Source organism: Eublepharis macularius, chromosome 3 (assembly GCF_028583425.1).
Source record: "Eublepharis macularius isolate TG4126 chromosome 3, MPM_Emac_v1.0, whole genome shotgun sequence".
Taxonomy (NCBI): Eukaryota; Metazoa; Chordata; class Lepidosauria; order Squamata; family Eublepharidae; genus Eublepharis; species Eublepharis macularius.
Genome location: NC_072792.1, coordinates 184,709,848 through 184,853,365, shown reverse-complemented (window position 1 = coordinate 184,853,365; position 143,518 = coordinate 184,709,848). Strand labels below are relative to the sequence as shown.

At 49.9% G+C, this 143,518-nt stretch overlaps 1 protein-coding gene and 1 long non-coding RNA gene across 2 annotated transcripts; one reads left to right on the top strand and one right to left on the bottom strand.

Annotated features, from left to right (window-relative positions):
• Nucleotides 1–39,452: 39,452 nt before the first annotated feature.
• LOC129326358 (erythroblast NAD(P)(+)--arginine ADP-ribosyltransferase-like) lies at nt 39,453–98,328 on the top strand. Its single transcript, XM_054974514.1, has 4 exons — nt 39,453–39,852; nt 92,225–92,229; nt 94,046–94,778; nt 98,228–98,328. The coding sequence occupies exons 1-4, from the start codon at nt 39,453–39,455 to the stop codon at nt 98,326–98,328; spliced, it is 1,239 nt and encodes a 412-aa protein (XP_054830489.1).
• A 4,722-nt stretch (nt 98,329–103,050) lies between these two features.
• LOC129326095 (uncharacterized) lies at nt 103,051–106,558 on the bottom strand. The gene is made up of 3 exons (XR_008596687.1): nt 106,487–106,558; nt 105,484–105,518; nt 103,051–104,814 (listed from the first exon to the last, which is right to left on the bottom strand). It is a non-coding gene; the product is annotated as an uncharacterized LOC129326095 (long non-coding RNA).
• Nucleotides 106,559–143,518: the final 36,960 nt, after the last annotated feature.

Sequence of the window (143,518 nt, the reverse complement as noted above, 5' to 3'; positions counted from 1 at the left end):
CTGCTCCAAAGTCTCTGGGGGGTTGAGGAAGCGGATGACTGGGCTGCCCCCCTCTTCTCTGTCCTGAGCCAGAAGGAGCTGGGGAAGAGGTGAGAATGCTTGTTAGGACCCCCGCTGGGCTCAGATCAACAGGCCAAGAGACTCTCATCCCCCTTGTGCACCAGAAGCACGGGGATGGAAGAGAGTTACGCGGACAGAACGGCAGGCCTGGATGGAGAGATCCAGATTTAAATCCTCCTTCGATCACAATCTCCATTTAGTGGCCTCTGGCAAGCCACTTCCTCCCAGATGGACCTTCCTTCTAGGACTGTTGTGAGGACAAATGAGTGGGAAAGGAAGGACAGGAGCATCTCTTTGCTGGCTGAACGAGCTCCGGGCTGGGTTTCTCTTTCTCCTCTGGCGCAGGGTTTCCCCTTAGGCACAAGGGCTTGGTGCAGGCGGAAGGGCGAGAGCCAAGCGCTCTCAGAGCCAGACTACAAGTGACGCCTTACACAGGTTGGACACTTGTCAGCTTCCCTCAAGTTTTGATGGGAAATGTAGGCGCCCTGGTTTTACAGCTTGGCTCTCCATTACAGCTGCAAGTCCAGGATGCCTACATTTCCCCTCAAAACTTGAGGGAAGCTGACAAGTGTCCAACCTGTGTCAGGCGTCACTTGTAGTTTGGCTCTCAGTCCGGGGCCTCTGGCCTGCAGTGAGCCTGCCCCCTAGATCTTGGATTAGCCCCAGCGATAAGAGGTCAACGGTATCTGTTTTGTGTGTCTGTCAAATGCTTCACTAACGAGTTAGGGACCATAGACTTCACCACCGTGTTGCCTCAAATCCTATCAGTTGCTTTAAGTGTATGCTCCTAGGTGCTACCTGTGCTTCAAGTATGATCCTACTGGGTACTTCTACGTTTTGTAATGTCAGCCCTAGAATTGCTTATGTTCTGTTTCAGAATTTCTTCTACTCTGTGTTGGATTCCTGCTAATGCTCGGTCTTTGTAAACTTATGTTTATTCACCCTATGGCATGGTTTATGGAAATCACTGCCTGGAGTCTCAGTGAGAAAGGCAACCTATAAAAGACATAAGCAGGGGTCACTTCATAGAAAAAGAGCTGGAGGAACTCATTAGCATCACCCATTAGCATATGCCACACCCCTTGACATCATTGGAAGCGTGTCATTAACACATCTCATCTCATAAATCATAAAATGTGATTTATATACCACCCTTCAAGATGACTTAACACCCACTCAGAGCGGTTTACAAAGTGTGTCATTATTATCCCCACAACAACAAACATCCTGTGAGGGGGGTGAGGCTGAGAGAGCTCTGAGAGAGCTGTGACTGACCCAAGGCCACCCAGCTGGCTTCAAGCGGAGGAGCGGGAAATCAAACCCTGTTCTCCAGATTAGAGTCCCACTCTCTTAACCACGACACCAAACTGGCTGTCTCAGCGCCACTCAACTCACAGGGTGATTGTCGTGGGGATAATAATAACACATTTTGTAAAACTCTCTGAGCGAGTGTTAAGTTGCTGGATGTTGTCATTGTTGTTAAGCCCTAGCCCCTTCCAAGCCCCAGCCCTCTCACCTAGCGGGGCTCTGCACTTCAGGCCCCTTACTCGCCACACGTCCCAGAGGATCTGCTGGTCCCAGTGGAGGCACCGAGGGTGAGCTTTGAAGGGCCTCCTGAGCAGGGACGCACGCTGCAGAGGGCGAGAGGTTCTGGCAGCCCCTTCCTCGTACGGCACGCTCGGCTGTGACACTCCTCCCCTTGCCCTCCGGTCGTCGCTGATCCAGGCTCTCAGCTCCAGGTCCCGGATGGCAATGGCATGCTTGATAATGTCGTCCTGTCTGTCTGTAGAGCAGCCGGTCCGGCAAGTCCAGCTTGACCTCCTTCGTTTGGGCCCTGGCTCTGAGACTGCGTGCCCACCGCCTCTTGAACACAGGTACGTGCAGCCTCGCAGCGGAAGAAGCCAAGACCTGGACGTGCGCCACCTGCTTCCCCTTGCATCGATAGAAGACACGGAGGAGGTAGCCCTGCTGCTCCAAAGTCTCTGGGGGGTTGAGGAAGCGGATGACTGGGCTGCCCCCCTCTTCTCTGTCCTGAGCCAGAAGCAGCTGGGGAAGAGGTGAGAATGTTTGTTAGGACCCCCGCTTGGCTCAGATCAACAGGCCAAGAGACTCTCATCCCCCTTGTGCACCAGAAGCAAGGGGATGGAAGAGAGTTACGCGGACAGAACGGCAGGCCTGGATGGAGAGATCCAGATTTAAATCCTCCTTCGATCACAATCTCCATTTAGTGGCCTCTGGCAAGCCACTTCCTCCCAGATGGACCTTCCTTCTAGGACTGTTGTGAGGACAAATGAGTGGGAAAGGAAGGACAGGAGCATCTCTTTGCTGGCTGAACGAGCTCCGGGCTGGGTTTCTCTTTCTCCTCTGGCGCAGGGTTTCCCCTTAGGCACAAGGGCTTGGTGCAGGCGGAAGGGCGAGAGCCAAGCGCTCTCAGAGCCAGACTACAAGTGACGCCTTACACAGGTTGGACACTTGTCAGCTTCCCTCAAGTTTTGATGGGAAATGTAGGCGCCCTGGTTTTACAGCTTGGCTCTCCATTACAGCTGCAAGTCCAGGAGGCCTACATTTCCCCTCAAAACTTGAGGGAAGCTGACAAGTGTCCAACCTGTGTCAGGCGTCACTTGTAGTTTGGCTCTCAGTCCGGGGCCTCTGGCCTGCAGTGAGCCTGCCCCCTAGATCTTGGATTAGCCCCAGCGATAAGAGGTCAACGGTATCTGTTTTGTGTGTCTGTCAAATGCTTCACTAACGAGTTAGGGACCATAGACTTCACCACCGTGTTGCCTCAAATCCTATCAGTTGCTTTAAGTGTATGCTCCTAGGTGCTACCTGTGCTTCAAGTATGATCCTACTGGGTACTTCTACGTTTTGTAATGTCAGCCCTAGAATTGCTTATGTTCTGTTTCAGAATTTCTTCTACTCTGTGTTGGATTCCTGCTAATGCTCGGTCTTTGTAAACTTATGTTTATTCACCCTATGGCATGGTTTATGGAAATGTAATCTGCCTGGAGTCTCAGTGAGAAAGGCAACCTATAAAAGACATAAGCAGGGGTCACTTCATAGAAAAAGAGCTGGAGGAACTCATTAGCATCACCCATTAGCATATGCCACACCCCTTGACATCATTGGAAGCGTGTCATTAACACATCTCATCTCATAAATCATAAAATGTGATTTATATACCACCCTTCAAGATGACTTAACACCCACTCAGAGCGGTTTACAAAGTGTGTCATTATTATCCCCACAACAACAAACATCCTGTGAGGGGGGTGAGGCTGAGAGAGCTCTGAGAGAGCTGTGACTGACCCAAGGCCACCCAGCTGGCTTCAAGCGGAGGAGCGGGAAATCAAACCCTGTTCTCCAGATTAGAGTCCCACTCTCTTAACCACGACACCAAACTGGCTGTCTCAGCGCCACTCAACTCACAGGGTGATTGTCGTGGGGATAATAATAACACATTTTGTAAAACTCTCTGAGCGAGTGTTAAGTTGCTGGATGTTGTCATTGTTGTTAAGCCCTAGCCCCTTCCAAGCCCCAGCCCTCTCACCTAGCGGGGCTCTGCACTTCAGGCCCCTTACTCGCCACACGTCCCAGAGGATCTGCTGGTCCCAGTGGAGGCACCGAGGGTGAGCTTTGAAGGGCCTCCTGAGCAGGGACGCACGCTGCAGAGGGCGAGAGGTTCTGGCAGCCCCTTCCTCGTACAGCACGCTCGGCTGTGACACTCCTCCCCTTGCCCTCCGGTCGTCGCTGATCCAGGCTCTCAGCTCCAGGTCCCGGATGGCAATGGCATGCTTGATAATGTCGTCCTGTCTGTCTGTAGAGCAGCCGGTCCGGCAAGTCCAGCTTGACCTCCTTCGTTTGGGCCCTGGCTCTGAGACTGCGTGCCCACCGCCTCTTGAACACAGGTACGTGCAGCCTCGCAGCGGAAGAAGCCAAGACCTGGACGTGCGCCACCTGCTTCCCCTTGCATCGATAGAAGACACGGAGGAGGTAGCCCTGCTGCTCCAAAGTCTCTGGGGGGTTGAGGAAGCGGATGACTGGGCTGCCCCCCTCTTCTCTGTCCTGAGCCAGAAGCAGCTGGGGAAGAGGTGAGAATGTTTGTTAGGACCCCCGCTGGGCTCAGATCAACAGGCCAAGAGACTCTCATCCCCCTTGTGCACCAGAAGCAAGGGGATGGAAGAGAGTTACGCGGACAGAACGGCAGGCCTGGATGGAGAGATCCAGATTTAAATCCTCCTTCGATCACAATCTCCATTTAGTGGCCTCTGGCAAGCCACTTCCTCCCAGATGGACCTTCCTTCTAGGACTGTTGTGAGGACAAATGAGTGGGAAAGGAAGGACAGGAGCATCTCTTTGCTGGCTGAACGAGCTCCGGGCTGGGTTTCTCTTTCTCCTCTGGCGCAGGGTTTCCCCTTAGGCACAAGGGCTTGGTGCAGGCGGAAGGGCGAGAGCCAAGCGCTCTCAGAGCCAGACTACAAGTGACGCCTTACACAGGTTGGACACTTGTCAGCTTCCCTCAAGTTTTGATGGGAAATGTAGGCGCCCTGGTTTTACAGCTTGGCTCTCCATTACAGCTGCAAGTCCAGGATGCCTACATTTCCCCTCAAAACTTGAGGGAAGCTGACAAGTGTCCAACCTGTGTCAGGCGTCACTTGTAGTTTGGCTCTCAGTCCGGGGCCTCTGGCCTGCAGTGAGCCTGCCCCCTAGATCTTGGATTAGCCCCAGCGATAAGAGGTCAACGGTATCTGTTTTGTGTGTCTGTCAAATGCTTCACTAACGAGTTAGGGACCATAGACTTCACCACCGTGTTGCCTCAAATCCTATCAGTTGCTTTAAGTGTATGCTCCTAGGTGCTACCTGTGCTTCAAGTATGATCCTACTGGGTACTTCTACGTTTTGTAATGTCAGCCCTAGAATTGCTTATGTTCTGTTTCAGAATTTCTTCTACTCTGTGTTGGATTCCTGCTAATGCTCGGTCTTTGTAAACTTATGTTTATTCACCCTATGGCATGGTTTATGGAAATGTAATCTGCCTGGAGTCTCAGTGAGAAAGGCAACCTATAAAAGACATAAGCAGGGGTCACTTCATAGAAAAAGAGCTGGAGGAACTCATTAGCATCACCCATTAGCATATGCCACACCCCTTGACATCATTGGAAGCGTGTCATTAACACAACTGATTTGCATATGCCACACGCCCCGACCTCACCTATCCTGGCTCTTTTGGACCCAATCCTGGCCATTCAGGGCCAAAATTAGGCCCAAAATGGCAAAAGGGGCTGAAAATGGCTGAAAAGTGGCCCAAAATGGTCAGGATTGGGCTGCTGCTGAGCAGGAGAGTGATCCACCACCCGTCAGAGGCCTGATCTGGGCCATTTGGGCCCCAATCCAGCCCGAAACAGGCCCAAAATGGCCGAGAGGTGGGTGGGGCCACCTGACATGTGACCTCTTTGGGGAACTGCTGGAACTGTGTTCCAGCATGTTCCCCCTCGAAATGAGCCCTGGACAGACGTAAGTAAGTAAGTAAAGTAAGTACTTTTGTTATTCTACAGAAACCACTATAAGTACCCATGAAGGAAGAAATGGGGTAGATACATGGAAAAGAATTGGCACTGGGTCTACTTAAAAAAAAAAAAAGAGTTATCTTAAGCCCTCCCCCGTCTCTCCTAAGCCCGTCCAAACCCCGTTCCTGCCAGCACTTAGGCTTCAATCCCCGCTCCGGAGGAAACGTGAAGGGATCGTTAGTCCATTCGTTCAGTTAGCTTTGGGAATCTACAGTCAGGTTCCTGAAGCCCCACGGCAGCCGGCCGCACCGTGCTTAAGAGTTTTAAGGTACACTCTTGGGCGCACCGTGCTTGAGAGTTAGTAGGACTCTTGAGTGCACCTCGCTTGGGACTTAGTAGAAGTCTTGAGCGCTTTTGCTTGGGAGTTATTTGAACTCTTGAGCGCCTTCCTGCTTGGGAGTATTGTGGTTTTACTCCTGGGCACTTTTGCTTGGGGACATGCAGAGGCAGTCCTTGAGCGCTTTAGTCTTTTGGTCTAGGCTTGGAGACAGTTTAACCGTTTGTCTCTGAGCACGAGGCCTGGGGACTTTTTCAGTGTAGTTCTTGGGCAGAGAGCTTGAGAGCATTTTCGCTTCTGAGCAGAGGCTTGGGAGCATTTCTGGTTTTCTGAGTACAGGCTTGGGAGACCCCTGAGCTTTGGCTTCTGAGCAGAGGCTTGGAAGCATTGAGAGTTTTGATTCTTGGGCTTAGAGAAGCTTGAGAGCACCTTCTGAGCCAGTAAACCGGGCAGTGCCGCTGCTAGTCCGGACTTTTCCCGGTCCCGTGGCCTGTAGGCAGGCTTGAAGCGGGGATAGGAACTTCACTTCTCCCCCGGTGGAGAAGAACCAAGTGTAGGACCCTTAAAATACCCTTGTGAACCTAAAAAGTAGGACCCTTAAACACCCCCGCTAAAGTAAGCTTTGTAGAACCCAGTAAAATCCTTTGTGTAATTTTTTTAAAACGCCTTGAGGACCCGAGGGAACATATCCCCTAGACGGCCCATAGAGAGGAGCTGGCCCGCCAGCCCCGAAATAGTCTCAGCCCTCAACACTTATGTTTCTAACCAAAGGCTAGCCACCCGCAGCCAGTATGGGGCCATTAAAGAGTTGTGCGCATTCCTCTGGCCCACCAAGAGTTTAAAGGCCCTGTACATTGCAGAGTCTCAAAAACCCGGAGAGGACCCAGAAGCATACTTGGCCAGGAAGCAGCTCCTTGCGGAGCTAGCTGATGAAGTGGATTTAGATACCAGTGACATACCCGACTTTGACGAGCTAGAGTTCAGAAGGGCAGTCATAGATGGACTTAATAGCACTACCCGCCTAGCCCTAGCAGGAGTAGAACCCGGGAGCATCACATGGGGAGAACTGGAAGCTCGCATCAGAAGCATTGCTGGCCTGTTGCGAGAAACCGGAGCGATCAGCCATGTGAAGTCCCCAGCCCCACGTAGGAAGGAGAGCGAGCCAATAAATACCGTAACCTACGCCAATAACGGCCCCCACTCCCAGTACCGATCACAAGGATGCAACTTGTACCCGGAGTCGCAGGGAGGGATCCTGCGGGGAAGGAGCAGCAGTTTCAACCGAGGAAGAGACCCGAGGGACTACCGTTCGGGAGTCTCCTTCGCGCCCACCCCGAGCTACGGCTCTTCCTCCCAGCAGGGGCCCCACGAGCCCCGGACGCAAGATGCGCCCTGGACACCCTCCCACTCTCGGGCATCGCACCCGTACAACCACCAGGTCTATCCCCCTCCAGATCAGTCTAACGCATGGGGAGTATCTCAGGGCAACCACGAGGGCTACTTGGATCACGGCGGCGCGCCCCAGTCCAAGGACCCCCTCCGTTGGGAACTTTGGATGCGCCTCAAAAAGCTCGGAGCAGACATGGAGCTATTCCACGGGAAGCCCACGTCTACTCTGATGAAGGCGATCATGGACTGGGAAGACCAGCAGCAGCCTCCGGCACTCCCAACGGCACCCCCCTTGCCGCCTGAGCCCTCCTTCTCGGACACCCCGATAGCAGCCGTTCGGGAGCACTCGAGCTCCAATAACCCCTTCCGGGGAAGCGCCACCTCCACTGGCCAGGCCGCAGGGTCAGACTAGGGTCGCCCCGAGTCCCAGTCTCCCTCCGTGGGCATAGTCGCCAGGCTAAAGCCGGACACATGGGGGAGACCGACAGTGAAGGCAGGGATCGGGACTCCCGGGGAAAAGAAGAAGCCTGCCACCCTCCTTATAGATACCGGAGCATCACTTAATATACTCTGGCCCACCTTAGTCACAAAGGGAACCCGGACCCCTACTACCATGCAGCTCGCCGGTTTCGGAGGCGGCATGCAGGAATCCTCGGTCTGGCAGGACATCCCCCTCACAGTTGGGAACATGGCCACCCGGATTTCGGCATGCGCGAACCGGGGAGAGGACGATGGACTTTTGGGCATGCTGTTTTTCAGAGCTGAGGGACTGACGATTTACTTAGCGAATGGGCTCCTTTGGCGCATTCCAGGAGGCCCAGACTTTGTCAATGCCGTCCACCGGTGCGCCGCCCTCAAGGCCCCCCTGCCTCTCGCCCCCATCGCAGAAGACCCCTGGGTTCAGGATTTCCCCGAGGTTTGGGTAACCGACAAGGCCGAGTGCGGGAAAGTTAAGGGCGCTTGCGTCCTAATCGAAGGGAAAGATCCCCCTCCCCAGAAGCAGTACAAATACCCCGCCGAAGCCGAGGCAGGGATAGCTAAGACAATAGAAGGACTCCTTAAGTGGGACGTCATACTCCCGATGCAGTCCATCTGCAACGCCCCGTTGTGGCCGGTCCTGAAAGCAGATGGAGTGACCTGGAGAATGACGGTCGACTTCTGCGCCCTAAACGCCACCACCCCTCCAGTTGCCCCGTTCGTGGCTAAATACAACGAGATCTTGACGGCCATTGCTGCTGGATCCCGGTTCTACTCGGTCATAGACCTGGCCAATGCTTTCCATTCCATCCAGTTGCATGAGTCTTGCTGGTATAAATTCGCGTTCACTTTCCGCGGCCAGCAATACGCATTCAAACGGACACCCCAGGGATTTCACTCCAGCCCCAGTATATGTCACGCCCACGTGGTCCAGATGTGGGAGCGCCTCCAACCTTCCTCGAGGCCCCACGTCCTGAGCTATGTGGATGATATCCTGGTCCACGCCCCCACGGAGGAATTAGCCCACCAAGTCACCCGGGAAGTCCTAGAGCTTCTCCGCGAGATGGGATTCAAGGCCAGCAGGGAAAAGGCCCAATTGGTTCAGACCAGTGTCAAGTACCTGGGTCTGACCCTGGGACCCGAGGGTCGCACCCCGGACGCCCAGCGAATGGAGGTCATTTCCAAGCTGCCTGCCCCCACCGACGTCCCCTCTCTCAGAGCTCTCCTAGGGACCTTTAACTTCTCCCGGGACTTCATCGAGTCCTTTGCAGATAAGGCTCGCCCCCTCTATGCTCTCCTTAGGAAGAACACCCCTTAGGAATGGGGACCTGACCAGCAGAAAGCCCTAGCCGAACTTAAACACAGCCTGGCCGCAGCTCCGGCATTAGCTCACCCAGACGTTGCCCAGCCATTCTACATTCAGTTAGCCGTTTCCGACAAAAGCATAGGAGCCACGCTCACTCAGCAGCAGGCAGGAGCCGCACGAGTAGTAGCTTATGCCTCTCGCAATCTAACTCCGGTAGAAACCAAGTTCAGCCCATGTGAGAAGACTTGCCTTGCCCTAGTTTGGAGCCTGACCCATTGGGAATTTATTATAGGAGGCTCCCGCACCATCGTGCAAACGACCCACACGCCCCCTAAGTACATACTCTCGGGCAAGATCCAGGACGGGCAGGTATCGAACGCCCGCATAGCGCAATGGACCTTGGCCCTAGTCAATTGTGGCGTAGAATTCAAGAAGGAAGCTACCGAGCCACCCGCCCCATATGGCCTTTTGGTAACCGGGACCGAGAATGAGTGCCCTCTAGATCCGCCACCGCATGTTGTCTGGCCAGTCACTTGGGGGGTCCCGCTAGAGGAAGCCCGGCTGAACGGCTTCACGTGCTGGTTCTGCGACGGCTCCTCCTTTCATGTCGGTGGCTCCCCTCGGACAGGCTATGGCGCAGTGCGAGTGAGCGATGCGTTCACCCTCAAGGGACCAGCCCGCCCCCATTCCAGCCAAGCGGCTGAGGTGCAAGCGCTTCTGGCGGTGCTTGAATTTGAGCCCCCAGAGAGCCCCCTTGCCATTTACACAGACTCGGATTGGACGGCCAAAGCCGCCACGGTCTGGCTCCCGGTGTGGCAGAACCAAGGATGGAGAGCTAGCGACGGGAAACCCGTAGCCCACCTCCAGCTATGGCAGCACGCGGCCGTGCTCTTCCAGTCCCGCACAGGTCCCACACAAGTGACCCACGTTAAGGGGCACCAAAAGTCAAACTCGGAGACCGCATATTGGAATGACCAGGCAGACCTGGCCGCTAAAGCCGCCGCCGCTGAGAGCGCCCTTTTGCCAGAACCAGCCCCAGGCTTCCCCCTCCATCCTGTTACTACGCGGGCACGGGCCCGTGATCAGGCTAGGGAGCCAGCATGCACACTGGACCTGGCCCAGCTGCAAGCATCCGACCCCGAAGTAGCTAGCCTTCTAGCCGCAGGAGGAGACCAGACAGGAAGGCTAGCCATTAAGGAAGAAGAAGAAGGTGTAGTATGGGCAGTAGGTGCGGATGGCGAACGCCACTGGGTGGTACCGCTGGAAGTCAGGGCCGACCTGATTCAGTTTGTCCACAAGCAGGGACACCGAGGCAAGGATCTGACTCTGGAGAGGGTAAGAGAGGTCGGATGGTGGCCTGGCATGCGCACCGAAGTAGCGCAATGGGTAGACAACTGTCTGTCCTGCGCTATGGTCAATGCAGACCCCACCGGACCCAGAGCTCCCCTCCAGCATCAGAGAATTGATGGGCCCTGGGCTCGCATACAGATTGACTTTATCGGTCCCCTTCCCCCAACACCCCGCGGCAATTGCTACTGTCTCACTGTCATAGATCCCTTCAGTAAATGGGTCGAAGCGTTCCCATGTAAGCACAACACCGCAGCCACCACAGCCAAACTTCTGTTTAATAATGTATTTTCACGATGGGGCACTGTAAGAGTCATGGATTCAGATTTGGGCTCACACTTCATTGGAGAAGTCACCCAGGAGCTTTGTAAGGCGCTAGGCATTCAACAGCGCTTTCACATAGCCGGCCACCCTCAGGCCTCCGGAAAGAACCAATCGGACCCTCAAGGAGGCTCTCCGGAAGGTGGTTCGCTCCTCCGGGAGAGACTGGGATGAAAAACTCCCCATCATTCTAATGGCCATCAGGGGCACCAACGCAGTTCACGGACTTACGCCCCATATGGTCATGACAGGACGGAAAATGCAGCTCCCAGAAGCCTTCTGGCTAGACACGCAGCTCCCTTCCGACATGCAGCCCGTAGTAATCAATGATGCATGGGTTCAGGACCTAATCTCGTCAGTACACGCCATCCACATGCAAGTGGCCCAGAAGTTAGGTGTAGCACAGAAAGACATGGACCGCAAGCTAGGATGGGCCAGGAACCCAAGACAGTGGGAGGAAGGACAGCTCGTTTTATATAGGAAGTTCTCACAGAAGGCCCACTCGCTAGCAGCCAAATGGCAAGGCCCCGTCCCGATTACAAAAAGAATCTCCCCAGCAGTCTACCAGGTAGCCATTCAGAGAAAGACAGGAGGAACTTGGCTCAAATACTTCCACGCTTCCCAACTGAAGGAATGGAAAGGGAAGCCGCTCCAAACACCCCCGCCGGTGTATGATTCTGGGGGAGCAGCCGCCAGCCCCATCCCTCTCCGCCCAGTAGTTTGCCAGATATCCCTTCACCCTGGGCCGGAGATACCCTGTGTTCCTCTAGATCAAACCTTTGTTGCTTTAGTATAGAAAAAATCAGAGTGTATAAGTGTTAAGAGTTTTTTTCAGTTCTGTTCTTCAACCTTCATAGGCGGGCCCCATAGTTGGGACCCTTGGGGGAAAAACAGCCCCATCCCTCTCCGCCCAGTAGTTCGCCAGATATCCCTTCACCCTGGGCCGGAGATACCCTGTGTTCCTCTAGATCAAACCTTTGTTGCTTTAGTATAGAAAAAATCGTCATGGTGAGTTGCTATATAATGAAGCCATGCCAGGGGGGGGGAGACATATTGAAGTTATAATGAAGCCATGCCAGGCCTTCCAAGTGAGGGCAACCCGAAATCACCCCACGCCCGTGTGCTTTGCTTTGTGTGTTTTTCTTTCTTTTAACCAGAAAATTGGGGCCTCCCGAGGGAGTCCCTCCAAAAATTGTTCCTAGGAAAAAATATGGTCTGCTGAAATACATAGATGAGGTTCTGCAAAAAAGCAGAGGGAAAAAGGCAAAGCAAAGCAAACCATCATAAAACATACCTTCAACCCTAACCACACCTACTTAAAAATAATTTCAGAAAAATTAGATGAAGGTCTCCGTTAGCAGTAGCCCTTATGGTCACCGAGAACCGCTCTCTAACAAAACAAACGGCAAGGCCAGGCCAAGCCGGACCGATAGTTCTCAGCCCGCAAAATAAGTACAACCCGCCACCGAGCAAGGGACACCTGGAGGCCACATAGTCTAGGCACCCAGGGACCCTTGGGGCGAGTTTGCATAACCCCGCCTAACGCACAGCCGATTTTCGCTCAACGTAAGGACGTTCCCCCTGAAATATACATGCTATAGAAAGGAGCTCCCGCACAGGAGTTCTCCAGGGTAACAAGCTGGAAGGCCCGCTTAGTGCCCTGGGCCTCCTCGTTCGAGCCCCAACCAATAAACAGTGCTGGCAGAAAGACGCCTTCCCTTTTCCTCCGCTTCATTTATTTTATGTGTTGCAACAAACTCAGGGGACCTGTATTTGTACCTGCAGGTCTCCCCAGGAAATTCTTACTGCAAAAAGGAAAGGAAAGGCCAGGAGATGAGGCACCTGGCTACTCTGTGTTTGCTCGTGCTGACCGGCACCCTAATAGGGGGACGCCCGTCCAAATTAATGCCCTACCCCCACTGGAGATGCATCAATGCCCTAGCCGAAGACGAAATGATGGATGGTCTGCAAGGTTGTGCAGCAGAACAATATAACCTTCCCCACGGATCGCACCATCTTCCGCGGTTGTGAAGAGCAGTGGATCCGACCCCCCGAGCTCGTTATATTATGTGTGGGAGGGAGTGTACCACACGTGTGCATCCTAAATACACATGTCAGTTTCCTGCCTGTTTGTTAGTCACTTTGCTGCTGCCATAGACTGTGTCAGTTACCTGCAGCCATGCCTGGATTACGGCACAAAAGGACTCTCTTTCTGGGCAGCCCTGCCTGGACCTGTATCTGTGCCTCCCAGTGGGCGTGTTTGGACTTTGCTACACATGTGCCCCGTGCCCGCCTTGCCATCTGCCACGGACCGTGCCTGTTCCCTGCTATGGACTGTGTTTTACATGCTGTTCCCCCTGCCTCCATGGAAGCCTGCCTCATTCGGGCCCAAGCCGCTGCTAGCAGCCGGGCACCAGCCGCGGAAACCTCCAGCGAGCCTGGCCAGGCGCTCCCTGGTCAGTTCCCGCCTGGAGCCTCCCACGGGCCGGTCGCCGAGCTTGCCCTCGCTACCGGGCAGCCTGCTATCCAGCCCCAGCCTTGCCCAGCCGGCGTCCATGTTCCCAGGCAGCCAGAAGACCGAGAGAAGAAGCTTGCTTTGAGAAGCCGTTTCGGAGAAGCGGGCACACCACGTCCGCAGCGAGGGAACCTCGCCCCGCTCTGCATATCTTAGGAGCCGCCCCGGAGAAGGAACTAAGTGCTGACCATCCCAAGCACTTAGAGAATGCATCTCAAAGAAACCTCCGCATTCCAGAAGCTGATGACATCAGGACAAGCCCTGTCCGCTGGAACATCCTTCCAGCACACTTGGGCTTCCCCCTCCCTCCTTTGTTCCCCCTTCCTGAGGTGTCATTATAACTTGATCAGATGCCTAAAGTGGCCCATCCAAACCATTCAGTGGATCATTAAAGTCTTTCTTTTAATCTGTGAGAACCACCAAGTATAGCACCGGCCCCAGGGTACATCCTAGGGTATTTAAGCCGGCCTCTCAGACCACACGTTGTTCGTGCCATTCCCATCCTGTCGCGGCACGTGCCATCCTATCCAGACCCCTTGCTGTCTCTCTGTGGCTCCAGTGCGGGCATTGGGCCATCTCGCTGTCGTGTCTCTGCTTCGCTTCAGGAAAGTGAGTATTCCCCACCATCATTGGGATCCTGCTAATGCGAAAGTCTCTGTATTTCATACTCTGTATTCCTAGTTCTTGTATGCTCTTGTGTGTATGTGCAAGTTCAGGCTTATGCCACATTATTAGCAAAATACACGTGTTTGAACCTATTTTGTAGTCTGCCTCTTTGTCACTTGAGTGTCTGGAATCGGGACCTCCGTAAACATAGGTTATGATCCGCGCTTATTTTTAGTTCCAGACTGCTAAAGCTAATTTCCCCATTTAATAAAGAGCAGTTCTGGTAACACGCCACAAGGGGTTGCCATAAGTCAGCTGTGACTTGATGGCACTTGAAACACAAATCATAAGGAAATTTGCAGTTGTGGTGTCAGAAGCAACTGCAAGCTGCAGAGAAAGGCGTAAGAACACTGAAGACTGGAAAGAGTCAATGGACTGCCTATTGAGGGACAAGGCCTTGTTAGACTCCCCCCCTCAGACATGTGGTGGATTGTCAGCCCCCAGACTCTTTACCTGGGCAAAGTGATGTGTTCCTGCCTCCTTTTCTCCAGGACTTTGTCCTTGAGAGGTTCCAGCTGTTTCAGAACCCCAAATTTCTCTCCACTGGAGGCATAAACAAAGGCCAACAAAGGCTCAGCATCTGCAGAAGGGGGGAGAAAACTGTCTTCAGAATCACACCCAAATCCCAGTTCTGTCAAGAGAACTCAACATTGGGTGTGCCGGGTGGCGATCCAAGAGGCACCAGCTTCAATCTAAGGCCGTCTCTTAAAAAGTGCAGCTGAGCTTCTTGCTGCCTTATATACAGAGGAAAGATTCGAGAAGAGAAACACCCATTCAGGTCAATGCCAGTTTCACATTTGCAAAGACCGAGTCTTAAAGGGCTCACAGACAGGAGAGGAAGATCTCATCACTGCTTCCATCCCTAAAATGCAACGCCCAGCCTCAGCTTGCCTCGGGGCAGTGCAGAGGAGCCTGAGGGAGCTTAACCCTTCAATTGCCACTCAGTTTCGCTCTTCCAACCAGGCTAACCTGCTTTGTAAATCTCTCTTTTCCTTTAAAATGCTCATAGCAGAGAGGGGTGAGCCCATTCCAAACAGAGAAGCCAACTGGGGGTTCAAAGGTTAAGCCCCCTCTCCCTTCCCTCCGTGGCCCTGCGGCAAACTGGAGCTGCACGAGTCTGCACTTTGAATTGTAGGGACTGGAGAAGAGGCCGGAGCTTCATCTCAGCTGTCTGGGCGCGTAGGGAAGCCTCCTACATGTAAACCAGTTTGGTGTCGTGGTTAAGAGCAGCAGGACTCTAAGCTGGAGAGCCGGGTTTGATTCCCCACTCCTCTGCTTGAAGAGAGCTTTGTAACCTTGGGTCAGTCACAGCTTCTTGGAGCTCTAATAATAATAATAAAATGTGATTTATATACCACCCTTCAAGATGACTTAACACCCACTCAGAGCAGTTTACAAAGTGTGTCATTATTGTATTGTCGAAGGCTTTCACGGCCGGAGAACGATGGTTGTTGGGGGTTTTCCGGGCTGTATTGCCGTGGTCATGGCATTGTAGTTCCTGACGTTTCGCCAGCAGCTGTCGCTGGCATCTTCAGAGGTGTAGCACCAAAAGACAGAGATCTCTCAGTGTCACAGTGTGGAAAAGATGTAGGTCATTTGTATCTACTCAGGAGGGGTGGGGTTGAGCTGAGTCATTCTGTAAGAGTTTCCCAGGGTGTGGAATGCTAATGGCGGGAGGCTTCACTGTATCCTGAGGAGGTTCTTTTGCATATGGATTGGTGCTTGATGTGCTAATCTTCTCTGCAGGGCTATTGTCGGGTGTGGAGTGTTTTGTTGGCCTCCACACCTGACAATAGCCCTGTAGAGAAGATTAGCACATCAAGCACCAATCCATATGCAAAAGAACCTCCTCAGGATACAGTGAAGCCTCCCGCCATTAGCATTCCGCACCCTGGGAAACTCTTACAGAATGACTCAGTGAAGCCTCCCGCCATTAGCATTCCACACCCTGGGAAACTCTTACAGAATGACTCAGTGAAGCCTCCCGCCATTAGCATTCCACACCCTGGGAAACTCTTACAGAATGACTCAGCTCAACCCCACCCCTCCTGAGTAGATACAAATGACCTACATCTTTTCCACACTGTGACACTGAGAGATCTCTGTCTTTTGGTGCTACACCTCTGAAGATGCCAGCCACAGCTGCTGGCGAAACGTCAGGAACTACAATGCCAAGACCACGGCAATACAGCCCGGAAAACCCCCAACAACCAATGTGTCATTATTATCCCCACAACAACAAACATCCTGTGAGGGGGTGAGGCTGAGAGAGCTCTGAGAGAGCTGTGACTGACCCAAGGCCACCCAGCTGGCTTCAAGCGGAGGAGCGGGAAATCAAACCCTGTTCTCCAGATTAGAGTCCCACTCTCTTAACCACGACACCAAACTGGCTGTCTCAGCCCGACTCAACTCACAGGGTGATTGTTGTGGGGATAATAATGACACATTTTGTAAAACTCTCTGAGCGAGTGTTAAGTTGCCGGATGTTGTCATTGTTGTTAAGCCCTAGCCCCTTCCAAGCCCCAGCCCTCTCACCTAGCGGGGCTCTGCACTTCAGGCCCCTTACTCGCCACATGTCCCAGAGGATCTGCTGGTCCCAGTGGAGGCACCGAGGGTGAGCTTTGAAGGGCCTCCTGAGCAGGGACGCACGCTGCAGAGGGCGAGAGGTTCTGGCAGCCCCTTCCTCGTACGGCACGCTCGGCTGTGGCACTCCTCCCCTTGCCCTCCGGTCGTCGCTGATCCAGGCTCTCAGCTCCAGGTCCCGGATGGCAATGGCATGCTTGATAATGTCGTCCTGTCCGTCTGTAGAGCAGCCGGTCCGGCAAGTCCAGCTTGACCTCCTTCGTTTGGGCCCTGGTTCTGAGACTGCGTGCCCACCGCCTCTTGAACCCAGGTACGTGCAGCCTCGCAGCGGAAGAAGCCAAGACCTGGACGTTCAACACCTGCTTCCCCTTGCAGCGATAGAGGACGCGGAGGAGGTAGCCCTGCTGCTCCAAAGTCTCTGGGGGGTTGAGGAAGCGGATGACTGGGCTGCCCCCCTCTTCTCTGTCCTGAGCCAGAAGCAGCTGGGGAAGAGGTGAGAATGTTTGTTAGGAGCCCCGCTGGGCTCAGATCAACAGGCCAAGAGACTCTCATCCCCCTTGTGCACCAGAAGCACGGGGATGGAAGAGAGTTATGCGGACAGAACGTCAGGCCTGGATGGAGAGATCCAGATTCAAATCCTCCTTCGATCACAAACTCCATTTAGTGGCTTCTGGCAAGCCACTTCCTCCCAGATGGACCTTCCTTCTAGGACTGTTGTGAGGACAAATGAGTGGGAAAGGAAGGACAGGAGCATCTCTTTGCTGGCTGAACGAGCTCCGGGCTGGGTTTCTCTTTCTCCTCTGGCGCAGGGTTTCCCCTTAGGCACAAGGGCTTGGTGCAGGTGGAAGGGCGAGAGCCAAGCGCTCTCAGAGCCAGACTACAAGTGACGCCTTACACAGGTTGGACACTTGTCAGCTTCCCTCAAGTTTTGATGGGAAATGTAGGCGCCCTGGTTTTACAGCTTGGCTCTCCATTACAGCTGCAAGACCAGGAGGCCTACATTTCCCATCAAAACTTGAGGGAAGCTGACAAGTGTCCAACCTGTGTCAGGCGTCACTTGTAGTTTGGCTCTCAGTCCGGGGCCTCTGGCCTGCAGTGAGCCTGCCCCCTAGATCTTGGATTAGCCCCAGCGATAAGAGGTCAACGGTATCTGTTTTGTGTGTCTGTCAAATGCTTCACTAACGAGTTAGGGACCATAGACTTCACCACCGTGTTGCCTCAAATCCTATCAGTTGCTTTAAGTGTATGCTCCTAGGTGCTACCTGTGCTTCAAGGATGATCCTACTGGGTACTTCTACGTTGTCTATTGTCAGCCCTAGAATTGCTTATGTTCTGTTTCAGAATTTCTTCTACTCTGTGTTGGATTCCTGCTAATGCTCGGTCTTTGTAAACTTATGTTTATTCACCCTATGGCATGGTTTATGGAAATGTAATCTGCCTGGAGTCTCAGTGAGAAAGGCAACCTATAAAAGACATAAGCAGGGGTCACTTCATAGAAAAAGAGCTGGAGGAACTCATTAGCATCACCCATTAGCATATGCCACACCCCTTGACATCATTGGAAGCGTGTCATTAACACATCTCATCTCATAAATCATAAAATGTGATTTATATACCACCCTTCAAGATGACTTAACACCCACTCAGAGCGGTTTACAAAGTGTGTCATTATTATCCCCACAACAACATACATCCTGTGAGGGGGTGAGGCTGAGAGAACTCTGAGAGAGCTGTGACTGACCCAAGGCCACCCAGCTGGCTTCAAGCGGAGGAGCGGGAAATCAAACCCTGTTCTCCAGAATAGAGTTCCACTCTCTTAACCACGACACCAAACTGGCTGTCTCAGCGCCACTCAACTCACAGGGTGATTGTTGTGGGGATAATAATAACACATTTTGTAAAACTCTCTGAGCGAGTGTTAAGTTGCCGGATGTTGTCATTGTTGTTAAGCCCTAGCCCCTTCCAAGCCCCAGCCCTCTCACCTAGCGGGGCTCTGCACTTCAGGCCCCTTACTCGCCACATGTCCCAGAGGATCTGCTGGTCCCAGTGGAGGCACCGAGGGTGAGCTTTGAAGGGCCTCCTGAGCAGGGACGCACGCTGCAGAGGGCGAGAGGTTCTGGCAGCCCCTTCCTCGTACGGCACGCTCGGCTGTGGCACTCCTCCCCTTGCCCTCCGGTCGTCGCTGATCCAGGCTCTCAGCTCCAGGTCCCGGATGGCAATGGCATGCTTGATAATGTCGTCCTGTCTGTAGAGCAGCCGGTCCGGCAAGTCCAGCTTGACCTCCTTCGTTTGGGCCCTGGCTCTGAGACTGCGTGCCCACCGCCTCTTGAACCCAGGTACGTGCAGCCTCGCAGCGGAAGAAGCCAAGACCTGGACGTTCACCACCTGCTTCCCCTTGCAGCGATAGAGGACGCGGAGGAGGTAGCCCTGCTGCTCCAAAGTCTCTGGGGGGTTGAGGAAGCGGATGACTGGGCTGCCCCCCTCTTCTCTGTCCTGAGCCAGAAGCAGCTGGGGAAGAGGTGAGAAAGTTTGTTAGGACCCCCGCTGGGCTCAGATCAACAGGCCAAGAGACTCTCATCCCCCTTGTGCACCAGAAGCACGGGGATGGAAGAGAGTTATGCGGACAGAACGTCAGGCCTGGATGGAGAGATCCAGATTCAAATCCTCCTTCGATCACAAACTCCATTTAGTGGCCTCTGGCAAGCCACTTCCTCCCAGATGGACCTTCCTTCTAGGACTGTTGTGAGGACAAATGAGTGGGAAAGGAAGGACAGGAGCATCTCTTTGCTGGCTGAACGAGCTCCGGGCTGGGTTTCTCTTTCTCCTCTGGCGCAGGGTTTCCCCTTAGGCACAAGGGCTTGGTGCAGGTGGAAGGGCGAGAGCCAAGCGCTCTCAGAGCCAGACTACAAGTGACGCCTTACACAGGTTGGACACTTGTCAGCTTCCCTCAAGTTTTGATGGGAAATGTAGGCGCCCTGGTTTTACAGCTTGGCTCTCCATTACAGCTGCAAGACCAGGATGCCTACATTTCCCATCAAAACTTGAGGGAAGCTGACAAGTGTCCAACCTGTGTCAGGCGTCACTTGTAGTTTGGCTCTCAGTCCGGGGCCTCTGGCCTGCAGTGAGCCTGCCCCCTAGATCTTGGATTAGCCCCAGCGATAAGAGGTCAACGGTACCTATTTTGTGTGTCTGTCAAATGCTTCACTAACGAGTTAGGGACCATAGACTTCACCACCGTGTTGCCTCAAATCCTATCAGTTGCTTTAAGTGTATGCTCCTAGGTGCTACCTGTGCTTCAAGTATGATCCTACTGGGTACTTCTACGTTGTCTATTGTCAGCCCTAGAATTGCTTATGTTCTGTTTCAGAATTTCTTCTACTCTGTGTTGGATTCCTGCTAATGCTCGGTCTTTGTAAACTTATGTTTATTCACCCTATGGCATGGTTTATGGAAATGTAATCTGCCTGGAGTCTCAGTGAGAAAGGCAACCTATAAAAGACATAAGCAGGGGTCACTTCATAGAAAAAGAGCTGGAGGAACTCATTAGCATCACCCATTAGCATATGCCACACCCCTTGACATCATTGGAAGCGTGTCATTAACACAACTGATTTGCATATGCCACACGCCCCGACCTCACCTATCCTGGCTCTTTTGGACCCAATCCTGGCCATTCAGGGCCAAAATTAGGCCCAAAATGGCAAAAGGGGCTGAAAATGGCTGAAAAGTGGCCCAAAATGGTCAGGATTGGGCTGCTGCTGAGCAGGAGAGAGATCCACCACCCGTCAGAGGCCTGATCCAGGCTATTTTGGCCCCAATCCAGCCCGAAACAGGCCCAAAATGGCCGAGAGATGGGTGGGGCCACCTGACATGTGACCTCTTTGGGGAACTGCTGGAACTGTGTTCCAGCATGTTCCCCCTCGAAATGAGCCCTGGACAGACGTAAGTAAGTAAGTAAAGTAAGTACTTTTGTTATTCTACAGAAACCACTTTAAGTACCCATGAAGGAAGAAATGGGGTAGATACATGGAAAAGAATTGGCACTGGGTCTACTTAAAAAAAAAAAAGAGTTATCCACATAAGGAGCAGAACGCAGCCCCTGGCCTCGACTGCCAGCATTTCCTTTAAGTGCCCCACGAGTACAGAATTCGGTCACCAGAGCAGCCACTTTTTAAGAAGAAGCCCAAAAGGATGAATGGGCCATCTCATGCACGCTTAAAGACAGGAGGTGGTGTAGTGGTTAGAGTCAGAATAAGATCTGGGGCCCCGACTCTGAATCCCCGGTCGCTGGGTGACCTACAGCTAGCCATTCACTCTCAGCCTACCTCATAGGGTTGTTGTAAAGATAAAGTGGAGGTGAGGAGAATGATATAAGCTGCTTTGGGTCCCCATTGTGGAGAAAGGCAAGGGAGGGAAGGAAGGAAGGAAGGAAATGTTCACATGGCAGAGGCAGGACTGGAAGTCAGACCTTTTTCCTGATCTGCCTTTCTCTACCCCCAGGCCATGTAGCAGCCCTTCAAAAGAGGGTTGCTTGAACTGGGGCTTCACAGAGGAAAAGGAGAGAGGAAACTCTTATCTGGAAGAGGGCAGCCCAGAGAGCCAAGAGCATTCCTCCCCCATGGGGGCAACAAACAGGAGAGAGGATCCCCCCATTAAAATTAAGAAAATTAAGTTTCTAGCCCTGATTGCTGAAAAGTACTTGGGCAGCCATGTGTTCCAAAAGCTCGGCAACCAGAAGGTGGGTTTCCCCAAATGTCCTGCATTTTCAAGTCTCGCATCTCACACTTGTATGGTCAGAGATGGCAAAACTATCTCCTTTTTTGGCTTATGATGCTTTATTTTAAGCACTCCGTTTGTCCATGAAGATTTTTTCCCCTCTTTAAGCAGGGAGCCACTTGGGCAGTTCCCAGGGGAGAGAGGTGCCTGGGCAGAAGTCCAAGACTTCACTTGAAACAGGCCTTCGCATTTGAAAACACATAAAAGGAAGGGAGGCTCATGAGGGACAAGGTACTCTGCACATGTTCAGAGGCATCGTCACCTTTGTTCCACGTTGTTCCCAGGTTGAAGGGTGGCATTAGGGGAAAGCTGCAGGATGGAGGCAAGAGATCTAGAGCGCCCAAAGCAGGTAGCAAAGAAAGCCTTTCAAAATCTTTCTCTGATGTGGATGAAACTCTGGCAAACGCTCTTTTCATGTAGACAGATCAAGATGGGTAGCTGTGTTAGTCTGTCTGTAGCAGTGGAGAAGAGCAAGAGTCCAGTAGCACCTAGAAGACTAACAAAAGTGGTGGCTGGGTAGGAGCTTTTGTGAGCCACAGGTCACTTCTTCAGATACAGCTGTGAAGAAGTGAGCTGTGACTCACTAAAGCTCATACCCGACCACCAATTTTGTTAGTTTGATAGATGCTACAGGACTCTTGCTCTTTTCCCCTTTTGCATGTGTGTGGGGAGGGGGGGGTTCACCCCAACAACTCCCTGGTAAAGAAGAAGTGGACAAGTCACCAAGCAAGCAGGGCCTGTGACACGGAGGGAAAGCAAATGAAAGCACGGACAGGCCAAGCTGCAGGGTGGGACAAAAGCGGCTCTCAGCTGCCGAGGAACCAGACACCGACTATGCCTTGAGGGCAGGCAGTTCCCAGTTAGGATCCAAAGCCCTTCTGCTGAAATAAATGACATTCAAATCAATGGGACTTACTTCCAAGTAAACCTCTTCACCAGGGGTGCCCGGAACTCAGGCGCCGAAGCTTCTCAAGGCAGAGCTGGAAAGTGGCGGACAGGAAGGTTGGTGCTGGTAAGAACCAAAGAATACTGGTTTAAGGCAGGGGTGGATTAGATGGCCTCAAGGCACCCTTATCAGTTATTTTACTTCCTATCCCGGAAACCTTAAAGGAAATCTGGTATCACGACAGGTGCTCCGCTGTCTCTCCCCATGGCACTCCCAGAAAGCCTCGCCCCTCCCTCTGCCCCCCAGTGTAAAGAGAAGACCCCCGTCTCCCTCCCCCAGGGCAGACGGCCCCGTCGCCCCTGCCCGCAGAGAGGAAGCAGCCCTGGGAGCTCAACCTGCCCCCCCCGGCTTCTCACCTCCTCCCTCTCTGCATCTCAGCGGAGCCGCCGGATCCCGGATCCCGGGGATCCGGCTGGCGAGGTGGAGCCCGGAGCGCACGCGGGGGGAGGGATCTCTGCGCCCCTCCCCACCTTCAGCGGTCCCTCCCTCCCCATCGCAAGGCGCTCAGCTGCGGGGCTGTCGCGCACAGGGCTGGGCACAGCAGGCAGGAGGCTCACTGGTACTGCAGGGCTGAACACAGCAGGCAGGAGTTCAGGATTACAAGACAGCAAACCGGGGTCCAGGAGTCAGGCCAGGTGTCAGGATCAGGCTATCAGTCAGAGAGAGAGGGGGGCAGGCAGAAGAGTAGTCAATAGGCAGGCCAAGGTCAAAGTCCAAGCAAGCAGCAGAGCAGGGTACACGAACGTCCAGGTAGCAGGGAGTGGCAAGCTGAGTTGCTTCCACGCTTCGGTCTTCCCAGCGTCTTCCTTTATTGCTGTCCTAATGAGGGGCAGCTGTTGCCTCTCCCTCGAACAGCCCAGCCCGGCGTTGTGCTAGTAGCCGGCCACTCCTCCGCCTTTCCAGGAACGCTGCCTTATCTCTAAGTTTCCTCCTTTCAGCTGGCCCCAGAGGCTCGGATTTCGCTCTTGCCCTGGGGGAGTCTTTGTCTCTTACAGCCTCTGTGGAGGTTTCTGGCTGTTCCTCGTCCCTGACAGTCTCTGCAGGAGCTCCAGGCTGTTCCTGCTGAATTCCCTCTGGAGCAGCAGCAGTAGTTTCTGGCTGCTCCTCCTCTCCCATAGCTTCTGCAGGGGCTTCCAACTCCAGAGGAGATCCTGCTGGCCCTTCCTGCTCATCTTCTGAGGAGGACTCTGAGGAGGACTCTGAGGCACTAGGTAAGGTGGCCAGTTGGGGCTGGGGCTGACTCATGACAGGGGCTTTGCAAGAGGGTGGTGTACCTGGACAATATCCTGATCTACTCCTGCGACCCTGCCCGCCACATGGACCATGTCCGGACCGTACTGCAACGCCTCCGGGAACACAGGCTCTATGCTAAGCTGGAGAAGTGCGCGTTCCATCAGACCACCATTGACTTCTTGGGCCACCGCATATCCCCCCGAGGCATCCGGATGGACCCAGAGAAGGTGGCAGCTATCCTTACGTGGCACCCCCCCCCCCCCGGAACCGCAAGGATCTGCAATGGTTCCTTGGGTTCACCAATTAATACCGTCAGTTCGTGGCAGGGTACGTGTCATTGGCGGCCCCCCTGACCCGGCTGCTACGACCAAAGGAGCCCTTCTGATGTGACCAAGAAGCTCAGGGGGCATTCCAAGTCTTGAAGGAGCGCATGGCTTCCAACCCGGAGTTGCGACATCCCGACCCCGCCTTGCCCTTCGTGGTGGAGACAGACGCCTCCAATGTTGCAGTGGGAGCTATCCTGTCCCAGCGGCAAGGACCAGCCGACCCGCTCCAGCCCTGTGCTTTCTATTCCCGCCAGCTGACTCCTGCAGAGCGCAACTACACCATTTGGGAGTGAGAACTACTGGCCATCAAGGTGGCTCTGGAGGTCTGGCGTCACCACCTCGAAGGGGCATGTCATCCCGTGCAAATCTGGACCGATCACCGGAACCTAGAATACCTGCAGACTGCCCGACAGCTCAATCAGCGGCAAATCTGGTGGTCGCTCTTCTTCTCTCGCTTCGATCTCACCATTACGTACATCCCTAGTACCCAGAATCGGAAAGCAGATGCTTTGTCTCGGAAACCTGAGCACTACCAGGATCAGGCACCCATGACTTCCCCCACCACGATGTTGCCGCCAACTGCCTTTGCTGCCGCCACCGATCCCCCGTCCCTCCGGGAACGCATCCAACAGCAGCAACTCCATGATCCCTGGGCCCAGAAGCAGGTGCAAGCGATGCGCGACCAGGAATCCCCTGCAGGAGCAGAGATCACTGTCCAAGCTGGCCTGGTACTACATCAAGGGCGTCTCTATGTGCCGGCTGGGCCCTTGCGTAGGGAGGTCCTTCACCTGTCCCATGATGTGGGCTCTGCAGGCCATTTTGGGAGGTACCGGACGCTGCACCTTGCCACACAAGAGTTCTGGTGGCCTCGGATCCACGCCGACGTGGCCCGCTATGTCAACACCTGCGATACCAGCCACAGGGCCAAGAATCAACAAGGCAAGCCGGCCGGTCTGTTGCAACCCCTGCCCACTCCACCGAGACCCTGGCACACTGTCACCATGGATTTCATCGTTGAGCTGCCTAGGTCGGGACCCTATTCCTCCATTTTGGTAGTGGTGGATTCCTTCACGAAGATGGCTCACTTCATCCCTTGTTCTGGAACACCGACGGCCCGGGAGACCACGTTATTGTATCTGCAAAACATTTTCCGGCTCCATGGACTCCCTGAACATATCATCTCAGATCGCGGCACTCAGTTCACCTCACGTTTCTGGCGGGCCCTACACTCCCTCCTGGACACCCGAGTGCACTTTTCCTCAGCCCACCACCCGCAGACCGATGGGCAGACCGAACGGGTTAATGCAGTCCTCGAGCAGTACCTTCGCTGTTATTGCAATCATCAACAGGATAATTGGGCATCCCTGCTGGCCCTTGCAGAATTTGCATACAACAACGCCGTTCACTCTTCGACACGACAGACTCCTTTTCAAGCCAACTATGGGTACCACCCACGCCATTTTCCGGAGGTTCTGCCTCGCTCCCTTGTCCCTGCAGCAGACGCCCTGACCCAGGAATTGCAAGCTCAGTGGGACCTGCTGAGGGAACACCTCGACCAGGCCAAGGCGGCCTACAAAGCCAGAGCTGACCAAGTCCGGCAACCGGGAAAGGACATCCATGTTGGGGACAGGGTATGGCTGTCCACTCGCCACCTCCGCAGTACCAGACCCTCTCAGAAACTGGATGCCCGATACATCGGACCCTTTGTGGTGGTGGACCAGATCAACCCTGTAGCTTTCCGGTTGGACCTGCCACGTACGCTTTGGGTGCACGCAGTTTTTCATCGTTTCTTACTCCTGCCAGCCCCAGACCTGGACCCGCTGTGCCCTGCCATGCCGACGCCCCCGCCCATATGGGTGGATGACCACGAGGAATACGAGGTCGCCCGGATCCTTGACTCCCGTCGGCGCCGAGGCCAAGTGCACTATTTGATTGAATGGAAAGGATATGGGCCCGAGGACAACTCTTGGGAACCTGCAGACCAGGTCCATGCCCCAGCATTGGTTCGATCTTTCTACGAGGCATACACCCGCAAGCCGGCGCCAGGGATTCCGGAGGGGGGCCCTGAGGGGGGGGATAGTGTCGTGGCCTCTGAGTCCTCAGAGGACGAAGACCTTGGGGAGGACGACAGGAGTGGGAATACTCCAAGCTCCTCCAGCGTCAGCTGCTTGGAAAACCAGCAGGGACTGGAGCAGCAGGAATCCCTGCCAGAGCAGGTTGAGGAATCCAGGGCAGACTCAGGGACAGAAGCTGCCCCTTTACCTGCATCAGCTCCTGAGACTAGGGCAACATCCCCACCTAGCTCCCCCGAACCTGATAGGCAGCGCAGAGGGAGGCAGCGGCTTGCTGCACAGGAAAGGAGGCGAAGTGCAAGGCTTCAGGCACTCAAGCAGCGTCGGAATGACCTTGAGTTGTAACAGAGTGCAGCACCGTCCTGCAGGTGAGAACTCTTAAGCCAGGACGCCCTCTCCTTCAGTGCAGAAGCACCTGCGCACAGACCCACCTGGTTCCACTGCGACTCCATTCTGCTCTGACTGCTTTTCGGCTCTGACCCCTGCATTTCAGCTCCTTAGACTACGCTCCTGGCTCACCCCCTTATCAGCTTGTTTGAACTAGGACTGTGGGAGAGGCTCGTGGCTGTCTCCCTGCCTGCATTCCAGCACAACCCCGGTGCACTGCTGGATCCCGGTGGCGGATGTGATGGGACGCACTCAGCCGTGTCCTATGGTCTGGGTCACGGTGGAATACCTGGGGGTGCTCCGCCGCATGGAGGTCGCCAAGGTAGCCCACTTACCCCTCCCCATGCTGCTAGGAAGAGATGCCCCTGAGTTTTCCTGGTTACTCAGGAAGGCGATGGGGAAGTTGACAAACCCCCAGGCTGCCACGGCTCTGCAGGTAGAAGAGGCAGCCAACCCCGGCGAGGGCCCTTCCTGCGGACCAGTGGACGAACCATAGGCCGAAGACCCCGCAGGACCTCCAGCAGACCGCCGGTTCCGCAACGCCCAAGGTGCAGACGAGTCCTTGCAGCGCCTGCGGGATACGGCAGCTCGTGAGGAGGAGCAAGTGCGGGACAAGAGAAGGGCCCAGCGGCTCCCACGCATCGAGAAGCAAGGAGAGGTTCGGGTCCGTCTGGCCCGCACCCCGAATGGCCAGGGAGAGGTCCGCCAGCTACTGGTGCCGGCAGCCTACCGGGCGGAAGTCCTCTGCACGGCCCATGAGCACACTTGGGCTGGGCACCTGGGGCACCACAAGACCCTGAAGAAAGTCCTTGAGCAGTTCTTCTGGCCCTCCGTGAACGCAGACGTGAAGGCCCACTGCCGCTCATGCCCCACCTGTCAGCGGGTGGCTGCACGATGCCCCCCAAAGGCCCCCCTCTCCCCGTTGCCCGTCATGGAGACGCCCTTCCAACGCATCGCCATGGACTTTATCGGCCTGCTGCCACACACACCCTGGGGCCACTGCTTTGCCCTGGTGATCGTGGACTATGATACGCGGTTTCAGGAGGAAAACTTCCTCCCAAGTTTTCATTCAGCTGCCGTGCGGCTCCAGGTGCATGGGGGCACTCAGGGCAGGAAACCACCAGACCAAGCAAGTAATTCCAAGAGGGAGAGGCATAGAGGAGACCGCAGGTGGCCAGAATGAGGCACTGCTGTGGCTGCCAGCAGGAAGAGGCCCTGGAAGGCTTGGGAGGTACCAGGAGCAGACAAAGGAAGGAAGTGATGCTCCCTCAGCATCTGGAGAGGTCTGACCAGCCCCACCCTGTGGATCCATCAGGAAAGGACCAAGGGAAGCCCTACCCAAGGCTCCCAATTGGCCCCAAGGCAGACCAGGGGGGAGGACAGAGGTTGGAGCCTGGGGGAAGGGCAGGAAGTGACCCAGGAGGCTCCAATCGAGGGAAGCCTTGAAGGCAGGTCAGGGAGGAAGTCGGCTGAGGAGTAGCGTGTCTCAGTAGTGAGACAGAGAGAGCGCTAGCAGAAGGGAGAGAGTTGGTCCAAGACCCACCAGAGTTGTCTACCCAGCCACAAGGGAGAGAGGGAGCAGGGGGGGCGGAAACTCCCTTCCTCCCCCACCTTCCAAGACCAGCCTAGGGGATCACCTGGCTAGAGGGGCACCCTGGAGGGCAAGCCACCCCCAGGCTCCAATGACTCAGGCACAGGCAGTGACAGAAGGGAAGGGAGGGGAGGGGAGGGAAGACGGAAAGCAGGGGAAGGAGAAGGGAGGGAATGCGAAAGGAAGAGGGGGGAGGAGAGAAAGGGGAAGGGAATGGGAGGAAAGCGATGGGAAGGAAGAGAACGGGCAGGGAAGGGGAACGGGAGGGAGGGGAGGGGAAGGGAGGAGAAGAAAAGCAAGGGAAGGAGAGGGAAGGGAGGAGAAGTCAGGGGAGGGGGAAGAGAGGGAGAGAGAAAGAGAGAGGGGGAGGGAGATGGAGAGAGGGAAAGAGGAGGGGGGAAAGAGTGATGGAGAGAGAAAGACGGAGAGGAGAGGTGGAGAAAGAGAGAGAGATGGAGAAAGATAGAGGGAAAGCGAGAGGCAAGTGGGAGAGATGTTGATGGGGCATCTATACAACAGTAGCCATGTGGACTGATTAAACGGAGACCCCACAAATGTACACCAGTTGTTGGAATCAAGGGTGAGTTCACGGTCTAGGGCCCCCTTTCTCATAGTACCTACTTTCTACTCACACATCTCTCATCCTGGCCATCTCTCATCCTGGGACACTGAGGTGGGGGGAGTTCCATATCTAGCATTACAAGTTCCATTTGTCAGTTAGAATCACTACAGTTTTGCTTATACCAAGGTGTGTAGAAAGCGGATACTTTAAGAAAGGGAACCCTAGAATGTGAACTCACCCTTGTTTCCAACACCTGGGTTACATTTATTTAGCAACCAACATACTTGATAGGAAAGTGGAGAGAGAGAGGCAGACATCTGTCTATCTAGCTGACTGAGAGAGGTTCTGAGAAGTCCAGAGAACACCAATCTGGAGATAAGACAAGGAAATTGCAATGACACTCAATAGAAAGAGAAGTGCTGACCTCACTGCCTGGCCCTTGCTGCCCCGTGTAGGGTCTTCCTCTTTTCCTCTTTGTACCCCACCCAGACGTTGCTTCTTCCAAGGCCCTTTCTCAAGGTCTAGTGTCCAGAGTCCACAAGATTCGTTATCTTATGGAGACTCTAAAACTTTTCTTGAGAAAGGGGCTTGGTGAGAGCATCTGCAATCATTTCTTCTGTAGCACAGTACTGTCTCTCAACAAGCCCTTCTTTTTGTATGTTTCTTACTCCGTGTCACTTTATATCTGTGTGCTTAGTTTTTGAGGGGTTCTTCTCATCTTTGCAAGATTTATTCGTCCTTGATTGTCTTCAAAGAATTGTATGGGTCTTGGTTCATCTGCCCCAGAGACTTCCATTAGCTGTAGTATCCAGTGGAGTTTACACGCTTCCATCACCGATATATATTCAGCTTCAGTAAAGGATACAGCTACAGTTTCTTGCTTCCTGCTTGCCCAGCTGACACCTCCTCTGCTACAGAAGAATAGCTGTCCACCGGTGGGTGGACTTGCTGTCTGCCATGTCTCCTGCCCAATCCGCATCCACGTATCCAACTAGTCTGGGCTTGTCACTTGTTGGTAACTTGAGTTTCAGGTGTGCAGTGCCCCTGAGGTATCTTTCTAGTTTCTTGAGGCTTGCTAGCCTCCAGTTGCTTTTGCTCAAATATTAGCTTTTCCTGCATATTATTCCGATTATTGTTGCAATATCATCTGACTTACATCTGACTGTTTTCCAACTGCTTCTCTGTACTGTTTGCTCTTCAATAGAGGTTGATTGTTTCCATTATGTTTCAGGTACTTTGTTTCCACAGGAGTGCCTCCTGGTCTGGCTCCTTTCCTGTTCATACAGTTTAGAAATTCTAGAATTTTCTGTTTCTGGTTAAGAAGTTAGCTCCCATCCTCCTCTCGGTCTATCTGTATTCCAAGATAGTAACCAATGTTTCCCAGCTATTTCACTTCTATTTCTTGATTCAGGCATTGAACAATTCAATCCCAGCCTTTCTTATCTCACAGCAAATAATCAAGTCATCCACATACATAAATACGTCCATTTATCTTCTCTGTTTCTTGAATACACAGAGTTCTGCCCCGTCTTGTTGGAGTCCTTCCTTTATAAGCATTTGGTTCAGTTCCTGATTCCAGGTCTATGCTGCCTGTTTCAGCCCACAGATGCTCCTTTGACGTTTACTCAAGAGTTGTTCATCTTTGGATGGCTCAGATCCCCGTTGGTGTTCCATGTAGACATTTTCCTTCAGTTCTCTATGTTGAAAAGCAGTTTCTTCACATCCAGATGCTCCTTGTGCCTCTTGCTTGCTGCTGCTATGCTCAGAAGTGTTCTTAGTGAAGTGTGTCTCACCACTGGTGCGAAGGTTTCATCATAGTCCTCTGTATTTTTGAAAGTATCCTTTAACAACTCGTCTGGCCTTGAACCTCTGTATTCCCCCTTCTGCATCACGCGTGGTCTCGGAGATCCAGTTGCCCGCTACTGCTCTCTTCCCTGGTGGTAGTTCTGTAAGTGTCTGTGCCTGGTTCTTCATTAGGGATAGAGTTCCTCCTTCTGCAGCTTCTCTCCATTTCTCTGCTTTCTTTGCTGGCATTCTTTCTAAATCTTCCCAGCTAGAAGGTTCTGGTACAGCTTCTGTTCTTGCCTCATAGGAAAGTCCTCTTGGTGGGATTCCCTTGTTTGATCTGGTTGAATTCCTGACACTTGGTTCCTCAACCCCATCTCCTTGTTGAGGCTCTGAGAGTATGTCCTGTGTGTCAGCCATCTTGTTCAGCTCTGTTGTTTCTGTGCTTCACTGCACTCTTTTGGTGTAGATTCTCCAAAGTGTATTTTCTCCATCTTCTTTGGTTTCTCCCTTTCATCAACGTAGACCACGTTGCAGATCCTGACTGTTTCTGTTTGTGGGTTGAGGATTTTGTATCCTTTGCATCTCAGAGGAGGACCAACAAATGGCCTTCTTCTGCTCTAAGATCCATCTTGGTCTGTTTTTCTTAGGAAGTTAAGCAAAGACTTTTGATCCAAACAGTCTTAGATAATTCATGCTTCTTAAGAAAATAAGGCTTAATTTGAACACTTAATTAAACTGAAGTCAATTGAAATCCAACCAATTCAGGTCTCAGCAGTTTGGAAGCTCCAGAAAATAATAAAGCTACCTTATCTTAGCTGTTAAAATAGGTACTTGGAGTTGACCCGGAATTTTGCTCCAACGCACCGAGAGGGGTCTTTTCTGCATGGGCCTCTTTCATTGGTTCTGCCTCCATTCTGCATCGATTTCTCTCCAGACTTTTCTGTGTTCCACATGTAGAAAAGCTGCATTGGTCATGGAAATGCAGGCTTGCTGCAGCTTTTTCCCTTGTGCACACACCCCTATGGTTCTCCCCCCCCCAGCAAAGTCAAACTGGGGCTTTTTTGAAGTGCAGAATGCTTTCTTCAGTGTGATGCCTGCCTTTTGCCCTCCCCTTTATTTTCCTGTATCCTGATTGGGTGAACAGCAACCAATCCAGGTTTTTTTTCTTGATTTGTTTTTTTAAAAATAGCAATGTTGCAATGTTGCAACACTGGTGACTTAAAGAGAAACAACCTTGCAACAGCCAGGGGGAATGCTGCAACATGGCTAACACCAAAATTTTGCAGACAGCCATGAAACCAGCTTGATATTTTAAAGTTTTCACCCGTGCTTCCTGTACATAATAGCCCATTTTTGCAACGCCAAATCCGATGGGTGTTGTTCTTCTCCCGCTTTCAATTTACTATCCAATATATCCCTGGCTCACAGAACAAGTTGGCGGATGCCCTGTCCCAGAAACCTGAATTCAGCCGGCAGGCAGGAGAGAAGCCGCCAGCCACAACCATTCTGGCTCCTGAGTTCTTTGCAGCCACCAATGCCCCAGATGCCCTGCAGGATCGGATCCAGCAAGCTCAAAGCACGGCCCCCTGGACACAACGCATCACCCAGGGACTACAGGACCCCGCACAGCCAGACCCCCCAGGCTACCTCCTGCAACAGGGCCTCCTTACATATGAAGGCCGAGTCTATGTTCCCCCAGGTGCGCTACGAGGGGAGGTACTGCAGCTTGCTCATGACACCCTAGCCGCTGGTCACTTTGGGAGATACAAGACCTTGCACCTATTGTCCAGGGATTTCTGGGGGCCCCGTATGCAAGTGGACGTGTTTCACTACGTGCAGTCCTGTGATACATGCCGGCGGGCCAAGGACCTTCCAGGGAAACCAACAGGACTGTTACAACCACTGCCCGCACCTGAGGGGCCCTGGGAAACTGTTTCCATGGATTTTGTCACGGACCAGCTACCCTCTAAAGGGCATACATGCATGGCGGTGTTTGTTGACCTGTTCACCAAGCTGGCCCACTTTGTACCTTGCCCATCGCTGCCTACCACCAAAGATCTGGCATACCAGTAAGTCCAAAACGTGTTCCGGCACCATGGGATTCCACGGCACCTGGTTTCAGATCGGGGGGGGGTGCAATTTAGTTCGCGTTTTTGGAAGGCCCTCCAGACACTGCTTGGAACCCAGGTTCACCTGTCCTCGGCCCATCACCCACAGTCCGATGGGCAGACGGAGTGGACCAATGCCACGTTGCAGCAATATCTGCGCTGCTACATAAACTACCAGCAGGATGACTGGGCGGACCTCCTAGCCATGGCCGAGTTCGCGTATAACAATTCAGTGCATGCCTCCACACGCCAGACCCCGTTCCTGGCCACCTATGGACGCCACCCACGTTACTTTCCCAGAACAATGCCAAACTCATCGGTACCATCAGCAGATGCCTTTGTCCAGGAGCTGCAGGCCCTACACTTGGTTCTGCGGGAACAGTTAGACTGAGCCAAACGGGCCTACAAAGCAACCGCAGACCGGCGATGGTGGGAAGGGGACCCTTTGAAGGTGGGGGACTCGGTGTGGCTTTCCACTCGGCATATTCGGTCACAGCGGCCCTCCCAGAAATTGGACCACCGTTTCATTAGGCCCTACCGAATTACCGCCCAGATCAATCCTGTGGCCTACCGATTGGTGCTCCCGCCAACACTCTGGATCCATCCTGTGTTCCATCGTTCCCTGCTCAACCCGGCAGCACCTCCACACCCCCTCTGTGAACCTGTACCACTGCCTCCCCCAGTCCTGGTGAACGGACAGGAGGAGTACAAAGTAGAACGGCTCGTGGACTCTCGCTGGCACCAGGGCCATCTGCAGTACCTGGTGGAATGGAAGGGCTATGGACCCGAGGATAGATCATGGGAACCGGCCGAAAACCTCCATGCACCCCGCTTCATCCGCCAGTTCCATCGGACCTACCCCAGCAAACCCGGACCCTCGGGTGGAAGGGGCCTTGGGAGGGGGGACTTTGTCCTTGGCCTGCCTGCTGACTACTCTTCTGCCTGCCCCCCTCTCTCTCTGACTGATAGCCTGACCCTGACACCTGGCCTGACTCCTGGACCCTGGTTTGCTGTCTTCTGGAATACTGAACTCCTGCCTGCTGTGTTCAGCCCTGCAGTACCAGTGAGACTACTGCCTGCTGTGCCCAGCCCTGTGCGCGACACCTTCCCCCAAGCCTTCCCCCAAGCTTTCATTCAGGCAGCGGGGGTGGGTGGGTTCTTCACGGCTTGCCTGCTCTCCCTCTAAGCCTTGATCTGCGGTGGGGTGGCAGAGTAGCAACAGGGAGACAGCCAGCCAGCCCCACCCTACAGGCAGGTCTTATATTGCCACAGCTGGAAACTAAGGGTAGGGGAGAGCCCAGGAATGCAGGAATGGGCGGAAGGGCCTGTCAATAGGTAAGAGGGGCGGGTGGAGTCTGGGGGAGGGACAGGGAACCTATGCAGGGTGAGCCTGGGGGTGGGTGAGGAGAGAAGGGAGGGAGGCGGAGCTGAGCTATGATTCGACACGCACCGTCTTCATTGAGCCTCAGCAGGAGAGCCTCCGGAGTGTTCTTTTTTCTCTGTAGGTAAAAGAAGGGAGTGCTGATTACTTCCGAGTATCTGATCATCCCTCTTCCCCCCTTCAATTCTCCTGGCAGAGTCCCTTGGGTTGCAAAGGGGGGCTGCCCAGGCCACCCTCAAATCTTCTGCCTTGAGCTTCTTGGATGGAAGGCAGGATAAAAGGAGACAGAGAGAATGGTCCTTTACCCTTTGGCTTTTGGCGGCAGGCAGCTTGGATGGAGGAGGAGGAGGAGAATTCCTCCTCCTCGATGACATCATCCAGAACCTGAGAGAGAGAAGACATCGTAATATTTTGCAAGTAAATCAGTTTCTGTCTTTTTTCCCCCTGCTGCTCAATGTGGCGTTTGAGTATTGGTGACTGTGGGTTGAAATGAGGCCTCTGGACGGGTGAGCGGAGGGCGCTGTGATGGGAGGGTGGCTGGACCTTGCGGACTGGAGGGAACTGCAGTTGGCAGCCAGCATGCTGAGAGAAAGCATTCATTCTGGATAAGTCCAGCCAACTTGGGAAAACCCAAAGGAGGTCCCATTCTGCCAAGTTCAGGGTGGGCAGCCGTGTTGGTCTGCAGAGCAGGAATGGAGTCCGATGGCTCCAAATAGACCAACAGGGTTTTGAGGGTATGAGGTTTCGAGGGTCAGAGACCCCCCTCTTCAGAATAAAAGGACATCAATCAGACTTGCAAAGCCACAACCCCCCAAAACCAGTGGGAATGTTCCAGAACATTCCATTGCTGACCTAGGGGTGGCTCTCCTCAGACAGAGAAACTTCAAGGGGTGGGCACAACCTGAGGATGCTGAAATGGAGTTCGTTCACAAATTCAGAACAATGGACCTTCCCAGCCCAGGGCGGAAGATTCTTATCTCATCACAGGTACTAATTTCTGCTCTAATCGAGCTTCCCTGAACGTTCACATCCTAATGCCCTCTCTTGTAACCACCCTCCCACCTTCTGTCTGGGATGTAAAGGCTCAAGGATTTCCATTCCTACTCCTATCTGAAGAAGAGAGCTCTGACTCTCAGAAGCTGACCCCGGGACCTTGTAGGTCTCGAAGGTGTCTCTGGGCTCCAATCCTGCTGTGCTACCAGGCAGGGTAGGAAATTTCTCCCCAGCCTCATCAAAGGCACTCCCCCAAAGTGGAGCTCATGGGCATAGTGATTCCTGCTGCTAATTCCCCAAGAGCTCTACACATTTGCTCCCAAAGAGGATGTGGCTGGCTAAGAATTCCCACCTCCATTCCCAAAGAAGAGAATTTTTTCTGGCTTCAGCAGACACGGCTGCCATTGGAGGAGGATGACATCTATCTCACCCCACGCTTCTGCCTCATCTCCCTGGCCTGGACTGACGTGGGATTGGGAATCCTGGCCAGAGGCCGCCTTGGGCTCCCTCCCTTACTTCCTTCCCATCTCCTGAGGAGCAGTGAGATCTAAGTGGATGAGTCTCTTTGTTGACTAACTCCTTTACTCACCACAACTGAGCCATTTTTGCAAGATGGAACTGTGGATGAAAATAACAACACAGTCAGTGATTCTGCATTGGCAAGCTCATTGCTAGTTCGGATTCTGTGGACATCAACGATCCCTGCTTTGAGGTCTCCATGCCCAACACAAAACTGGAGAGATTTTTTTCCCTCTCATGCCTGCGACAGGCAGAAATCCCCCAAATCTCTCCTTCATGTCCTCGGATTTCCTGTTAACAAAGAGAGGGGCACTGTGTCTGCTTAGTGTGGGGAAATCGTCCGAAGTTTGGAAAGTGAAAGAAGAAAAACAATCCTTGCCCGGCAGAGGAGTGCCTCTGCATTGGCCCTCCCCATCCACTTCTGACTGCTGGCCCTGGGCAGGGTGCAGGCCTTCTGAGGCTGAGAAACTGAGGCACAGGCAGAGGGAGCACTGGAGACAGCTGCCAGGGGAGGTTTGCCAACCACCATGTGGACTGGGGCATGTGTGTGTGTGTGAGGAGATCTTCTGGATGAACTACTGATCACCAGATTACAGAAATAAGATCCCAGGAGAAAGTGGTAGCTTTGGAGGGTGGACTCCAAAAGCAACACCTACTGGCTCCACCCGCCCACCTGCAGGAATTTCCCAACCTGGACCTAGCAATCCTGCCAAGCTCCATATTCAGGCCAACACAGAGAATCAGCAGGGCAGCACCTCTGCCTCTTCCCTTGCCACTCGCCACCCTCAAGCTTCCAGGTAAAGTGCAGAAGGGATTCCTGATTTCCTGTATTGTACTCCCCCATCAGTACCATACTGGCTCTCAGGATCACAAGAGTGAAAGATTCTCTAGAGGGAGTTTTTGAAAGAACTTTGAAATCTCAAAATCTGCTTGAGATGCCGATGGTAGATTTCATCCTGGTTGTCAGAGTGTCAGTTTGCTTGTCAGTTCTCTAACCAGAGTTATGCCATATTATTTTGTTATAATCTGTAGTTGTTTAGTTTTTCTCCCTCTCGGCCCAGGTGGTGCCCGGGCCGCATATAGCCATGGGAGCGAAATGTTCTTATCAGCCCGTTCCAGCCGAAGACTTTGACGTCCTCGTCTTCCCATGCCTTCGCAGAAAGGACTAAGGGGGGAGGCTGGGAACGGGTGTTTGAAGTGTTGTTACTTTAATTTTATGTGTCACTCTCAACAAAGCTTTCGTTCAGCCAAGGGTCTTATGCCTTTGGATTGTGGACACCTATATCCTGAGCATAGTCTTCCAATAAACCTTTTGAAACCAAGGAACCTTGTGCTTCTTGCGGAAGGGGGGAGACGGACTCTAGATAACTGGGATTCTGTAGTCTGACATTTTGTTGAGAAACCCCTTACTCCCCCAACCGCTCGCCCTAGAAGGATGAATACCGGATTTACTCCGACAGACCCATCTGATCCTGGTACAGTGGGTGCAGGGCCAGCTACCTTGCCTGACAGTGGTACCGCACAGGCGTGAGTGAGCGGAGAGGGTGCCTGGCCAAGAGTTGGTGTGGGACGAGTATTCAACCCATTGACGTCATTGGCAACGCCCTGGCAGTGGGGTTCGAGGCCCCGGGAAAGGAGCGCAGGCACCATGTTGTCTCATTCTTTGATTGACTTGAATTTGGGCCCCTTGTCGGAAGACTTGGGGGCAACTGGAGACCAGGCTTGGGAAACCAGCCGGTTGTCCACTTTTTCTGTGGATGCTGCCAGGGTCAGCACCCAGCCTTGGTACTACTGGGATGAGGAGGCAGGCTGCCTCGTGGAGTGGACTTCCCCAGAAGAGACTGGCAGTCTCCCGTATTGGTTGGCGCTGCGCAGAGAGCTGAGGAGCTGGGATTGTGCAGACGCTGCTTCAGCCGGAGCGTGGGAGAGTGAGACGGTAGTCCCTGGAGGAGAGGGACGTTGGAGTAATTTACAAGGCCAAGGCCAAGTACTGCAGTATGGAATACGGGCTGTGACGGGTATAGCCAAAGGTTGGGTCGCCAGTGCTTCGGAGGGATCGGGCCCGTCTGTCGTCGGACCTCAAGGTGCACAGGCCATGCAGGAGATGGCACCCGGCATGTTGGAGGAGGAGGTGGAGAGAGCTGATCACCGCTAGAGAGCCTGGGAGGAGAGTTTGCTCCAGCCAACAGGATAAGAAGAGCGGGAACCAGACTCCAGCATCCTGGTTGAAGATCGCTCCCAAGCCTTGGAGTCACAAATGGAGGTGATGCGAGAGGACTTAGCACAGGCCACCTATCTCATTGGTCTGTTGGTCCAGGGAGAAGCTGGAGAGATGGGGCCAGTGCCGGGACCGCCGGTTCAGCCAAGACCAGGGTCTGCCGTCAGGCCAATCCAACCAAGAGGCCTGGCCCGACTGCTCCTTGCTCTGCTGGTGCCCAGATCGTACGCGGCAGCCCGCCCCACAGGCTCCGGGGCTGCCAATTCCTCTACCACTTCCGCTGGGACCAGCAAGGCCTGCCGCATCTGGGGGGGCGCGCCTGCTGGGCCAGTGCCAGAGGCCCCAGTGATACCGCCAGCCGGCCTCGTAGTACCGACCGGGGCGGTTGCCCCAACAGGACCTGGACCTGCTGCCCCACGAGGGGCTGCTCCTCGCCGCAAGGTCCAGTGCCGCGGCCGCCACAGCCAAGGCCGCCACCGGGTCTGGGAGGAGCCGGGCCAGTGGGTCAACCTCAAGCCCCGCTCCACCCACAACCGCGTCCAAGGGTCCAATGGGGTGCTGTTAAGACCCATGCTCGGAGCAGGAGTGCTGTTTCAGCTGCCACCGCCAGTGTCGCCCCGGCCAAGGGCTCCTGCGCCACGAATGCCGCCCTTGCAGCCAGTCCAGCCCGCAAAAGCAATGGCAGCTGGGGGAACCAAGCTGCCTATGGGATGGATTAAGCTGGAAGCAACTTTTGATGGGGATCCCCGTAAATTGGGATTCTTCGTCGTTCAAGCCTTACAATTTTTTAATCAGTGGGGCCACCTTTCCCCAAACGAGGAAAGCTGAGTGATGCATTTAGCGGCCCGCTTGGAGGGCGTCGCCGTTGAGTGGTATGTGACCCTTTATTATTTGGGGGGCCCTGAATTGGGAAGTTTGCAGGCCTTCCTTGCGGCACTGAGAGCCCAGTATGAAGATCCACTGGAGGGGGAGAGGGCCCACACTGAGCTCCAGACCCTGCGCAAGGGTCCCAATCTGTGAGAGACTACACGGCCAAGTTTCGGCAGTTGGCTGCGAGGTGTCTGTATTACGAGGAGGGAACAAAAGCGATGCTGTTCCTTAATGGGATGAACCCCAAGCTGCTCGGTTGAGCTCTGATGCAAGATGACCCCCCAACGCTCCTGGGTTGGATACAACTAGCATGTGAAGTAGAAAACTGCACCCAAGTTGTCCGGCTAGAAGAAAGACAACAAGCCACAGGAACCCGGCGAGCCCTGCCAGCTGCGAGAGGAGGGCAGGGTGCTTCTGCGGCAAGAGGGGCCAGAGAGATGCGTTGGAGACAGGGTCTGTGTCTACAGTGTGGCAACAGTGGGCATTTCACAGAACAATGCCCTCTCTGTGCGCAAGCTCATCCACCACCACCAGCTCGTCCCGTCCCGTCCCCACGAGCCAGCAGAGGTTGAGGGACGACTAAGTGAGGGTGTCCGGAGACGGGATTGGAAGCTGAGGAAGTGTCAAGGGAGTTTGACGCCCAGCTTCAGGATCCTGAAACCGCCAGCCTGCTGTCGGGAAACGAGATGGATCTGTTGTGAGGAGGCCCCAACGGCAGACTGAAGAGAAGACCACCCTGGAGGAGGTGAGAGAAAGAGGGGCCATACTATTTATCCCAGTCACGCTAGTGAACCCGAAAAGGGGGACCCATGTCCAAGTGCAAGCTTTAATGGATTCAGGATGCTCCCGAGACATTATTGCACCGGTGTTAGTTAATGGTCTAGGGTTGGAAGCCCATGAACTGAAAGTCCCAATTATTATCGAGCAGATGGACGGCTCTAGCATGAATCCAGCTGGTCTAGAGACAGAGGGGGTGCCCACGGGGATGGGCAAGCATTGGGAAAGTTGCTCTTATGTTATGAGTCAAGCACCCAAGTATCCACTCTTCCTGGGCAGTAGATGGCTTTGGGACCACGACCCTTATATTAATTGGGCAAAAGGAATTATTGCCTTTGATCGAGAGTATTGCCAGAAACATCATTGGAGATTGGAGTGGGGCGGGGAGGCCCTGGCGAACATGGGGGTTGCCCTTTTATCCACGGAGGAGCTAAATCTTATCCTTCTAGAGTACCGGGACATGGCTCAAGCCTTTAGTGAGGAGGAAGCGGATAGCCTGCCGCCTTATCGGAATACAGACTGTGCCATTGAGTTAATCCCAGGGGAAAGACTTCCCAAAGGGAAATTGTATACCATGAGCCCGGCAGAGAGACAGGAGCTCAGAAAGTTCATAGATAAGAACTTGGAGAGGGGCTTCATCCGACCTGCCAGCTCCCTGCATGCGGCCCCTGTTTTGTTTGTGAAGAAAAAGGATGGGGGGCTCAGGCTTTGCACAGGCTTTCGAGGCATCAGTGCTGTATCTATGACCAACGCCTATCCGATTCCGTTAATCAGAGACCTGCTCCGTGTGGTGACGCAGGGTAAGATCTTTTCAAAATTAGACCTCAAGGATGCTTACTTTCATGTCAGGATAAGGGAAGGGGATGAATGGAAAACCACTTTTAACCCCCTTAGGCCAATAGGAATATCTCGTAATGCCGTTTGGCTTAAAAGGGGCCCCTTCGGTTTACATGACGATGATCAATGAAGTTCTGCATGAATTTTTATATAAGGGGGTCGTTGTTTACCTAGATGATGTGCTAATTTATTCAGAAAGTAAAGAGGAGCATGTGAAACTAGTCCGAAAAGTGTTAGCCGCCCTGATGCGCCACAAGCTCCTAATCAAACTGTCCAAACGTGAGTTCCATAAAAAAGAGTTGGATTATTTGGGCTATTGTATCTCGGGGAAAGGATTAAAAATGGACCCTGCTAAAGTCAGAGCAGTGCAGGACTGGCAGACGCCCACCACCCGAAAGCAATTGCAATCATTCCTGGGATTTGCTAATTTTTACAGACAGTTGATTGAAGGCTTTGCCCAAATCGCCCTCCGTCTAACGGATTTGCTTAAAACAAAAGGGAGAGGGGAGCCAGCCAATAAGCCAATGGCTAAACTCGGGTGGGGCCCAGACTGTCAGTGGGCGTTCGACATGTTAAAGGACCGTTTTACCACAGAGCCAGTTCTGCAGCACTCCAACGAGAACTGAGCCTTCATAGTTCAAGTGGATGCCAGTGACTCAGCCATTTGGGGGCATTCTCATGCAGGAGGGGGAAGATGGCAAAGTACGGCCGTGTGTGTATTTGTCCCATAAGTTCACAGAAGCAGAACAAAACTGGAGTGTGTGGGAGAAGGAAGCGTTTGCCGTAAAAATTGCCCTCACCACCTGGTGCCACTGGCTGGAGGGAGCGCGGCACCCGTTTCAGGTGTGGACAGATCACAAAAACCTAGAGGCGCTCCGCACGCCCCGGCATCTCAATGCTAAGCAACTTCGCTGGGCAGAGTTCTTTTCAAAGTTTGACTTCACTTTAAATTTTTTACCGGGCAAGTCTAACTTTCTGGTGGATGCTCTCTTGTGCATGCCCCAACATCAGAGCAGAAGGGAGGAGACTATTGACACAGTATTTCCCCCCACCCAGTTGGGAAGAGCAGTTACTACACGTAGCCAAGCAACCAAAAAACAAGATAGCCTCGAGGGGTGGAAAGCAAAAGTGAAAAGTGAAGTGGAAAAGGAGGGGGAGCAAGCGCCCACAGAGAAAATGACACAAACGGCTGCTGGAGAGTGGGTGAAGGGAGACAAGTTAGACATCCCAGCTAGCTTGAGGAAAGAGGTGCTGCAACAATGTCACGACGCTTGGACCGCTGGCCATTTTGGATACCTAAAAATGTTGCATTTAGTACAGAGACAATTCTGGTGGCCCAGTATCAGGAAGGATATGTCCCAATAAGTGGCGTCCTGCCATACTTGTATCATGGCGAAACCTAGGAGGGGAAAGCCCCTGGGGCTGTTACAACCCCTGGAAACCCCCTCCAGGCCCTGGGACGTCATCTCCATGGATTTTATCAAAGAGCTGCCCCATCTAAGGGTTGCACATGCATTTTAGTAGTGGTGGATTTGTTCTCAAAACAAGCTCATTTTATTCCTTGCACCACTATACCGACTGCTAAAAAGCTGGCCATCTTGTTCATGAAGCACATTGTAAGGCTGCATTCTTTTCCTTCCAAGATGATCTCGGATCGAGGCGTTCAATTTGTTGCCAACTTCTGGCAGGAGCTTTTACAAGTGGCGGGCATTGAACCAGGATTCAGCTCCGTCCATCATCCCGAGAGCGACGGGCACGGAAAGAACGAATCAGGTGTTAGAAGAGTTCCTCTGATGTTATATTAATTTTCGGCAAGATAACGACTCAAATTCTGCATCTGGCTGAGTACGCCTATAACAATTTGGTTCACAGCTCAACAGGAGAGACCCCCTTTAAAATTGTACATGGGTATGAAGGATTAGCATTCCCCTTTGAAGGACAGCCAGAATCCAAACGTGCGGGGGACTTAGGGGAATGGTGGATCTCCCTCACAGAGCAATGGACTATTATCCAAAAGACTTGGACCAAAGCAAAAGCAGACTACAAAAAGTATGCCGATCGCCATCGTGTGGCGCAATGGGAATTGCACCCTGGAGACAAAGTTTATGTTTCTACTAAGAATTTCAGATCAGAGCAACCCAGTAAAAAGCTGGGGCTAAAGTATCTAGGACCTTTCCCAATTAAGCGAGAAATCAACAATGTGACAGTAGAATTGGAATTACCAAAGAATCTACACCAAGCCCACCCCACCTGCTCAAAAAGGCACCTTCCCCAGATGAATGGCATCCAGAAAAGCCAGTGCCTCATCCAACGGTAATAGATGGCCAAATCCACTACAAGATAGATCCTGGATTCTAAACGCAGACACAACAAGACTTTTTACCTGGTCAGGTGGAAGGACTTTGAGGAAGGGTTTTGTGAATGGGTGGAGGCTTCTCATGTAGATTCCCCTAAGCCAATCACTAAATTCCACAAGAAATATCCTGAGAAAGCGGGGGCTGAAGGGTGAGGGGAAGGGCCTTAAGGGAGGCAGAATGTCAGAGTGTCAGTTTGCTCGTCAATTCTCTAACCAGAGTTACGCCATATTATTTTGCTATAATCTGTAGGTGTTTAGTTTTTCTCCCTCTTGGCCCAGGTGGTGCCCAGGTCGCATATAGCCATGGGAGTGAAATGTTCTTATCAGCCCGTTCCAGCCGAAGACCTTGACGTCTTCCCATGCCTTCACAGACAGGACTAAGGGGGGAGGCTGGGAATGGGTGTTTGAAGAGTTGTAACTTTAATTTTATGTGTCATTCTCAACAAAGCTTTCGTTCAGCCAAGGGTCTTATGCCTTTGGATTGTGTACACCTGTATCCTGAGCATAGTCTTCCAATAAACCTGTTGAAACCAAGGAACCTTGTGCTTCTTGCCGAAGGGGGGAGACAGACTCTAGATAACTGGGACTCCGTAGTCTGACACTGGCATACAGATGGAAGGCCCAGAGATATGGATTCTCTCTCGATGAGACGACTGGGCACATGTTCCTCAAGTGTCGGAAGAGGCAATGCTAGTTGGGCATTATAGTTCTGAAAGGCGGAGCCAGCGGAGATCGCTCCGGAGTGGACAGCTTCTCTCACAGCCCTCTGGCTGCGAGAGGGCCAGCCAGCCCCACCCTGTAGGCAAGGCTGAAACTGCCACAGCTGGATGCTAAGGGTGGAGAAGAGCCCAGGTATCCCGGAATGGGCTGTTGGACATGTCAACTGGTAAGAGGGTCGGGCAGCCCTGGAAAGGTTGGAGCCTGGGAGAGGGACAGGGAACCTATGCGGGGTGAGCCTGGGGGTGGGTGAAGTGAGAAGGTAGGTAGGCGGAGCTCAGCTATGATTCGACACAAACGGTCTTCACTGAGCCTGCCCAGCTGCCCGAGGACTGCGTCTATCAGTTATTTCTTGTCTGCAAAATGGCTGGAAGGCAGGATAAAAGGAGACAGAGAGAATGGTCCTTTACCCTTTGGCTTTTTTCTGCCTGCAGCTGGGCTGGAGGAGGAGGAGGAGAATTCCTCCTCCTCGATGATTTCATCCAGCACCTGAGAGAGAGAGAATACATTGTAATATTTTGCAAGTAAATCAGTTTCTGTCTTTTATTCCTGCTGGTCAATGTGGCGTTTGAGTGTTCGTGGCTGTGGGTTGAAATGAGGCCTCTGGACGGGTGAGCGGAGGGCGCTGTGATGGGAGGGTGGCTGGACCTTGCGGACTGGAGGGAACTGCAGTTGGCAGCCAGCATGCTGAGAGAAAGCATTCATTCTGGATAAGTCCAGCCAACTTGGCAAAAAACCCAAAGGGGGTCCCATTCTGCCAAGTTCAGGGTGGGCAGCCGTGTTGGTCTGCAGAGCAGGAATGGAGTCCGATGGCTCCAAAGAGACCAACAGGGTTTTTAAGGTATGAGGTTTTGAGGGTCAGAGCCCCCCCTCTTCAGAATAAATGGACATCAATCAGACTTGCAAAGCCACAACCCCCCCCAAAAACAGTGGGAATGTTCCAGAACATTCCATTGCTGACCTAGGGGTGGCTCTCCTCAGACAGAGAAACTTCTAGGGGTGGGCACAACAACCTGAGGGTGCTGAAATGGAGTTCGTTCACAAATTCAGAACAATGGACCTCCCCATCCTTGGGCAGAGGATTCTTATCTCATCACAGGTGCTAATTTCTGCTCTAATCGAGCTTCCCTGAACGTTCACATCCTAATGCCCTCTCTTGTAACCACCCTCCCACCTTCTGGCTGGGATGTAAAGGCTCAAGGATTTCCATTCCTACTCATAGCTGAAGAAGAGAGCTCTGACTCTCAGAAGCTGACCCCGGGACCTTGTAGGTCTCGAAGGTGTCTCTGGGCTCCAATCCTGCTGTGCTACCAGACAGGGTAGGAAATTTCTCCCCAGCCTCATCAAAGGCACTCCCCCAAAGTGGAGCTCATGGGCATAGTGATTCCTGCTGCTAATTCCCCAGGAGCTCTACACATTTGCTCCCAAAGAGGATGTGGCTGGCTAAGAATTCCCACCTCCATTCCCAAAGAAGAGAACTTTTTCTGGCTTCAGCAGACACGGCTGCCATTGGAAGATGACGACGATGGGAATGCATCTATCTCACCCCACGCTTCTGCCTCATCTCCCTGGCCTGGACTGACGTGGGATTGGGAATCCTGGCCAGAGGCCGCCTTGGGCTCCCTCCCTTACTTCCTTCCCATCTCCTGAGGAGCAGTGAGATCTAAGTGGATGAGTCTCTTTGTTGACTAACTCCTTTACTCACCATAACTGAGCCACTGCAGATTTTGCGAGTTGGTACTGTGGATGAAAATAACAACACAATCAGTGATTCTGCATTGGCAAGCTCATTGCTAGTTCAGATTCTGTGGGACATCAACCATCCCTGCTTTGAGGTCTCCATGCCCGACATAAAGCTGGAGAGATTATCCCCCTTTCGAGCCTACGACAGGCAGAAATCCCCCAAATCTCTCCTTCATGTCCTTGGATTTTCTGTTAACAAAGAGGGGGGCACTGTGTCTGCTTAGTGTGGGGAAATCATCCTAAGTTTGGAAAGTGAAAGAAGGAAAACAATCCTTGCCCAGCAGAGGAGCCTCTGCATTGGCCCATCCCGTCCACCTGCAGGAATTTCCCAACCGGGACCTAGCAATCCTGCAAAGCTCCATATTCAAAGGCACCTCTGCCTCTTCCCTTGCCACTCGCCACCCTCAAGCTTCCAGGTAATGTGCAGAAGGGATTCCTGATTTTCTATATTGTACTCCCACATCAGTACCATACTGGCTCTCAGGATCACAGTCAAGAGAAAAAGATTCTCTAGAGGGAGTTTTTGAAAGAACTTTGAAATCTCAAAATCTGCTTGAGATGCCGATGGTAGATTTCATCCTGGCCTACAGATGGAAGGCCCAGAGATACGGATTCTCTCTCTAGCTGGGCATTGTAGTTCTGAAAGGCTGAGAGGGCCAGCCAGCCCCACCCTGTAGGCAAGGCTGAAACTGCCACAGCTGGATGCTAAGGGTGGAGAAGAGCCCAGGTATCCCGGAATGGGCTGTTGGACATGTCAACTGGTAAGAGGGTCGGGCAGCCCTGGAAAGGTTGGAGCCTGGGAGAGGGACAGGGAACCAATGCGGGGTGAGCCTGGGGGTGGGTGAGGAGAGAAGGGAGGGAGGCGGAGCTCAGCTATGATTCGACACACACGGTCTTCATTGAGCCTGCACAGCTGCCCGAGGGCTGCATCTTTCAGTTATTTCTCGTCTGCAAAATGGCCCTGAGGTGTTCCCTATCTGCCGCAGGAGAACAGCCTCTGGAGGAATGTTCTTTTTTTCTCTGCGGGTAAAAGAAAGGAGTGCTGATTGCTTCAGAGTATCTGGTCTCCCCCCTTCCCCCCTTCAGTTCTCCTGGCAGAGTCCCTTGGGTTGCAAAGGGGGGCTGCCCAGGCCACCCTCAAATCTTCTGCCTTGAGCTTCTTGGATAGAAGGCAGGATAAAAGGAGAAAGAGAGAATGGTCCTTTACCCTTTTTTTTTCTCCCGGCTCTTTTGGTGGAGGCGGAGATGAACTCCGCCTCTGTTATTATTTCATCCTGAACCTGAGAGAGAGAAGACATCGTATTATTTTGCAAGTAAATCAGTTTCTGTCTTTTATTCCTGCTGGTCAATGTGGCGTTTGAGTGTTGGTGACTGTGGGTTGAAATGAGGCCTCTGGACGGGTGAGCGGAGGGCGCTGTGATGGGAGGGTGGCTGGACCTTGCGGACTGGAGGGAACTGCAGTTGGCAGCCAGCATGCTGAGAGAAAGCATTCATTCTGGATAAGTCCAGCCAACTTGGGAAAACCCAAAGGAGGTCCCATTCTGCCAAGTTCAGGGAGGGCAGCCGTGTTGGTCTGCAGAGCAGGAATGGAGTCCGATGGCTCCAAAGAGACCAACAGGGTTTTGAGGGTATGAGGTTTCGAGGGTCAGAGACCCCCCTCTTCAGAATAAAAGGACATCAATCAGACTTGCAAAGCCACAACCCCCCCCCCAAAACCAGTGGGAATGTTCCAGAACATTCCATTGCTGACCTAGGGGTGGCTCTCCTCAGACAGAGAAACTTCTAGGGGTGGGCACAACAACGTGAGGGTGCTGAAATGGAGTTCGTTCACAAATTCAGAACAATGGACCTCCCCAGCCCAGGGCGGAGGATTCTTATCTCATCACAGGTGCTAATTTCTGCTCTAATCGAGCTTCCCTGAACGTTCACATCCTAATGCCCTCTCTTGTAACCACCCTCCCACCTTCTGGCTGGGATGTAAAGGCTCAAGGATTTCCATTCCTACTCATAGCTGAAGAAGAGAGCTGTGACTCTCAGAAGCTGACCCCGGGACCTTGAAGGTCTCGAAGGTGTCGCTGGACTCAACTCCTGCTGTGCTACCAGGCAGGGTAGGAAATTTCTCCCCAGCCTCACCAAAGGCACTCCCCCAAAGTGGAGCTCATGGGCATAGTGATTCCTGCTGCTAATTCCCCAAGAGCTCTCCACATTTGCTCCCAAAGAGGATGTGGCTGGCTAAGAATTCCCACCTCCATTCCCAATGAAGAGAACTTTCTCTGGCTTCAGCAGATATGTCTGCCATTGGAAGATGACGACGATGGGCACGCATCTATCTCACTCCACGCTTCTGCCTCATCTCCCTGGCCAGGACTGACGAGGAATTGGGAATCGTGGCCAGAGGGCTCCTTGGGCTCCCTCCCTTACTTCCTTCCCATCTCCTGAGGAGCAGTGAGATCTAAGTGGATGAGCCTCTTAGTTGACTAACTCCTTTACTCACCGTCACCAAGATGCTGAATATCACATCTGATGAATCTGTGGATGAAAATAACAACACAATCAGTGATTCTGCATTGGCAAGCTCATTGCTAGTTCGGATTCTGTGGGACATCAACGATCCCTGCTTTGAGGTCTCCATGCCCGTCACAAAGCTGGAGAGATTTTCCCCCTCTCGTTCCTGAGACAGGCAGAAATCCCCCAAATCTCTCCTTCATGTCCTTGGATTTTCTGTTAACAAAGAGAGGGGCACTGTGTCTGCTTAGTGTGGGGAAATCATCCTAAGTTTGGAAAGTGAAAGAAGGAAAACAATCCTTGCCCAGCAGAGGAGCCTCTGCATTGGCCCATCCTGTCCACCTGCAGGGATTTCCCAACCGGGACCTAGCAATCCTGCAAAGCTCCATATTCAAAGGCACCTCTGCCTCTTCCCTTGCCACTCGCCACCCTCAAGATTCCAGGTAATGTGCAGAAGGGATTCCTGATTTTCTATATTGTACTCCCACATCAATACCATACTGGCTCTCAGAATCACAGTCAAGAGAAAAAGATTCTCTAGAGGGAATTTTTGAAAGAACTTTGAAATCTCAAAATCTGCTTGAGATGCCGATGGTAGATTTCATCCTGGCCTACAGATGGAAGGCCCAGAGATACGGATTCTCTCTCGATGAGACGACTGGGCACATGTTCCTCAAGCGTCGGAAGAGGCAATGCTAGCTGGGCATTGTAGTTCTGAAAGGCTGTGCCAGTGGAGATCGCTCCGGAGTGGACAGCTTCTCTCACAGCCCTCTGGCTGCGAGAGGGCCAGCCAGCCCCACCCTGTAGGCGAGGCTGAAACTGCCACAGCTGAAAGTTAAGGGTGGAGAAGAGCCCAGGTATCCAGGCTGTTGGACATGTCAACTGGTAAGAGGGGCGGGCAGCCCTGGAAAGGTTGGAGCCTGGGGGAGGGACAGGGAACCAATGCGGGGTGAGCCTGGGGGTGGGTGAGGAGAGAAGGGAGGGAGGCGGAGCTCAGCTATGATTCGACACACACGGTCTTCATTGAGCCTGCACAGCTGCCCGAGGGCTGCGTCTTTCAGTTATTTCTCGTCTGCAAAATGGCCCTGAGGTGTTCCCTATCTGCCGCAGGAGAACAGCCTCTGGAGGAATGTTCTTTTTTTCTCTGCGGGTAAAAGAAAGGAGTGCTGATTGCTTCAGAGTATCTGGTCTCCCCCCTTCCCCCCTTCAGTTCTCCTGGCAGAGTCCCTTGGGTTGCAAAGGGGGGCTGCCCAGGCCACCCTCAAATCTTCTGCCTTGAGCTTCTTGGATAGAAGGCAGGATAAAAGGAGAAAGAGAGAATGGTCCTTTACCCTTTGGCTTTTGGCGGCAGGAGGCTGGGCGGGAGGCGTGGATTTCCGCCTCCACGCTGATGTTACTCATAACCTGAGAGAGAGAAGACATCGTATTATTTTGCAAGTAAATCAGTTCCTGTCTTTTATTCCTGCTGCTCAATGTGGCGCTTGAGTATTGGTGACTGTGGGTTGAAATGAGGCCTCTGGACGGGTGAGCGGAGGGCGCTGTGATGGGAGGGTGGCTGGACCTTGCGGACTGGAGGGAACTGCAGTTGGCAGCCAGCATGCTGAGAGAAAGCATTCATTCTGGATAAGTCCAGCCAACTTGGCAAAAAACCCAAAGGGGGTCCCATTCTGCCAAGTTCAGGGTGGGCAGCCGTGTTGGTCTGCAGAGCAGGAATGGAGTCCGATGGCTCCAAAGAGACCAACAGGGTTTTTAAGGTATGAGGTTTTGAGGGTCAGAGCCCCCCCTCTTCAGAATAAATGGACATCAATCAGACTTTCAAAACCACAACCCCCAGAAACCAGTGGGAATGTTCCAGAACATTCCATTGCTGACCTAGAGGTGGCTCTCCTCAGACAGAGAAACTTCAAGGGGTGGGCAAAACCTGAGGATGCTGAAATGGAGTTCGTTCACAAATTCAGAACAATGGACCTCCCCAGCCTTGGGCAGAGGATTCTTATCTCATCACAGGTGCTAATTTTTGCTCTAATCGAGCTTCCCTGAACGTTCACATCCTAATGCCCTCTCTTGTAACCACCCTCCCACCTTCTGGCTGGGATGTAAAGGCTCAAGGATTTCCATTCCTACTCATAGCTGAAGAAGAGAGCTCTGACTCTCAGAAGCTGACCCCGGGACCTTGTAGGTCTCGAAGGTGTCTCTGGGCTCCAATCCTGCTGTGCTACCAGGCAGGGTAGGAAATTTCTCCCCAGCCTCATCAAAGGCACTCCCCCAAAGTGGAGCTCATGGGCATAGTGATTCCTGCTGCTAATTCCCCAAGAGCTCTACACATTTGCTCCCAAAGAGGATGTGGCTGGCTAAGAATTCCCACCTCCATTCCCAATGAAGAGAACTTTCTCTGGCTTCAGCAGACATGGCTGCCATTGGAAGATGACGACGATGGGAACGGATCTATCTCACCCCACGCTTCTGCCTCATCTCCCTGGCTTGGACTGACGTGGGATTGGGAATCGTGGCCAGAGGGTTCCTTGGGCTCCCTCCCTTAATTCCTTCCCATCTCCTGAGGAGCAGTGAGATCTAAGTGGATGAGCCTCTTCGTCGACTAACTCCTTTACTCACCTTAACTGTCCGACTGCGAGATGGAACTGTGGATGAAAATAACAACACAATCAGTGATTCTGCATTGGCAAGCTCATTGCTAGTTCGGATTCTGTGGACATCAACGATCCCTGCTTTGAGGTCTCCATGCCCAACACAAACCTGGAGAGATTTTTATTTTATTTATTTATTTATTTATTTATTCAATTTATATACCGCCCATCCCAAGGGGCTCTGGGCGGTGAACAGTTAAAATCGATAAAAACAAAAACTAAAATCAATATACAAATAATAAAACAAATTAACAAAGTGCAGTGGTGGGGAGAACCCTCCCCCACCCCAAAGGTGGGAGGCCGACATGGCACCGCCCCCTTCAATCACCAAACGCCTGTCGGAACAGCTCTGTCTTACAGGCCCGGCGGAACGATAATATGTCCCGCTGGGCCCGGGTTTCCATTGACAGAGCGTTCCACCAGGCTGAGGCCAGGACTGAAAAGGCCCTGGCCCTGGTTGAAGCGAGGCGGGCTTCCTTAGGGCCGGGGACCACAAGTAAATATTTGTTCGCTGATCGGAGCGATCTCCGGGGAACGTACAGGGAGAGGCGGTCCCGAAGATATGCCGGTCCCAACCCACTCAGGGCTTTAAAGGTAAGAACCAACACTTTGAACCTGATTCGGAATTCAACCGGAAGCCAGTGCAGCTGGCGCAGGACAGGTGTGATATGTGACTGGTAAGATATACCAGTCAGGACCCGTGCCGCCGCATTCTGGACCAGTTGTAGTTTCTGGATCAGGCCCAAGGGTAGCCCAGCGTAGAGTGAGTTACAGTAATCTAGCCTGGAGGTGACCGTTGTGTGGATCACTGTAGCCAGGTCCTGGGGTGTCAGGTAGGGGGCAAGTTGCCTGATCTGATGAAGATGGAAAAATGCAGACTTGGCAACCGCCGTGAGCTGGGCCTCCATCGATAGGGAGGCATCCAGGAGCACACCCAGACTCTTTACCACTGGCAAAGTTGCCAGTGGTGTCCCATCCAGGACAGGGAGCTGGATACCAACATCTGGCAGCCCCCGTCCCAGCTGCAGGACCTCCGTCTTCACTGGGTTCAATTTCAGCCTGCTCTGTTTCAACCATGCCGTCACAGCCTCCAAAGCTCTGGCCAGATTGTCTGGGGCCGTGTCTGGCCGGCCGTCCATCAACAGAAAAAGTTGGGTGTCATCTGCGTATTGATGACAACCCAGCCCAAACCTCCGCACCAACTGGGCGAGGGGGCGCATATAGATGTTGAATAACATCGGGGAGAGTATTGCCCCTTGGGGAACCCCGCACACCAAAGGGTGACGGGCCGATAGATCTCCCCCGAGTGCCACCCTCTGTCCCCGACCCTGGAGAAAGGAGACCAGCCACTGTAAGACTGTCCCCCTAATCCCCACGTCGGCAAGGCGGCTGGCCAACAAATCATAGTCAACCGTGTCAAACGCTGCTGTGAGATCAAGTAACACAAGCAGCGCTGACCCGCCTCGATCCAGATGCTTGCGAAGGTCGTCTGTGAGGGCACCCAAGGCTGTCTCCGTCCCATGGCCAGGACGGAAGCCAGACTGGAATGGGTCCAGGACTAGAGCATCATTCAGGAATTCCTGCAGTTGTACCGCCACCGCCCACTCAATCACCTTGCCCAGGAACGGGAGGTTCGACACTGGGCGGTAACTGGACGGGTTGGTGGGGTCCAAAGATGTTTTTTTCAGGAGAGGCTGCACTACCGCCTCCTTTAACGCTCCTGGAAAAACCATAGAGCTCAGGGAGATGTTAACAATGGCCTCCAAATGGTCCCGTAGCCCCTCCGAGCTGGCCTTCACCAGCCAGGATGGGCAGGGGTCCAGAGGACAGGTGGTTGGCCTCATCCCCTGCAGGATCCTGTCAACATCGTCCTGAGAGAGCAGCCTGAAAGGATCTAATACGGACCCAGAAGACGGCCAAGGGGTCTCCAGTTCCCTTACTGTATCAACAGTGGGCGGCAGGCCACGGCGAAGGGACAAGATTTTGCCCACAAAATAGCTTGCAAAAGCCTCGCAGCCAATAGTCGAATTAAGAATTTGGTGGTCTCCCTGAGAGAGGGAGACCAAGGACCGAACTGTTCGAAATAATTGAGCCGGGCGTGAGCTAGCAGACGCAATGGAAGCAGCAAAGAAATCCCTCTTTGCTGCTTTCACTGCCACCTCATAGGCTTTCATAAACGTCCTATAAGATGTTCTTGCCTCTTCGTCGCGCCCCTGCCTCCACACTCGCTCTAGTCGTCTCAGAGACCGCTTCATCTGGCGAAGCTCCTCGGTAAACCAAGGAGCTACCCGTTTGCGGGCTCGGAGAGGACGGCAGGGGGCAATAGCGTCGATGGCTTCGGAAAGACGGCCATGCCAATCATCCACCAGCTCATCTAACGTACTGCCAGGGGGCATCGGATCCTGCAGAGCCGCCTGGAAACCAATTGGATCCATAAGCCTCCGCGGGCGAGCGTAAATCCGCTCACCGCCCACCCGGGAAAGGAGCGGCATGCTCAGACGAGCCTTCAGAACAAAGTGATCTGACCATGGCACTGCATCATAGGCATCCAGGACCACCATCATCCCTGCCCCAAAAATCAAATCCAGCGTGTGACCTGCTTGATGCGTGGGAGCTGAAACAAACTGGGAGAGTCCCAGGGCCGCCATGGAGGACACTAGGTCAATGGCCTGCATGGAGGCATCGTCGTCAGCATGGACGTTGAAATCCCCGAGAACCAAAAGTTTTGGGAATTCCAAGGCCCAGCTGGCCACCGCCTCCAAGAGACCAGACAGGGAAGATGCAGGTGCAGTAGGCGGTCGGTACACCACGCATATTGCCAACCTCTCCTCGGCGTCCAACGCTAGGCCCACACAATCGATGCCAGTAATTTTTGGGGTGGGGAGTGGTCTGAAGGAGAAAGACTCCCGAATGAGCAAAGCCACGCCTCCCCCCCGACCACTTGTCCGGGACTGGTGGAGGACCGTACAACCTGGGGGGGGGGCTAATTCTTTCAAAGCGACCGTCTCGTCCTCCCTCACCCAGGTCTCGGTCACGCAAGCCAGGTCCACATTCAAGGCTGCAAGATAATCTTGCAGCGTTTTGGTCTTATTATTTATGGACCTGGCATTGCCCAGCGCCAGTGTCGGAGAGTGGTTTAATATCCTAGCCCCACAACAGGTATATCTTGGGATGGGACGCAGATTGGAAGGGCACCGAGCCCTACCATGTCTCAATGCCCTTCCTTTCCATAATCTGCTCCCACCACCATACCTCCCGCGTCCCCGGATCACTGGGATCCTCGACCCCAAGCCGGCCTCCTCACCAATGATCATAGTGCTAACCCACCACCCTCACAAAAGCAACAGCCCACCAACTATCACAGACTAAACTATCAAACATACACAAAACCCCAATACCCTACCAATTAACAACATAGACTACAATAACTAACACACATAGCGACGGGCAGAAATCATGCCTGTGACAGGCAGAAATCCCCCAAATCTCTCCTTCGCTTTGATGCCCTCAGATTTGCTGTTAACAAAGAGAGGGGAACTGTGTCTGCTTAACATGGGGAAATCGTCCTAAGTTTGGAAAGTGAAAGAAGAAAAACAATCCTTGCCCAGCAGAGGAGTGCCTCTGCATTGGCCCACCCCGTCCACTTTTGACTGCTGGCCCTGGGCAGGGTGCAGGCCTTCTGAGGCTGAGAAACTGAGGCACAGGCAGAGGGAGTACTGGAGAAAGCTGCCAGGGGAGGTTTGCCAACCACCATGGTGACTGGGGGGTGTGTGTGTGTGTGTGGAGATCTTCTGGATTAACTACTGATCACCAGATTACCGAAATAAGATCCCAGGAGAAAGTGGTCGCTTTGGAGGGAAGACTCCAAAAGCAACACCTACTGGCTCCACCCGTCCACCTGCAGGAATTTTCCAACCGGGACCTAGCAATCCTGCCAAGCTCCATATTCTGGCCAACACAGAGAATCAGCAGGGCAGCGCCTCTGCCTCTTCCCTTGCCACTCGCCACCCTCAAGCTTCCAGGTAATGTGCAGAAGGGATTCCTGATTTCCTGTATTGTACTCCCACATCAATACCATACTGGCTCTCAGGATCACAGTCAAGAGTGAAAGATTCTCTAGAGGGAGTTTTTGAAAGAACTTTGAAATCTCAAAATCTCCTTGAGATGCCGATGGTAGATTTCATCCTGGCCTGCAGATGGAAGGCCCAGAGATATGGGTTACCCTCAAACCTTCTGCCTTGAGCTTCTTGGATGGAAGGCAGGATAAAAGGAGAAAGAGATAATGGTCCTTTACCCTTTGGCATTCTCCTGCAGGAGGCTGGGCTGGAGGAGGAGGAGAATTCCTCCTCCATGATGACATTTTCTGGAACCTGAGAGAGAGAAGACATTGTAATATTTTGCAAGTAAATCAGTTCCTGTCTTTTATTCCTGCTGCTCAATGTGGCGTTTGAGTATTGGTGACTGTGGGCTGAAATGAGGCCTCTGGACGGGTGAGCGGAGGGCGCTGTGATGGGAGGGTGGCTGGACCTTGCGGACTGGAGGGAACTGCAGTTGGTAGCCAGCATGCTGAGAGAAAGCATTCATTCTGGATAAGTCCAGCCAACTTGGAATACCAACAGGGGGTCCCATTCTGCCAAGTTCAGGGTGGGCAGCCGTGTTGGTCTGCAGAGCAGGAATGGAGTCCGATGGCTCCAAAGAGACCAACAGGGTTTTGAGGGTATGAGGTTTCGAGGGTCAGAGCCCCCCCTCTTCAGAATAAAAGGACATCAATCAAACTTGCAAAGCCACAACCCCCCCCCCCAAACCAGTGGGAATGTTCCAGAACATTCCATTGCTGACCTAGAGGTGGCTCTCCTCAGACAGAGAAACTTCAAGGGGTGGGCACAACAACGTGAGGATGCTGAAATGGAGTTCGTTCACAAATTCAGAACAATGGACATCCCCAGCCCAGGGCAGAGGATTCTTATCTTATCACAGGTGCTAATTTCTGCTCTAGTTGGGCTTCCCTGAACTTTCACATCCTAATGCCCTCTCTTGTAACCACCCTCCCACCTTTTGTCTGGGATGTAAAGTCTCAAGGATTTCCATTCCTACTCCTATCTGAAGAAGAGAGCTCTGACTCTCAGAAGCTGACCCCGGGACCTTGTGCGTCTGTAAGGTGTCGCTGGACTCAACTCCTGCTGTGCTATCGGACAGTAGGAAATTTCTCCCCAACCTCATCAAAGGCATCTCCCCAAAGCGGAGCTCATGGGCATCGGGATTCCTGCTGCTAATTCCCCAAGAGCTCTACACATTTGCTCCCAAAGAGGATGTGGCTGGCTAAGAATTCCCATCTCCATTCCCAAAGAAGAGAACTTTTTATAACTTCAGCAGACATGGCTGCCATTGGAGGATGACGACAACGGGCCCGCATCTATCTCACCCCACGCTTCTGCCTCATCTCCCTGGCCAGGACTGACGTGGGATAGGGAATCCTGGCCAGAGGCCTCCTTGGGCTCCCTCCCTTACTTCCTTCCCATCTCCTGAGGAGCAGTGAGATCTAAGTGGATGAGCCTCTTTGTTGACTAACTCCTTTACTCACCTTAACTGCCCGACGGCGAGATGGAACTGTGGATGAAAATAACAACACAATCAGTGATTATGCATTGGCAAGCTCATTGCTAGTTTGGATTCTGTGGGACATCAACGATCCCTGCTTTGAGGTCTCCATGCCCAACACAAAGCTGGAGAGATTGTTCCCCTCTCATGCCTGTGACAGGCAGAAATCCCCCAAATCTCTCATTGATGTCCTTGGATTTGCTGTTAACAAAGAGGGGAACTGTGTCTGCTTAGCGTGGGGAAATCGTCCTAAGTTTGGAAAGTGAAAGAAGAAAAACAATCCTTGCCCAGCAGAGGAGTGCCTGTGCATTGGCCCACCCCGTCCACTTCTGACTGCTGGCCCTGGGCAGGGTGCAGGCCTTCTGAGGCTGAGAAACTGAGGCACAGGCAGAGGGAGTACTAGAGAAAGCTGCCAGGGGAGGTTTGCCAACCACCATGGTGACTGGGGCGTGTATGTGTGTGGAGATCTTCCGGATTAACTAGTGATCACCAGATTACAGAAATAAGATCCCAGGAGAAAGTGGTTGCTTTGGAGGGTAGACTCCAAAAGCAACACCTACTGGCTCCACCCGCCCACCTGCAGGAATTTCCCAACCAGGACCTAGCAATCCTGCAAAGCTCTATATTTAGGCCAACACGGAGAATCAGCAGGGTGGCACCTCTGCCTCTTCCCATGCCACTCCCCACCCTCAATAAAGGAGTGGTTAGAGAAATGTTAGAATTGGCAGTGACTGGTGTACTGCAGCAGCAAGAAGGAAGAAGAGCCTGCCATGCAGGGGGCAGCAAGGGTCACTTTGTTAGGACAGTGAGAGTAGCACCTCTTTTGTTTCCTGGGGCTCATTTCCTTGTGTTGTCTCCTATTGGGCTAAATAGGGCAATATCCTGCTTCTTCTCTCTCCTGCCACACTTCTTCTCTCTCTCTCTGCAAGATGTAGTCAGATAGCTAGAGTCTCTCTCTCTCTTTCTTTCCCTCAAGTATGTAACTTCCTCAAATAAAGCTTTTGCCTCTCTAATCAGCTCAGCGTTTATTCTGCAGCGTTATTTACACTCGCTCTAACAGGGTTATGGGCCCAGAAGCAATTAACGCAAGCTGAAATTAAGATAGAGTAATAAAACTTCTGCCATAGCCGCAGGCTAAAGTACAGAGGGCAGACAATAGAGGAAAGATGGCCGACTCCTATAGTGCACAGCAGGGGTTCAAAGTCGATCGGCTAGACGATGGAAGGAATTACGATCTCTGGGCAGAAAGGATAAAGGCGCACCTCATACAATTGGACATCTGGTCTGCGGTAACAGATGAAAAACCGACAGGAAACCAACAGAATGAAGCCAAATGGATAAAGCAGGATAATAAGGCAAGATCTATTATCATTAATGCTTTAAGTGATAAACAATTGTTAAGAGTTATTCATGAGCCCACGGCAGGACAAATATGGAGGTCTCTTCTACAAATAAACAGGCAAGAATAAATTAAAACTAAAATCTTGCTATTGAGACAATTATCGGATTCAAATGCAGCCCCAGCAACAACTAAAAGACCATATTGCAAATTTCATGGAATTAACACAGAAATTAAGATCCCTCGGAAAGATCCAGGATGAGGATTTAGCTATAATTCTGTTAAGCAGCCTTCCTCAATCTTATGCAAGCATTGTGCATGTTTTGGAAATGAGAGAAAGTCTAAGCTTAAACTATGTACTCGCAAGATTGCAAGAAAAAAATCTTAACAGACATGATCAGCCAAAAGAACTTGCGTTAAGAGTCAGTTCAAGAAATGATTTCTTCTGCAGCATCTGCAGAAAGAGAGGACATTTAAGAAAGGACTGCAGGTTTCGTGATTCACAGAGAGTGAGCAAATCGCCACGAGGGACGGAAACAAAAGCCTTTAGGAATGCAGATAGAGTTAATAGCTCACCAAATGCCGATAGCCGAGGAAGAGGCAGATTGAATAATAACTGTTTAAATGTTGGTAAAAATGATCAAAGCATATGCAAATGGGCTGTTGACAGTGGATGTACTAACCATTTATGCAAAGAGGAAAAACGTTTTGATGAGATGAATACATATCATGAAAAATTGTATACGGCAAATGGAGAAGCTTTAACAGCTCGGGGACAAGGGACCGTATCTGCATGTTGTGTGCTACCCAGTGGCCAAACTAGAGAAGTGCAGATTGCTGATTGTCTCTACATACCTGAACTTAAAACTAACTTGTTATCTGTATCTATGATGGCGAAAAAGGGCATTGAAACTGTATTCAAAGGAGAGAAATGTTTTACTAGCAATGAAGGTGAATTAATTGCACATGGCACATTAAAGGATGGCCTGTATATGCTGGATTGCTCTGAAGGGGCAGTGAATTTAATTGAAAAGTGCAGTCACAAGAATTGTACTCATTTTATCCACAGAAGGCTTGGACATGCTAAAATGGTAAGTATTTTCTGACTTTTACTGATGATTTTTCAAGATTTACTATGATCTACCTGCTCAAGGAAAAGAGCCAAGTACTGGAAAAATTCAAGGTGTACCTAGCAATGGTGCAGAACAGATTCCAGAGAAAACCAATGGCTATCCGCACAGACAATGGAGGCGAGTACGTGGGGAAGGAGATGACAAGCTTCTTAGCAGCTGAAGGAATAGAGCATCACCTGACCGTGGCATACACCCCTGAACTCAACGGGATAGCAGAGAGGAAAAATTGTTCTCTCACAGAAATGTGCCGAAGCATGCTGCAAGAAGCACAGCTACCTCAAAAAACATTGGGGAGAAGCTATCAACACTGCTGCCTATCTGCAGAACATGCTACCTACAAAGGGTGCAAGCAGCACACCATTTGAACTGTGGTACAAACGCAAGCCCAGTGTCAGGCATCTGAGAGCATTTGGATCAAAGGCCTACACTTATGTTCCGAAGGAAAAGAGGTCTAAGATGGATCTCAGAACAGAAGAAGGCATATTTGTTGGATATGCACTGGGATGCAAGGGATACCGAAGCCTCAACCCAGAGACAGACATGGTGAAGATCCGCCATGTGGTGTACATTGATGAAAAGGAGAAGGCAAGCAAGCCTGACACCAGAGAGTCTACACCAAAGGAAGCTGATGCAGCACAGCAGCCAGAGATTGTGCAACTCTGGGACCTGATTGAGACGCAAGAGACACCTGCAGAGCCCACAGAAAGAGAAGGGGAAGCAGAGCCAAGTGTCAGACACTCAGACAGAACAAACAAAGGAGTTCCACCACTGAAATTCTCTTACCTGGCAAAAACAGAAGCTGTACCAGAACCTTCTAGCGGGGAAAGACATAGAAGGAATGCCAACAAGAGAAGCAGAGAAATGGAGAAAAGCTGCAAAAGAAGAAATTGACTCTCTGATCCAGAACAAGGCATGGATCCTCACAGAACTACCACCTGGAAAAAGGACAGTAGGATGCAAATGGATTTTCAAAACCAAACTTGATGCAGATGGAGAAGTACAAAAGTACAAAGCAAGACTAGTTGCAAAGGGATATTCCCAGAAGTATGGAGAAGACTATGATGAAACCTTTGCGCCAGTAGTGAAACACACTTCAGTAAGAACACTACTGAGCATAGCAGCCGCGAGGAAGATGCATGTGGAGCATCTGGATGTGAAAACTGCTTTTCTACATGGAGAGCTGGAAGAAGACGTGTATATGACACAGCCTCCTGGATTTGAACAGTCCAAAGACAGAGGACTTGTATGCAAACTGCAGAAGAGCATTTATGGACTGAAACAGGCTGCAAGAGCCTGGAACCAGAAACTGAACCAAATGCTCATCAAAGAAGGATTCAAGCAAAGCGGGGCAGAATGCTGCCTGTACACAAGAAAGAAAGACAACAAATGGACTTTTATTCTGATTTATGTAGATGATCTTCTCCTTTGTTATGAGGATCAACAAGATTGTGATGAAATAATTCAGCACCTGAACCAAGAGGTTGAAGTAAAGCATCTTGGAAATGTCAGTTTTTACCTCGGCGTTCAAATAGAGCGAGAGGAAGATGGAAGCTATCTTCTCAATCGAAAGCAAAAGATCATGGATTTCCTAGACTACATGGATATGAAAGATGGAAAACCAACATGTACTCCAATGGAAACAGATTTCCTGAAACAAGATGGAAACAATGAACCTCTGAGAAACATCAAAGTGTACAGAGAAGCAATTGGAAAACTGCTCTACATAAGTACAGTGACCAGACCTGACATAGCAGCAGCAGTTGGAATACTGTACAGGAAAAGTGCATCACCAAGTGTGAATGACTGGCAAGCAGTCAAAAGACTGGCAAGATACCTGAGAGGTACTGCACAACTGAAGCTCAAGCTACCAGCAAGCGACAATCCCAGACTAGTGGGATTCATGGATGCTGACTGGGCAGAAGACATCACAGACAGAAAGTCTACCAGTGGATGAGTATTCTTTTATGGTGGAGGAGCAATCAGTTGGACAAGCAGAAAGCAAGGCCTTGTAGCGGCATCAACTACAGAAGCTGAATACATAGCAGCAGCAGAAGCATGCCAAGAACTCAAGTGGATTGTACAACTGTTAGAAGACTTTGGGATATATGAACCCAAACCATATGGAAACCTTGTTTCCATATGGGTTAAACAATGAGACGGAACTCTCTTGCTATTTGTGATATAATTATGCATCTGTTTAATACAACACTGTACCTATAAATCTGTAATTTATGGCTGCAAAAGTGTATTTATATGACATCATGAGCATTAGAACCCTACGGCAATGGTCCGTCGGCTCCTTCATCTTCCAGGAAACGAGTGTGGGGGTGTTGGAGTGATTGTAAGTAACAGGCATATATATGATTTGATTAAGGGAGGTTGTAATCGTGTAATATCGTGTAATATTTAATGCAACATCATATGGTTTCATTACAGTGTATGTTGATTTGAGCCTTTGAAAAAGACATGGTGGAAACGGGAAAGCAGGCTGGCGACATCCGCCAGGCTCTTACAGCCCAATTTTTAGATGGTCTCAGCTATAACCACTGGGAAATGCTGTTGTCTGAAGATATGAACAGTTCTGAAACTTCAAACAGATATCAACAGCTTTGAAACAGAATAAAGAACAAGATCATACAGGTTCTCATAGCCCAACCTTGGAGAGTTTCAGCTGTAACCACTAGGCAATGCTGTCACCTGAAGATACTCCACACAGACATTTATAGGTTTCAAGCTCCACACAGATATTAACAGCTTTGAAATAGAATAAGAACTAAGAATGTACAGTTTACAACTCTGGTATTTGAAATTCAAACTGGACTGGAAAGATTGGACGCTTGATGAATATTTATGATTATTTATGAAGATTTACTAGCTGTATATTTATTGTAGTATATTTATTATAGAATATTTATCACATTTGAGCACTTGCACCGTTCTAAGAATTAAAAATGTAAAAATTTACAAAATATATTTAACATATAACCTTCGAGGTTTGTAATATGTTTTGGAGTGTACCTTAAATAAAGGCCTTTGATATAAAAACCATAGGACCGCTGGATTAAATGCAGCTTGATCTGCAGCAGGGGAATTCCAGCAAGAAAGTTGTTGAGACCCACCTGGGAGACAGAGTCACACATAGATTGACTCAGATACAATGTAAAGGACTGGAGTAATTGATTTAATATCCTTCCAGCAACTCGGATGAGATCATAACGATAGCGGGCTTCACTGAGTCCCCCCATTAGCACGTTCCAGTGCCCTCTTCCCATGGTGACATCCTCACCCGAAGATCGAGAATAACAACAACAGCAACAACATTCGATTTAATCAATCAACCAGGGCCATGGCTCCAGAAGGGGAGATGCCAGAGGTGCTGGTGGGCTGTGCGAGGATAAGTCCCCAGGAGAGTGATCTCCACCAGCTCTGTCTTTCAAAAGTGCATTCCTGGATAACACTGAGTCTCTCCACACTCGATGAAGAGGCACCCAGGCACCTCGTCTAGGGAGACCAATGGACGTCGCTTCTACCTGTTCCTGTCACACTCGCCAGCCGTAAGCTTGAGGTCCCACCTTGCGACGGGTCGGCTACAATCTCTGCGGCAGTTTTGGGGCCAATTCGGCTGGCATAAGACCTACATACCCAAGCTTCGATTGGGGGAAGAAGTGGAAAGGAGAACTTGAAATCGAAACAGCGATTACAACCCGAGGAAAGTGAAGGGAAGGTAAAGATCACTATCTTCCGATACGGGACAGATTGATAAAAACAGAGAGGAAAAAAAGTAGACTTTTAAACTGCAACAGACTAGCGAAAAGGAGGGGAAGCTCCGGCAGGAGTTGTATTAGAAAAGAGACTAAGTTTAAAGAAGTTATTAAAGAAATCGGATTATTGTTTTGAATACCTGTGGCTTTGGAGCTGTGAGAAAAAGACACCATCGCGAGACCTGCTGTGGGAAGACGGGAGACAGGAAGTGCGTAACAACAATAGAGCGGCTGGAGAGAAGCGGCCCTTGCTGGAGGGCAGGAAGAAGGGAATCGCCATCTTTGAGAGGGGAAGGGTCGCGGCTTCAGCGGAAAAGGAAGTAGGCCATATTGGATTATAAAATCATAGGGAGACCATAGAGAAAAGACGCCCGACATTTTGGACCCTTTAAAATTAATTTATGCAAGAAGACCGGGACATTTGAAATAAAAAAGGTACTAAATTTAACGCCACGGAGCTAAGGAAGAGAGCGGATTCGTGGGAGCGAGCTAAAGCAAGCCCCACGATGTCGAAGAAAGAGTGGCAATCGGCAATAGAAAACCTGGATAAAAAACTTTTGGAGGTGATTAAAGAATTTAAAGACATGAAATTGGAGCTGATCAAAGAGGTTAAACAGACAGTAAAATCGGAGCTGTCAGAAGTAAAATCGGAGCTGTCAGAAGTGAAGAAAGGTATGGAAACAATACAAAGTGAATTACAAGGGACGCAGCAGAGAGTTAAAACAGTAGAAGGAGCGATGGAGAACTTAGCAGATACGCAACAAACAGAGATGAGGTTGATGAGGGGAAGGATGGCGGTTGCGGAAAGTAGACATATGGAGAAGCAGCTCAGATTTCGCGGCCTGCCGGAAATGGAAGGAAAGACAGCGCAAGAGCAGATGACGGAGGTGTTAGCTGAATACCTGGGGAAGGAGGAGGAGGATGTTGTGGCTATCCTAGATGTGGCATATCGTGTGAACTCGAGAATTGCAACCCAGAGAAAAGTACCAAGAGACGTGATTGTACAATTTACAACAAGAAATATGAAAGAGAAGATTGTGACTAAACAGTTTCAAGATCCATTGGAGATCGATGGCAAGACAATCATTATAATGAAGGAACTACCCAGATCAGTGTTACTAGATCGGAAAAAATATAGAGCGCTAATCCAGATGCTGAAGGACATGAAAATCAGGTACAGATGGGAGCTCCCAGAGGGTTTGTCCTTCGAATTTGGAGGCGCCAAAAAGCGTATCAGATCTGAGCGGGAGATGGAGCGATTTATAAGGGACAATGAAAAAGACTTACCAACAAGATTATGAATATGGAGTGTAAAGTGTTATCTTGGAATGTAAATGGACTAAATTCACCGAATAAGAGAAAAAATATTTTTCACTGGCTACTAAAACAAAAATGTGATATTGTTTGTTTGCAAGAGACTCATATTCGAAAACAGGATGTAAAATATCTAAAACTGGGAAAATTGGGCAAAGACTTTGTAGCGGCCTCAAGTAAGAAAAAAAGAGGAGTGGTGTTGTATGTAAAAGAGGAGCTGCAACCAAAATTCATAATGAAAGATGTGGAAGCCAGATTTGTAGCAGTGGAATGTACTTGGAATTTAAAGAGAGTGTTGGTAGTCGGAATCTATGCACCCAACGGTGCAAAAGAGAGCTTCTTTGAGGATTTGAGGAAGCATTTAGATGATCTTTCATATGACCAGATAATTCTTGCTGGAGACTTCAATGGAGTGACAGATTTGGAACTGGATAAAAAGACTACAATGGCACAAAAGAAAAGAGGACTATTACCAAAGCTTTTTTTTGAGCTGATTCAACAAGAGACTCTTGAAGATGTATGGAGGAGAGAGTATCCTAAAAGCAGACAGTTTACTTTTTATTCTGCAAGGCACTCCACATTATCAAGAATTGACATGATCTGGGCCTCAAAAGATTTGGCGTTATGGACTAAAGATGTAGAAATAATGCCGATGGTAGGCTCAGATCACAACCCAATTATGTGGAAGCTGGGGAAAAGGAGGAAAAGGAAAGCATGGAGAATAAATGAGGATTTGTTACAGGAAAAAGAGAATATGGAAATATTGAGAAGAGAGACAAAGTTTTTCATACAATATAACGTGAATAAAGAAGTACCAACTGATAAAGTTTGGGATGCTTATAAGGCGGTTATAAGGGGTATACTAATGGACTTAAATGGTAGAGCAAGAAAGAAGAAAGAGGAGAAGAGACAAGAGATTGAGGAGAAAATAAAAGCTAAGGAAATACAGTTAAAAAAGAGACCAGGGAAAAAGAAATTATACCAGGAAATTAAAATATTGCAAGAACAGCTAACAGCAATGAGTAATAAAGAATTGGAGTGGAATCTCAAAAGGCTGAATCAGAAAGCATTTGAGGGTGCAAATAAACCTGGGAAGTACCTGGCATGGCAACTGAAGAAGAGAAGGGAAAAGAAAACAATAAATAAAATTTGTGAAGATGATAAAATGTATTTGGAACAGAATACCATTAGTAGAGCCTTTTATAAATTCTACGCTAAACTGTATAATAAGAAAGAAGTAAATAAAGATTCAATAGCGTCATATCTGGAGAAAATGACACTTCCAGAAATCTCGGACGCTTGGAGAAATAAACTGAACAGTGAAGTAACGGATGAGGAAATAAGTAAGGCAATACAATCTGCAAATTTAGGAAAGGCGCCAGGGCCAGACGGACTTACAGCTAAATTTTATAAGACTATGGCCAATGAGCTGGCACCATTCCTAAAGGAGGTGATCAATGGAGTTTTAAGGGATCAAAGGATTCCAGACACTTGGTCTGAAGCGAACATATCATTGATCCCAAAAGAGGGCCAAGACTTGACTAGTGTGAAAAATTACAGACCTATATCGTTACTCAACAATGATTATAAAATCTTTGCGAAGATACTGGCGGAGAGACTGAAGGGGTGGCTTTCGGAAGTTATAGAGGAGGAGCAAGCAGGCTTTCTGCCAGACAGACAAATAAGAGATAATTTAAGGACAGTGATTGATGCTATTGAATATTATGATAAGCGTTGTGATAAAGAGGTTGGTTTCTTCTTTGTTGACGCTGAAAAGGCATTTGACAACTTAAACTGGGACTTTATGTTTGCCACTATGGAAAAGCTACAATTAGGAGAAAGATTCATCAGAGCAATTAAGGAAATTTACAGAGACCAGACTGCAGCAATTGTGGTGAATGATGAATTGACCAAGAAATTGACTATAAGCAAAGGAACAAGACAAGGTTGCCCGTTGTCTCCACTGTTGTTCATTTTAGTATTGGAGATTCTGATGATACAAATACGACAAGACGAGGAAATTCGAGGAATAAAAATAAAGGACTATTCATACAAGGTCAGAGCATTTGCGGATGACATAATGTTAATTGTAGAGGACCCACTGGAGAACATGCCAAAAGTGATAGATAAGATCAAGGAGTTTGGAGACTTGGCAGGTTTCTTCATTAACAAAAAGAAGTCAAAGATACTATGCAAAAACATGACTAAGCAGAAACAACAATTGTTAATGGAAACAACGGATTGTGAAGTAACAAGTAAGGTGAAATATTTGGGAATTGAACTGACTGCAAAGAATATAGATTTGTTCAAGAATAATTATGAAAAATTGTGGATTCAGATTGAGAGAGACTTGATTAAATGGAATAGGCTCAATCTGTCATGGTTGGGTAGGATTGCAGCGGTTAAAATGAATGTGTTACCAAGAGTGATGTTTTTGCTACAGACAATACCAATCATCAGAGACTCTAAACAATTTGAAAAATGGCAGAGGAAAATATCAGATTTTGTATGGGCAGGCAAGAAGCCTCGAGTGAAAATGAAAGTTTTACAAGAGGCAAAGGAAAGAGGCGGAATGCAACTGCCCAACCTGAGACTTTACCACGATGCAATCTGCCTAGTTTGGTTGAAAGAGTGGATGACATTAAAGAACAAGAAACTATTAGCCCTAGAGGGATATAAAAAAATATTTGGATGGCATGCATACCTATGGCATGACAAAGTAAAGGTCAACTCGATGTTCCTGCACCATTTTGTACGGAGAAGTCTATACACAATCTGGAAGAAGTACAGAATTTATCTACAAAAAGGAACTCCTTGGTGGGTGGTTCCATATGAGGTGATAGACCCGAGAGCTGTTGATAACGAAAGACAATGTTTGACTTATAAAGAAATAACTAAAATAGAAGCATCTAAACTTAGAATAAAGACGCAAGAGGAACTATCACCGAATTACGACTGGTTCCAGTATAGACAGATCAGAGATTTGTATAACTCGGACTCTGTAATGGGAGGTATACGAATAGAGAATTCGGAACTAGAGCAGACCCTTCTTAAAGAGGACAAGAAAAGAATATCCAAGGTATACCAAGTACTGTTGAAATGGTATACTGAGGATGAGACAGTTAAAACACAAATGGTGAAATGGGCTATAAATTTTAACAAAGAGATAACAATGGAGGCATGGGAATACTTGTGGAAGACTACAATGAAGACAACGACATGTACAAATATTAAAGAGAATATCTATAAAATGATTTATCGTTGGTACATGACACCAAAGAAGATTGCGCTAGGGAATTTGAACACTTCTAATAAATGCTGGAAATGTAGGAAGCATGAGGGCTCCCTCTATCATATGTGGTGGTCGTGTGAGGTAGCTAAGCAGTACTGGGGGGAAATAATAAGAGAAATGAGTGAAATTTTACAATTTCAAATAAATAAGAACCCAGAACTCCTGCTACTAAACTTGGGAATGGAGGGAATTCCAGCCCATCATAGGACGTTGATATTTTATATGACAGCAGCAGCTAGACTTTTGTATGCGCAAAAATGGAAAGTACAAGAAGTGCCAACTATTGAAGATTGGACCTACAAATTGCTGTACATGGCAGAAATGGACAAGATGACAAGAAAACTGAGAAATCTGGACTCAGGGCAGTTTAACACAGATTGGGAGAAGCTGAAACAATATCTGGAGAAGAAATGGGAGGTGGGAGGAAAACTGTGGCAGTTTGAGAACTACTGAAGTATAATAAAATGTAGAGGGGGGTGACTTTACCGGGGGGGGAAGAGATAAATGTGAATTTATAAGCAGTTAGATTAACAGATTGATATATACATAGATATATATTGGTTAATAAATAGAATATTGATAGAAAATAATTAAGGATAAGGATTAAATATACGGATTGAGTAATCAACAATATTTTCTTTCTTTGATAAGATTTGTATAATGCACCAAACTGAATGTATAGACGAGTCAAATTGATTGACTATGTGACGAGAGTTATATAGAATTACCATAAAAAGATAGAATGAGTAATACATAGAGAATAAGTCAAATTGTTTGATTTAAATGTGTAAGATTTTTATGGTTTATGATATATAGGTTTATGATATATAGAAATATTCAAAATTGGAAAATGGGATAAATTGTTTATCCAAGATGGAAACAAAGACTTACAGTTTGGGTATACAATAAGAAAAGTAGTTAAGGATGTACTGCTTAGTATAACGGAGAATATGTATTTGTTTTAGATAGAGAAATTTAATAGAAGTAAGGGAAAAGGGACAAAGGGTTGGAAAACTGTTGGAAGTCAACAAAAGGGGGGGAAAGGGAGGGGGTTAGAAAGGAAAAATTTGGGGAAAATTGAATGTAAATGTAAAAATAACGGATTCTAACCCAATAAAAAATTTTTCAAAAAAAAAAAAATACTTTTAGGTAACCGATCTGTAGGACATAGAAGAACCTACAGAAGCAATAGATCCCTCGATGAAGAAACTAAGAAGATTTGGCTAAATGGAAGGAATTAGACTTAATTACCAAAAAACAAAAATAATTACTAAGAATAGGACAAAAATACAAATCAAGAAGCTAATGGAGAAATCCGGTTTTCAATGAGAAAAAATGCGAAACGCTTAGGAATCCACATAACTAATAGGGTTTTCTCCTTAATGGAAGATAACTATCAGAAATTGCTAAAGAAGTCAAGGAAGATCTGAATAAATGGAAAGACATGCATATCTCTCTGCTGAGCCAAATAGCTACAATTAAAATGAACATACTACCAAAACTCATGTTCCTGTTTCAGACTATCCCAATCGTAAGAAAGCAATCCTATTTCCAAGAATTAAACAAAATAACCTCAAAATTCATATGTCAAGGTAAAAGATCAAGAATAAGATTCAAAGTCCTACAGAACTCCAAAGAGAAAGCCGGATGTGACCTACCTGATTGGGAGTTATACTACAAGGCCTGTACTTTGGTATGGATACAGGAATGGATCTTATTGCACAACCCAAGGCTTTTAAAATGAGAATGGCATGACCTTAAAATGGGATGGCATGCCTACCTCTGGTACTAAAAAAAAGATACACATAATTATTTTAAGGATCACTTAATAAGAAAATCCCTGATGAATGTCTGGGAGAAAATAAAACTCCAAATATATACCAGAACACCAAGATGGATATCACCAGTGGAAGCATTCACCCAACCAAATTTACTAAGGTGGGAGAATATCCACACCTGTGAACAGCTATTGGGGAAGTGGTAAGCTAAAGTCAGCAGAAGAACTAAAAGAACAGAACATAGAGACAGGATGGTGGCTAAGAGCGCAAAGAGAATCCAGATTTGCCAAAGACAAAACACAGGGATTCTACATGGAACGATGCCCTTTCGATAAGTTGCTGTTAGAAACAGATGGAAAACTGATAGGAAAATTATATGCCTTCATGAAACAACTGAAGACAGAAGAGGAGGCCTTAAAAGTTCATATGGCAAAGTGGAAACAAAATCTGGGACACGGCATAGATCTGGAGCAATGGCTACAGTCATGGAGAGTAAACATCAAGATAACAAAATCAACCATCTTTAAAGAAAACCTATATAAAATGGTGGTATGTGACGCCAGAAAAATTAGCAAATATGTACACTGAAATACCCAATAAATGCTGGAAGTGTAAAGAAAAAATGGGCACCTTTTTCCATATATGGTGGCTATGTAAAAAAGCAATATTGGAAAGGGATAAATGAGCTGTTGCAAGAGCCCTATAAACTGGAAATGCTCCTGTTAAATAGATATTTGATAATACATATAATAACAGCAGCAAGAATAGTATATGCCAGGTACTGGAAAACACACAGATATACCAGCAAGAGAAGAATTAATAGAGAAAATTTTAGAGATGGCAGAAATGGACAGCCTGACAGAATTAATAAAAGAAATAAACGGACATGATGGAGGAAAAAATGGCCCCCGTTTTATAGATGTCCCGCCCGCCTCCCTCCCCACTCCCCCATTACGTCCCTACTTGCCATTCCTCCCCAGACCCCTCCTGCTTCACCCTCCCAAGACCCCCATTGCCTCCCTACCTGCCATTTCTCCCCAGACCCCTTCTGCTTCTCCACCCTCCCAAGACCCCCATTGCCTCCCTACTTGCCATTCCTCCCCAGACCCCTCCTGCCTCTCAGCCCTCCCAAGACCCCCCTTGCCCCTTTACCTGCCAATCCCCCACCCCCTCCTGCTTCTCACCTCTCCCCAGACCCCCCTTGCCCCCCACCTGCCAGCCCTTCCTAAGCACTCCCCCCCAGCCCTCCCCAGCCCCAGCTTTCTAGAGCCCGTTGTATTTATTTCCAGAACGGGTTCTGTTTCTAGTATAGTCATAATAGCATAGTGAAAATAGTGTAATTATGATGGACCTGTAGAGATTAAATGGAACGTATTATTTATAACATGTATCCAAAGAATGTAAGACTTTTGATCAATTTGGTTATTAGAATAAGATGGAACTAAAACAAATTAAAATATTTTTAAAAAGAAAGGCGAAGAGATATGGATTCTCTTGAGATGAGATGACTGGTCCTCAGTTCGCTGTGTCAAAAGACGTAAAGTTATCCAGAAAGCGTAGTTTTAAGAAGACTGTGCCAGCGGAAAACAACAACACAGTCACAGATTATGCGTTGGCAAGGTCAGTGTTGGTTCCAGTTCTGTGGCCTGTGGCCTATCAACCATCCCTACTTTTTGTTCTCTCTGCCCAGCGCAGTGCTTGAGAGAGGGTTCTCCTGTGGACAGGCAGAAATCCCCCAAATATGCCCTTGATGTCCACTCATTTGCTTATACATTTTTTACGCCATTTGCTGAAGTGGGCACGGCAGGGTGTCCTTTTGTGTGCGTGTTTGCAAGCCCACTTGTCGTGAAACGTACATCCTGAATGCAGCTCTCTCACCAACTCCGAGCCCTGAGCCGGGCCCCCTGATATCTACGTAAGTGTGGTTTACATTTTGAGAGGTGAAGAAATGAAACTCTGTCCTACAATGTCTCATCTTGTCATTTCCCCTCCTTGGTATGAGGATATACCTATGAGTTCGTCCTGATTATATAGGGTCCTTTTTGAGCATGGAGAATCTGCAGAATCACTGTCCGGGGGTTTGGGGCCAATCCCAAAATATAACCTTCCCCATAAAGCCATTCCACATCCTGCAGTCTATCTCCGTCTTCCCAGATGGCCCACTCATTCCCCATAGTAGTGAAGAGTCCAGTAGCACCTTTAAGACTAAGCAAGTTTATTATAGCATTAGAAACAAAGCCCGTTGTGAGAAAAAAGTACAATGGGCTCTGGAAAGGGGAGAGTGGGCAGGCAAGCATTCCCTCCTCCTCCACCACTAATCCCGGACAGTGAAGGAGGGGGATGGGCATTGCCACCTGCTCCGCACCTGATCTCAGCAACGTGAAGGGGTGGGTGGTGGGCTTTGCTGCCTGCTGCCTGCCTGATACAGGTTGGGTAAAGGGGGACAGGCATTGCCACTTGCTCTGCTTCTGATCCCAGCCACTGAAAGGAAAATGGGCATTGCCTTCTGCTCTGTGCCTGATTACGGCTGGGTGAAAAGGGACAGGCAGTGCTGCTAGTGTGGCCATGGTGCATTATTCCTTTACATGAGCTCTGATGGGGATTGTCTATGTGTCATAGATGGATTTGTAAAATTCCTATTGTATAGCACTTGCACTTTACGTGATTGGTAGTAATTATATTAGATGTATATACTTTGAATAGTGTATTGGGTATATAGTAATAATTACGGGGACACCTAGTGTCTGTTTGACTTGACTTGCCTGATCCTGACAGGCGAAGGCGGGTGGTGGGCTTTGCTACGTGCTTCGCTCCTGATCCCAAGTGGATGAAGGGGGTGCAGGCATTGCCACCTTCTCTGCTCCTGATTCCGGCAAGTTGAAGGGGTGGGGGACGGAGATTGCTGCCTGCTTGGTGCCTGATCCCAACAGAGTGAAGATGGGGTGGACACTGACGCCTCGTCAGTGCTGTAATCCAGTAGGTTGAAGGGGGCAAGCATTGCCACCTGCTCCACTTCTTATCACGGTTGGGTGAAGGGCAGAAGGTCATTGCCTTCTGTTCTGTGCCTGATCCCGTCCAGATGAAGGCGCTGGCTGGGCATTGGCACCTGCTCCACTCCTGATCCCAACTGGGTGAAGGGGGGTGGGTATTGCCACCTGCTCCGCTCCTGATCCCAGGCGGCAGAAGGGGGTGGGCATTGCCACCCGCTCTGCTCCTAATACCACCTGGGTTATGGTTGGGGGTGAGCATTGCCACCTGTACTGCTCCTAATGCCAGTTGTGATAAGGCAGGGGGTTGGCATTGCCACTTACTCCGCTCCTAATTCCAGCTGGGTTATGGTGGGAGGTGGTCATTGCCACCTGCTCCACTCCTAATACCAGCTGGGTGAAGGAGGGCAGCCATTGCCACCTTCTCTGCTCCTAATACCATCTGGGTTAAGATGGGAGTTGGCATTGCCACCTGCTCCGCTCCTATTACCGGGTGTATTAAGGCAGGAGATAGGCATTGCCACCTGCTCCACTCCTAATACCAGCTGAGTTAAGGTGGGGAGTGGGCATAGCCACCTCTTCTGCTCCTGCTCCCAGCTGGGTGAAGGGGGGAAGGGCATTGCCACCTGTTCTGCTCGTAATAACAGCTGGGTTAAGGCAGAGAGTGGACATTGGCATCTGCTTCGCTCCTGATCTCAGCTGGTTGAAGGGGGGCAGGTTTTGCCACCTGCTCTGCTCCTAATATCAGCTGTGTTAATGTAGGGGATGGTCATTGCCACCTGCTCTGCTCCTAATACCAGCTGGTTTAAAGTGGAAGATGGGCATTGCCACCTGCTCCACTCCTAATACCAGCTGGCTGAATGGGGCGGCCATTGTCACTTGCTCCACTACTAATACCAGCTGGGTTAAGGCAGGGGGAGGGCATTGCCACTTGTTCTGCTCCTGTTTCCAGCCTGGGATTCCCACCATGGCATGTTTTCTGGAGTGATATGGTGAGTTACCTGGGCTATACCCTGCAGCATCGCCCTCTGGTGGTGCACCAGGGTATAAAGTGAGTTGTCTGAAACATGCTTACTCAATTATATAGTAAGATAAGCTTTCAAGAATCACAGCTCTCTTCTGAAGAATCCCTGAAGAGAGCTGTGACTCTCGAAAGCTTATGCTACAATAAAGTTGCTTAGTCTTAAAGATGGTACTGGACTCTTTACTATTTCGCTACTACAGATTAACATGGCTTGCTCCTCTGGATCTCTTTCCCACAGTGGTATTCATTACCGAGCTTTAATGAGCCCGAGTTTTAGTTCAACTGAGACGTGGGAAGACGCAGAAGAGTTGCGCTCTCTCTCCAATGGCAGCATTGTAGGAAGATTTGTTGAGAAGGAAAATACTTCCCTGGAGTAAATAGGAGGCCAGTGCATGAGGACATATGATACTGCTCCAGAGGTGGCATCTCCAGAGCATGTGCAGAAGGTCTTCTCCCCACTATGGAGACCTTACAGGCACGTCTTTGGGGGTAACGGCTATGCCTAGAATGGGGTTGAGGAAGCTAGGCTGCACGTTGCCAAGGAAGGAGGGCAACTCCAAGGGGCGGCGGGGAGGCCGGTCCGTGGGTTGCGGGAGGCGAGATTCCTTCCTTCCGTCAGTAGCTTAGGGTAGTGCAGAGACTGGGAGGGGGAAGAGGACTGTGAGCCAAACTTGCAGCACTCGGGGCTGGAAAGAACAGTCTGCCTCCCCCACACACCCTTTGGGTCCCAGCGTGCTGAGTCTCTGAAGAAAAGTCACGACGGAGCAAACCTCAGCGGCCCTTCTAGTCCACTTTCCCATTCGTAGCCGGTCACCTCTGGGAATCCCCTTAGCAAGGCAAGGCATGAAATCCCCCAGGCAAGGCAAGGCAAGGCAAGGGGAAACTTGCAGAGCACACAGGGACATTGTCACATGGAAATCAGCCCTAATATGGGATGTGTGGGGCGTTCAGGTTGAATGGATGTCTCCAAACTGAGCCGCGGGTTCGTTGCTAGTTCAGGAATCCAGGAAGCTCTTCGCCCAATTGCCCCAATCAGCAAGTCCTGATAGGTTCAGAAAGGACTTGATCTGGTACCCCCGTTTATTTCTACTGTTTTCACTGTTATCACAATTGTTTTCTCTGTCATGAAAACTTTTCTTTTTTTACATGATGGTGAAGGTCCCAGTTCACCAGATAATACAGGGAAATAGTAAGACTCTGTAAAGTCAACGGAAAGTAAAGGCCAGCAATGGTCTTGGGCTCTGGATCCATTCGCAGAGGGACTCAGTTGCTGGAATCAACCCCCGGAACGTGAAGGGCTCCAAGTGCGGACAGGAGGCAACGCCCAGCACCTTCCAAACCACGTACCTGGTTCCACTTGGTTTGCCTTCCTCCCCAGCCTCAGCCTCCTCCACAGTCTCAAGCAGCCGGAGTGGCACTCGGTGCTTTTCTCCTGCAGGATTTCAGAGCACAACATTCAGAATCGCACAGCACAAGCATCAGACATTGGGGGAAACACAGCACAATTGGGGTTCACTCTAAAGGCTCGTTGTTTCAAGCGAGGGCCTAAGCATGGGGGGTGGGGGGAGAGGGGGGCATCCAGTCCTGTCCAATGGCCCCTTTGCACACCAATGCTACAGTCCCCCATCCCATACGTATAATCCCATGAAGCATGGAAAAGATTCTTTCAGTTATGAAATTGCTGTTGCATAGTCCACCTTTCTGAAAAATGCCCACGTATGGAGCGTTGCACCTTGGCGTCCTCTTCCATGCCCTGTGAGGCCCCCAACACCTCGGATTGCCAGGGAGGCGGGTGACGCCAAGTGGACTAGAAGATGACTGGAGCAGAAGATTCCGGATGAACCGGACGCATCCCGTCAGAGAGCCCCTTTGCAGGCACGGAGGGGGCAGCGCCGGGGGCAAAGGGGGCTTTCTTCTCTGCCGCCCCCACGCCTCTCCCAGCTCAACCGTGACTCGGTAACACCGACGTCTGATTTTGCCCTGAGCAGCGATGTTCTTTGTATGTGTCTTTGCGGACAAAACCTCCCTCCTCCTTTCCAACGTGGAGGCCAGGCTGAGAGCAGATCCCGTATCTGAGGGGCCAGAAGTGCCGGCTAGTTGTTTAGTTATGGATACTGAGGGGTCCAGCAGCACCTTCAAGACTAACCAGCTTTACTGCGGCACGAGAAACAAAGCCCGTTGTGGGAAAAAATGTAACGGGCTCTGGAAAGGGGAGAGCGGGCAGGCAAGCATCCCCTCCTCCTCCGTCACTGATCCCGGCCGGTGAAGGGGGTGGGTGGGCATGGCCACCTGCTCCGCACCGGATCACAGCAACGTGAAGGGGTGGGTGGTGGGCTTTGCTGCCTGCTGCATGCCTGATGCAGGTCGGGTAAAGGGGGACAGGCATTGCCACCTGCTCCGCTTCTGATCCCAGCCGGGTAAAGGGAAAACGGGCATGGCCTTCTGCTCTGAGCCTGATTACAGCTGGGTGAAGGGGGATAGGTAGTACTGCTGCCTGCCCCAAGCTTGATCCCAGCTGGGTGAAGAGGGGTGGGCACTGCCACCTGTTCCCTGCTGGGTGAAGGAAGGCGCAGGCAATACCTTCATGCCTTGCCTTGCCAAGTCCAGTCCATATTGTGCAGTCTATTCCGGGATGCACCCCCCCCCCCCACTTGTAGGGTTGAGAAAAACTAGAAGTGTCAAGGATACGATTGTACATTCAGATTTTGGCAAGGACGGTGTCCTGTACAGGGCGACTGGAATCCTGGGGCAGCTGTGACATCACAGAACCTAACTGCCTACTGTGCCAAGCCTCAGGCAGAGATGCCACCCCACCCCCATGGCTCAAGCTCCAAGACTCGGCCAGGTGGGTGGGCTGGAATGATCTGGAATGAGTTAGTCAAGCAAAAGGGGGTAGGAGAGTAAAAAACAGATCCCCGAGGATCCTCTGTTTTTCTTTAACAAAATAACCCCAAGTCAACTTAGAACACGCAAAACTCATATCAAAATCCTGAAGATCCCTGAGAATATCTGCTTTGACACCCCATTTTTTTCTTGGCCTTCTACAATGGAGCAAGATTGATTTACAATGCAATCCTAAACAGAGTTTCTCCCGTCTAAGTCCACTGAAATCAATGGGCTTAGACTGGGGAGCAAATAACACTCCTCGGAGTGAGTTACTGGTACCCCAAACCAGACAAAGTGAGGACAGAATGGGCAATAGATTTCACCAACTAAGAGCCAAGCTACAAGTGACAAATGACACTTGCCTGTCAAGTGAACAGACTCACGTGTATTCCTCCCTGTTCGCTTGCCATTCACTTGCGCTGAAGTGGAGCGCAAGTGAATGGCAAGTGAGCAGGGAGGAATACACGTGAGTCTGTTCACTTGAAAGGCAAGTGTCATTCGTCACTTGTAGCTTGGTTCATAATGAGATTCCGCACACGTTGGGTACTGCACTTTCAATGCACTTTAGCAACCGTTTGGAAGTGGATTTTTTGTTTCACACACGAAACATTCAGTTCCAAATGATCTCTAAAGAGGATTGGAAGTGCATTATCCAACGTGTACGGAATCAGCCATAGTCTCGGGTACTGGGAATATAATTTGAAACATTGGCATGTAGTATCCAGCACTGAAGGCTGTAGTTTGACGCCATCTATTGGATATAGAAGGAGCAGAAATTTCAAAGATACTTTGGTTCATTCATCCCAGGCGGAAGCTGCGAATAACAGAGATCTCCCCGGGGTCATTTCTCCTGTGAAGGGGGTGGTGCAATATTTGTCCATTAACCAGAAAGATGTCTGAAGTTATTAATCCCATCACTAACAAACCCCTATATGCGACTTCCTTTTCTACTTGCAAAATGACCAATGTGATTAATTTAATCCAGTGTAGTTGCCCTTTATTATGTGGAGAGCAGGACTCGCCAATGCAAGGTGTGAGTTAGAAAACATTTATCACATATTAAGTATAAGGTTATGGAATCACCTTCAGTTGAACATTTTGCCCAGTGCCCAGTTCACCGAAAGGCCTTAAGAGTTTCTCTATTAAATGTGTTGGATACTAAGGAAGGAATATACAACAGAAGCTTTTACAGTTAGGAGTCACAATGGATTTTCTGTTTATTTTCTGTTTTCTGTCTGTCGCCTTATGGCCTTAATATAAGTATTTACTGTACTAATTGGCTGCTGTCTCCTTTAAGAATGTGTAGCTTTAAATACTCAATGGCTTAGTAGCCAACCACGGCTTCGGACCGTCTTTAGCAACCAACATGGTGGTGTAATACTGATTGCTTTGCTAGTTGTAAGTAGATTGCTTTCTTGTGAGTTTGGGATGATTAATGTGAGTACTCTGGATTGGGATAACTAATTTTGTTTTGCTGTGAAATAGATACTGTGAGCCTATGAAGAAGTGAAAATACGAAACGGGGTTGAATGAATACATGCCGGCAAAACCTGTAGGCACAATTGTGACATTCTAATTTTGCGGGCAAACTTCACAGCACTGGCATCTTTGTGAGTTTGCCGCTTTGGTGGCAACATTATAACATTGGATGAACACTTGTTTCAGCGCATTGAGATGGCGTACATAGTGGGATACTGTCCAAGCGCTTTTGGGACTTTTGTGAATACATCACAAAAACTTTGAGTCCTGGAGATTTTATCCCCACCAGTTGGACAGTATTATAAACATATTCATCACAATCAATTCATTTGTATATATGTATTTATGGAATGATGGAAAAGTGTACTAATTGTATGTAATTGATCCTATTTATTAGAGCAATGGTGGCACTTTAATGTTATAAATTGAGTGATTGATTGTTCCATTGAATAGTGTTTGTTGCAGACTCCGGGAAGGGGTGTGTTGAAGTGTCTCCATTGCAGAAGGCCTGAAGTTTTGAGGAATGCCAGCTTGCTGAACCTTCTTTCAGCTTCTTCCTCAGTCACTGACAGTAGGCAAAGAGGCTCTGCACTGGGCATTAGTTGCCACAGAGGCCGACTCTATAGAGAAACCATTTTCATCTCGATTTTGTTCCCCCGCTTCCCTAGTTACTGTATCATTGCCTGGCTGCAGAATGGCCTTCTCTGATTGGAAAAAACCTTGAACGAAAGATTGGTTTCCTTTCCCTTCTTTCGGTTCCTGTTCATTTACTTCCTTACATTTCCGGCTGCGTGGTTTGTATTTATAACCCCCAGCCGACATGGCTGCACGGAGCAAGCGCGTCTGTGACGGGGAGTGGATTACGGTGCAACCCTAAGCGGAGTTAGGCCAGTCTATGCCCATTGACCCCAATGGGCTTAGGGTGGAGTAACTCGGCTTAGGACAGCACTGTTAGACGCATCTGTTTTAGGCGTGTAAATCTCACCAGAACAAGGAGCAGCACCACCTCCCACTGTCTAAGGGCGATTGCCCTTCCCACCAGGTGTCCCTCTGGGGTTGGCAATCTCCAGGTGGTGGCTGGAGTTCTCCTGGAACGACGACTCTTCTCCAGACTTCAGAGCTCACTTCCCTGGGAGCAAACGGCTGCTTTGCGGGGTGGGCTGTGTGGCCTTATGCCCCACTTCCCTCCTGGAAACCTGCCTTCCCCACAGATCCACCCCAGATCTCCAGGGCTTACCAAACCCAGAGTTGGCAGCCTTCTGTCCCTCCCTCCCTCCTGAGTATGCAGAAGGAACCCCGGGGCTGGCAGTCCTTCCTGCGGTAGACCCAGGGGGACCTGCAGACCAGCTTGCTTGAGAAAGCTGCTCTACCAACACTGCTCCTGACCGACTCCGGGAACTCTCTAGGATCCTAAACCTCACGAGGTCTGGGCAAGAGATGCGGAGCAGATGTAACAGGGCCTGCTGCCTGGGCTGGCCCCTCTGGATCTCAGGGCTCCAGTAGAGTGTGCCCTCCCTTCCCATACCAGGGGTCCTGGTTCTAGCCACCCCACACCCCCTCTCACGAAGATCCTCCTGTCTCTACCGTTGTATTCGAGATTGCCCTGAGCTTTCCTGGGGGGGGGGCAGATCGGAGAAGCATCCCCCACCTCTCTGCAACTCAGGGGGCATCCCAACATTTTGTTCTGAGGGCCACGTGGAGAAATGGTGGCCAGAGTTGCCCCCGGTTCTCTGCACAGCTGCCCCAACGTGAGCCGGGCTGAACAGCAGGGAAGGGGGGCACCAGCTGTTCATCCTCCCTCCTGAAAGGGCCTCTGGGATCAGCACCGTTGGGGGAGAAGAAGAGGCTATTTGGGGGGAAAGGGGAGCAACGGGCTGTGTCTTAAGCTGAGGCAAAACCCCAGGAAGGCTGGGGGGCTTGTGGGGCCAAATGAACAGGTTATGGGGACTGGTGGCACCCCCCCCCGCCCCAGCCATACATCTAAGGCCCCAGCTTCAAATTCGTCCTTTCTTTCCACCCCCATCCCACGTTCTCTGTCTCCATTTATTTTCTGGATCATTTCTGGGTGGGAGGGGGGAGAAAGTCCACCCACCCAGGAGGGTTGCCAGCTTCCAGGTGAGGGCTGGAGATCTCTGGGAATGACAAGCGATCTCCAGGCCACAGAGATCAGTTCCCCTGGAGGAAACGGGTGCTTTGGAGGGTGGGATCTATGGCACCGTGCCCTGCCGAGTTCCCTCCCCTCCACATACTCCGGCTTCCCCAAGCTCCACCCCCAAGTCTCCATGAATATCCCAACCTGGAGTTGGCGACTCTGCCCCCCACCCCAGGGGGGCTCGGGGGGGTTCGTTCCCTACCTGCTCCATCTCCATCAATCCACTCCTGGAGACCTGTCTAGCACAAGTGGACCGGAACCCCGAGGCGACTGTGACTCAAGCCTCAGGCAGAGATTCCACCCCTCCCCCACCCCCAGGGCTCAGGCTCCAAGACTCGGCCAGGTGGGTGGGCTGGAAGGATCTGGAAGGATCAAGCAAAAAGGGGGAGTCAAAGATGTACAGGGATCCTGGTGGATCCTCTGTTTTTCTTTAACAAAATATCCCCATGTCAGGAAAGGAACTTGAGCCTGAAAGAATGTATCAGCGTGAGCTGACTTTAGGAGCTGTTGAAAGTAGTGCGACAGGCTTGAGAGGGGCTTAGCAGGCAAACTGCCTGCACCCGCGTGAATTTGGCACGACGGGTGCGTCGTCCTGCCTTCTCTCCTCTCACAAGTTTCTCAGGGCAGCAATTGTTAAGCGGGGGTTTGCCCTGGCTGGCCGGATTCGCTTTAAGGTGGGCCTGTTTCCAGCCATGGGGTGGGGGGTGCGGCTTTCCCTGCTGCCGACGCTGCGGGACCACTGCCTTGATCCGAACGGCGCAAGAGTCCGTTCTTCACGCTGTGGAGTCCCTTGGTGAGGCCGACCTGTGGGAGTGTTCGTCAGCTCATCTAAGCGTTTCCGTTACGTTAGCCCTGATTAGCCTTTGAGTGAGGATTTATTTGATAGATGCTTGCAACGTTTGAGTTCCTCAGAATAAAAAATATTTTTCTTTCTGTGTGCCTTGCTTCACTGTCCCTGCCCCATCAGCTGTGTCACACTGGGCGAACTCACATCTAGGGACAAAGGGGTCCCCCTTGACGCGCTAAGTCAGCTTAGAATTACATGCAAAGCTCCTGTTAAAATCCTGAAGATCCACGAGGATCTCCGCTTCGACACCCCGTTTTTTCGCCCTGGTGGTGGAATACAGCTCCATGCGGTCCCTGCAGGATCTCCCAGCAACAGAAGACTTCCCGGTGGGATCCTCAGTTCACCCCCACCGACTCCCAGGGGAGACGTGATTCCTTTTTCTCCTGAGAGGCTCCCGCAGTATTCAAGGGTCCCTGGGGCTGTTTCCCCAACTGGCAAGATCCGTCTTCGGGTCCTCGGCTGCCCCTTTCACCCCCAGAGCTCCTTTTCTTTTTCTTTTTTTTTTTTTTTATAATAAATTTTTTATTTTTCATAGCTACAAAACACTACACAAAACTATCACAAGGAAAGGGGAGAGGGAAGGGACAAAGGGGGGGTGGAAAAAGAAAAGGGGGGGAATGAACTACAAACACTAAACACTACACTTCAATATTTCCCTTCATACTGTCAATACAAAAATAGCTCCATAAAATAATGATGGAGTGGTTAATCATACAGAGAATAAACATTTCAAATTCTGGTTAAACTTTCCTCCCCCTTCTAGGTCCCGGACGCAATTCTCTCTGTGCAACTGCTGTTGCGATGCTCTCCTCCTCCCCCCCCCTCCGGCTCCTCCTTTTCTTCGTTCTTGGTGCAGCAGAGTTCTGGGTTTTTATTCTCAAAATCCTTTAGTTGATCTTCTGATAATATCTTATAGGCCTGATCTTTATATCTGAACCATATTCCTTCCGGGAATAACCATTTGTACTTTATTCCATGGTCCCTCAGAAGTGCTACAAACTTTTTATATTTAAAACGCCGTTTCCGGACTAGAAATGGAACGTCCTTCAAAATCTTGACTTTCAAACCCATAAAGTCCAAATCCGCATTGTATGAGTTATATAGGATGGTGTCCCGAATCTTTTTAGATGAAAAGTCAATAATGATCTCACGAGGCAACTGTCGCTTTGTTGCATATTTTGAAGAAGCCCGACGGACCTCCAAAATGGCGCTTTTAACCTCTTCTTTAGTCGTCCTCGCGGGTGTCGCCAGTAATTCCGAGACCAAATCCCACAGATCCTCATTTTCCTCCTCTTTCACGTTTTGGAGACGCAAAATTGTCTACGTTCGTTCCACCTGTAGCCCGATCAGCTGGTTCTCCACCAACTTCAGGTCCTTTTTTGTAGCCTTCACAAGTGACGCACTTTCCAGAGCAGACTTTTCTGCCCCCCCCCCGCTGCTGCCTTAATGGTTTTCACCTCGCTTTCAATTAAGCCCACCCTTTGATCAGTTTCGTTCAGCTTGTCAACAAAGGGTTTTATAGCTTCCACCACCGCCCTGCGTACCAACTCTTCGAGCGACTCCCCCTTCTGCAAGGTAGCCGAGATTGACTTACCGAGAGCGGGACTTTGCCTCTTTGCTGCCATTTGGGGGGGGGGCGCCAACAAAATTCTGGAACTCAACGAAGGGGAAGAGCGAGTCTTCTTCAGATCAACCTCTCCTTCACAAACGCTTGTAGAACAGAAGGGATTCGCTTGTTTACAGGCTTCCGCCTGTTTCTTTTACTTGCCGTTTCTCGTTGCCCGGCGGCACTCGAGGCGCCGCGCACATCTGCCGGCCTCCATAGGGACAAACGGGCAATTCCCCCCCGCATTGATTTCGGGGAGTTCTTCCCGCCGCGTCCCGGACCCTGGCTCCCTCCCTGGGAGTCCTGGGGGCTAATCCTTGCGGGTCAGCCGCCCGGTCAGGGTGCCCGGTCGTTTCCTCCCAGACCAGCCGAGAGGAGCATCCGGCATGGCTGAGAAAACGAAAACGAATCACCCCCAGAGCTCCTTTTCATAGGACCAGGACACAGAAAGTAGATGGGACGGGCCCTTGGTGGGGTTTGTGGGGCCGTTTTCACACGACTAACCTGCTTCTGCAATGTTGCACAACGTTCCGGAAGCAGGTTAGTGGTGTGAAAATGGCCCTTGTTTGTCTCAGCAAAACAAGGTTCCCTCCCTAACCTGACCCCAAATTTCAACTGAAAGCCAAATGAAAATCCTGTCTAAACGGGATTTTAATCTAAAGCATCAATTCCCAGTTTGAGGGGGGAAATCTCTCCTCTCCTTCTTAAACTGAGGCTGGCTCACCCCCTCTCGTGCAGTGGTGTTCCAGGGGCTCCGATTAGCTGGCAACAACAACAATAAAAACTGCACTTAGATATAATCCCTTGGATTTGCAGGACGCCAAAATGACAAGGATTGGTTCAGAGCCCTGGAGGAGAGGAGGGACTTTGGGGATGACTGCCAACGGGGTCCAACTTTACAGACCCCTGAACAAGATGCCCCCCAGCCACCCTGGCCTCCTAGAATCAGAGACGTCTCGAGGGGGAAGGGGCCTTAGAGACCACCCAGTCCAACTTCCTGCTCAATGCAGCAACAGCCTAGAGCATCCCCAAGTATTCATCCACCCACTCGTTGAAGACTGCCAAGGAGGGGGAACCCAGCACACCCCTAGACAGCCGATTCCATGGCTGAATTACGTTTAACATGAAGAGGTTTTTCCTAATGTCCAGCCGGTACTTTTTCTCTTCAGTTTAAACTCATAATTGCAGATCCGCTGCCAGCAGGAACAGCTCCCCTCCTCTAAGTGACAGCCTTTTAAATACGTAGAGAGAGCAATCGTGTCTCCCCACAACCTCCTCTTCTCCGAACGGAACAATCCCAGGTCCCTCCGTCCTTCCTCACAGGGCTTGGTCTCTGGGCCCCTGACCATCCTGGTTGCTCTCCTCTGCACCCCTTCCAGTTTGTCCGCGTCCTTTTGGAAGCGAGGCCTCCGGAACTGCGCACAATACTCCAGGTGGGGCCTGAGCAATGCGGCACATCGTGTAATGAGGACACCCTGCTATTTGGGCATTATGCCTTTGTTGATACACCCCAAGACTCCATTTCCCTTTTTAGCTGCTGCGTCACACTGAGGGCTCGGATTTAGTTCCTCTCCACCTGTCTCCCAAGATCTTGTTCACACTCACTGCTACCCAGAAGTGCATCCCTCACCCCGCATGCATGCTTTGCATTTTTGTCACCCAGATGGAGAACCTGGCACTTATCCATGTGCAATGGCATCTTATTCAAATCCCACCACTTTTTCAATGTGTTCAGGTCTTGTTGAATTCTATTCCCATCTTCAGTAGTGTTTGCTACTCCTTTCAGTTTGATGTCATCTGCAAGTTTAATGAGTAATGCTTTCACGCCCTAGTCCAGATCATTTTTAAAAATACTGAAAAGCACCAGGCCCAGGGCCCAGCCCTGTGGCACTCTACTGGACACCTCCCTCCAATCAGACGTGGTGCCAGGGGCAACTACACTTTGGGAGCTGTTCTCCACCCAGTTCCCTGACCATCTAACCATCTTAAGAGTCCTGTCCCCAGTCCCACAGTTTACCCATCTGAACATCATGAGAAACCTTGTCAAAAGCTTTACTGCAATCTAGATAAACTACATCAAAAAGCATTCCCACAATCCAGGAAATCTGTGACTCGATCATAAAAGGAGTTGATCTGACAGGACCTGTTGGGGACAAATCCATGCTGACTTCCCTGTATCAGCATGTTGTCCCTCAGAGCCAAGCTACAAGTGACGAATGACACTTGCCTGGCAAGTGAACAGACTCATGTGTATTCCTCCCTGTTCACTTGCCATTCACTTGCTCTCCACTTGATCTAGTAGAGCACAAGTGAATGGCAAGTGAACAGAGAGGAATACACGTGAGTCTGTTCACTTGCCAGGCAAGTGTCATTTGTCACTTGTAGCTTGGCTCTCAGATGCTTGCAGCTTGATGCCTTTAACATCTTCTCCAGTATCTTCCCTGGGACAGAGGGGAGGCTGGCTGGCCTGTCGTTCCCAGGATCACCCTTTTCCGCTCTCTTGAAGACTGGGGTGATGTTTGCCCTCCTCCCGTCTTCCAGCACATCACCTTTCCTCCAAGAGGCCTGGGAGATGATTGACAAAGGATTTGCAAGCACTTTTCAAAGTTCTTTTATCACTCTCGGGTGCACCCCATCTGCCCCAAGGGATTTGTACCCATCCAGTACTGCAAGGTGCTTCTCCACAACTTCTCTGCCCATGCAAACCAGTAGCCTCAATGCCAAGCTTTGCCTACTACCACCTCTAGGTGGGCCTCTTCTCGCCTTCAGGGAGAAAACTGAGGAAAAATAGGCATTAAGCGTTTCTGTCTTCTTTCTGGCCTCTGACAGAGTTCCTCCATTTTCACCCAGCAATGGGGGTATCATCCCCTTCACCTTCCATTAAAAAGGCAAAGGTAGTCCCCTGTGCAAGCACGAGTCATTACTGACCCATGAGGGGATGTCGCAGCACATTTTCTTGGCAGACTTTTTGTTACGGGGTGGTTTGCCACTGCCTTCCCCAGTCACCTACACTTTACCCCCAGGAAACTGGGTGCTCATTTTACTGACCTCGGAAGGATGGAAGGCTGAGTCAACCTTGAGGTGGCTTCCGCCAGGATTGAAGTCAGGTCGTGTGAGCAGAGCTTGGGCTGCTGTACTGCAGCTTACTACTCTGCACCACGGGGCTCCTCACCTTCCATTAGCTCCTCACATACCTGAAGAACATCTTCATGTTGTGGCAAGCCCCCCTGGCTAGTCCAAGTTCATTCTGAGCCTTGGCTTCTCTGACGGCTGCCCTACAGTGCCTAGCTATCCCTCGATACTCTTCTTTGGATGCATTTCCTTCCCTCCATTTCTTGAACGTCTCCTTTTTCCTCATTAGCTCATCACAGAGCTCTCTGTACATCCACATTGGCTTCTTAGATCCTCTCCTGCATTGAATAACTCGTATCCATCCACTACCGTATTCCAGTCTTGAGATTCATTCCATCAAGTCTCCGTATTGCCTACTAAGTCATATCTTTCCAGCTGTATTGGTAGCTCAAGTCCCTCCTTCTTATTGCCCAAGCTCTTGGCATTGCTATATAGGCACCGGACACCCTGAACGCTCCCTCTCTCTGACCTCGCCTTCCCAGGTAGGCCTCTGCTATTTGCTCTCCTTCTTCTTGAAATTCCTCTTTACTGGGAAAGTTCCTGAGGGCACTGCCCGAGGGGAGGCTCTGGCAGTCAGATGCCAGCTGTGCCAAGGGCCTGCAAGGGGCTGCTGAGATCAGGTCTGTTCCGGGGTGGGGGGGGGTGGGGGGGTTGAGATTGATGGCTTGCCTGCCCAGCGGAGGCCACTTGGCCCATCTTGATCTAGGGCTAATTTAGCATCCCAGAAAAGGACCCTCCCTCCTTTCAGGACTGGCTGTCTACAGCACTTTCCCAGTAAATCCAAGGCCCAGTCTTCCATGCACACAGCTGCGTAAAGCACACCGGAGCGAACAAATGCACAATTCGGAGCAGACCACAGAAGGGCTTCAGCACGCACCCAGACTGCCAGAGGCCAATCTGAGCGCCAACTGGCCACGGCCACCAGGGCTGGTGTGCAGCCAGTCTTTTGCAAATCGTGTTCGGATAAGGAGGTGTGGGCAGAAAGGCACACATCGATGGGCCAGCTGTGATCTCAAAAAGTGGGAGACAGCTCTCAAACAGTTGCCAGCTCCAGGTCAGGCAATTCCTGGAGATTTGGGGGTGGAGCCTGGGAGGGATCGCCGCAGGGCATGATGCTCTAGAGTCTACCTGTCAAAGCGGGAGCTCAGTTGTCATTCTGGGAGATCCTCAAGACCCACCTGGATATTGGCAACCTTTTGTTCAGGTGAGCATTGGGTAAATCGGTCCGGCAGCTGTCTATACAAAGGTTTGCACACCTGCCTTGGTCTTTGGCAAAGATCTGTGAAATGTCTCCCCTGCCTGCCAAATGCCACTCGTACCCAGCAGGGAAATATAGCAGCATGCAACAGAACCGTACCAACTGACTCGTGCTTCTGCGAGCCCTTGCAAGGCCCGCATGCCATTGTCCAGGCCTCAGCCTGCCTCGCGGTTGACATACAGGACTCTCTGCTGACATTCCTGCCATCTCCAAGACTGCCTTGTCCTGGGACTAAGATGAGCCCAGCTGTCTCAAGGGCTGGTGGGAGCCTTGGCATGGCTTGGCATGTGTGCAGTTCAGTTTTGCTGACTCTTAGGTCCTAGAGGACTCTCACAGCCTATGTGTCATTTCAGTGGTTCCAGATGTGCTTGCACCACTGTCAGGTGCTAAGTGGCCGGGATGCAGAGGAGAACTCATCAGAAATGGTTTGGATTCCTCCACATTCTCTTGTCCCCTCCGTCAGCCGAAGATCCTTTTTTTTTTTGCTTTTGAACAGTATGTCACCTTTCCACCCAGATAGGTTCCTACAGTGCCGAACATCAAGGCATTAAAAGGATTTAAAACATTAAAGCAGCATTGAAAATGTAGATGTGAACATTTAACGACACAGTAAAAAGCATACAAACACAAGACAACCAGGGGATAGGAACAAGAAGAGTTTACTGGGGGCTGGCCAAATGAAACCCGAAAGTGTTCACCCACTGGTGGAAGACAGTGACGGAAGGAGACAGACGAATTTCCGTGGGGAGGGAGTTGCAAAGTTTGGGTGCCTCCACCGAGAAGGCCCTTTCTCAGGTGCTACTTGTCTAGGGTCAGACGGCAGAGGCACCCGAAACAAGGTCTCTGAAGATGATCGGATTGGATCCTCAATCCAAGGGAGAGACTTCTGTCATTTTAATCATGTATACGCTACACTAGTGTCAAACTTCTATTCCTCAGGTTCACACACTTGGTCTGTAGTTCCTTTGCCTCCCTTTCCCCTTCCAGGCGAGCTCAGTCTCTGTTCAGGCAAGCTCACTCTCTGTCCAGGCAAGTTCAGTCCCCATCCATCCCTGCTTCCTGCCTTGAGGTCCAACTTCAAAAGCAACAATACTGTGACGTGCTAATGAAATAAAGACTTATCAACCACTTTCAAATGACTTATTTTGTTATTGCCAGAAACAAACTGCTGTTCAATATTTCTCAGTACACACAGTCTTCATATAGACCCATACCGATAACCTTCTCTAGGAGCAGCAACCAACGTTTATAGGAGTGATACCTGAATGGAAGTGTATGAATCTTGGAATCCATGTTGGTGGGATAACCATCTTGGATAAAGATTCAGAAAAAGGACCCTACAAATGAAGCGGTCAGCCCGTTAGATGGTCTTCTCTGCTTGCACTACTTGGACTTGGACTCAGCATCTAAACCTGTGGACTTTTTGAACTTGGCATAATAATTTGTAACTGTATTTGTTCTGAAGGAATACCAATTGTTCACGGGCTATACCATCATTATGACTCTGCACCAGCACTTTATGTATGGGTTGGTCTATATGAAGACTGTGTGTACTGAGAAATATCGAATGGCAGTTTGTTTCTGGCAATAACAAAATAAGTCATTTGAAAGTGGCTGATAAGTCTTTATTTCGTTAGCACATCACGTATTGTTGCTTTCGGTTACTGGCTTTCATGACTCTCCGTACTTATTTGAGGTCCAATTTCAGCATCACGCTGTGGGGGGGGGGGGAGTGGTGTTACACATGTCCCGGTGCCTTCTTGAAACTGGGTCCTGAGCGACCACATGTGCAATCTTAGCACAAGAAGAATTCGAAATGTGAGTGGTGATTGTGCTGGTGCGCTCACCTCGCAAGCCTGGCAGCCTAATTTAAATCACAGGTGCCTGGCGGCCTCTTGCCTGGAATCGCGGGTAAATAGGGCCTGACTCCCTGTTGGTCTGCTTCAGGTTGGGGCTGGATCCAGTTTCCCAGACATGGGAGCGTGCAGAATTCTCAAGCAAATTCTTTCGCTTTAAATTTGCTCTCAAAATCGGAAGCTAATCGGAGTATCTTTCATCATGATTAATTAAGCATACCGCTGAGCAGGCTAGTTTCTTTAAGGTATAGAGTTAATGTCTTTCTACAAGAACACTTAAAATGGTGGCCTTCGGATTAAATCAACAGGCTCGGGGATATTCCCATCGTCCCAAGAAAAGATAAGATTTGGTGCCAGGCGAACTTCTGTGAGGAATTCTACAGTCTTAGTGCCCCCCCCCAAACGTGCTCAGACCCTTGCTTCTGATAAAGGGCCACACAGAGCCAGGACAGAGGGGTGTTTGTGTGGGGGGGTAGAGGGATTGAGAGATTCTTGCAGAACAAACGCTTTTCAGAAAGAGTTGTTCTGACCCAGAAACCTGGACTTTGGGCCTCCACTTTTCTTGGGGCCACCAGTCCCCTGGTGGGGGCGAGGGGTCCCCCACTCCCAGCCTCTGTGCCCCCCCCCCACTGCTTACCTGGCTGGCATGAGGGAAAGATGTGAGGAGCGGGCCCAGGAGACAAGGCACCTCCTGGACAAGCTTGCAGTGGGCACACTCCCTAGCAGGCACGACAACTCGCTTCCTCCATCATTGTGCCTGTCAGTGGGCATGATCCTGCACTTCGCAAGGGTCAATTTTGGCCCCATGTGGAACCTGGGAACAAGCCTGCTGCTAGTGCGATGATGTCACTTCCCGGAAATAGCATCATTGCGTTAGTGCTAGGAGCATGCACATGTTGCATGCACACAGGAAGAAGACATGAGGTCAGCGCCAAGTCCCCCGTTCCCGCCAGGAGGGTATCGGGAACTGGCGCCCTAACTTTTCCGCTCATGTCTTGCTGTCGCTTTCTCCAGCTGTGCCCTTTCTTGGCTATAAGCACCTTGTCTTTTTTGACGGAGGCACTTTTACAGCAGGCAGTAAGGACGCAGAATTTCAACTGAGGAATCATTTCCCAACATGGTTACATACTACATGCTGTCAGGCTGTGGAGAAACACACAGAAACCATACTTGCTTTGGTTGTTGTGGATTTTCCGGGCTGTATAGCTGTGGTCTTGGCATTGTCGTTCTACAGGAACGACAATGCCAAGACCACGGCTATACAGCACGGAAAATCCACAACAACCATCGTTCTCCGGCCGTGAAAGCCTTCGACAACATACTTGGCTTTGTTTTATTTCACTTCAAAACAATCTTGATGGCCCATGTCCTGCCCATCAGACTTAGCTCATATGCCTTGTAGCTACATCTGTGTTCTGCACAGCACCTAGCCCAACACCGGCAATCTTTTTTATTTTAGTGAAGAGGGGATAAAGTCAATTAAACTGAAAATAAACTTTTAAAAACGGCAATATAAGGCGACATTGTCCTCTGGTGGCCAGTTCAGGAAATGCATGTGAAATATTTCCCCCCTGAGCTCCTAGCAGTAGCCTTGAAGATACCCAAATCGCCATGAAAGCAGGGAACACCAGTGAGACGCCACATGTTGGGATTATTGACACCCAGTAGGAGGCTGCCTACTTCCTCTTTGTACGTCATTAAGTGTGGGCTGAATGGCCTTGCATGCGGGTGTAGTAACCAGAGGCCACAGCTCTGAGTAAAAACAGGCACTGCTGTGTCGTTCCTCCAAGGCGCCCAGGCACCAGGGGCCATCCGGGTCTCTACCCAGTCCTGCTCCACCCTCCTGGTTTTCCTGACCCTCGGAGGGGTTTTTTCCTCCCTCTTTCAATACACCAGTGCCACCACCTGGCCTTTGTAGGTATTACGCACCAAGAAGACCAGGGCTTCCGTCTCCCTTTCTCTGCATTGCTGTTTGAATGCCCCACACTTCATGCCTGCAGGGAGTACTTACAGTATTTGCACCATTGTGGGGGTTAGTGCTGCTTTCACAGTGGCAAAAGAAGGCACGAGGAAGCGCGTCACTGAGTGGATGCAGCCTGGTACACTGCGGAGAGGCAGAACCTGAAGAGGGAGTGAAGCCAACAACACTCGTTTGGGCCAAACGTGATATTTTATTTCTCAGAGTTTCACTGCCAGCTGCTCCTTCCCTCGACAAGGAAAGAACACTTTCTCTCCAGTCTGAAGAGACAAAACAAAGGCACAGAAAGATTCAGGCGCAGAAAAGGTGACAGGTGGGGGGGGCTGGGGGTTCCTTCTGCGGCTTCTCTGACATGAAAAACGGCCTCCTGCTCTACATGCCACCTTTCAGCTGCTGCCTCTTGACGGCTTCTGTGCAGGCTTCCTTTTCATTTTCTTTAAAAACAAAAAAAGCAGGAGAGGGAAGAAATTAGTGTTGCTCCCCCCCTTACCTGTGAGGGTACAACGGGGGGCTGTCTTGCCCTGCAGTCTAAGAGCTTGATTTGCTAAGCGAGGGTCAAGACTTCTGGAGGCATCATTCATTCCAACAGGGGTCTTCCCACCTCCCTCCGTCTGTTTCCTAAGAGATCCTTTTTGTCGTTCTTGCACAACTGGACAGATCTGCGGCACAACCCCATGCAATGACATTCCTTCAGCTGAGCAGCGTAGCAGGTGTGACGCTAGCAAGGAGAGCCCAAATCGGATCTAATTGCCTTCTGGGCTAACGTCACCTTTCTGCAAGTTGTCTGCAGAAAGGCAGCTTTTCAAATCCTGCAACACCCGACTGATTACAGAGGGGACCGTTACTCCAATCAGAGAATCACCATGAGGGAGGCACGGTCTGTCTATTGAGGCTGAGGGAGACCAAAATTGCTCCAGATGCTGAAGCTCTGCAAAGTAGTTTGGAGTTGAAGTAAGAGAAAAGCCTCACTCATAGCCTCTCCGGTGTGTCACCCCACCCTGGGCTCAACCTCTGATCTCATCCAGATCAAAGCTTGTGTGTGTGTGTGTGTCATGCCCTCAAGTCATAGCTGACTTGTGGCGACCCCTGGTGGGGTTTCCGAGGCAAGAGACTATCAGAGGTGGTTTGTCATTGCCTGCCTCTGCAATCCTTGTCTTTGTTGGAGGTCTCCCATCCAACTACTAACCAAGGCCGACCCTGCTTAGCTTCTGAGATCTGACGAGGTCAGGCTCACCTGGGCTATCCAGGTGAGGGCAGATTCAAGCTTAGCAGGACAGAAACCACAGCGCCCTGAAGGAAACATCTGAAACCTTAGTTCAAAGGCTTCTCAAAGGCTTCTTCCATCTTCCATTTCTCCTCTCCCCTCCCCCGCCCCCCGCCCATGAAAGCAGCCTGAGACGGAAGGGCTTCTGGAACAGATGGGACTTCCACCAAACAGCTTTCAATTATTCCCTTCTACAGATATTTTAAGGATGATGATGATAGCGCACTTATATACCATCCTTGGAGACAGATTCGTGCTCAATCAGTGCAGCAAAGAAAGTCAATGTTATTATTTCCCCCGCGATACATCTGGGGAACTGGGGCTCGGAGGAGGGGCTTACCCAAGGCCCCCTACGGAGTTCATCGCATGAGTGGGAGTCGAACCAGCAGAGCGCTGATTGGCAGCCCCGCCACGCAACCCCTGTGCTGCAGCCCCTCGCAGCCTGTGGGTGGTCAAAGGCTTTTCTAGCAAGGGAGGGGGATCTGGGGCACAGCTGTGCCAGCTAATAAGATCTGGCCTGAATTTCTGGTTCTCTTCCTGATACAGGTACGTAAGCTTTGGGGTGACTAAGGGTGCAAGCCTTTCGGCTGAGCTGGAGGGAAACAGCCAAAGGGCTGATAGCCAAGGGCTGGCTGGGGCGATCCAGAGCAAGACGGCTCAATGGATCCAGCGTGGGGAAAACACAAGGTCAAGCTACAAACTAAAACAAAGATATTCCAAATAACGATTTATTATGAGTGTGCACAAGGTTTTAGTTAAAACAAGGTTAAAACACAGGGCCTAAATTGCAGGCTACGTGCATCTGTTAAAAGTAACTTAAACATTCTCCATATACAGGTGATGCTACAGTCCAATGACCGACGTAAAGACAGACCCATCGCGTTTCGGCCCCCAGGCCTTCCTCAGTGGTCAAGGGTACAATGTTTGTGTTACGGCCCAGTCCAGATTGACGAAACACACCCAAAGACATTGGAAACCAAGCCTCAGAACAATGTGCCAAGCGAAGGTCGTCGTGCGAGTGCAACCTGCCGCCTGCTGCAACCATTTCAATTATACCACACACAATTATACAAGAGACAAGACCACCGGGAACATTTTTATATTGGTTTCTAAATGTGTGGGTGTGTTCGTTTAACGTAACTTGAAATCACGCGTAATTTAGGCCCTATGTTTTTAACTTCTTTTTGACCACAACCTTGTGTACACTCATAATAAATACTTATTTGGAATAGACCCCAGTCATGTCTGGGTTGAGTCTGTGGGGGCTTCCCTACCCCACCCCCTTTTCTTTTTTGTTGTTTCCAATGGAACTGGGACCACAAGTTTAGGTTCCACCACATTTTGTTGTTGCTGTTCTTGGTTCTTGGACTAAATTATCTCTCTTTAGGCCTCCGATGGGGAGACTCAAGATTGAGACATTCACATAAATAAATTACTTACTGTCTGTTCAGGGCGTGGTCTAGGTTCTGGCTGTAGAGAATGTTGTGGTTGTAGTGTTGGTTCTGGCTGTGGTGTCTGGTGTGGTTGTGGTGCCTGGTGTGGTTGTGGTGCAGGTTCTGGTAGTAGTGTGTGTTTTGCAGGTGATGTACGTTGTGGTTCTATTATAGGTCCTGGTTCTGGTATATGGTGTGGTTGTGATGTGCGTTTTCCTGGTGACGTGCGTTGTGATTGTGCATGTTTTACAGGTGAGGTATGTTGGGATTGTGGTAGAGGTTCTAGTTCTGGTGTTTCTTCTGGTTCTGGTATCGGTTCGAGTTGCAGCGGTTCTTGTTTCTGGACTGATTTAGCAAACCTGCAGAAGCAAAGCACAGGGGCGTTCATAGACTTGCATTACAGGATGGACAGTCAGGCGACAACTTGAAACGGAGTTATTAGAAACCGGGGGCTTTTCACATTGAGGCATACGGCAAGCAGCACTGCCGCGGTCTCGTCATACGGTGCCAAGAAAGAAGCAAGCTGACTTACCAAGCTTTCAACTGCTCCCTCTTAAGGACAGAAATGATGAGAAATGCAAAGAGAGCCACTCCGATTAGTGCAGCTATTGCAATGATGAGGGCTAAATTACCTGGAAAGGGGAGGGGGGAGAGAGAGAAGCATTCAGGGCACTCCAGGTATGTCTTGCCTTGCCCTTGTTATGTCACATTAGGGTTGTCAGGGAACTGGACTGCCTTGACGGGAGATCCTGTCAGTCCCCACCAGGTAGATCCCTCAAGCCCCTCTGGAGTGAACACACGTTGGTTCCATAAGAAGCAGTTTTATTAAAACCCATACCATGCAGGTCTGCACTCCTTCAGGGAGTTTGACAGAAGTGGCAATTCAAATCAGGCAATCTATGTTATACTTCATTTGCCTGCGCTTCAAACAACAGTTGGAGTTTTGGCACGCACGCTTACACAGGTTCTGTGAGGCTCAACTTAGTTATGACTATGAATCAGATAGGCAACAGCTTATTCCCAGCATCTGGGGAGAGTAGCTGAAACTGGCATTGAGACACTTCAAGGTTACAGCTAGCCGAGACTTGCATATTTCTCTAAGATAAGTGAGAGGCCCTTGCTTGGGCCCTCAGTAACATCTGCACTACAGTTATGCAGGAAGAGAGTGCATACTAATTAACACACATTAACACAGTCGCATGACAGCAGTAGTCAACAAGGAATGTCAGCAACATGATCATGGCATGTATGTAGACAGACAGACATGACAGATTCCAGATCCCTGGACTCTTCCAGTGGGAGATTGGCAACCAGAACCCCTAGTTCCCTTCTTTGCATGTGCTCCCGTATCGTGTGATGATGTCACTTTGGGGAGTGATGTCATCATGCGGGGTCAAAGGGTGCCGCCGCATGCCTGCTCTCGTCACCACCTGCTCTCACTGCAGCCATGGGCCACTCTTGCCTCCACCGCCACGGCCAGCTCATGCATGAAAAAGTAAGTCCATCTCTCTTCTCCTCAGGGTCTGGTATTAGTCCAGACCCCATCTGGCAATCCTACATACTAACAGATTTTAAACGTTTAAGGTATGATGGATCACATGGTCCTGTTAAGAAAATCTCAACTCTCTTTAAACGCTTATTTATCTTGGGCCATAGAGGGTAGAATTTCTTTGTATCTTTATCCAGCCACAAGGACACTTACAGTGCAGTCATACGTAGGGTTGTCTGCAGGTGACTCTTATTGGGGGCTGGCCGGCAACGTGGTGACACATTTAATCACAGAGTTGTGGGTGAATGCTAGAGCGTCCTCCAATGCGATGACATCACTTCTGAGTCGTGCCAGAAGTGACGCAATGGCATCAGACCACCGCCCTTCCCATTTCCTTTGCTGCCTAGCTTGGCAGTGGTGGAGCCAGCAGGGGGTGGAGGTCTCTTGCCACAGCAGGAGACCTGTCAAGCTTGCCACAAGCATAGTTACACCTTGCTTAGCCCATTCTGGGGCCCAGGCACGCCGTCCCTCTCTCAGCCTGCCTTTGCTCTAGCTGTCTGCCCACATATTCCTTTCTGATTCAGGTCTTCAGTTTCTCCATAGAAAGAAGCTTCTCATCGATCCGAGAGGTGCCATTTGACATGGCCACAACCTCTTTTGATGACCAATACAACGGCTGCCAGGATATGATGGAGGATAAGGTGGGGGCTCTCCTCCGCACTGAGTTTGCCGATACCATCTATGCCAAGGTCTGGGAAAATGCAACTGCCAAGTGGGACGAGATGAAGGCCTCTGCCTCAGTCCCCAAAGACCTCAAGCCGGAGTACGCCATCGCGGCCTTGGCCTACACACGGAAAGAGGCCTTCTTATATCGCGATTTAAACAGAGCTGTAAGGAAAGGGGAGAGCGAAGAGTATTACCTCAGGGCCTTCCACTTCAAGGCCTTCCATTTCCTCTTGAGAGCCCTTCAAGTCCTGCGGGCCAACGCCAGTCCCAAGTGCCACGAAACGTACCGCGGGGTCAGAGGTGCCAGCTTCATTGCGGAGCCCTCCGAGAAGGCCCGTTTTGGATACTTTGCTTCCTCCTCGCTGGACAAGGACCAGGCCATGAGCTTCGGAAAGGACACCTTCTTCACCATCGAGACCTGCTACGGGGGCTACATCAAGGAGTTCTCCTTCTTCCCAGAAGAGGAGGAGATTCTGATCCCACCCTTCGAGGAGTTCCAGGTGGCAGAGGTCACAGAGACGCCTGACGGGGTCCACATCCGTCTCATCTCCGCTGGAATATTCAGCAAGTACAACTGTGTATATGTCAAAGGTAACCATGTGAGCAACTTCCAAATTCGGAAACCAGTAGAGCTCAAGGTCCCCCAATAGCCTAGAATGTGACGTCCAGCTTAGGCACAGCCGTGTCTGTAAATTCCTTTATGCAATCCAGACCAGGGTGTCTGGCAAAACCACTAGGAACAGATGCAATGAATTCTATTATATTATATTATATTATATTATATTATATTATATTATATTATATTATATTATATTATATTATATTATATTATATTATATTATATTATATTATATTATATTATATTATATTATATTATATTCTGCCTTTCTCACTGAGACTCAAGGCAGATTATATAGTGTGAGATGAGTACAGTCAGTATCAGGGACATTTCCCTACAGCATCAAGGACATTTCCAGAAACAATGCCATAGGGTAAATAAATACAAGTTTATAAAGACATAGCATTAGCAAGGATCTAATACAGAGCTGAAGAATTGCTGAAACAGAACATAAGCAATTCTAGGACTGACATTACACAGCATGAAACAAAGGTAGTTCGTAGGAGTACATATTTAATTTGCTTGAAGAGCAAATAGAGCAGATGGATCAGGTAAGCAAGCCAAGCTACATATGAAAAGCAAGACCAAAAAACCGCTTGTGGGTATGCATGTGCGCACACACAGAAAGTCAGTAGTCAACATCCTTTGTCAACAGCAAGTATAATTTAATGATTATACTTTAATGATTATGATTAAATCTGGAATCTGAGCAACTCTCATCCAGGTAATCCCACTGAAATTTTAGGGTGGGGGCACAGTATGACCCAGAAATGTGACGGCGCAGAGGAAGGCGATGGGGTCAGACTGGAATTATCCCCGGTCTTCCACAGCACTGTTGCCACCCAAGAAGGGCTGCCCTGGAGGCGGTTCAGAAACTGCCCTCATTGCAGAATTCTGCAGCTTCGGTAACCAAAACGGTTAAAAAGGGGGGGGGGGAATCATTATGTATAAATGTCAAGGTCAATGCAAAAAAGCAAAAAAAATTAATAAAATTGCAAACAATGTTTATTTTATTTATTTATTTTATTTATATTTAATTTACATTCCGCCCTCCCCACATCAGCAGGCTCAGGGCAGATCACAACCAAGTTTAAAAACATATTTCATTATATATACAATTTAAAATCATAAACATCCCAATACACAGATTAAAATACATGTAAACATATTCACACACACACACGTGTGTGTATGTATGTATGTAAACACAGCAGCACATAATCCAGACGACCACCTATTTAGCCATCTTCAGGGTATTTTGCCAGGGATGCATGAGAGATGGAAGGTGTCACTAGAAGGGAGGGCATATCAGTACTCCCCCGGCTAGGGGGCACCGCCCGGCATCAACCATATGCCTGGCGGAACAGCTCCGTCTTACAGGCCTGGCGAAATGCTAATAAATCTCGCGGGGCCCTGGTCTCATTGGACCAGAGTGTTCCAAACAATAAAACTGGGTAGTTAAAACAACGGAAGTCTGGTTCCGCTGATAAGTACTTTATCTGTGTAAAAAGTATTGAACAAATCTCCCTGAACACACAGAGATCTCACACGTTAAAGACTGCTTACAGATGGCCTAGTACTGTTAGAATATACATCATCATAATATACATGGCGCCAAGTGCATTTCGGACGTGAGGCTTTTCTCAGTGGTCTTAATTTATTTAATACACACCATATGATACATTCTTAAATGACAGAATGAGCGACCAAGCACAGAATAAACATAAAAAGGATAGAAATGATCATGGGATGAGTAGATGCCACTTCGCCATGCAAAAACATTGGGACTGTCAAAGGCACCGTGGTATAAATGAGGGTTTTTTGGTAGACCTCGATAAGCCAGGTCAGTTTCCCGCAAGTTTCCATGGGAAGTGTAGTGAGAAAGAACGGCCGCTCGATGCGATTCTCTGCCAGGGAGAGAAACCTTCCCACCACTTGAGGACTATTTTGAGGTGGGCAGCTCACGAAGCCAGCAGCCAGCCCCACCTGCCTGCCCTCCTTGCCATGTGGTGATGGTGCCCAGCACTCCCTCCTCTGCCCACCTCAGCAGGAGTGCTCGCGGATGCCTCAGCCACCAACTCCCATGGAAGGACTGAGCGATGCCGTGCGCGCTCCGTCGCCTCCCTGGGACCGAGGGCTGCAGCACAGTCCACGCAGCCCCCTCTGGCCACCGCTGGCACATTTCCTCCTTGCAGAGTGTGGAGTGCATTTAGGGCAGAGAGGGGAGCACGTCAGCGGCGGCCAGTCGACTACGCCCCAGCCCTCAGTCCTAGGGAGGTGGTGAAGCGTGCGAGGTGTTCGCTCCATCTCCGAGTGGGACCTGGTGGCCGCAAGCGCGCCTGGCTGGAGCTGGAAGAGAAGGGAGCACTGGGCACCACCACTGCATGGCGAGGCGGGCATGCAGGCGGGCTGCCTGCTGGCTTCCTGGGCTGCCCTCTTCCATATTTGTGATGTTCGTTTGAATGTCTGAATTTTTATACTGTTTTATTGCTTTTATGATGAAAGTATATGAATGTTTTTTATCTGCTGTAATCCACCCTGGGCCTGCTTGCGGGGAGGGTCCAATAAAAGTCTAAAATAAATAAATTAATAAGTAATTAAATAAAATATGGTCCTCAAACAGTGGGAGGGGAGAATTGCACCGAGTGGCCATCCTTTCTCACTACACTTCCCATGGAAACTTGCGGAAAACCAACACGTGTTCTTCACATGTTGGATGTCTTGTGTAGTTTCCCTCTAAGCCATTTGAGCATCTCTGTATAAGATGTCTTATGTAGACAGTCTCGGGGAGAAGGGAATTAAAAGCCAGCCTTGAAGAACTCAAGGAAGCAAAAGCGGGAATTAATCTTTTAAAGGAAATACGAGCCAAAGTGGTCACTATAGGGGCAGAAGAGACATCAGGGCCGATTCCAGATGACTAACCTTAAGTCGCTTCATGCCGCCCTCTTCTGGATCGCAACGGGGAAAATGCGAAATATTGCGTTTCCTCGCGCGAGTTTTGCGCATCGTCGCGCAAAACTCGCGCGAGGAAACACGGTATTTCGCATTTTCCCCATCGCGATCCGGAAGAGGGCGGCATGAAGCGACTTAAGGTTAGTCATCTGGAATCGGCCCTGGAGATAATTCTACGGAAGAGGCTGAGGGACCTTTCAGCAATCTGGAAAAGAGGCACAAGGAATGCTTCCAGGGTGGGTGAATGCCACTAACTCCACAGGCAGCACATGCTCCATAGCCAAGGCCGGCTCTATGTCCTATGCAACGGAGGCAGCCTGCCCTGGGACTCCTGCTCAGCATCCCGGCCTTTTCAGAGGGGAGGATTGCAAAGCAGTATTTATTAATTTATAGCCTAATTTACCATTTCAGCCCAGGAAAAGGAGCTACTTACAGAGTTAACCCAACCTGCTTTTTTTTGTCTTAACAGATGCAGGTCTGAGCCATTTATTTGCTAATGTCCGAATGCCCTTCCTCTTCTGGGGATTTCTTCTCATTGCTGGTGCCCTTGGAGACCCGGGATTTCTCTGAACACAGTGTCAGCCTTTCCATTTCCTAGTATTTTGCAGAATCCGCCACTGGGGATGAAATGGGGCAATAATGTGAAATGTAAAGGAAACCAGACATTGGCTTTAGCTACAATACCTAGCAACAAGTGCCAAAGAGGTTTTTGCAGCCCAAAATATGCAGTTAGATTGAATTTCATTATTAGTTTGCAATTTCTGAATTACTCTTTTGCTGCTGCAGTAGTCATTTAAATGTCTCACTTGATGAAATAATGAGATGGGAACAAGATTGCCAATTGGCCTGGAAGAAAAGGTCGCTTCGCAGAGGTTTAATATTCAGAAATGTGAGGCTGGAGCCTGCGTGATGTGGAGGATTCATGGCACCAGCCAGTATCTGCTGCAGATCAAAACCAGTTTAGAAACTGGCAACCTTAGGTAGCAAGAAATGTAACACAAACATTTTTCATTTTTCTGAGATTGCTTAAGAGTTCCAAATGTGTACCATTAATATATGTTAAAACTCCACAATGGGTTTCACCTTTGGAAGCTTTTACACAACCGAATGTATTTTCGATGGATAAGATAGTTGGATATAAAGAATTATTGGACGAGAAAGGGGTTTTAAAAACAAAAGAAGAGCTATTAAAGCAAAATATTAATTTAGATTGGTGGTCAAGGACACAGATCGAGTCTAAATACCATAAAGACAAAAAGTAGGGAGGGTTCTACACAGAACAAACTAAATTTGAATAACTGTTATGTGACTCTGATGAAAAATGGATTAAAAAGATGTATGTATTTTTCATGCAAACGAAGAAGGGAAATGAAGTGGTAAAAATTGTAAGACTAAATGGTTACAAAATTTGGGACAGGAAATTGAACTAGAACAATGGAATAAAATATGGAAGGTTAACATGAAAATAACGAAATCAATTAACTTGAAAGAGAATTTGTATAAAATGTTTTATAGATGGTACTTAATTCCGGATAGATTGGCTAAAATGTATAAGAATACACCAGATAGATGCTGGAAATGTAAAGAATGTACAGGAATTTTCTATCACATGTGGTGGACCTGTAGAGTTGTACGTAGATTTTGGATAAGGACACATACACTGCTTCATACAATCTTACAGATACCAATACCTTTTAGGCCAGAACTGTTTCTACTGAACTACAATCCAGATTAATTTAATAAGGATCAAAAACACTTTATAATACATGCAGTGACAGCAGCCAGAATTTTATTAGCATTTTATCGGAAACAACAAATAACACCAATCCAAGAAGAACTTGTGGGAGAGATTATGGAAACAGCGGAAATGGACAAACTGACAATAATATTAAAAGGGAAAATGGAAGAAGAATTTGCCGGACCTTGGATACCGTTTTATAATTGGATTACAAATAAGCATAAAGACTTGAACTTGCCAAGAATGTAAAAGGACTTAAATATGTTGTTCAAATCTATACTGAGCAGTGTTGTAAGTGGACCATAATAGATATGTTTACTTTTCTTTGTTCTTTTCTTTTTCGTAGTTTTCTCTCTTTCTTCCCTGTTTCCACGCCCTTTTCTTTTCAACTGTTTACCTAAGTGAAACCAAGAGCCCCGTGGAGCAGAGTGGTAAGCTCTTGGCTACTTGGCAGTCCCAGCCTGGGACCCTCCTTTAGAGAAACAAATCCGTTGCCAGAGAAAAGGTGCTTCTGAACACATGCAGAATGGCTTTCTGTGGCTGCTAAGCAAGTGCCTCCATCTGCTAGGAGCAGGGTGTGTGTGCTCCAACTCGATGCAGATATCACTCAAGCCTTGTGCGCATGTGCTGTCCTGAACTGTCGCTGCCTTGTGGACCCAGTTTTGGGTAGAAAGGCAGCAGGCAAATGTTTTAAGCAAACAGAGTAAATTTCCTTTCCCTGATGCAGTCTCCCTTTTCTTTCTATACCTTATCTGTTTTAAAAAATAAAAATTATTTTCAAAAAAAGAACTGCTGAACTGTGGAACTCACTGCCACAAGACATGGCAATGGTCACTGGCCGAGAGATAGCAGATGGAGGGATAGTCCTACTGGGGGCTACTAGCCATGATAGCCAAACGGGGATTCAGCCCAGAAGCATTATATTTGGGAGGCTGGGGCAGAAGGGAGGCTGTTTTCTGCACATCTTGACTGGGTGGCGTCTTAGAGGCATTCTGTACATGATGCGTGAAAGAGGAGGTTGAATTCTGAACTGCACCCCATCAGACCACAGGTGGGAATTGTAGTTTTGAATCCTTCTCAACTTACCAAAACTTTCTTCACTAATTAACACGTCAAGCCAAGCGCTGCCCTAAACCTCTCTCCCCTATGCACTTGATTTCTACATGCAAGGAATGGTCTAGAGCCTTTTTTCCCCACACAGGAGCCTTTCAAAATATGACGCACCTGCAGTTGGCCTTGGAAGAGTGCAGGATTTTTCCCCTTCATCCTGCCTAGTGCAACGGCTGCCACAGGGACCAGAATCCACTCCCAGCAATCTGCATACCCCCCCCCCCAAGAAAACCCCACCACTCCCGGTTCCAAAGTAAACCTTCACAGAGGGAGGGAGGCCCCCCCATCCTCCTTGTCTCTGAGACGCCAGCTGCAGCCAGCCGCCCATGTAGCACAGCACAACGCAGCAGCAGGCATAGCAACAAACTGGCACCACAGCCTGCCAAAGCTCTTCTGCGCCCAGCAGGTGCAGCAGCAGCCAGTGTCGCTGTTCATCTTGCTTCTATCAGCTGCTCCTCCTCACCTCCCCACCGCATGAAAATACTGGACATTTATATGTCAGGTATTTTATTTGAAGATTTCCCGGACAGTCCAATAAAAAACTGGACTGCTCGGGTGGAAACCAGACACCCGGCAACCCTCGGTGTCACTGCTGTCAGGAACCAAGTCTAAACTGTCTCCCGTCCCCCGTGGGTTCCCAGGTGCCCGCCAGTTGCAGGAAACCTCCCAAGGGTTTGACACCTTGCCCGCTGCCCTGCCAGTGGTTGGCGGGAGATGGCAAGCGCCTGGCATCATCAGGCTGGCCGCAGGAGCCTTCCTGCACTTCATTAGGGCCGAAGACCTTGCCACCTGCCGGGAGGGTATAGGGACCTGACAACCCTAGTCCCCCACCCACTCTGCCCCTGTAATGCCCCAGGGGGCTGAGACGTGCGTCTGCAGCGGGATAGTGCCCTGGCCTGACCAGGTCTGCTTGTCTTACCTTGCCCAGGAGCACACCCCCTCCTCTCGGCCCCCCCTGCTTCCCTTCTCTGCACCCCCCCCACCTCTTTATTCATCCCCAAGGCCCTGTCCAGGCTGGCTGTCAGGTCTGCTGCCCACAGTCCTTCCATGTTGTTTTTGCTTTGCTGTACTTTTCCAGCAATATTTCCTGTGTGTGTGTTAGCAGGAGCAGCTTGGTTCCCGAGACAGCCTTATCTGAGATGGCCCACCACCGCGGCCTTGGGACAGCTCCGTTCACTTTCCCACCTTCTGGACCAGCTGGGTAGACACCGAGAGTGGGGGCTGGCCTAGAGGGTTTGATATACTGTAGCAAGCCCCTAATACGTCATCCTCAGCAAGAGATCTGTGTACAGCCAGAAGCTTGCTTTAGCCTTTGGATAACCTATGGACACTTGTACTTTCTGAATATATCATCTCTCAAGAGAGGACCTTTGACTCAAGAGACCTTGGATTTCTTGCTGCAAGGGGTGGGAGACGAAATCAGAGTACCCTGCTTTCCACAGACTGACACTGGCCACAGCCAGGGCTGCCCCTCCCTTTCTCTGAGCCCCCTTCCTCTCTTTACTCCCCCCTGCTGGGCTTGCAGAGGGCTAGCCGGAGACCCTTCCTGCAAGGCTTGCTGCAGGCTGGCAAAACTCCCGCCCCTGCCGGGGGAGGGGGCCTCAACAGCTGATTTGTGGGGGGGGGAGGCTCTCCTGTGAGTGGTGCACCCCTGCTCCTGCTGGGGCCTCCCCAGGTGGTGCCCTGCCCAGTCTTGGAGCAGCTGCTGCCTCTGGCCTAGAGTTGCCAACCTCTAGGAGGTGGCTGGAGATCTCCCAGGATTACAACTGATCTCCAAGCAGAAGGGATCAGTTTCCCTGGAGGAAACGGGTACTTTGGAGGGTGGACTCTGTGGCATTGTGCCCAGCTGACACCCCGCCCCTTCCCAAACCATGCCCTGTCAGTTCTATGGGCAACAAGACTAAGGCAGACAGGCCCCTGAACCCTCACATCAAGCACTCCAGGGTGTTGGGTGAAAAGGCTTTAATCAGAGATCAAATCATGTTCATAGGTACGTCCACAGCTGACCAGAAAGTTGGCAGGAATGGTTACATAGGCACAGAATACTACTGACCCCTCCCCTTAGCAAAACATCTTTTGGGCGCAAAGAGATCACGAGAACTTCCCAAATAGCTTTCATGCTTTGTCTAGACACCAGGAAGGCAAAAGATGACAAAGAATCACAGTTACTCCATCTCTTCCCCCCCCCCCCCGGAAACAGCACATCTGCAAGGTCAGAGGCACAGAGAGACATCAAAGGCATTCTCATAAGAGATAAGACACTTTTGATTTCAAGCAGGCCTGTGAATACAAGGCAGGCAAAAATTGGCATTTGCAATATGACATCAAGGCACAGCATAAAACAAGGGCATGGATGGGCACAGACATGACATGCCCTCCCCAAGCTCCCTCCCCACAAGTCTCCAGGAACTTCCCAACCTAGAGCTGGCAGCCGTCACGACCCCCTTGGAACTGCTCAGCAATGGACTCAGAATCCCCGGAGGAGGAGCCCCGGCTGCCGGGTCAGGGACTGTCGTGGGCCAGAGGGACCAGGAAGGACCCAGCTCCGCAAGGGCACCCGAGGACGTCTCATCAGTGCCAGAGGACCCCCTGCCAGGGCCTGAGAGGGAACCCCCTCCATCAGCCTCTGAGACCGTCGCCAGCCCTCTGCCCGGCAGGACTCTGGCCTGTGGTCCCCCGGGACCTCCCCCAGTCTGCAGGGACACAGGCAGCAGAAGGCACCGGCTGAGGTGGCACAGAGGAGGGGAAGGGCCAGGCTGGCTGGACGCAACCCTGGGGTGCAGCTCAAGCAGTGGACCGGGGGTGGTTCCTTGCAGGATCCTGGCCAGTGTGCCAAGCAGCCTCAGGAACTCCAGCATTGGCCAGCTGTTCATCTGGGGCCGCTTCTCTCCCAGCCTGCTGAAACCAAGACTTGGGAAGACAGCCAGTTCTCAAGAGGACAACCTCGAGTGCTGCTAGGTCCAGCTCCTGACCCTGCTCAGGCGACACCTGGAAGGTACATCCTGCCTCAGAGCAGACCCCAAAGGCAATTTTCACTAATGGCTCCAATACCTTCTCCCAGCAAGATGTTAACAGCCAGGAAGGGAATGGGACCAGAGCAGAAGTGGGGGGTCTCACACTCCCCATGCAGTGGTGTAGTGTGGGGGTGGGCAAGAGGGGCAGTCACCCTGCGCACAAAAAATTGGGGGGGGGCTCCCTGGAGCGCCATGCTGAGGACAGCCTGCGTTCTGCAAAAGGCCACCTGCAGCGCCCTGGCCAACTGCTGTGCTGATGGGGAGGCCGTCCTGCAGCTGAGGAGCACGCCAAGCCAGTGGGAGCACTGGTGGCTCCCGTGGAGGGCTGCCTGATGGGCACGGGGAGGTGAGCAGCCCGAATCGCGGGAAGTGCTCCCATGCCCTACGCGATGACATCATTTCCAGAGCAAAGATACAGGTTGATCTCGACAGGCTGGAAAACTGGGCTAAAACAAATAAAATGAATGTCAACAGAGATAAGTGCAAAGTTCTGCATTTAGGAACAAAAAATCATGTGCATAATTGTAGGAGTGCCATTATTTATGGAAGAGGTGATGGGGAAAGATCAGAGGGCTCCAGAACTCTGCACTTCTTTGATCTGTAGATTTTGCACAAATTCCAGGGGGCTGTGGGGCTGTTAGTGCACCATTCCCATGACCCCCAGTTCAGTATTTTTCCAGTCTCCTGGCCAGGAGATGGCAACTGCATTCCTGCCTTTGCCAGGGCAGTGCATGTTATGTAGAGTGTGGGCCTGGTGGGGTGGGCTACCACACAGTTCCACGGAGGCTGTGACGGACAGCTGCGAGTCTCCCTAAGAACAGCCAATCGGAGCTGTTGGAATGTGAGCAGTGGGAGAGTTGGGGAAAAGCCGTTAAGTGGCAGTTGAGGGCGCTGAGGGGTCCGGCTTGTGGCTTGCGAAAGCTGCTCTACCAACACTGCTTCTGACTGACTCCGGCAAATCCCACCAGGTCCGGGCAAGAGATGCATAAATCCGAGGGAAGAGTTTCTCTGCTTCGCTCCCAGTCACAGACATGCTTGCTCCGTGCTGCCATGTCTGGTGGTGGCTAGAAATACAAATCAGGCAGCCACAAGTGTGAGGAGGCGAATCTTTGGAGAAGCATTTCCTCTTCGGCAAAGCTGGTCTCTCCTCCCTGCATGCACGTCTGTCACTACCAGAGCTCACCTGCTCGATGCCTTAACAAAGACAGGAAAATGAAGCTCTACCAGAGTTCAGCTGCATGAGAGGGAAGTTCAAAACAATGCGTCTCCTTTGCTGCCTCAACCACTAACGATACATGTCTTTGAAAAAACTTTGACAACTCAAAATCTCCTCAAGATATGCAAGAGTAGCTTTCATTCTGGGACACAATGCAAAGGCTAAGAGAGATGGATTCTCTTGAGATGAGATGATTGAGTCCAAGTTCACTGTGTCGGAAGACGCTAGCCAGGAAGCGTAGTTTTAAAAGACTGTGCTGGCAGAGATCGCGCCGTAGTGGACAGCTTCTCTCACAGGCCTCCACTCCACACTGTATCACCTTCCGGAGCTTTTACACTGTCGCTGTCCCTGCTTAAAACTTTGCTCCCAAAGAGGATGTGGCTGGCTAAGAATTCCCACCTCCATTCCCAAAGAAGAGAACTTTTTCTGGCTTCAGCAGACATGGCTGCCATTGGAGGATGACGACAACGGGTATGCATCTATCTCACTCCACGCTTCTGCCTCATCTCCCTGGCCAGGACTGACGAGGGATTGGGGATCGTGGCCAGAGGCCTCCTTGGGCTCCCTCCCTTACTTCCTTCCCATCTCCTGAGGAGCAGTGAGATCTAAGTGGATGAGCCTCTTCGTTGACTAACTCCTTTACTCACCGTGACCAAGATGCTAAATATGGCATCTGATGGAACTGTGGATGAAAATAACAACACAATCAGTGATTCTGCATTGGCAAGCTCATTGCTAGTTTGGATTCTGTGGGACATCAACGATCCCTGCTTTGAGGTCTCCATGCCCGACACAAAGCTGGAGAGATTTTTTCCCTCTCTTGCCTGCGACAGGCAGAAATCCCCCAAATCTCTCCTTCATGTCCTCGGATTTGCTGTTAACAAAGAGAGGGGCACTGTGTCTGCTTAGCATGGGGAAATCGTCCTAAGTTTGGAAAGTGAAAGAAGAAAAACCATCCTTGCCCAGCAGAGGAGTGCCTGTGCATTGGCCCACCCCGTCCACTTCTGACTGCTGGCCCTGGGCAGGGTGCAGGCCTTGTGAGGCTGAGAAACTGAGGCACAGGCAGAGGGAGTACTGGAGAAACCTGCCAGGGGAGGTTTGCCAACCACCATGGCGACTGGGGCGTGTGTGTGTGCGTGGAGATCTTCTGGATTAACTACTGATCACCAGATTACCGAAATAAGATCCCAGGAGAAAGTGGTTGCTTTGGAGGGAAGACTCCAAAAGCAACACCTACTGGCTCCACCCGCCCACCTGCAGGAATTTCCCAACCTGGACCCAGCAATCCTGCCAAGCTCCATATTCTGGCCAACACAGAGAATCAGCAGGGCAGCGCCTCTGCCTCTTCCCTTGCCACTCGCCACCCTCAAGCTTCCAGGTAAAGTGCAGAAGGGATTCCTGATTTCCTGTATTGTACTCCCACATCAATACCATACTGGCTCTCAGAATCACAGTCAAGAGAAAAAGATTCTCTAGAGGGAATTTTTGAAAGAACTTTGAAATCTCAAAATCTGCTTGAGGTGCCAATGGAAGATTTCATCCTGGCCTACAGATGGAAGGCCCAGAGATATGGGTTACCCTCAAACCTTCTGCCTTGAGCTTCTTGGATGGAAGGCAGGAGAAAAGGAGAAAGAGAGAATGGTCCTTTACCCTTTTCCTTTCTGCTGGAGGAGGCAGGGCTTGAGAAGGAGGAGGAGAATTCCTCCTCCATGATGACTTTATCTGGAACCTGAGAGAGATAAGACATTGTAATATTTTGCAAGTAAATCAGTTCCTGTCTTTTATTCCTGCTGCTCAATGTGGCGCTTGAGTGTTGGTGACTGTGGGTTGAAATGAGGCCTCTGGACGGGTGAGCGGAGGGCGCTGTGATGGGAGGGTGGCTGGACCTTGCGGACTGGAGGGAACTGCAGTTGGTAGCCAGCATGCTGAGAGAAAGCATTCATTCTGGATAAGTCCAGCCAACTTGGAAGACCAACAGGGGGTCCCATTCTGCCAAGTTCAGGGTGGGCAGCCGTGTTGGTCTGCAGAGCAGGAATGGAGTCCGATGGCTCCAAAGAGACCAACAGGGTTTTGAGGGTATGAGGTTTCGAGGATCAGAGACCCCCCTCTTCAGAATAAAAGGACATCAATCAGACTTGCAAAGCCACAACCCCCCCCCCCCAAAACCAGTGGGAATGTTCCAGAACATTCCATTGCTGACCTAGGGGTGGCTCTCCTCAGACAGAGAAACTTCTAGGGGTGGGCACAACAACCTGAGGGTGCTGAAATGGAGTTCGTTCACAAATTCAGAACAATGGACCTCCCCAGCCCAGGGCAGAGGATTCTTATCTCATCACAGGTGCTAATTTCTGCTCTAATCGAGCTTCCCTGAACGTTCACATCCTAATGCCCTCTCTTGTAACCACCCTCCCACCTTCTGGCTGGGATGTAAAGGCTCAAGGATTTCCATTCCTACTCCTATCTGAAGAAGAGAGCTGTGACTCTCAGAAGCTGACCCCGGGACCTTGTGCGTCTCGAAGGTGTCGCTGGACTCAACTCCTGCTGTGCTACCAGACAGGGTAGGAAATTTCTCCCCAGCCTCATCAAAGGCACTCCCCCAAAGTGGAGCTCATGGGCATAGTGATTCCTGCTGCTAATTCCCCAGGAGCTCTCCACATTTGCTCCCAAAGAGGATGTGGCTGGCTAAGAATTCCCATCTCCATTCCCAATGAAGAGAACTTTTTCTGGCTTCAGCAGACATGTCTGCCATTGGAAGATGATGACGACGGGCACGCATCTATCTCACCCACGCTTCTGCCTCATCTCCCTGGCCAGGACTGACGAGGGATTGGGAATCGTGGCCAGAGGGCTCCTTGGGCTCCCTCCCTTACTTCCTTCCCATCTCCTGAGGAGCAGTGAGATCTAAGTGGATGAGCCTCTTAGTTGACTAACTCCTTTACTCACCGTCACCAAGATGCTGAATATCACATCTGATGAATCTGTGGATGAAAATAACAACACAATCAGTGATTCTGCATTGGCAAGCTCATTGCTAGTTCGGATTCTGTGGGACATCAACGATCCCTGCTTTGAGGTCTCCATGCCCGTCACAAAGCTGGAGAGATTTTCCCCCTCTCGTTCCTGAGACAGGCAGAATTCCCCCAAATCTCTCCTTCATGTCCTCGGATTTGCTGTTAACAAAGAGAGGGGAACTGTGTCTGCTTAGTGTGGGGAAATCATCCTAAGTTTGGAAAGTGAAAGAAGGAAAACAATCCTTGCCCAGCAGAGGAGCCTCTGCATTGGCCCATCCTGTCCACCTGCAGGGATTTCCCAACCGGGACCTAGCAATCCTGCAAAGCTCCATATTCAAAGGCACCTCTGCCTCTTCCCTTGCCACTCGCCACCCTCAAGATTCCAGGTAATGTGCAGAAGGGATTCCTGATTTTCTATATTGTACTCCCACATCAATACCATACTGGCTCTCAGAATCACAGTCAAGAGAAAAAGATTCTCTAGAGGGAATTTTTGAAAGAACTTTGAAATCTCAAAATCTGCTTGAGATGCCGATGGTAGATTTCATCCTGGCCTACAGATGGAAGGCCCAGAGATACGGATTCTCTCTCGATGAGACGACTGGGCACATGTTCCTCAAGCGTCGGAAGAGGCAATGCTAGCTGGGCATTGTAGTTCTGAAAGGCTGAGCCAGTGGAGATCGCTCCGGAGTGGACAGATTCTCTCACAGCCCTCTGGCTGCGAGAGGGCCAGCCAGCCCCACCCTGTAGGCGAGGCTGAAACTGCCACAGCTGAAAGTTAAGGGTGGAGAAGAGCCCAGGTATCCAGGCTGTTGGACATGTCAACTGGTAAGAGGGGCGGGCAGCCCTGGAAAGGTTGGAGCCTGGGGGAGGGACAGGGAACCTATGCTGGGTGAGCCTGGGGGTGGGTGAGGAGAGAAGGGAGGGAGGCGGAGCTCAGCTATGATTCGACACACACGGTCTTCATTGAGCCTGCACAGCTGCCCGAGGGCTGCATCTATCAGTTATTTCTCATCTGCGAAATGGCCCTGATGTGTTCCCTATCTGCCACAGGAGAACAGCCTCCGGAGGAATGTTCTTTTTTTCTCTGCGGGTAAAAGAAAGGAGTGCTGATTGCTTCAGAGTATCTGATCTTCCCCCTTTCAATTCTCCTGGCAGAGCCCATTTGTTTGCAAAGGGGAGCTGCCCGGGTTACCCTCAAACCTTCTGCCTCGAGCTTCTTGGATGGAAGGCAGGATAAAAAGAGACAGAGAGAATGGTCCTTTACCCTTTTGATTTTTTATGGAGGAGGCTGGGCTGGAGGAGGAGATTTCTGCCTCCATGATGACTTTATCCTGAACCCGAGAGAGAGAGAAGACATCGTAATATTTTGCAAGTAAATCAGTTTCTGTCTTTTATTCCTGCTGCTCAATGTGGCGTTTGAGTATTGGTGACTGTGGGTTGAAATGAGGCCTCTGGACGGGTGAGCGGAAGGCGCTGTGATGGGTGGCTGGACCTTGCGGACTGGAGGGAACTGCAGTTGGTAGCCAGCATGCTGAGAGAAAGCATTCATTCTGGATAAGTCCAGCCAACTTGGAAGACCAACAGGGTTTTTCGGGTATGAGGCTCTGAGGGTCAGAGCCCCCCCTCTTCAGAATAAATGGACATCAATCAGACATTCAAAACCACAACCCCCCCAAACCAGTGTGAATGTTCCAGAACACTCCATTGTGGTGAGCCAGCTACAAAACAAAACATGTACAATAAAAGAAAAGCAAGGATGAACACGTGGCCTTGGGTGACCCACTCCTCTCAGCCCAGCTCCTCTGCAGCCCAGAAGGGCAGTACGTGGGCACATTGTTGTTATTATAAGCAAAGTTATTAATATTAGTAGTGGGTGATGTTGCATACATATTGCATACAGAACCTTATGGCTGGAAACAGCTTTGTGCTGTTAGGAATGACAAATAAGTCGTATGTTGGCCCCAGGAACCTAATTAAAGGATTTCATGTTTGGGCTGTTAGCACAGTCTATCGTTTAGCAGACAAAGCGTGATTCTAGGTGGCTGTCAGCTGGTTCTGCTGACTGGTGTAAGAAACTAACAAAGCATACACTTGCTTCTATTTAGAAAGGAAATAAGAGCTCTTTCTTGTAGGAATGCCATACTCTGATAGGAAAGGAGGAAAGACAGATCCTAACTACCTATCTAGTCTAAGGATAGGCATGGATGCTAAGACAAGTCCTGCATCCATGCTTGCCAGATGGAGGGAGGGGAAGGAGAAAGATGGTGCCCAGGACAAAGCAAGGAAGAGAAGAGTGAGAAGGAATCAGGGCACCGTACTGAGGATAAGGGGAACATGCCCTCAGAAGGGACCTCTTCTTCAGTTGGTGAGCAGGTTTCCTTTTGCATCAAGGAACCATCCCTGGGTGGGGCGGGAGGGAGGCTCTTGGTAGTTGGTGATTCGATCCTTAGACAAGTAGATAGCTGGGTGGCACAACCGCGTTCTGACCGTATGGTGACTTGCCTGCCTGGTGCGAAGGTAGCGGACATTACACGTGTTATAGATAGGCTGGTAGATAGTGCTGGGGAAGAGTCAGCGGTCGTGGTCCATGTTGGAACCAACGATGTTGGGAAATGCAGTCGTGAGGTCTTGGAACAAAAATTTAGGCTGTTAGGCAGGAGACTCAAGGCCAGGACCTCCAAGGTAGCCTTCTCAGAAGTGCTACCTGTTCCACGCGCAGGGCCAGAGAGACAAACGCAGATCAGGAGTCTCAATGCGTGGATGAGACGATGGTGTAGGGAGGAAGGGTTCAAGTTTGTTAGGCACTGGGATTCTTTTGGGGACAAGCGGGAGCTGTACAAGAGAGACGGTCTCCACTTGTCCCGAGAAGGAACCCGGCTGCTGGCACTTAAAATCAAAAAGGTGGCAGAGCAGTTTTTAAACTAAATGCTAGGGGAAAGCCGACAAGAGATAAAGTGTCTCTGGTTCAGGATGGTTCATCTCAGAGAGATGAAGGGCTAGGTATAACACTTCTACAGGGAGATAGATTAGAGTTGTCAACTGAGATGGAGACAAACAGTGCAGATGACCTAACTACGTCTCGAGGCAAAGTGTGCCGGGGAAGTTACAGGTGTTTATATACAAATGCTAGAAGTGTCCGAGGTAAAATTGGGGAGCTGGAATGTTTAGTGTTGGGCGAATCCATAGACATTGTGGGCATATCAGAAACTTGGTGGGATGAGGAAAATCAGTGGGACACGGTGATTCCTGGATATAAATTATATCGGAAGGATAGGGAGGGAAGGGTTGGTGGTGGGGTGGCTCTATATGTCAGAGAAGGTATACATTCCAGTAAGATTGAGAAGGTAACTGAATTAGATTCGCTTCTGGAAATGCTATGGGTTGAAATTACGGGCCCAAATGGAAACTTAACTGTGGGAGTTTGTTATCGCCCTCCAGATCAGAAAATAGAGGAGGATTATAAAATGATGACAGGATTAAAGATGGCTGCTAAACAAAAAAACTGTGTTGTAATGGGTGATTTTAACTACCCACACATTGACTGGGCCAATGGGTGTTCGAATCGGGGGAGAGAAAGTGAGTTTCTAGACTGTCTCAATGACTGTGCTATGGAACAGATGGTTACAGAACCTACTAGGGGAGAGGTGATCCTGGATTTGGTCCTCAGTAATGCTGAAGACCTGGTGAGAGATGTAAATGTGATTGCACCACTTGGGAACAGTGACCATAATGTTATTGAGTACAACATATGTATAAATAGGAAATTGCCAAATAAGACCAACACAGCCATGTTTAACTTCAAAAGGGGTAACTTTTCTGAGATGAGGGGGTACGTGAAGAAGAAACTGAAAGGGAAAGTAAAAAAGGTCAAAACACTTGGGGAATCTTGGAGACTATTTAAAACTACAATCCTGGAAGCTCAAAGTAAATATATACCGCTGGTTAGGAAAGGCACAAATAGGTTTAGGAAAAGGCCAGCATGGTTAACAAGCAATGTAATAGAAGCTGTAAAAGGTAAAAAGGATTCTTTTAGGCAGTGGAAAACTAGTCGGAGTGAGGTTGATAAAAAGGAGCATAAGCTGTGGCAAAAAAAGTGCAAGTCTGTGATCAGACAGGCAAAAAGGGAATATGAGGAGCATATTGCAAAGAACATAAAGAGAAACAATAAACAATTCTTTAAATATATTAGAAGTAGGAAACCAGCTAGGGAGGCAGTGGGGCCCTTGGATGACCAAGGCGTAAAAGGATTACTAAAGGGTGATAGGGAAATGGCCGAGAAGCTGAATGCGTTCTTTGCTTCTGTCTTCACTGTGGAAGATAAGAAGTGCATGCCCACTCCGGAAGCACTGACTTTGGGAGGGGTTTTGAAAGACCTGAGTCACATTGAGGTGACGAGAGAGGAGGTTATGCGACTGCTAGATAATTTAAAAACTGATAAATCACCGGGCCCAGTTGGCATACATCCAAGAGTTCTGAAAGAACTCAAGTGTGAACTTGTAGATCTCCTCACAAAAATATGTAATCTGTCATTAAACTCTGCATCTGTTCCTGAGGACTGGAAGGTAGCTAATGTTGTCCCCATCTTTAAAAAAGGTTCCAGGGGAGATCCGGGAAATTACAGGCCAGTCAGCCTGACGTCAATACCGGGTAAGTTGGTGGAAACTATTATCAAAAATAAAATTAGTGGGCACATTGATGACCAAAAGCTGATGAGGAAAACTCAGCATGGGTTCTGTAAGGGAAGATCTTGTCTCACCAATCTGTTAGAGTTCTTTGAGGGAGTGAACAAACAAGTGGACAAGGGAGACCCGATAGATATTGTTTATCTTGACTTCCAGAAAGCTTTTGACAAAGTTCCTCATCAAAGGCTCCTAAGTAAGCTCAGTAGCTATGGGATAAAGGGCCAAGTCCTCTTGTGGATCGAAAACTGGCTAATTAATAGGAAACAGAGAGTGAGTATAAACGGGCACTTCTCACAGTGGAGGGTGGTGAGCAGTGGGGTGCCACAGGGGTCGGTATTGGGTCCAATGCTTTTTAACTTGTTTATTAATGATTTGGAATTGGGATTAAGCAGTGAAGTGGCTAAATTTGCAGATGACACGAAATTGTTCAGGGTGGTGAAAGCCAGAGAGGATTGTGAGGCAGTCCAAAGGGATCTGTCGAGGCTAGAAGAGTGGGCATCCATGTGGCAAATGAGGTTCAATGTAGCCAAGTGCAAAGTAATGCACATTGGAACCAAAAATCCAAAATATAAATACAAGTTGATGGGGTCTGAACTGGCGGAGACTGACCAAGAGAGAGATCTTGGAGTCATGATAGATAACTCACTAAAAACGTCAGCACAGTGTGCGACTGCCATAAAAAAAGCAATTGCTATGCTAGGGGTTATTAGGAAAGGGATTGAAAACAAATCAGCCGGTATCATAATGCCTCTGTATAAATCGATGGTGAGGCCTCATTTGGAGTACTGTGTACAGTTCTGGTCGCCACACCTTAAAAAAGATATCATAGCACTGGAAAAAGTACAGAGAAGGGCAACTAAAATGATTAAAGGGTTGGAACACTTTCCCTATGAGGAAAGATTGAGGCGCTTGGGGCTCTTTAGCCTGGAGAAAAGACGACTGAGGGGAGACATGATAGAGGTTTACAAGATAATGCACGGGTTAGAGAAGGTAGAGAAAGATGTGTTTTTCTCCCTTTCTCACAATACAAGAACTCGTGGGCACTCTATGAAATTATTGAGCAGTCGGGTTAGAACAGATAGAAGAAAATACTACTTTACACAAACGGTGATAAACACATGGAATTCGTTGCCACAGGAGGTGGTGGCAGCTACAAGCATTGCCAGCTTCAAGAGGGGACTGGACAAATATATGGAGCAGAGGTCCATCAGTGGCTATTAGCCACAGGAGATAGATGGTATTCTCTTTGTGGGGAGGTGGTGCTCTGTTGTCTTGGTGCTGGAAGGAAGGCAGTGGGAGGGCTTCTGGTGTCCTGGCCTCACTGACAGTCCTTTAGATGGCACTGGATTTTTAGCCACTGTGTGTGACAGAATGTTGGACTGGATGGGCCACTGGCCTGATCCAACATGGCTTTGCTTATGTTCTTATGTTCTTATGTTCTGCGTGCTAGACAGGCCCCGTGCCTCCGCACTCCAGGCTCGTCTGCAAACAGGGAGGTGACAAAGTACACTGGTTTGTGTCAGGCAAGGACCAGAGGAACGCAAATCCAAATCTCGGCGTATATGACCTCACAGGATTGCAGCTGCACGAGTTCCATGAAAGCCAATGTGCACGTGGGAGAGGAGGGGAATAAAAATGGGCAGATTGTACAGAAGAGGCCATGTTGACAGGGCACCACGTGTCACGCGTGGGAGAGCTTCTCCCTTCTCCCTTCTGAAAAACAGGTCTTCCTCTTTTGCTTCAAGACACACTACACAGCAGGGGTGTGTGGCGGTGTTTGTGGGTTCCAACTTTAGGGGAAGAAGGGATCCTTGTCAGTGAAAGCTGAGAGACAAGAGGATATGCAAACCGCCGGCTTCATTTCACAAACCACTCCAACAGACAGAAATCTGGGTAAGATGCTGTAGAACTAGATTTAGAGGAGTTAGCTGTGTTAGTCTGTAGTGGCAAAATAGTAAAGAGTCCAGTAGCACCTTTAGGACGAACCAACTTATTTGTAGCATAAGCTTTTGAGAACCACAGCTCTCTTTGTCAGAAGTAAACCACAAATTTCCCTTCCTCGAATATCTTGAAATTAGTAGATCCCATCCAGGCTTAAAACAGTTTTATTTACATTCATATGTGTAAATTACTTTTATGTGTCTTACTAAATTTAAGGGTTTTTAATGTATGGTGTTGTGTATAATAGTATTCATTCGCCTCTTGTCTCTCATAAGCAACCGCTACATTTTACTACACTTTATTGTAAAGTTTTTTAATCTAAAATTTTCTGTAAATGACAAACTACAATCTGTATCTTATGTATTTGATTACAAGAAAACTGTTTAATTAAAAAAAAAGAAGTATCTGATGATGCATCTGACAAAGAGAGCTGTGGTTCTCAAAATTTATGCTACAATAAAGTGGGTTAGTCTTAAAGGTGCTACTGGACTCTTGACTATCGTAGAACTAGGAGCGGCGTTTTGGTGCCCGAGACTGAACGTGCAAAGGATTCCCTCCTCCAGGGGATAGCTCAACCAGTACGCAATGAATATAAGCAGGGCAAGAACATGGTAGGATGCAGCCTGCTTTGCCACAGAACTTCTGTCCTTTAATGCCTCCGCAAATCCTCCTCTTAGGACCTCCTCTGCCACCCACCTTGCAACCATATGTGGCACTTGGCAGAGAGGTTCCAGTGAGAGGGGCCGTAGCTCAGTGGCACAGCCATCGCTTGGCATGCAGAAGGACCCATGTTCAGTCCCTGGCATTTCCTGTTAGAAAGATCAGGTACTGGGGGAAAACCGAAAAGAGTCCAGCAGCACCTTTAAGACTAACCAACTTTACTGTAGCATAAGCTTTCGAGAGCCGCAGCTCTCTTCGTCAGATGCATTGTCAGCTTTCGAGAACCACAGCTCTCTTCGTCAGATGCATTGTCAGCTTTCGAGAACCACAGCTCTCTTCGTCAGATGCATTGTCAGCTTTCGAGAACCACAGCTCTCTTCGTCAGATGCATGGTACCTCTGGATCAGGTACTGGGGGGTAAGTGAAAGACGTCTGCCTGAGGCCCTGGAGAGCTGCAGTCAGTCTGGACAGACAATACTGACCTTGATGGACCAAGGTCTAATTCTGCATAAGGCCCCTTCAAATGTTTGATCCTGGCAACAACAACAACCCCGCAAGGTAGGCTTCATGTGGATGTGAACCTGAGCTCTCTTTCCTCTCCTGTCTCCTGTGATGCTCTAACCACAAGGAAACACTGGCACTTAGGGTTGCCTGCTGTGGGTTACGAAATTCGTGGAGGTTTGCAGGTGGAGAAGGACCCCGCGGAGTCCATTCAAGACTCCCATCTCCCATCCTGGCCCCACCCTGTTGCTGGCCAGCTGCAAGTCAAGGCAGCCTCTTCGCTTGCAGCCACTGCGGGGCAGCCTGAGAAGCGAAACCTCCATTCCTGGCTTGGCTCAGGGCAGGACCAGCTGTGACTCAGCCAGAATGACAACCAGGCAAAGCAAAACAGCAGGAGGCCGGGAAGCCCAGCCAGAGGGAAGGACTGGGGAGGGAGCCAGCCTGCTAGCCGCATGACCACCCCGCAGGGGCCAAGGGACCCGGGGCGGCTGCTCTGGGCAGGTGTGCCACACCTGGCCGGGAAGCAGGTGCAGAAGGAGGAGGAGGAAACCAAACCATCAAAGGCCGGCAGGGCAAGGGTTGCTCTTCCAAAAAAGCGGCCCCCTCTCTTTCATTTCTGCCGGAGTAGGTGTAGCCCGGCAGGCATGTCTGTTCCAGAAGGAAGGCCTGCTCGGGAGGAGGAGAGAGCCGCGTCGCTCCGGAGCAAAGCAGCCCTTTCCTGAGGACCGGGGGGGGGGGGGGTCCTTGCCCGAGCTTACTCAGGGCTTCTGCCGGCTCCTTTTTGGATAGCCATCAAGGCGAGCCTCCTTTTCCCACCCGCACATCTGTCCGGGACAGCCAACCCATCCTGCGCCCGGCCCGGCTCGCGAAGGGCCCTGCGGTTGCCAACCTCCAGGCCAGACCGGGAGTTCTCCTGGAATTACAACCGATCTCCAGCTGGGGGGGGGGTTCGTTCGCCTGGAGAATCTGGCTGCTTTGGAGGGGGGGGGCTCTAGGGCGCTCTATTCCCTCCCCGGGAACTCCCCGACCCACCCAAAGTGTCAGTAGCGGCTAGTGGTTAGAGCATGCCGGCAGGGCCGGGCCGGGCCGGGGAGAGACCCGGGTCGGAGCCTACCTGGCGGGCTGTTGCTGCCGAGGGGCAGACCCCCGCGCCCGTGCCCGCGCCCCACGCACGCACTCACGGGCCTGCACCAGGTCTCGGAAGCGCGCCTTCTGCGCCTGGTCGCGCCGCTGCAGCTGCCGGAGGACGTGCCGCTTCCAGCCGCCGCCGCCCCGCTCAGCTATGGCGCCGCGGCCGGCCCGGACAACGGACGCCGCCGGCCAAGGGGAGGCGCCTCCCGGCCGGCGCCGAGGCGGGGCAAGCGCGGAATCCCCGCCGGCCGCCAGGTAGACCGCCGCGGGGCGGGGAGGCTCCTCGGCGCCGGAGCCCTTCGGCGGGGCACGGGTGCCAACTCCCGGGGGGGAATCCCTGGAGGTTCGGGGGTGGAGCCTGGGGGGAGGGAGCTGCGGGGGGGGGGAGGCAGGATCTGGGCACCTTCGAGAGCAGCGTCTGCGCTTTCGAGAGCCAGAGCTCTCTTCCTTCCTCAATAGAAAAGCGTCCAGTAGCACCTTTAAGACTAACCAAGTTTACTGTAGCATCAGCTTCCGAGAACCACAGCTCTCTTCGTCAGATGCATGGAGGGTATGAAGAAAATGGTTAGCTATATAGGTGGAGAGGGGAGGGGGGAGTAGATGCAATCAGTCGCTTCTCATAAGGAAATCAGTTACTTCCGATAAAGAGAGAACCGTTCATAGTCCCTATTCAGTCCAAGCCTGACTGAATGAAATTTCCATAGGAATTCCAATTCAGCAGCTTCCTGCTGGATTCTGTTCTTGGAAGGTTTCTGTTGAACTACAGTGACCCTTAAGTCCTTGATGGGATGTCCTGGTAGACTGAAGTGTTCTCCCACTGGTTTCTGGATGTTTCCATTTCTAATGTCAGTTTTGTGTCCATTTATTCTTTTGCGCAGAGGTTGGCTGGTTTGTCCAATGTACAGAGCAGAAGGACATTGTTGGCACATGAAGGCATATATCAGATTGGAGGATGGGCAGCTGTAAGAGCCAGAGACACTGTAGTTGATGCCATTGGGTCCTGTAATTGTATTCCCTGGGTAGATATGGGGGCAGAGCTGGCATCTGGGTCTGTTGCAGGGCCTGGTACCTGTGCTGGTGACTCTGCCAGCCAATTCATGGTTGTGAGTGAGAAGTCGTTTAAGGCTGGGGGGCTGTCTGTAGGCAAGGAGAGGTCTTCCACCCGGGGCTTCTGAGAGAGAGGCATCATTTTCCAGGATGGCTTGTAGATCACTGATGATACGTTGGATGGGTTTGAGCTGGGAGCTGTAGGTGACAACCAGCGGTGTTCTGTTGTTGGGTTCCATTAGGTTAGTTCCTTTAGGTTAGAGTAGGCTGTTTCTGGGTACCCGTCTGGCCCTGTCCATTTGTTTCCTCACTTCATTAGGTGGCTACTGTAGCCCCTTCCTCAGGCCCGAATGGGAACGGAGACCCCTGAGCCTCCCTATTCCAGACAGAAGGGGGGATCTCCCGGGGAAGCAGCAGCAGCAGCAGCAGCCGGACTCACACGATGCCGGCGAGCTCCGCGTTGGGGAATGCCTTTCGTGAGGCTGGGGAGAGAAGTTCCCTAAACGGAGAGTGGGAGTTGAGTCCAGAAGCACCTTAGAGACCCACGAGATTTCCAGAGGCAGAGCTCCCTTCTTCAGATACAAGTAGGAGTAGAGATCTTTTATACCTCAGGCAGAAGGTTGTTAACAAGGCATTGGGATGCAAAGCTGCCATGCAACTCGATTAGAGGGGAGCAGCAAAGGAGGCTGTCAGGATGCAAAGGTACAGTGGTTCAGGGAAGCTCGGTTCCAGCGTCTGTAATGAGAGAAGGATCCTAAATCTGTTCAGCCCTGAGCCTTTAGATCCCAGACTGAAGGCGGGAGGGCGGTTAACAAGGGAGGGCATCAAGACGCAAAGGTCCCCGTCTCTGTTCTGACTGAGAGCCAAGCTACAAGTGACGACCCAAGCAAGTGTCATTCCTCACTTGTAGCTTGGCTCTGAGGGCTCTTATCTCGCTCGGGATGCACCGTTTGCTCTCATCGAGCTGCGTTGTCCCGTCGTGCCTTTTCATCCTGGCCTCTGCCTTTGCAACACCCTTCCCGTCTTGTCAAGCTGCATTGTGCCTTTGCTTCCTGGTGCCTCCCTTGTGAAACCCCACCCAGCTCTGGCTGGGCTGTAAAAGCTCAGAAGTCTGTGTTCCTATTCAGGGCAGAATGCTGGCTCAGAGCCCAGCTTCTTAACCGCTATGCTACTACAGAAGCATGCGAAGGCTCCAGGATCTGTGTTCCTACTCGTGTCTAAAGAAGGGAGCCCTGGCTCTCCAAAGCCCACACCCTGAAAATCTGGTTGGTTTCTAAGGCGCCACTGGACTCACATCCAGCTGTTCTACTGCAGACCAACACGGCTACCCACCTAAAACTACCCTCAGTGGGACACTGTGCCAGAGAATCCGCCTTCCAGAGCAGCCATTTTCTCTAGGGGAGCCAATCTATGTGCCCTGGAGGTTAGTTGTCATTCCAGGAGCTCTCCGGGAATCACCTGGAGGTTGGCCACCCTAAGTCAAACACGCCATTGCCCGCGCAACCAGAATCAGGATTACACGGTGGCCTAAACAAGGGGGTCAGGGAGCAGAGAAAAAACACCCTGGGAGGTCTCCGAGCTGCGCCCATCACCTGCCGCACACCCCCTCGCCCATCTGCGCTTGCCCTGTTCTGCCGTCAGTCCCTCTAGCTGACTCCTCTGAACACGTTGGGTTTGCAGCAAACTCCCAGCCAGTGATTTCAGCGCCAGGCCACGCAAAGCTTCCGCCGTCCACTTCTGCAACGGGGAACGTTTCTCCTGGCTACTTGGCAGCCCCAGGCTGGCCCCTCCTGTTAAGAAACAAGTCTGTTGCCGGAAAGAAAGGGGGTGTTTCACTCAGCGCGGATGCCACTCGAGCTCTGAGCTCTGAGCCCTCCCTGTGCAGATGCTATGTGCCGCCCCTGGACTCTGCGCATCTCGGGGACCCTATTTGGGTAGAAAGATGGCATGCAAATGTTTTAAGCAAATAAATAGAATAAATTTGCTTTCCCCCATACAGTAAAGATGATGAGAAAGTGTACAGAGAAAACCTTTTCTTCCTTTCCCGTTATGCTAGATCTCAGTGGCCTCATGGCGGGCTGGGCGATCGATTCAATGCAGACAAAAGGAAGAATTGCTTCCCATAAGGGGCTGAACAGTGGAACTCACCACTACAAGATGCGGCAATGGTCACTGGCTAGATAGGAGACGGAGGGATAGTCCTACAGGGGGCTACTAGCCATGATAGCCAAACGGGTTTCAGCCCCAGAAGCATTCTGTTTGGAAGGCTAGAGAGCAGTCAGCAGGGCAGAAGGGAGGCTGTTGTCTGCACACCTTGATGCGGGGCGGGGTTGTGCTTCTCTGCAACATTTGATTGGCTGCTTGTTGGAAACAGGCGACTGGGCTAGATGGACCATTGGTACGATCCGGTTGGGTGACTCTTATTTTCCTATGTTCCAAGAGGCATTCTGTACATGATGCGTGAATGAGGAGGTGAAATTTGGAACTGCACCCCTTCAGACCACAGGTGGGAATTGTAGTTTTGAATCCTTCTCCAGCAAGTGCCGCCCTAAACCTCTCTCCCCTACGCACCTGATTTCTTCATGCAAGGAATGGCCTCGAGCCTTTTTTTCCTTTCAAAATATGACGCACCCGCAGTCGGCATTGGAACAGTGCAGGATTCTGCCCCTTCATTCTGCCTAAAGTGCAACGGCGGCCACAGGGCCCTGCACCCCCTCCCAGCAGTCTACATACATCCCCCCAAACCGCCACTCCCAGTTCCGGGGGGACCCTCCCTTCACAGACGGTCAGTTCCCTCCTCGGCCCATTTGGAAGGGCTGGTCGGTACCTTGAAAGGCCTGGTGATCTGGGGGGGGGGGGGCAGGCACTCAAAGGACCGCCTGCTCCCTCCCCAGCTGTGATCATCTGCTGGTCTTGCTCGAAGGGGCATAGCCGGGAAGGTGGCTGGCATCGCCCCCTGGACCCGTCGCACAAGCCAAGTCCTTGCAAGGGCCGTTTCCAGACGGCTTACCTGGCTGCGGAACCTTGCGCCATCTTGTGGTGAAAACGCGAAATATCGCGTTTTCTCGCGCGAGTTTTGCGCGGTATTTCTCATTTTCACCACAAGATGGTGCAACGTTCCGGAGCCAGGTAAGCCGTCTGGAAACGGCCCTGGTCTGGCTCGGGAGGGCGGGGCTGGAGTCCCTTGCATGTGGAGCCAATGTCAGGTCTGACTTTGTAAATACTGTGTAACCAGAGAAACGCCATCTTAACTGTGTCTTTAGAAGCTTCTCTCTTGCAGGTGCAGTCTACATCAAAGCCTGGAATGTTTTGTCTACAGCTTTGGCTAGTCCTGAGAAAGTTTCACTTCTGCAGATTCCTGCAGCATGTTATGGGAACAGTGGGGGGGAGGTTGGGCACTACCTCGCTATGCTAGTCTGTGTTTAACTTTGTATCTTCATTCGCAACAATTCTTATGTACCAGCCGGGATATCTATCTTGGCCAGTGGATTACAATGAGGGCCTTTATTCAGTAAACTCTTTGCAACATAAAGAACTCATGTCTTTTGTAAGAGAGAAACTGAGAAGCAACTTTCATTGAACCACAAGCTGACAGCCAAAACGCCTCGAGCGAGGCCCAGCGCTCCCCTTTAATGCACTGAACGATTCAAGCCACATTGTGCCGGTTCTGTTTCCTTTGGTGTGTTCTCACGCTGCTAAAGCATTTCATGCTATTGATTTTTTGATTTAATCAGTGTCACTGAAGAAACATTAGATTTATTGCCTTTTTAATTGCCAGTAAAAGTTAAATTTAGTCTTGCTGGAGAAATGAGCCAAAGCACCTGTTCTTTATCTGGACATTGGACAAACCAGCCAAACTCTACGCAAAAGAATAAATGGACACAAATCTGACATTAGGTTGCTGTGGTTCAACAGAAACTTTTCAAAAACAAAATCCAACGGGAGGCTGCTGAACTGGAATTCATATGCAAATTTGACTCTGTCAAGCTGGGACTGAATAGGGACTATGAATGGTTATCACATTACCACAGGTAACAGATTCCCTTTACAGAGGTGTGGTCTGGGGGAGCCCAGTGACGCCTGGTGTGGGCTTTGTTTGTCAATTATCTCAGCCTGAGTACGTGTGGGCTTTCGGGGACCACAGTTCTCTTTGTCAGATGCAGCTGGCAGGGAGAACTGTGGTTATCGAAGGCTTATACTACATAGGAATTGGATACTTTCACTGCTACAAAGTAAGACGGCAAACTGACTGCACACCAAAAGGAGATGTTTACATTTCCAAGCAAAGGAATGTTTTGATTGCCTTCACGCTAATTGCATTCTGTCGCCTTGTGATATATGTCCCCTTCTTTCCTCACTCCTCCCCTCCTCTTCTGTATCTGACCAGTTTCGATCAGGCATCTGACGAAGAGAACTTGATTCTCGAAAGCTTATGCTACAATAAAATTGGTTAGTCTTAAAGGTGCTACTGGACTCTTTTTGATTATCCAAGTTTGTGACTGTCTTTCTATAAAAAGTGTCCTGTAAAGAGCTGATGAGGTTTTGATGGATGGCTGTGGCAGAGAAGGTCTGGGTGAGAGAGACGCGTGTGCATGCGTGAATATGTGCATTGGGTTCAAAATCTTTCACAGCATTCTGATGCTTTGAGCTGAAACCTGATTCTCTTTCAACTGCAGGTGTTCAGTGAAGTTTGGGAAATGTTGAAATGAAATCCTGACCCCAAGTCATAGTGGACTTAGGGCGACCCCTGGTGGGAAATGTTGGGACGCTGGATTTTCATGGCATGTATTTTCCGACATTAATCTAACCAATTAGCATTTGTATGTATCTTTTAACATCTTGTTTTATTTCAAGAAAAATTATTAACTCGCTGAAAGTTTCTGCTGGGTTGCTGGGGAAAAGATCAAACGCACGCACATCTCACTTTATTGTACTATGAAATGTAAAGAGCCCTCCCAGCGCATCTTGTCTATACAGCTCCTTTTGAGGCCTCGGATGCTACTTGACTAATTAAACAGCCTCACAGCGTTCAGTGGTATAAAATCTTAACTGGATGCAAATGAGTGAATTCATTATGGATCTATGTCACAGTAACATCAGCGCTAGACTACGGGAATGCATGCTACATGGACTTGCGCTTGAACGCGACTCAGAGATTCCAGTTGATGCAGAAGGCCATGGCTCAAGTGCTACATGGAGTATGCATGTCACACCCATTCTGCAGCCGCTCCATTGGGTGCCCGTCCACTCCCAGGTTCAGTCAGGACTCTGGCTATCGTGTACAAAGCCCTGCATGGTCTGGGACTCTCAGATCCGCGGGGCTGCCTCTCCACCTCTGTCCCACCCTGACAACCAGGGCCATATAATTCATAAGGCTGACTACGTTGAAGCCTAGGGGCCCCACAGGGACGAGGGGCCCATCAATTTTTTTTGCTGAGGCACACCCCCACATAAATTACAATACATTGATTCTCTTATATAACCTCTATCAATCAGATAATGAACTGCTTCCTTATTGAAGTGAAACAAATTGTCTCTCATATTAATATCAGGCATCTGACGATATTAGTATCAGGCATCTGACGAAGAGAACTTGATTCTCGAAAGCTTATGCTAAAATAAAATTGGTTAGTCTTAAAGGTGCTACTGGACTCTTTTTGATTTTGCTACCACAGACTAACACGGCTAACTTCTCTGCATTAATAGGGCTGTCATTCCCCCGCCTGGACAGCACAACGTCGCCACCGTGTGGTAGTAAAGCATAACTACACCAAAGTACTTCAAAATAAAATGTTATAACGAGGTTTCGATGCCAATTTAACAAAGTAAATTACAGTATGTTCACAGTAGTCTGATACAAACAATTGTTGACACAATCAGATGGAAATACGACGGGCTTCTGGTATTAATCCCGTTTCTGAATTCAAATTCCTTCTTCAGGTCAAGTGGACAGAAATCTTCAACAGGTTGCGTTCATTTCCTCTCCTGTAAACGTCTTCAGTCATTCATTGTTGCCAAATGACAAAGGACAATATCACATCAAAATGTAAATATAAATTAAATTTTGTAGGCATTGTAAGAAGTTTTTGGATTTGATTTAATTTATATTTACATTTTGATGTGATATTGTTATTGAGTGCCTGCCTATTGTATTTTGTAATAGCCGGGGGTCATTTCGTAGAAAAAGAGCTGCAGGAACTCATTAGCATAACTCATTAGCATATGCCACGCCCGTTGCCATCACCTGAAGTGTGTCATTAGCATAATTGATTTGATTGGGCCCGAAATGACCAGGATTCAGCTGCTGCCAGATGGGGGAGTGTTCCTTCACCTGGCAGTGGCCCAACCAGGGCTGTTTGGGCCCCAATCCTGGCTGAAAAAGGCCCAAAATGGCTCAAAATGGCCATTTTAGGCACGTTTTGGCCTGGATCGGGCACAAAAGAGCCCAGATCCGGTCGGTGCTGGGCAGGGGAGGGGTCTCCCGCCAGGCACCAACCCAGTCCCGGCTGTTTTGGTCCCAATCCGGGCCGTTTCGGCCTGGACCAGGGCTGAAACAGCTGAGATTGGTTCAGTGCCTGGCAGGAGAGGGTTCTCCTGCCTGGCACCGACCAGATCTGGGCTGTTTTGGCCATTTTGGGCTGTTTGGCACCAATCTAGGCCGAAATGGCCCCAAATGGCCGAAAGTCAGGTGGGCGGGGCCACCCAACACGTGACCTGTTGGGGGAACTGGCGGAATGGCGTTCTAGCACGCCCCACCCCACCCCAAATGAGCCCTGGTTATAGCGTTGGCCTTTGTAATTTGGCAACAATTAATGACTGAAGATGTTTACATGCGAGGCAGTGAATGCAATCTGGCATTGATGCCTCATTATAACATTTTATTTTGAAGCGCATTGGTGTAGCTACGCTTTACTACCACACGGGGGCTCTGTTGTGCTGTCTGGGAACATTACCTCACGGTCCATTGTTTTGTATTATATCGCCTGCTCCCACCTTCCCTCCCTGTGCCCACTTACTTGGCTGGCGGGGGGGGGCACACTCCCCGGGACTCCAACCCCCCCCCCCCCCGGGAAGCATGGCACGCCCCAAGTGGTGCAGCGTGCTCCTACACCCTCAGTGGCCCGAATCGCACCATGAAGCACTTCTCAGAGGGCCCATTTGGGGCCGAATCGTGCCCCTCGGTGAGCACAGGAGCACCCTTCGATCTGTGGGGCTGCCCTTTGACCTGCACGATGATGTCACTTTCCAGAAGTGATGTCATCACGCAAGCCGGGGGCACACGCACGAGTGAAAAGACAACGCAGGGATACGGCAAGGTCAGTGCCACGCTCCCAATCTCCCGCCGGTGGATTCAAGGGACCTGGCATCCCTCTATATTAAACCAATTATCCATAAATTATATATATATTTAATAAATAATAAAAAAATATTCACTTCATGCCATAATGCGCTTTCCTGAAGAGTTCTACTTGTGCAATAAAAATATTTTAAAAATTGTAAACAGAATTGTTCGGGAGACCCTCAAAATGGATATAGGGCTATGTACATAGGTCTGGTACCTACTGTGCAGGGCTCAGGCTGTCGGCTATAGTGGGATGAAAGACGGAAGTGCCGGAGGGGGCCCGAAATACCCAGCGGTCTGACCATGAGTTAATACGGCCCTGGTGACAACTTCGCTCACCTGAGCAGGGCCCTCTGCAAGCGCCAACCTGCAAATGGGCAAGATTGACAAGTGCCCTTACATGTGTGGTCTCTGTGGTGGCCGCCGCGCTGTGAAATGGCCCTCTGATGAGGTCAGGAGGGCCCCCGCACTCCTGTTACTCTGCAAACTGTATAAAACTGAATGGTTCGAGAGGGCATGCCTATCAAGGGAATATAGTCACGTTAGAACAAAATGCTTCAGGAAGCTGCTTGAATGAAGGGAACTGGTTTGTGGGCGGCCATGTATAATATAGATTATCTGTTTGCCGTTAAGTATTACCCTGCTTTCACTGCATTGTTTATATACTTACGTAATACCATGTTCTGCATTGGTAAAAACCTCATGTCTAATATTATTTGCTCTGTTTCAGACTGCTGTAATCCTCGTCCGAATACACTGCTTATTAGACAACTCATCCAATGGATTGTACTGACCAAGTCTGTGAAATCCTCCTTGCCTCTCAGCGAGAAACACGGACTGTACATAAAAGAACAAATGCTGCCTGTGGATCTGCAAGAATGAAAGAGCAGGCAGAAAAATATTTCAAAGAAATTAATTCCGATAAATAAACAGGAGGGATCCACAATGTGTTTAAGGCGTAGTAAAAGGACATAAAGGGGCTCAAAGAGATTTTTATGCACGAAATTGGAGAAAGACGCCCCTGCTAGATGCCTGGAAACATGGTGGACTTTTTGTTCTTTTTTAAAGGAAAGCTGTGATTCTAGCTGGTGTATCGTTTCGGGTGGGTAGCCCTGCTGGGCTGGAGCAGAAGAGCAAGATTCGGGCGACCCCTTAAAGACCCACAAGATTTTCGGGGGAGAAGCTTTGGAGAGTGAAAACTCCCTCAGATACAGGGAGGAGGGGAGACCCCTGAGCCTTTAAATTCCACCCATGGGAGGTGGGAGGAGCGCTGCAAAGAAGGGAGCAAATGTACAATGGCATAATTATCAATATTATTTTAGGTGCAATATTATATTATTATTTTGACTTTTCAGTTGATAATACTTCTTGGTGGAATTTTTAAATTATACTGTTGTTCCTTTCCTGAGATGCCACAGACCAGTGGCTGAGGGTTTGTAGGCCAGCCACCAGTCCACGGATCGCCCCTTTGAGTAGCATTTCTGGACATGCCTTGCTTTATAACCTCTGTCATGTCCCCCGCTGCTGCTTGCGGACCTTAAGAAGACCATTGGAGAGTTCAGAAGCAGTAAACGGCAACTGGTTGCTTCCAGCCTTGGAACATATTCTGTGTTAGCAAAGGGATTCAGAACCAAGCTTGGGGTAAAGGGTTGTGAACTCTATACTATACCAGAGTATATAGTTCATGCTATCAGTTACTGTAAGTAGGTTCTTACTATGTAATTTCTGCATTGTTTAATGTATCAGGCTAATCTATGTTTTGCTTCACCACTGCTTCTGTTCTCTGGTTGATTCCAGACTTCTGCAAACCAAACCCTGATTAATGTCCCCGTGGAGAAACGCCATTCTTTTTGAGTGTTTGTGGAAAGGCTGTGGGGTGAAACACCTGAAAGCTGCATGGGAGGGACCCCATGCAATTGTGGACAAACTGGACGATATTACCTGTGCCGTGGCAATGGCGAGGTCTGGACACAAAACTAAAGTGGTGCATGTGAACATGCTGGAACCATTCCCCGAGAGGCCCATGGTGTTGCCTGTCACTAGGAAGGAAGGAGAAAATGCGATGCTCGACGATGACCCCTTAGACGTTCTGGCGCACTTCTCAGAGCCTGCACAACGGGAGGAACTGGGGTGGTGTACGGGAATGTCCGGGCATGACAAGGAAAATACCCTTTCGGAGTTGCATAAATTTGTGGACATGGACTCACACCTGGAACATTTAGCGGAAGTGTTGGAGGCCCTACGACAAGCAGGCCTCACCATCAAGCGGAACAAAAGGTATACCTTGGATATAGGGTGGGGAGTGGGGGAATCGCCCCAATGTGGAACAAGGTGGAGGCTATTCAAAAGCGGGAGGCACCACAGAGCTTTCTTAGGACTGGCTAACTACTACAGACGGTTCATCCCAAATTTTGGAGCGATTGCAGACCCGCTTACCTCTCTCACCAGGAAACCAGCACCAGACAAGGTGGCTTGGGCTCGTAGCTGTCCAGGTGGCTTTTGAGAGGCTGAAGACAGCTCTGGTCTCCATGCTGGTCCTCAGAGCGCCTGACTTTGAGAAAAGGTTCATTGTTACGGTTGCCAGCCTCCAGGTAGTGGCTGGAGATCTCCTGGAATTACAGCTGGTCTCCAGGCCAGAGAGATCGGTTCACCTGGAAAAAATGGCTACTTTGGGAGGTGGACTCTATGGAATTATGCCATGCCGAGGTCCTCACCCTCTCAAACTCCACTTTCTCCCGGTGTCTTCAGGTTTCACCGCCCAGATCTCCAGGAATTTCCCAACTTGGAGCTGGCAACCCTATTCATTGTTCCCACAGATGCTTCAGACCGTGAAATTGGGGCGGATCTAATGCAGGGCTGGGATGGAACCAAACATCCTCTGGCCTACCTGAGCAGGAAACTTATTCCCCGAGAGAAGAACCTGTCCTCAGTGCAGAAGGAATGCCGGGCAGTTGTATGGGCTCTGGACAAACTTCGGCCTTATTTGTGGGGACACGAGGTCAGCCTTCTCACTGACCCTTCCTCCTTGCAATGGTTACAGGCCATGAAGAACACCCATTCGAAATTGCGGAGGTAGTCCTGGACGATCCAGGAATGCAACTTCAAAACTGAGCACATTGCCGGACGATATAACGTGATTGCCGACTTTCTGTCCAGGACAAACGGAGATACTTAGGGTGTGAGACTTCCTAAGCTGGGAAAACGTCCTGATCCTTACAAATGTTATGTATCGCTAATGGGTTTCTCCCAGGCGACTGGGATCCTGCTGCGGGGTTCTCTCTGAATGAGGATACCCCTCCGGCTCGGAACGTATGGAGGGGGAGGTGTGGAGAGACGCCATTTTTGTGGGTGAATTTGGCTGCAGGAGGGAGGGGCCAGTTCTGGAGTGGAATGTGATTGGCGGGAGAGCGAGTCAGTTGGTGGGCCGGGAGTTGAAAAGTGGGCAGTTGGTGGCTGAGGAGAGGGGGGGAGGGCGGGCTCTGAGGGGAGGGGGAGGCTGGGGTTAAACCCCAGGAACAAAGCATCCTGCCCGCCCCATGCAACGTCCCGCTAGGGCAGGAGTACAGAGAAGGAGGGAGAGAGATTAGGGGTTTGGGGTTTTTTTTTCTTATGTCATATATTGTCTTCCGTTCACTGCATACTTGTCTGGGTGGAGTTACGATCGTAAATAAATTTTGTTGGATTAATGAAGACCCTCTGTTCCGCTTGGGTCCGCTAGGAAGGGAGTTTAGGAGGCTGTCCCGCCTAACTGGAAAGCCCTGTAGGGTTAGTGGCGGCAGAGACCACCTGCAGACGGGCAAGTGAGGCAGCCCCTTCAGGTGCCTGGCAAGGTGAAGAGGGAGGGGTAGGCAGAGCGGGGTCTACCAGGGGCAGGAAAGGCCCCGTTTCACCACCGCCCCATTCTGTTGAACTGAATTATTCTGTGTAATCCACCTCGACTCCCAGTCCGTCCGTCCGTCAGTCCCTTCTGTCTGTTTGCCAAAGCTTTTCCTGGGCTGCTCGCATCTGCTGCTGATTTTCCAGCCCTGCTTGTTGGTTGGGATGCTGTTTCCCCTCAAAGATGTGTGAATTCTCCACCGTGCATTTCTTCCCGTGTTCTGTCAGGGGGCAAACTGTCCATGCCAATGACTCGGGAGAAGAAGGCTGGCTTGTATGCCTGCTGTGCCTAGGGTTGCCAGGCGGTTCCAACAAAAATAATGGGTGCGCTAGATAAAAATTTCATAGAACCATAGGGTTGGGAGGGACCTCCAGGGTCATCTAGTCCAACCCCCTGCACAAGGCAGGAAATTCACAACTACCTCCCACCCCCCACCCCCGACACACACACACAGTGACCCCTGCTCCATGCCCAGAAGATGGCAAAAGACCTCCAGGATCCCTAGCTGAGGATCCCTGGTCTGGGGAAAATTGCCACCTGACCCCAAGGTGGCGATCGGCATTACCCTGGGCATGTAAGAAGGGGCTGTGTGAACTAAGCGCTGATGTGACCCTTCCTGCCCTCCCTCTCATGATCAGCCTAGGTTTATTGGACCCCCTCCTTCCTTGAATGGGAACTTCACTGAGGACCTTCATCTTACATCTTCCTGGAGAAATGGGGGCCGTGCCTGGGAAGAGTCGGGTTTGGTCCTCAGCCGGGTTGTGATGCCATAGAGGCCGCCCTCTGGAGATGCCATTTTCTCCAGGGAAATGGGGTTCTGTTTCCTGGAGATCAGTTATAGGTGAATCCCAGCCCCCCACCTGGAGGCTGGCCAGCCCATTGCGTTAATGATTCTGCCCTTAGTAATTGCAGGGGGGGGGCAGAGTTTAAGGCTGCAGCACCCTGGTTTGGTGGGGGTGGAAGAGTCTGACTCTTGACTGTGCTTTGTTTGACGTTCAGATGGACAGGGCTGGAGCTCAAGCCTGCCTGGAAAGCTGGAAGGAAATGAATTCTGTCGCTTGCAGGATCCCTCAGCGGTGAGGCAAAGGTTCTCTGTACATGCTCAAAGGCACCACGATCTTGATTGTCACTTTGCATGCTCTCCGATGTATTGCTTTTATTCCTTTCATCTCTTAAAATGCCTCAAATGTAGTGGGCACCGCACAAACATAAAACCAGTCCCTGCCACTGGCCTTCAAATCATGGGACTTAGATTGTGTTTGCGGAAGTAGCTCGGGCTGAACCTTAAGAGTGAAAAGCGAATTCCAGAGCTCCAATTAACTTCTCCTCTATTTGAGGACAGGATTCTTTCTTTCTCTTTTGAAAAAGCAGCCTGTACTTAAACTGGAAGGAAAAGGCATTTCACATGCTGCAGCCTTGAGTACTAGGCAGCTGCAGGAGACCTACTGAAGCCATCAGATTTACACCCGTGCAAATGCTGTGAGCACCAATGTGCCTTGTGATGCTCTTCTCCTGCATATTCAAAACATGCATTTCCAGTCCAAACCATCCCCCTGCCTCTATGCAAACTCCCCTAGGGAGACTGAGAAAATTGCTCCCCACATCTTCCACTTTTTGGAGCTCTGTCTGTCCCCCACCTTGGCTTGACTTGACTAGGGAAGACAGCCAGTTCTCAAGAGGACAACCTCGAGTGCTGCTAGGTCCAGCTCCTGATCCTGCTCAGGGGACCCCTGGAAGGTACGTCCTGGCTCAGAGTAGACCCCGAAGGCAATTTTCACTAATAGCTCGAATGCCTCCTCCCAGGACGGGAATAGGACTAGAGCAGAAGTGGGGGCTCTCACACTCCCCAGGACCTTGTCAGCAGCCAGAGGCAGAATTAATCCCAAACTATCCATAACTAAAGGACAAGCAGGCACTTCTGACACCTCCAGAGGTCATTTCGTAGAAAAAGAGCTGGAGGAACTCATTAGCATAACTCATTAGCATATGTCCCACCCCTTGACATCACTGGAAGTGTGTCATTAGTATAACTGAGTTGCATGTGCCACACCCCCTGACATCACCTATCCTGGCTGCTTTGGACCCAATCCTGGCCCTTCAGGGCTGAAATGTCAAAAAGGGTCTGGAAATGGCCGAAAAGGGGCCCAAAATGGTCAGGTTCGGCCTGCTGCTGAGTGGGAGAGTGACCCACTACCCATCAGAGGCCCGATCTGTGCTGTTTTAGCCCCAATCCATGCTGAAATGGGCCCAAAATGGCCGAGAGTCAGGTGGGCAGGGCCACCTGACATGTGACCTCTTTGGGGAACTACCGGAACTGCGTTCCAGCGCGTCCCCCCTCGAAATGAGCCCTGGACACCTCAGATACCAGATCTGCTCTCACCCTGGCCTCCGAGTTGGAAAGGGGGAGGGAGATTTTGTCAGCAAAGACCCTTGCAAAAAATAGTGAGGGGCTCCCACCAATTGCCCCATTCAGGGAGACCCCAAGACTGTATTCAGCAGCCAATATTGGTAAAGCAATGGAAAGTTTATTATTACATTAAACAGAACCAAATAAAGTGATGCAAAGCAGGTATCTCTGGCAATGCATGCCACGCAAGGCAGGCCCAAAGCTTATATAGGTTCTTTCAAACAAATCATCAAAAAATTATTTGGACTATCAAGTTTCTTCTTACACATGGTGGCCATTTGCCAGCCGTCAGGGCCCTTGAGAGTGAACCCCAATTGTGCTGTATTTCCCCCAATGTCTGACGCTTGTGCTGTGCGATTCTGGATGTTGTGCTCTGAAATCCTGCAGGAGAAAATCACCAAGCTCCCCTCTGGCTGCTTCACGCTGTGGAGGAGGCTGATGGGAAAAAAGGCGAACCGCATGGGACCAGGTACGTGGTTTGGAAGGTGCTGGGCGTTGCCTCCTGTCCGCACTTGGAGCCCTTCACTCTCTGGGGGTTGATTCCAGCAACTGAGTCCCTATGTCTTCTCTCTCTCAGGTTATGAGTAACATCAGCGTGGAGGCTGAAATCCACGCCTCCCGCTCAGCCTCCTCCGCAAAAAAGCAAAAGGGTAAAGGAACGTTCTCTCTGTCTCCTTTTATCCTGCCTTCTATCCAAGAAGCTCAAGGCAGAAGATTTGAGGGTAACCTGGGCAGCCCCCCTTTGCAAACCAAGGGACTCTGCCAGGAGAACTGAAGGGGGAAAGGGGGAAGATCAGATACTCTGAAGTAATCAGCACTCCCTTCTTTTACCTACAGAGAAAAAAAGAACAAACCTCTGGAGGCTCTTCTGCTGAGGCCATTTTGCAGACTAACTGAAGACCGTGCGTGTCGAATCATAGCTGAGCTCCGCCTCCCTCCCTTCTCACCCACCCCCAGGCTCACCCCGCAGAGGTTCCTTGTCCCTCCCCCAGGTCCAACCCCCAGGCTTCAACCTTTCCCATCCGCACTTGGAGCCCTTCACTCTCTGGGGGTTGATTCCAGCAACTGAGTCCCTCTGCTAATGGTTGGAAGAGGAGGACTCAGCGCTGTCCCTCTCCTCCGGTTTCACTCAGGGGCACTTCTTCTCACTCTTCTCTTCCTCACTCTGTTTCTGAAATGCTTCTCAAAAGCTCTTTTCTGTGGGTTGTGGAGGGAGCATGCAGCGTTCTCGCAGCCAGAACGGGTTGAAATTGGCTGGACTGTGGCATGCTGAAACGTTCCAACTTCATTCTTGCTTTTCTTTGATCGTATGTGTTTTGCTTTGCAACTTGTCCACCAGGGACCAGTGAGCCTGAAGCTTCACCAGGCGAATTCAATACGGGTGACTCCTCCCTCGATGAAAATCATGCCTTCCCAGTGGGAAATACCTGCACCGAGGAGCAAATCAGCAAGGGGGGCTGTTGCTCGGACAGCCAGATTTCTGACGGTAAGCTGTATTTCCTGAAAAGCAAATTAAATAAATATAATTAGTGGCACGATCAATATTTCTTTGTCGCGGGTCAGATCCTGCAGGGATCTCTGGGAACGGGAGGTAGAAGGGATTTTGCTGCTCACTCATTCTCTAACAAACAGAAGAATAGCTACGTGGCTTTATACTGTTTTATCATCACATTAACCTTGCTCTAACTATCCTTTGATGTTTCTCTGGTCTTCCTCCTTTTGACTTCCTCCTTCTCACTCTTCTCTTCCTGGCTTTGTTCCAGGCACCATCTTTCTCCTTCCCCTCCCTCCATCTGGCAAGTATGGATGCAGGACTTGTCTTAGCATCCAGGCCTATCCTTAGACTAGATAGGTAGTTAGGATCTGTCTTTCCCCCTTTCCTATCAGGGTATGGCATTCCTACAATAAAGAGCTCTTATTTCCTTTCTAAATATAAGCAAGTGTATGCTTTGTTGGTTTCTTACACCAGTCAGCAGAACCAGCTGACAGCCACCTAGAATCACGCTTTGTCTGCTAAGCAATAGACTGTGCTAACAGCCCAAACATGAAATCCTTTAATTAGGTTCCCGGGGCCAACATACGACTTATTTGTCATTCCTAACAGCTCAAAGCTGTTTCCAGCCATAAGGTTCTGTATGCAATATGTATGCAACATCACCCACTACTAATATTAATAACTTTGCTTATAATAACAACAATGTGCCCACGTACTGCCCTTCTGGGCTGCAGAGGAGCTGGGCTGAGAGGAGCGGGTCACCCAAGGCCACGTGTTCATCCTTGCTTTTCTTTTATCGTACATGTTTTGCTTTGTAGCTGGCTCGCCACAATGGAATGTTCTGGAACATTCCCACTGGTTTGGGGGGGGGGGGGTTGTGGCTTTGAAAGTCTGATTGATGTCCATTTATTCTGAAGAGGGGGGGCTCTGACCCTCGAAACCTCATACCCGAAGAACCCTGTTGGTCTTCCAAGTTGCCTGGACTTATCCAGAATGAATGCTTTCTCTCAGCATGCTGGCTACCAACTGCAGTTCCCTCCAGTCTGCAAGGTCCAGCCACCCTCCCATCACAGCGCCCTCCGCTCACCCGTCCAGAGGCCTCATTTCAGCCCACAGTCACCAATATTCAAACACCACATTGACCAGCAGGAATAAAAGACAGAAACTGATTTACTTGCAAAATATTACGATGTCTTCTCTCTCTCAGGTTATGAGTAACATCATCATGGAGGTGGAAATCCACGCCTCCAGCCCAGCCTCCTGCACCAAAAAGCAAAAGGGTAAAGGACCATTCTTTCTGTCTCCTTTTATCCTGCCTTCTATCCAAGAAGCTCAAGGCAGAAGATTTGAGGGTAACCCGGCCAGCTCCCCTTTGCAAACCAAGGGACTCTGTCCGGAGAATTGAAGGGGGAAGATCAGATACTCTGAAGTAATCAGCACTCCCTTCTTTTACCCGCAGATAAAAAAAGAACACTCCTCCAGAGGCTGTTCTCCTGTGGCAGATAGGGAACACATCAGGGCCATTTTGCAGACGAGAAATAACTGATCAACGCAGCCCTCAGGCAGCTGTACAACTAGCAATGAGCTTACCAATGCAGAATCACTGATTGTGTTCTTATTTTCATCCACAGTTCCATCCGATGCCATATTCAGCATCTTGGTCACGGTGAGTAAAGGAGTTAGTCAACGAAGAGGCTCATCCACTTAGATCTCACTGCTCCTCAGGAGATGGGAAGGAATTAAGGGAGGGAGCCCAAGGAGGCCTTTGGCCACGATTCCCAATCCCTCATCAGTCCAGGCCAGGGAGATGAGGCAGAAGCGTGGGGTGAGATAGATGCATGCCCATTGTCATCATCCTCCAACGGCAGCCATGTCTGCTGAAGCCAGAAAAAGTTCTCTTCTTTGGGAATGGAGGTGGGAATTCTTAGCCAGCCACATCCTCTTTGGGAGCAAAGTTTTAAGCAGGGGCAGCGACAGTGTAAAAGCTCCGGAAGGTGATACAGTGTGGAGTGGAGGCCTGTGAGAGAAGATGTCCACTACGGCGTGATCTCCGCCAGCACAGTCTTTTAAAACTACGCTTCCTGGCTAGCGTCTTCCGACACAGTGAACTTGGACTCAATCATCTCATCTCAGGAGAATCCATCTCTCTTAGCCTTTGCATTGTGTCCCAGAATGAAAGCTACTCTTGCATATCTCGAGGAGATTTTGAGTTGTCAGAGTTCTTTCAAAGACATGTATCGTTAGTGGTTGAGGCAGCAAAGGAGATGCATTGTTTTGAGCTTCCCTCTCATGCGGCTGAACTCTGGTAGAGCTTCATTTTCCTGTCTTTGTTAAGGCATTGAGCAGGTGAGCTCTGGTAGTGACAGACGTGCATGCAGGGAGGAAAGACCAGCTTTGCCGAAGAGGAAATGCTTCTCCAAAGATTCGCCTCCTCACACTTGTGGCTGCCTGATTTGTATTTATAGCCACCACCAGACATGGCAGCACGGAGCAAGCGTGTCTGTGACTTGGAGCAAAGCAGAGAAACTCTTCCCTTGTATTTTTTGCATCTCTTGCCCGGACCTGGTGGGATTTGCCGGAGTCAGTCAGAAGCAGTGTTGGTAGAGCAGCTTTCGCAAGCCACAATCGGGACAGCGCCCTCAACTGCCACTTAACGGCTTTTCCCCAACTCTCCCACTGCTCACATTCCAACAGCTCCGATTGGCTGTTCTTAGGAAGACTCGCAGCTGTCCATCACAACCTCCCTGGAACTGTGTTGCAGCCCAGCCCACCAGGCCCACACTCTATATAACATGCGCTGCCCTGGCAAATGCAGGAATGCAGTTGCCATCTCCTGGCCAGGAGACTGGAAAAATACTGAACTGGGGGTCATGGGAATGGTGCGCTAACAGCCCCACAGCCCCCAGAGTTTGTGCAAAATCTACAGATCAAAGTGGTGCAGAGTTTTGGATCCCTCGGATCTTCCCCCATCACCTCTTCCATAAATAATCCATAAATAATCCTGTCCCATGCTCAGGAGCTATCAGTCAACCATTTGGTTGTGCTTGTTTACTCAGAGATGCTCGATCAAACCTTGTCTCATTTTACTGCTTTACAATGCCGGAGACTTATTATTGAATTATTGTTTTAAGCAAGAGGGCAGCTTTCTAGCTGTCAGGTATGTGCATTTCTCCTGCACGTCCTCAGACTTCAGTCTGAGCCCCCTTCTTCTCCCTGCGATGTGCTGAACACCTCAAAGCTGGTCCCTTATGGACCTCCCCCCTACCCCCGTGTCTCCAAGACTGGTAACTATGGCTTCCTCTTGCATTGCTCTCCACTTTCCTTATTGTTTTCTAGTTTGATGTGTGTATGAGAGCTGTGTGTACTCTGTGTAACTGATCTTTTGCTGCTACTTGAATAAAAGTCACGCCTATTGAACATCTGTCTGCTTATTAAAAGAGTTCTCCCAGGGCAAGTAAGCCTGGTATATATTGGTTAAAACATCCCCAGTTACCACCTCTCACTGGGCCGTCTCCTTGCTCTGCTAATTTCCCCAAATCTCAAGGAGACTCATTCTGGTAACAGCGTAAGAATCTGCATGCCCCCCAAATCCAGTTGCACTGCACAGTTGGTAAAAATCATCGGCCAAACACCCACAAACAGCTTGAGGAACTATTGACTCGATCATCAAAAGATCAGGTGTCTCTGTGCACATCTGGTGAACAAGACACAGGCCAAACCAGCAGGTGTTCAAGCTTCCCTGCTTTGGAGGGTAGAACAGTTGTGGGCTATCAGTACATATTTTAATAAAATGTTGAAATAAACATTTGATTAGCAGGGACAAATCACCAAAGTGCCTGTTATGACCTTTACTTTCTTTGAGTAGATATTTCTTTTAATCTTTCCCTTCACACCCTCTGGGTAGTTTGCTGCCACCAGGAATATTATATTCCAATATTTTTTTATTTAGGTTTTCCTTTTGGTAACATTCCTAAGCGTCAGGCTCCTTCGTGGTTCTATGTGGCCCTGAGGATAGGAATGGGATAAAGCAATGACAGCTACTCTGGGATATAACAAAGCAAAATAAACTTTTATTTAGTCAAGAAGCGTATCGGTTTCCTAAACGTAGTTCTCGGTTTGTAAAGTTACTTCCTATAAACTCATTCACACAGATCTCTTCTAAGGCTTCACACACAGTTAGCCTCTTTCTCTAACTCAATATTTCTCTCACAGAAATGCTTAAAACTCCTCAGGCATTACACAGCTGGCCTCTCTTTCCCTGACTCTCATTCACAGAAATATTGAACCTGCTCAGGCAGCACCCAGCTGGCCTCCCTTTCCCTGACTGAGTGTCCGTTCATAGACATGCTCAGTTCAGAGTCCACACAGGTCATATTTCTCTCATGAATATTTCCATATACTCAGGCAGCCCACAGCCGGCCGCCCTTTCCCTGACTGAGTGTCCTTTCACAGACATGCTCAGTTCAGGGTCCACACAGGTCATATTTCTCTCATGAATATTTCCATATACTCAGGCAGCCCACAGCCGGCCGCCCTTTCCCTGACTGAGTGTCCTTTCACAGACATGCTCAGTTCAGGGTCCACACAGGTCATATTTCTCTCATGAATATTTCCATATACTCAGGCAGCCCACAGCCGGCCTCCCTTTCCCTGACTGAGTGTCCTTTCACAGACATGCTCAGTTCAGGGTCCACACAGGTCATATTTCTCTCATAAAGATTTCCATATACTCAGGCAGCCCACAGCCGGCCTCCCTTTCCCTGACCGAGTGTCCTTTCACAGACATGCTCAGTTCAGGGTCCACACAGGTCATATTTCTCTCATAAAGATTTCCATATACTCAGGCAGCCCACAGCCGGCCTCCCTTTCCCTGACTGAGTGTCCTTTCACAGACATGCTCAGTTCAGGGTCCACACAGGTCATATTTCTCTCATAAAGATTTCCATATACTCAGGCAGCCCACAGCCGGCCTCCCTTTCCCTGACTGAGTGTCCTTTCACAGACATGCTCAGTTCAGGGTCCACACAGGTCATATTTCTCTCATAAAGATTTCCATATACTCAGGCAGCCCACAGCCGGCCTCCCTTTCCCTGACTGAGTGTCCTTTCACAGACATGCTCAGTTCAGGGTCCACACAGGTCATATTTCTCTCATGAATATTTCAGTATACTCAGGCAGCCCACAGCTGGCCTCCCTTTCCCTGACTGAGTGTCCTTTCACAGACATGCTCAGTTCAGGGTCCACACAGGTCATATTTCTCTCATGAATATTTCAGTATACTCAGGCAGCCCACAGCTGGCCTCCCTTTCCCTGACTGAGTGTCCTTTCACAGACATGCTCAGTTCAGGGTCCACACAGGTCATATTTCTCTCATAAAGATTTCCATATACTCAGGCAGCCCACAGCCGGCCTCCCTTTCCCTGACTGAATGTCCTTTCACAGACATGCTCAGTTCAGGGTCCACACAGGTCATATTTCTCTCATAAAGATTTCCATATACTCAGGCAGCCCACAGCCGGCCTCCCTTTCCCTGACTGAGTATCCTTTCACAGACATGCTCAGTTCAGGGTCCACACAGGTCATATTTCTCTCATAAAGATTTCCATATACTCAGGCAGCCCACAGCCGGCCTCCCTTTCCCTGACTGAGTGTCCTTTCACAGACATGCTCAGTTCAGGGTCCACACAGGTCATATTTCTCTCATAAAGATTTCCATATACTCAGGCAGCCCACAGCCGGCCGCCCTTTCCCTGACTGAGTGTCCTTTCACAGACATGCTCAGTTCAGGTTCCACACAGGTCATATTTCTCTCATGAATATTTCCATATACTCAGGCAGCAGCACACAGCCGGCCTGCTTTCCTCTGACTGAAACCTTTCTCTCTCCCAGTCTCAACTGCCTTCACTCCACCCACACTCTCAGTCAACCCATCATATCGCTCACTCATCCCTCTCTCTCACCCCCACTCTTCACCTGGCTCACACCAAGCATTCAAAGACACAGGCACCCATTTACTGTTGGGATCATTACAAACCACCACCACCCCGTCTCCTTAAGCGGAACACCTCTCTTTTCCAGAAGAGTTGTGTGCAGCTTCCTCTGGCTTAGGGAATAGTTTATTGTCTCTGCAGTTCCTGTGAAGTCCATTTCTCACTCTTCTGTGGTTTTGGTTTTTAAAGTTTTGGGTTTCTTTATCTTGCATTCCTCCTCTGCTGGGGTGGTCATCTTCCTCTCTTGGATGTTCCACTGCTGGGCTGAGGTCATCTTGGCTTTGGCCTTCTCTACTTGGTTGTTGTTTGCTTCTTCCGGTTGTTTCTCTATCAATATTCTGTTCTTTTCTAAACAGTCTATTTCTTTCTTGCAAACAGAGTTTGAGCTGCTCGGTTCTTTACATGCTCTCTTCATGTTTGACGCACTGGGGGACTCATTTAGAAGGCTAGCATCCTTCAAGGAGTTTCCTAACTCTTTATACTGTTTTTTGCACATGCTGAGCTTTTCTAGTACTTACATTTGTCTTCAACCAGGTCAGCGACTTTACTAGCAAGTTGTTTCTCTCTTCCTACAGAAAGTCTATTTCTAATTGACTGATAGCTTCTGTACATTAGTAGAAAGACAATTCAAAAGACAGCAACGGCCAAATAAATCACCATTTCTAAATGCTGAATCTTTTTGTTGCAGTTTTCTAGGGCTTTCTGCAGCCTTTGGTTTTCTATATCCAAACCTTGGTAACTGACTTCTAAACATTTAATCTTCTTAAAAGACTGTAATGATTTCAAGAAATGGGTGCATGTGTCTTTAAATGTTTAGTGAGATAGGTGAAGAGTGGGGCTGAAAGAGAGAGATGAGTGAGCGATATGATTGGTTGATGACAGAGTGGGCGGAGTGAAGGCGGTTTTCAGTTATTGAGGGAGGGAAAAAGATTCAGTCAGGGCAGGAGAGGCGAGCTGTGTGCAGCCTGAGTGTGTCCATGTATTTGTGAGGGAAAGGCAACCTGAGGGGAAGCCTGAACTGAGTGTGTCTGGGAGACTAGATATTCATTCTATTTGAAGCAGGCAAACTGTGTGTGCGCCTGAGAGAGAAAGAATTGAGAGTGAAAAGAAAACAGGCTAGCTGTGTGCTGCCTGAGGAGTTCTCTGTGAGAGAAATACAGAGCCTAGAGAAAGAGGCTAACTGTGTGTGAAGCCTTACAAGAGATCTGTGTGAATGAGTTTGGATGAAGCAACTAGAAGAACTAAGAATGACTTTTATGTAACCAATACGCTTCTTAAAAAATAAACTTTTATTTTGTTTTGTTATATCCCAGAGTTATCTCCCATTCCTATCCTCAGGGCCACATAGAACCACGAAGGAGCCTGATGCTCAAACACGTTACCAAAAGGAAAACTTAAATAAAATATATTGGAATTTAATATTCCTGGTGGCAGCTAACTACCTAGAGGGTGTGAAGGGAAAGATTAAAGCAAAATCCACCCTAAAGAAAGTGAAGATCATAACAAAGACGTTTTCATACTTCTCTGAAGCTGTTGTTTCTCTTTCCAGTTCTTTGTTTTCTAATTGTAACAGCCATCTTGAGGTTCCTCCTCTTCAAAGATTCAACTGTTCTGAGTTCTAAATTCTCCTCATCGGTTTGTGTATTCTGTTTCTCTAAGGAATCTAGCTGAAATCTGGGGTTTGTCTGGCTAGTTAGTCTTTTTCGGTGTTGTGTTTTCTATATCTAGATAAGAGCTTTCTTGCTCTGATGTATCTATTTTTTCACAAATTTGCTTTAGGTTAGTAACCCTTTTCTTTTAAAAACTCATTTTCCCATGCAAAAACGTTTGTTTCTGCATTCATCTCATTCTGCCTGGCCTCCTCTCTTATGATCTTTAACTCAGGATCCTTCATACTTTCTTTTTTAAACTCCTCAGAGTTTTTATTTATGCCTCCTTTCTCTTGGAACATTTCAGCAGTAATACTATTGACAAAGAGTTTGTGTCTCAATTGTGTCTGCTGCTAAGATACCTAGGGGCTTGTCTTCTGCTCCCCTGGCTTCAGCTTGTAGCAAATAGTTGGGAGTCAGTGCATATTTGAATTCTTGCCTTTGCTCCCATTACATCTCTTCCCAATACTACTGGTATTTTCTGTTCTTTAATAACTGCTACAGGAAAATACTCTTCTTTTCCTCTCCAGTTAATTTTAACTGTGCTAGTGGCACTCTTTTAGAATTTCCCCACACACCTTGCAAGAATATTTTCTTATCTGGAATCAGGTTTTTCTTATCAACAAAATCCTCCCTGACCAGTGTTACTGAGGCTCCTGTGTCTAGAATGGCTAAAGTATCTCTCCCATTTATTTGTACCACCCCTCTCAGTTCAGTATCCTGAGCAACCTTATCTGTCTTTACCCTACACAAGTAGACTGTTTCTTCAGTGTTTATGGGTAAGGCAGTGTTCTTACTGGGTGTTTCATTTGTGTTCGTTGAGCTTTTGGAGTTTCTAGCATCTTCATCACTCTGATCATCTAAGTCAGTTCTAGTGACCCTCCTTACATGCTCAAGCGTTGTTTGCTTGGGTTCACTCCGCTCACTCTCAGTCATCAACCAATCATATCACTCACTCTTCCCTCTCTCACCCCCACTCTTCACCTAGCTCAAACCAAGCATTTAAATATACATGCACCCATTTACTTGAAATCATTACATAAGTGCTTCACTGTGTGCTTGACTGAAGGCCCAACAGCATGCAGAAGACTAGAGGGGCCACCCAGATACGCAGCAAGAGCAAAACCTGGCAGTCTCTCTCCTATCCAAGGAATAACCAAGGCTGACCCTGCTTAGCTTCTGAGATCGGGTGAAACTGGGCTTGCCTGAGTCGTCCAGGTCCCAGTTTCCATAACATGATGGTGGTGGAGAGTGCCCTCAAGTCAGAGCTGACTGATGGCAACCCCTGGTGTGATTTTTATGCAAGAGACTAACAGAGGTGGTTTGCCATTACTTGCCTCTGCAGCCCTGGGCTTCCTTGGAGGTCTCCCATCCAATTACTACCCATGGCAGCCCCATTACTTTAGAAGGCGCCACCTTGGCGGGAAGACCAGCGTTCCTGCGCTCCATTTTCTAGGGACCTTTTTAAAAACTGGGCTCTGTTGCTCGTTAAATAGTAATTGTGGGGTCGGCTCTCCCAGCATCTGCTTTCCAACATTCTATAGCCAGCCAGATGCTCTTTGATTAAATTTGGCTGGATTTTAAGTCTGTATATTTCCACTATCTAGCCCCCAACTGGAGACGCTGCTCATAACTGTCCACACTTGTGAAACCCTGATACATTAGATTTTCTCCTAACCTGTAAACGAAGCAATGTCTAGAAATTCTCATCCTGAGGCAGAAGTCATTATTTGGGACAAAGCCCTCCTGAAACGGATGGGGCAAGTTGGTTTGGTTTGGGTGACCTGCTCTTTGCAAGTGGCTTCCATCGGGATACATCTTTGTTCATTGCCTGGGGAGGTCAAGAGAGTCCAGCTCTTCACAGGAACGGCCATATTAAGAAGAGACCCATTATCAGCTTGGCTGAGCCTGCAGTCTTCCAACATGAGCTGGCCGAGGGCTTCAAAAGAAGCTCAACCGGGAGGGCAGAGGGGCAAAGCCACCCCTGTTTGTGCCTGGCATCTGTGGATGGCCAGAGCTCTACCACCTATGTGAACAGAAGATGCCAGCCTGTCTTCCATGGATTTTTGTAATCCTTTTCGAAAGGAATGTTTTTCTCGGGGAAAGTCTTGTGGTGGAGTTATCCCTCTTGAAAAACACTGAACAGTTGAGAAACGCATTTGTCTATCTGTGAGAACTGGGGCCTGGCTTTGTTTTTTGGAATCAATAAGACCACAAATCTGTTATGCAATTAATCACATTCTATTGCATTTACTTAGTTGTTTTATTTCTACTCCACTATACCAGAAGGTTTACAATTAATAAAATACAATTAATAAAATACAATTAATTAAAGAACCAATAAAATTATCAACAAAGCATCTGAGAGAATAAAATAATAAATACTAAATACCAAATACCAGCAGTTTAAAATGTTAAAACTTATTTTTTTTTTAATAAAATTTTATTGGAATTAGAATCATATAATTTCACATTACAATCAATTCCCGTTTCCCAATTTCTAACCCCCTCCCTTTCCCCCCTTTTTTGTAGACTTCCAACAGTTTTCCAACCCTTTGTCCCTTTTCCCTTACTCATTTTAAATTCATCTATCTAACAAACATATACTTTCCCTTTAATCTAAGCAATAATTCTTTAACTATTTTTAATACTCTGTACCTTATCTTTGAGTCCCTTCTTCCATATTAGACAAACAATTTGTCCCTTTTTTACATAATTTCATAATTTCCTGGTTTCAAATATTTCTATAAACCATATACCATATAAACCATATAACCCATGCATTTATATAAGTCAACCAATTTAACTTATATTCCATATATTACTTTATATAACTATCCTCAAAAGTTATCAATCAATTTGATCCATATATTTCTTCAGGTAGGCTTATTCAGTTTAACATGTTACACGTTTATACCAGAAACAATATTAATTAGTCGGTCCTTA

Excerpts from the sequence above, each read along its gene's own strand:
- LOC129326358 (XM_054974514.1), top strand. The coding sequence starts at position 39,453 with ATGGGGGTTGCCCTTTTATCCACGGAGGAGCTAAATCTTATCCTTCTA. Across the intron at positions 94,779-98,227 it reads CAACTGTGTATATGTCAAAG|ATGCAGGTCTGAGCCATTTA; the intron begins GTAACCATGTGA and ends TTGTCTTAACAG.